The sequence below is a fragment of the Choloepus didactylus genome, chromosome 14, assembly GCF_015220235.1.
Source record: "Choloepus didactylus isolate mChoDid1 chromosome 14, mChoDid1.pri, whole genome shotgun sequence".
NCBI classification, from domain to species: Eukaryota; Metazoa; Chordata; class Mammalia; order Pilosa; family Megalonychidae; genus Choloepus; species Choloepus didactylus.
The window spans coordinates 26,986,877-27,113,998 of record NC_051320.1 but is presented as its reverse complement, the minus strand read 5'-3'; the positions used below and the strand labels follow the sequence as shown (position 1 = coordinate 27,113,998).

At 38.5% G+C, this 127,122-nt stretch overlaps 1 protein-coding gene and 1 long non-coding RNA gene across 3 annotated transcripts; one reads left to right on the top strand and one right to left on the bottom strand.

Annotated features, from left to right (window-relative positions):
* The first annotated feature begins 37,260 nt into the window (after positions 1–37,260).
* On the top strand, positions 37,261–80,678 carry TRAM1 (translocation associated membrane protein 1). 2 transcript variants are annotated; one of them, XM_037802346.1, is made up of 11 exons: positions 37,261–37,459; positions 48,113–48,176; positions 51,493–51,614; positions 51,733–51,849; positions 53,584–53,642; positions 55,322–55,406; positions 61,690–61,760; positions 61,867–61,971; positions 62,776–62,919; positions 63,917–64,077; positions 79,103–80,678. In XM_037802346.1, the coding sequence occupies exons 1-11, from the start codon at positions 37,337–37,339 to the stop codon at positions 79,174–79,176; spliced, it is 1,125 nt and encodes a 374-aa protein (XP_037658274.1). In that variant the 5' UTR covers positions 37,261–37,336; the 3' UTR covers positions 79,177–80,678. The 2 variants fall into 2 exon arrangements, with proteins under 2 accessions (XP_037658274.1, XP_037658275.1); XM_037802347.1 differs by lacking the exon at positions 37,261–37,459 and adding an exon at positions 37,987–38,065.
* On the bottom strand, positions 70,641–89,276 carry LOC119508683. The gene is made up of 3 exons (XR_005211563.1): positions 89,205–89,276; positions 83,104–83,169; positions 70,641–70,653 (listed from the first exon to the last, which is right to left on the bottom strand). It is a non-coding gene; the product is annotated as an uncharacterized LOC119508683 (long non-coding RNA).
* Positions 89,277–127,122: the final 37,846 nt, after the last annotated feature.

The window sequence follows — 127,122 nt, the reverse complement described above, 5'->3', positions numbered from 1 at the left end:
GACTTGTTGTATTCCCTAAACTGTTCAATATTACAAAATATCTTAAGTATCCTCAACATCATCACCAAAAAAGGAAAATCAATACTCCCTTTCCCTCAGTGTAGCACATATCAGCAAACTTTAGACAAGAAAAAAAGTCAGATTATATGAATATGTGAGTGATTAGTTACCTCTTAACCTGCTTCTCCCGTGTTCTTTCCTATCCCTGTAAATGAAAATACCCTTCAATTGATCAAACCAAAAAACCTAGTAGACTTTCTCAATATGTCCCTCTCCCTCATTTCATATCCAGTTCTTCACCAGGAACTTGCTGCCTGTTCTGCCACAGGATTTATCATTGCCTCTTTTTCCACCAATACTCCTAGTCCTAGCCATTATCCTCTATTACCTGGACTATTGCAATAACCTTTAACTCTAGGCTCACTGTTTAACTCTTGTGGGGTGGGGGAATAGGGTGAGAAGGACATTCTGAGCTGAGGAAATCGCAGACAAAGCCATAGAGTCATTGTCATTTTAAAGAACCGTGGCACATTTCAGATACTACAGGCTGCAAGTGGATTTATTGGAAAAGGGGTGATAATGGGAAGCTAGTAAAATTATTGTTATTGAAAGAATTTAGGCAAGGAAGAGCTTTAACAAAAACAAAGGCATTCATTTTGTGCCTACTGCTTGCTGGGTATGGGGCCAGGCATTGGGGATACAGAGGTGAACAAAAACAGCATCTCTGCTTTCAAAAGGAGCTCCTATTTTAGATGTGGAGACACAATTACAATATGCAGTAAGTACCATTAAGTTTGTCTGGAGTAAAGGAAGCATATCTAACCTGGTTGGGTTGTAGAAGGCTGCTTAGAGGAGCCTGAGTTCAGTCTAGAATGCAAAGAAGTTAGTTTGGGAGATGGGAAGAATTGTTCCAGTTGGAGGAAATTGTGAATGCACATAAACAGAGGTATGACAGATCATCCACGTGATTGGGTGCTGGTTTGGATATATTATATCCCCCCAAAAACCATGTTTTAATCCAGTCCTGTGGGACATTTGGATTAGGTTGTTTCCATGGAGATGTGACTCACCCAACTATAGGTGATACTTTTGCTTAGATTATTTCATTGGAGGTGTGGCCCCACCCATTCAGCATGGGTCTTGATTAGCTTACTGGACTCCTTTAAAAGTGGAGACCCAGACACTTGCTGATGCTTTGAGATGCTGGCCCAGCGTTTGTTTCAGAGAAACTAAGACAGGACTGTGACGCTTAGATGCATAGGAGCTGAAGAAAAGAGAGACCCAGAGACATCTGGGAGGAAGCCATTTTGAAACACAACCTGGGAGCAAAGGAACAGCAGACACCAGCCACATGCCTTACCATATGACAGAGGTGTTCCGAACACCATCAGCCATTCTTCAGTAAAGGTATCCTCTAGTTGATGCCTTAGTTTGGATACTTTTATGGCCTTAAAACTCTAAATTTGTAACCAAATAAACCCCCTTTATAAAAGCCAATCCATTTCTGGTATTTTGCATAATGGCAGCATTAGCAAACTGGAACAGTTGGGAAAGTACAAGAAATATTACATAAATAGAATATATGGTATTTGTGTGTTGAGGTCATAGGGATAACAGAATCTCATGGGAACACAGAAATACATTGCAACATAAACAGCTACTAAAAACCTCTCCCCAGAAATTCAGTGGAAAAAAAGGACAATTCTCACTCAGAACCCTGGAGCAAAGTATAGACTGGAGAAGGATCCCACAAACACTGAATTGAAGAAAGAGAAAAATATTAGGTAGGAAACTTCCATCCTGGGCCAACCGGTCCTCTCCCCTCCCTATCACTCGGTCCCATGCAGCTCAGGCCCAGAAGCAGCAACCAAGATTCTTCCCGCCTCCTACCAGGGACACAAACTATAAAATCTTTTACAGCTGTGAGACAGATCCACATCTATATCTGGACAGAGAACCAAGCCCACAGGGATGCACAGCAAGACAAGTCCCTGAGGAGGGTGGAATATAAAAGGGCAGCAAGGAGGAATTTCCAAAAAGGAGGCTTAGGGAAGGAATGGTAGAATTTTTCCCCAAAGCAGCAAGTAGCCAGGCAGAAGATGTCTGAATTAACTCTGAGGACCCAGGGAAGGACATTTCAAAGTACAGACAGTGAGAGAAGAATCTCAGAAAATGTGGACAGAAACTATTTCCAGCTGTGGGTCCTGGTCCCATACCCCACTCTTGAGGGAAATAGCAGTGTGCAGCCAGATCCTTGCCTGGGAGAAGGCTGGGAGAATGCTCCAACACAAATAAAGTGGGGAACACAGCCCCACACTGAGCCAGACTTCAGCAGGTGAAGTGAGGACACAGGAACCCCACAGTGTGAACCTTGCCCAGTCAGATGCTGCAGGGCTCCAGGAGATAAACAGCTTCTGAGAACAATGCCATCTGTTGGGCAGGCTGGAAAGCACAAGTGAAAACTACAAGGCTTTTCAGAGTCTCTCCAACCCTATTTCAGCCCCATCTCTGCATGGGCATCCAGCTCTATTGTGGCTGAGAAATATGACCCAACTGGCAAAACAGTGCCCCAATACAAACCCAGGAGACAACTAAATCCTGGATAAGAGAGAAAAACCAGCGTTCAGAATAGACACATCAGATAATCAAATGACCAGACAGCCAAAAAAATCAAAAGATATACTAAAACTCAAGAAGAAATGTCCCAAAGGAACAAATCAAAAATTCAGAGAAGACACAGAATCTGTAACAATGACTCAAAAATATGCAAACAAATCTGCTGAATCAATTCAAAGAAATGAAAGAAAATGTGTATTAAAGTATAAAGGATATTAGGGAGACACTAGAAGAGCATAAAGAAGAATTTGAAAGAATACACAGAAAAATAGCAGACATTACAGAAATAAAAGACTGTAGATGAAATTAAAAATACACTTGAGTGAGGGGCAAGAGGGATGCATAGAGAGATGCAGAATTTAGTTAGTTCCCTGGAGCAACTAATAAACAGCCAGGAACAACTAGTAAATAATCTAGAAAAACTGCTGGGGGACAACCATGACTGTCCACATATTGTACACCAACCTGGATTGGGTGGAACAGCTGAGATTGCAGCACAAAATCTGTAAGTAAAAACTGCAGAATCACGTGAGGAACCCCCTCCACCCTCACCCCCACCCCCCACCCCCCATGGCAGGCTGAGCTGCAAAACCTTGCTGTAGGAGAAAGAAACATTCCCAGAGCAAGCCAATATAGCTCAGCCCAGCTCCAACTGGGGTTTTAACTAACAAATGTAGACTGCTGAATACAAGCTACAAACATAGACAAAACCCTAACAAGCAGCAAAGAACCCTGAGGTTGCTCCTAGTGGACAGAAGGTGGGGCTGATGGAAAAAAATAATAATAATTTTTAAAAAAGAAAGAAAAATACAGAGGCTTTTAGAGATGACTGACCTTAAAGAGATAGAAAATGCCTGTTCCCCAGGAAAGGGAGCCTAGAAGACCAGATGCTCTCTCTGACTGATGGGCGAAACTTGGGGGCTGTGGACTGGCTCTGAAGGGGGCTTTCTTTCCCTTTTTCTCTCTCCCAACCTGAGCAGCTCCATGGAGAGAGCCTCAGCCATTTTCAGTTTGCAGTGCTCTGACCCAGACTGGTAGAATTAACAGAGTCAAAGAATCAATTCAAATGCAGAAGATAACTCCCTGGGGGGTGCAGCTTCCCTAAGAGGAAGGAGGTGGGGCCCAGCCCTAGTGCTGGCCTTCCCTTCATAACTCAGACCCCAGGGCCTAGGGGAAAACAGCCAAAACAGAAACAACCTAAGTTGAGAACTAAGGGGCCACACCTCCTCACACCAGTTGGGAGCAAAAGGCTGACAGGTGCCACCTGCAGGGCAAGTTAGGAAAAGCACAGTGGCTAGAGGCTTCACAAGAAAGTCTGTCAATCTTTGAAGATACATTCTCAGGGAAACCTGAAACTGAATATAACCCCATTCTGAGACCTGAACCTGTTCTGGACTGGGAAAATCTGATTGTGGTAACCAAGGAAACCAGATACCTAGACAACAAAAAAACTACAAATTATACTAGGAAAAATGAAGATATGGCTTAGTCAAAGGAATAACCTTACACCTCAATTGAGATACAGTTGAGATACTATTTCACTTTAATGAAACAATCAAAGATTTTCAAAGAAATATGCTAAATCAATTCAAAAACCAAATCAACGAGTTCAGGGAAGATACAGCAAAAAAGATGAAGGCTATAAAGAAAACACTGGGTTTTTCAAATCGAAAGTTTGAAAAAACTACTGGCAGAGTCTATGGAAATGAAAGGCACAACACACTAGATGAAAAACACAATGGAGACATACAACAGCAGATCTCAAGAGGCAGAAGAAAACACTCAGGAACTGGAGAACAAAACAGCTGAAATCCTACACACAAAAGAACAGACAGGGAAAAGAATGCAAACATATGAACATCTCAGGGAATTGAATGACAACATGAAGCACATGAATATACATGTCATGGGTGTCCCAGAAGGAGAAGAGATGGGAAAAGGGGCAGAAGCAATAGTAGAGGAAAATTTCCCATCTCTTATGAAAGACATAAAACTACTGATCCAAGAAGCACAGCATACCCCAAATGGAATAGATCTGAATAGGCCTACGCCAAGACACTTAATAATCAGATTATTAAATGTCAATGACAGAATCTTGAAAGCAGCAAGAGAAAAGTGATCCATCACATGCAAAGGAAGCTTGATAAGACTATGTGCGGATTTCTCAGTAGAAACCATGGAGGCAAGAAGGAAGTGGTGTGATATATTTAAGATACTGAAAGAGAAAAACCACCAACCGAGAATCCTATATCCAGCAAAACTGTCCATCAAATATGAGGGAGAGTTTAAAATAGTCTGACAAACAGAAAATGAGAGAGTTTGTGAACAAGATACCTGCTTTACAGGAAATACTAAAGGGGGCACTACAGACAGATAGGAAAAGACAGGAGTGAGAGGCTTGAAACACAATTTTGGGTGATGGTAGCACAGCAATGTAAGTACACTGAACAAAGAGGACTGTGAGTATGGTTTGAAAGAGGGAGATTAGGAGCATGGGGGGCACCAGAAGGAAAGAGGAAAGATAAAGCCTGGTACTATATAACTCAGTGAAACCTAGAGTGCTCAACAATTGTGATAAAATGTACAAATATGTTTTTACAAGAGGGATATTTGGATTAGGTTGTTTCCATGGAAATGTGATACTTCTGAGTAGATTATTTCTGTGGAGGTGTGGCCCTGCCCATTCAGCTTGGGTCTTGATTAGTTTACTGGAGTCCTTTAAAAAGAGCCATCACAGGCCCAGACTGCTGCTGACACTTTGGAGATGCTAGCTCAGAGTTTACTCTGGAAAAGCTAAGAGAGACAAGCCCAGAGACATTTTGGAGAAAGCCATTTTGAAACCAGAAGCTAGAACAGACACCAGCCACATGTCTTCCCAGCTAACAGAGGTTTTTGTTGATGCGTTAATTTGGAGACTTTTATGGCCTTAGAACTGTAAATTTGTAACTTAATAAATCCCCTTTATAAAAGCCAATCCATTTCTGGTATTGTTTGTATAACAGCAGCATTTGCAAACCAATACAGAGGGGTTTATGGGGAAAAAATGGACCTATTACAAACTATGTACTATAGTTAACAGTAATGTTTTAATTCTCTTTCATACATAGTAAAAAATGTACTATACCAATACTATGGGTCAATAATAGTGGGGGAGAATGGCTATGGGAGGATTTGGGTTTTTTTTTTTTTGTTTTTTTTTTTTCTGGAGTAATGAAAATACTCAATTAAAATTGATCATGAGTTTATATGTACAACTATGTGATCATACTGTGAGCCGGTGGGATTGACTAGTTAGGATGGTTTCTATGGTATATGAATATATCTCAATAAAATTGAATTTATATTAAAAAAAAGAACCAATGTATAGTCATTCGGCCATACTCTAGTATACTTAATGCAGGAATCAGAAAGCAGATCAGGTTCCAGCCCAACCCAGGTATTATGTTGCTTCTTCAACAGCAAGAACTTTATGGTGTGTTCCAGTTTGCTTTCTGACCGTCACACAAAATACCAGAAATGGATTGGCTTTTACAAAGGAGGTTTATTTGGTTACAAAGTTACAGTTTTAAGGCCATAAAAGTGTCAAAGCTATGGCATCAAGAAGTATACCTTCACTGAAGGAAGGCCAATGGCTTCCGAAAAAAATCTGCTAGCTGGGAAGGCATGTGGCTGGCGTCTGCTGATCCCAGGTTGCAATCCAGCTCCTCTCTCAGCTCCTTTCTTCAAAATGTCCCTCTTGGCTTCAGCTCTTCTTCAAAATGTCACTCTCAGTTGTTCTCCAAAATGTCACTCACAGCTGCTCTGTGTCTGGGCCTATGTGGCTCTTTTAAAAGTACTCCAGTGATCCAATAAAGACCCACCCTGAATGGGTGGGGCAACACCTCCATACAAATAATCCAATGAAGGTTCTCACCCACAGTTGAGTCACATCTCCACAGAAACACTGAACCAATAGGTTCCAACCTAATCAACACTAATACATCTGCCCCTGCAAGTTTGCATCAAAGAAGCAGGTTTCAAGAACCAAAGAACGAGGCAGGAGGTCTCACACTACCCGAATTTGAAGCATATTACAAAGCTACAGTGCTCAAAACAGCATGGTACTGGCATAAGGACAGATATACCGACCAATGGAATTGAATTGAGTGTTTAGAAGTAGACCCTTGCATCTACAGACAACTGATCTTTGATAAGGCGGTCAAGTCAAAGCAACTGGGAAAGAACAGCCTCTTCAATAAATGGTGTTTGGAGAACTGGATATCCATTTCCAAAAGAATGAAAGAGGATGCCTTTCTCACACCTTATACAAAAATTAACTCGAAATGGATCAAAGACCTAAACATTGGCACCAAGACCATAAAACCCTTAGAAGAAAATGTAGGGCAATATCTTAAAGATCTTGTGATAGGAGGTGGTTTCTTAGACCTCACACCCAAGGCGCAAGCAACCAAAGAACAAATAGACAAATGGGATCTCCTCAAAATCAAACACTTTTGTACATCAAAGGACTTTGTCAGAAAAGTAAAAAGGCAACCTACACAATGGGAGATGATATTTGGAAAGCACATCAGATAAGGGTTTAATATCCCAAAAATATAAAGGAATCCTACAACTCAATAACAGAAAGACAATCCAATTAAAAAATGGGCAAAAGACATGGACATTTTTCTGAAGAGGAAATACAAATGGCTCAAAAACATATGAAAAAATGCTCAACTTCACTGGCTATTAAGGAAATGCAAATCAAAACCACAATGAGATATCATCTCACACCTACCAGAATGGCCATTATCCAAAAAACAGAAAATGACAAGTGCTGGAGAGGATGTGGAGAAAGAGGCACACTTATTCATTGTTGTTGGGAATGTAGAATGGTGCAACCACTCTGGAAGACAGTGTGGAGGTTCCTCAGGAAGCTAAATATAGATTTGCCGTATGACCCAGCTATTCCATTGCTAGGTATATACTCGGAGGAACTGAAACTTAAGACACAAACAGACGTTTGTAAACCGATGTCTACTGCAGCATTATTCACGATTGCCAAGAGATGGAAACAGCCTAAATGTCCATCAGCGGATGAGTGGATAAACAAACTGTGGTATATACACATGACGGAATATTATGCAGCTGTAAGACAGAACAAAGGCATGGATCATATAATAACATGGATGAACCTTGAGGACATTATGTTGAGTGAAGTTAGCCAGAAACAAAAGGACAGATTCTGTATGGTCTCACTAATATGAACAGACATTAATGAACAAACTTTGGGAGTTAAAAGCTGACAACACAGGCAACCAGGAGATAGAAAGAGGGTAGAGATCAGGCATTTGATGCTGAAGGACTACAAAATGTTTAGCAGGATTGATTGTACAGATCCAGAAATAGATAGCATAATACTGTGTGATGGTAGCACAGTATTGTAAGTACACCGAACAAAGATGTCTGTGAGTAAAGCTGAAAGAGGTGGGATAGGAGAATTTATGACACCAGACGTACAGATAGATGATAAAGACTGGGACTGTATAACTTGGCAAAAACTGGAATGGCCAATGACTGTTACTAAATATACAAATATAAAAATCCCAAATGTGCTGTTTCCCAAGCGAGTAGGTCCAGGTGGCACTGACTCTGACCATTCTTCTCATAACCCTTGAAAGCAGGAATTACCATAGCCCGGAGGGATATCCCTGCTCTGGGAGCCAGACTCCCCTGCCCTGACAGTGAGTGTGTTCCCCAGGAAACTGAATTCCCACCCCAAATACCCCTTTTACATGGTGCTGGCCTTTGGAGAGAGTAACCAGAGATATGGACATACTTGGTTCAAGTTCTGAAAGCCGAGTTATTAGCGAAGTAAGAAGACTTCCCTGACCTGTCTGATCCCAAATGTGCTGATTCCCAAGCAAGTAGGTCCAGGTGGCACTAACTTTGACCATTCTTCTCATATCACTTGGAAGCAGGTCAGTATAATCTCTCCCTGATCTGACCCTCTGCCTTCAAGAGGAGGGCAACCAACTCATCTGATGTTGATTTATTTTCTTTTTTTTCACTGAGTTAACATTGGTTTATATTCTTTTATAATATGTTTTTCCTTAACCATTGGAAGTTAATCTGTAAAACAAGGTCTGTCTCCTTAATTAATCTTGTAGCATTTCATCTAAGAACAGAGACATTCTCTTATGTATTCACAGGAACATTATCACAATCATTAAATGAACCTTGGTGTAGTACTAGTATCTCACTAGGGGCTTTGTCCACAAATCACCAATTACCCAGTAATGTCTTATATACCAACGAAATTATTAATAGTAATAATAATGATAGCAATGAAAAAAGAAAAATAAATAACCATGTCTAGCCAAAAAAAAAAAAAGTACTCCAGTGATCCAATAAAGACCCACCCTGAATGGGTGGGGCAACACCTCAATAGAAATAATCCAATGAAAGTTCTCACCCACAGTTGAGTCCCATCTCCAAAGAAACACTGAACCAATAGGTTCCAATCTAATCAACACTAATACATCTGCCCCCGCAAGATTGCATCAAACAACATGGAATTTTGGGAGACATAATACATCCAAACTGGCACAAGGTGATTTCCTCTTTTTGTTTCTATCACTCCAACCAACTACTTTAACCTCTATTCAGTATACCTCATGGGTTGGGATTATCCAGCTTCTGCTTACTCATTTTCCATTCACTCAGTTTCTAGTCTCCTTGTTATCACCTCTGCCTTCTCTTGGTCTGTCTGCATCTTCTGTTTTGCAACCAACTTGGTCCTCTCTGTGTCTCAGACTCAGAACTCCTGATGGAAGATGTTGGGGTAATCATCATCATCCCTGTTAGAGTTTTCCTGCCATGTTTTCTTACATGTCACCGACCAGCCTTTATGGTGACTGCTCTGGATCAGTCATCTGGGAACAGAAGTGTCACAGGGAACTTAATCAGAGGTTTAGTCATTCAACAGAGGTGATAGGCAGGATAAGCATTCTGAGATTTGGCCTTTCAGTACCTTGGAGGAAAAAGAAAAGAAGCAGCAGGAGGGATCTCCAAGGTAATAGAAGAGGGGGCACAGATTTGAGACATATTTAAAAGATACGAGGAAAAGGACATAGAGGACCATGTAGAAAGGGAGATATGTAGGACAGCCATTTGTTTCTGGCTTGGGCTGCTGAGTAGATGTTGACTTGATAACCAGGATGAGAGAATACAGGAGATGCGACCAAGTAGAGAGGGAAAGGAAGGGAAAAAGCCATGTACTGCAGATATACATTAGAGGAACCAGGGACATCCAGGAGATACCTTGTAGGACTTAGATATATGAGACTGGAGCCAACTAGATAGGGGTTTTTTGTTTTGTTTTTGCAGATGTCAGAAACTTATTTTCAAATAGCTTAAGCAAAGGGGGAAATCTGTTGGTGCATGTAACCAATCTGAGGGTGAGAGCAGAACCAGGCTTGTGAACAAGAACCAAGGATTTGGATCCCATCAGTACCACCCCCAGCCTCTCACCTCTATTTCTTTCAGAGGGTCAGAGACCCCACAGAAGAATGGATTCTTCATTTGGCAGGGGTCATGGCTTCAGGCAGCTCTGGGCTCAGATCCTAACCACCCCGTAACCAGCAGGGAAAACTGGTCCTTCCAGCTCCAGTGTGAAAACTTCCTGGGGAAGGACTCTGAGTGAGTTACACTGCTCATCACCCATTAGACTGTCCCTGTGGCCAAGGAAACCCAGCGGTGGTCACATGCCTACCCCTGTCACCAGAGTGGCTGAGGTCATTTCCCTGAAGAAGAGTGCCACAGGAAGACTCTGGACCAATACTCTTTCCTTACTGAGTAGCTTTACCTCCTTCCTTCCCATGTGTGTAAAATATATGATGAATCAGAGTTCTCTGTGGCAGCTCACAGAATGATTGGGCCAACTCTGTACAAACTTAACCTTGTCTGAGTGTTTCTGTTAAACTTTGAGTATTTTTGTTATTGGAGAATGTTTTCATTTTTCTAGATTTTAGCTTGAAGAAAAAGCCAGTGAAGTTAGCCAGTAGTAGGGAAGCTGGAGTCCTAGAGAAAATGAGAAAAGTACAGGTTTTTCTTAATTCTACCAGTAATATAAATCAATGTTACCTCCCTTTCAAGTCACTCTACTTACCAGAGCAGCCAATCTGAATGGGGCTTGCTACCAATTCCTAGGCATTGTTGGAGCAGAAAAACTCTCATCATTATCAGTCTTTCCCATATTCCTTTCATTGGAAGCACTTGAAAGGATATTTTTCTTGTGACAGAAAAAAAAAGTTCAATATTTGAAATAGGGCTTGTGAAAGTCTAAGTTCCAGCCACATTGGTACTGGATGTTTTTAAACAAACTTGAAATTGAAGTAAAGCTGGGAGTGGGGAAGGAGCTTATATGAATGTATTTGTGTATGCAGAAAATATCTTCTAGGAAGATACCAGAAATAGCAACAACAAAAACAGCAGCAGCAGCAGCAGCAACAAAACCCAAAAATATTGGTTACCTCCCAGAAGGCAAATGAGGTGGGTTAATGACAGGGAACAGGACAGGAGAATGCGTATCTTGTGAAAACTTTTATATCTTGTAAATGCATATTGAATCATTTGAATATATTGCTTATTCAAAATATAAATAATAAAACATTTTAATCAAAATAAAAGGCCCTCACCCACCTCAAAAAAATCTACTGAGCTAGTCCCCCAAAAAATACTGGGGAGCCTAGACTTCCACTGGGAAAATGGGAAGCTGAGCTGCCACCCCAGTCTACTGCAGGGGCTCACAAAAGAGGTCTGGGCTAGCGATACAGATAAGGATGCCACTGGCTCTGAGGTGGCAGTTAATGCAGTGGGTAAGTATATGCAGACAACTTTGGGGTGGATATACAGGAAAAGAAGTTAGCAAAGAAAATTAAGAAAGATTGGCTAAGGATAGGATAATCATTGCAAGAGTGTTATGGTAGCCAAGAGAGATAACCAAAAAAGGAAGGGCAGAGATATTAAATGCAGACTTTTCTTTTCTGAACTATTTGTGCTTAGTTTATCCATTAATGGGTTCTGTAATAAATTCTCAACAGTGACTTATTACAATTCTATCCTGAAAATTTGCTCATAACTGCTAAATTTGTTCATGACTGCTAAATTTTAAATATTCTGAGTCCCTAGAAAACTTTGTTAGAAACTACTCACATTATATACAGTTTTTAAAACATATTAATCATTATACTTTTCAAATTCCTTAGTACTGATTATATGACACAGTGATCACGTTTATTGTTATTCCTTTCCAAGACCCCAATAAAAAATAGTTGTAGTAGGTATAGACTAGGGAAATAGAAATATATATAAAAATAATAGGAAAAGTATAAAACTTTAAAGACAAAGAAAGTGCGAAAAGAGCAGAGATTTTTCCCAAATTTTGAAAGAAAACAGACAGAACTAGAACAGTGATGAAACTATAGCCAAAAGTTGCTGCAGGAGGGAAGAGAGTCAATTTGCACTCCCAACCCCCCGAGGAGATTAGGATTTGGAGGCATCAGTTAGTGCAAAAGCTGAGGAATGCAACTCAGGTATAAAAATGGGATTGTGGAAAGCCTGCATGTGGAACATTTATACCCCAATGTCCCCTCCCCAGCACTACATAAACAGGCAGCCACCACCTTCACCACCCCAAACAAGAAGCCAAAGTTTATTCTTGGTGGGGGCAAAGGAGGTGGTATGTGAAAGGCTGAAAACAAATTAAGTGAAAGTTGGAACAGTAGACTTCCAATACCCTTGTATTACCTGTACCCAGAACAGTGGCCAGATTGCCACTGAATGCCAGATTGGAGATTAGAAAACTTTTCTCTAGAGAAAGTGAATAACCCTGTAGGGATAAAAACTCCACATACAGTTACACGTGGGTTCTCTGGCTGAATGGCCCCTTTACCCTAGAAGTTGGCAAGTCTTCCCGTATACCCCCACATAGCTACAGTTTCCAGTCAGCTATCTAGTATTAATATAAACAAATATCAAAATTATCAGAAATGAAAAAGACCAAAACAAGCAAGAGAAAGTGAAAAAGGCAATGTTGAAAGAAATGTTTAATTATTATTAATATCCTTAGTTAAAGGAAGGTATTATAATTAACAAAACAAGAATAGGGTATTATGAAAAATAGCTCTAGGAAAAAGCCTTGGAAAGTAAAAATATATAGCCAAAATAAATAAAGATTGGAAAACCATGTTGAGAAAATTTGCAAAATATAGAAGGCAACCCAAAAAAAACAATGTTGGAAAATAGAAAACATAAGACGACTTTAGGATAAGGTTCAACATAGAAGTAATAGGAGCCCCAGGAAAAACTCAAAATAGGAGGAAATTATCAGAGAAGAAATACAAGAAAATTTCCCAGATCTGGAGGACATGAGTCTCTAAGTTGAAAGTGTCTCCCGAGTGCACAGCAATGTAAAAAGGATAAAACAATCCACACCAAGTCATACCATTATTAAATTTCAGACCATCAGGGATAAAGAGAAGCTCTTGAAAGATTTAGACTTGCGGGAATGGTGTTGGGAAGGGGATGTTTGGAATCACTCAGAAGGGAGCATGAATCAAAATGGCACTGATTTTTTCAGTGTAACAATGGGTATCAGAACATAACACCTTCAGAATTCTGAGGGGAAGACAATTTGCATCCTAGAAATTTATAACCATCCAGACCATCAATCATGTGTGAATGTAAGGACTCGCATAGGGAATGAATTCCAGTGAAACAAGAAAGAGGATGGCACAAAATTGAAATAGTAAATCTAACACAGAAAAATATCAAAGGCAAGTTCTAGAAAAAACATGTGCCCAAAGCCTGCTCCAGATTGGAAGAAGAGGAAGGGGGACTTCAGAGAGAGATCTCCTGAGAAATAGAATTAATAGATTATCTGATGTTTGAGCAGTTGGGGAAAAAAATCTGCTTGAAGTCATACAACAGCTCTAGTTGAGCAATTGAAACAATAATTGCTTCATAGAAAAATATGCTGGTGTGAAAAATGAGGCAATTAGTGATTCAAAATAAAGTTACACAAGAAAGAAAATAATCAGAAAATACTATCTGCTTCTGCATTTTTTACATAGACAAGAATGAAACACTGACTAAAAATTATGTAATAAATATAATAGGATAATAGCCAAAAGGAAGTGAGCAGTTAAGAATGCTAAATCATCACCTATGATAGTAGAAAGTCAGCAAAGTCAAAAATTGACAAATCGAGAAATAAAAGTATAAGCATTGGTTAATAACAATATCCAAGATGAGTTGAAAGCTGTTGCCTTTGGGGAAATGGGATAGGGAGGAGAGGAAGAATGGGGAAATATTTTTCCTATTGGCACCATTTAATTTTTAGATTAGGTACATTTATTACTTTGATATAAAATCAAAACTCTTCATGTCAGAATACTGATATGCTATGGGTGGGTTCCAACTCTTTAATTCGATGGAGTAAGCACTTTTGTCCTAGAATTTACCCCTGTAAAAATTATCAGGAATTGGAAGCAATGACAGTGCATGTTTTATAATGCTCACTAGACCTAAAGATAAGAATCTTTAAGTTCATATTCTTTAGTAAATGTAATTCTCAAGTGAAAATTTTTCTCTAATAAGACATCCTGTCCCTCTGAAGGCCCTAGAGAATTTAGTTCAGACTGCCATCTGTTCTAGTGGCATATGAAGGAACCCATGTTTTTAAAATATTCCCAAGCTCTCTTAGTTTGCCAGGACTGCTGTAACAATGTACCACAGACTAGTTGGCTTAAACCAACAGGAATTTATTGTCTCACAGGTTTGGAAGGTAGAAGACTGAATCTAAGCGTTGGTAGGATCATGCTTTCTCCAAAGTCTATCGAGTTCTGATGGTAGGTCACCAGCAATCCATAACTCATTGTCTGCCTCCATCGCATGGCCATCTCTCTCCCCCTGTCTCCTCCTGTGTCCAAATTTCCTCTGCTTATAAGAGCTCCAGTCATATTGGATTAAGACCCACCCTGATCCAGTTTGGCCGTACCTTAACTAATGACACCTTCAATGATTCTATCTGCATGATCCTACAGATGGGTTCACATCCACAAGACCTGGAGTTAGGACTTGACCATGTCTTTGTGGGAGACATAATTCAAGCCATAACACAAGGGTTGAAGAAAAATTTTCACTGGAAGAAGCCCTGTAGCTTTGGACAGTAGAAAGTCTTCCCAGCCTACCTTGCACAATTAGATTATTCCCACTTCCTTCCTCTGCTTCAGTTTCCAAAAATGGTGAAAATGCCTGTCGTAAATGATGCATCTCAAGATTTGATGTCTAAACCTGAGGTTCTAAGGAATATTATAAACCATCCCTTCTCTTGGTGTGAACATGTGGTCCTGGACCACTTGCATCACTATCCCCTGGGGGGTGGAGGGTGCTTATTACAGATGCAAACTTTGGGGCCAAGGAATATAATTTTTTCAATCAACCCAGAAAATTCTACTGAATTATAATTTAATATTATGCTGTGCCTGTTTGGATATATTATGTCCCCCCCAAAGCCACATTCTTTAATGCAATCTTGTTGGGGCAGACGTTATTAGTGTTAATTAGGTTGGAATCTTTGATTGAGTGTTTCCATGGAGATGTGACTCAATCAATTGTGGGTGAGACATTTTATTAAATTATTTCCATGGAGATATGGACCCCACTCATTCAGGGTGGGTCTTGATTGAATCACTGGAGTCCTATAAAAGAGTTCACAAACAGAAGAGCTCAGAGCAGCTGAGTGGGACATTTTGGAGAGAAGCCAAGAGCTGACACTGACACTGATACTTGGAGATACTTGGAGATGTTTGGAGATGCTGGCCCAGAGTTAGCTCCAGAGAAGCTGAGAGAGGACCCCAACACTTAGATGCACAGGAGCTGAAGAAGCTAAGAGAGACCCAGAGACATTCTGGAGAAAGACATTTTGAAACGCAAAGTAACAAAAGACGCCAGCCACTTGCCTTCCCAGCTGACAGAGGTATTCCAGATGCCATCGGCCGTTCTTCAGTGAAGGTATCATCTTGTTGATGCCTTAGTTTGGACACTTTTGTGGCCTCAGAACTGTAAATTTGTAACTAAATAAATCCCCTTTATAAAAGCCAATCCATTCTGGTATTGTGCATAATGGCAGCATCAGCGAACTGGAACATATGCTATTGGTTTTTATTTTATCAAAGGTCAATATGAGACAGACATAAAATATCGACCTTTTATTAAAAACTGCTATTAAGAAAGCTTGTACTATTCTGTGTTCTTCAAGTCCATGAAAAAAGTTCAACTATGAACAAGTATTTTTTCCTTTTATTAGATCAGTGCTTTTCAAATTTGACTAATTAACAGAATCATCTAGGAACTTTTGACTTAAAAAGTAGTTTCATAAACATATTTCCCAATCCTATGCAAGACCTATTCATTGGACTCTCCAGGTGAGTGAGGATCCATGTGAAACTAACAATGAACCATGTTTCAAAAACTCTGCATGGGACAGTATCTAGTTAATTCACTTTTTGCCTTGGCTTCCTGGAAACTAGTCTTACAGCAATTTTTCTTGGAATATAGTTCTGTAATATAATTATTCTCCTTTCCTTGTTTTATTACTTGGCTCTTTTGGTATGCTTTTAATGAATTCCAACTTCAGAGGAAACAATTTACAATAATACTGTCTTTTGAACCAACACATTTCTTGCAATAGCATTTAAACCTAAAATAAATCAGTTATTAGGACTAAAGACTGAAAGACTATGTGGGCTTTTAAAAGTTGCATCATCCAAATTTTATGAAGACTTCATGAGAAATTATTGTTTGAAAAGCACTCTGAAAAACCATTGCTATTAAAATGACATGTACCTAATTAAGCTCCTGGTCCCCCTGCTCTGTGGGCCCCCCCAAATGTAAATACACTGCTTTTCTTTCTTTTTCTTCACCCTCTCAAACTCTTTATCCATGTTAGTAGTGTTAACTATTACCACCATGAGGAACAATTTCCAAATGTACACATGAGCTTGGATCACTGACCAAAGCTCCAGGCCTAAGTCTCTTACTACCTATAGGAACACTTCATTTGGTGTCTCCCAAAGTCCAGACATCGATATGAAGAAACTCAAGACATCTACAACCGAACTCTTCAGCTTCCTCCACAATTTCATACCCCCGATTACCTCCTTTTCCCAATTCACCATCTGGTAAATAGCATCGCCATTCCCCAGTGTCCCAGGCTGAAGTAGTCCTTGGTCAGTGGGTTCTTTTAAGCCCACTCCAGCCAGCAGGGCAGTATTTGCTCCATAATTTGAGTATGTCATTTGAAGACAGTTTCAGGACCAAAGAAAATGCTGCTGGGTATGAGGGATGTTCAAAAGGAGTGATCATTGCCTGGCAAAGTAAAGTGGCTTTCTTCACTGGGACAAAACCTATCATCTAGTCTTCGATAGTCTCTTTAGAGATTTATACCACTCTTTTCATCTCTGACCTAGTGCCCATTTCCTGAATTAAAATAAACTACTACTAATTGATTTCCCTTTAAGCAGCTTATTCTTGTTCCATTCTTCCTGGTTGTTGTGGAAGAGGTAATGGAGTAATGGTGGTGGAAACAGTTGTGTAATGATATTTGAGCAATCAATCCATCATCTGTAGAAAAGGAAAAATAATAGTACCTAACTCAGTAAGTTGTTGTATTAAATGAGATAGTTTGTAATGTTTAGCATTGTGGCTAGCATTCAAAATTAGGTGATTTTATTTTGTACTGCTGCTGCTGATGGAGTGCATTCAGATATTCCCTTATGACTATTTTACTTCAATTTATATGACACTGCCAATTAAGCTCTGCTAAATATCATGTTTACTCTTTAGTAAAATCTCACCATACCTTTAGAAGATAAAAGTTACATTATCATCTTGGGAGTTAAAAGTTAGGTAGTTGTAAAACCTGAAGCAGGTGACTTTACTGAACCTCTGTTTCATTTGAAACAGGGGTAATGTGGTTTTCTAGGTTGATACGAAGTTAAAATTAATAATGTATAGGAAAAGTGCTTGAGGAAATGCAAAGAATTTTAATTATTTTCATTTGTGCAGTAAGCTTTTTCTTAGAACACCTGGGCTGGTGCAAACAAAAAGCTCCAAAGTGTCCTTGGCTGTCACCCCAAGACCTTGGTTCCACTAGGCACTGAGCCATACACCATTTTTTGATGGCCACAAGAACCAGCTCAGTTCAACCAGTCGCAAATTCCCTGAGGCACAAGTCCTTCTAATTTTAGAAGCTGTTTATTTTACTGTCCATTTTGAACAGAATGCAGCTTTCAATGTTTCATTCTCTTCAGGTGAAAGTGATGGAAGTGCTCAATTACCATACAAAGCTTTCCCCACAAGCTGCCACTTGTTGTCCAGCTCATGCCAACCTTCCTGGGAACCAGTTACCATTTCCCCGTCTGTAAAAAATGTGAAGTAGGCTTCTCTCAAAAGCACAAATTCAGACTGAGGCCCTTCCTCCATCTGTGACAGTGGAGATTATTTCAGAAATCCACTCAACTACACATCTCCGTAGTCCTCGGCCATTGCCTCAAGTACAAGCCTCTCCACCCACTCGCTCTCTCTCAGTCACTTATGTTCAAGCTACTGCTAGATTTTTGTCCCTGATCCAACTGCGTCTCCTGTTCCTTTCCCTCTAGAGCCTGTCCACTGTGTTCTCGGAGACACTTACAGAGGTTCATGTTGTTATTTGCCTCACACCCTCCTCCACACCTTCTGGTAATAGACTTGCTTCCCTTAGCCACAGAGAAAAATATATGACCAAGATGTGACCCAAAAATAGCCATGTAGCCCAAGCCAGCCCAGTCTAGATCTGTCCTTGGGATTGTTCTTATGAAACTTGCAAGCAGCCATGTTCTCAGCCACGTAAATAAAGTCCATTAAAATAGGAAAAAATAAAGCCAAGTTGAAACAAAAGACAGAAAGGAAAAAAAAAAAAGTGACAGATTAAGAAAGAGAAAATTGTGATGGGGTCAAGTCTCTGATTCTAGATCCTAAGATTCACAACGCACCCTGGTTCCTGGCACTTTCCTTTAGAATCTGTGAACTTTTAGGCCAATATATCCCTTGCAAACTAAAAGAGTTATATCTAATCTAATCCTTTCCATTATAAATGAAATCCCTCACATCCTCCACCCCTGCACTGAACATTGCCTCTGACCAGTCGCCTTAACAATATCCAGTCTTTCCCTTCAAACCAACAATTTCCTTCAGCCCTCTGAAGTGAAAATGGTTTCTCCTCTCAAACTTTGTACAGGTCTGGAAGTCAGGAGTGGGGCTGACAGTCTCCTACTCTCCAAACCCTTACAGTGCCATCCTACTCTGGTAAAAACCCCGTTCCTACGACCATATTGCTGTTCTCCCCCCGCCCGCACACACACATTCATTTATTCAAACAGGAACCGGCTCACAGTCTCCCTTGCATTGCCCTTCCTGATTCCATCATCCATAGGGAAGAACTTCCAGCACTCTGGACTCTCAGTTCTGTGACGCCTTGTCTCTAACGAACGTCCTTCTGCTTCCTTCCTTTCAGCGTGAACAACAGCAGTCGACCTCCTTTTAAAGTTAATCAGCTCTCCATGCGCTGGTGGGCCCCAAGCCTTCCCTGATCTTTCCTCTCTCCCCAGTGTCTACAGTCTCTCCCTTTCATCTAAATATGCTCGTTAAAAAACAAAAACAGAAACCTACCTTGACTCCCTCGATTCCTCTTTATCTATACACCCAGCTCTCCTTCCATTCAAAGCTAAGCTTCTTGAAAGCATGACCGACACTTGACGTCCCTGTTACTTCACTTTGCATTCACCGCTTTCTGACACTGTTCTCCCTTTTATCAGCGGAGCAGTAACTCAGGCCCCTGATGTGCTTCAGTTAAACAAGGTGAGAAACTCTACCTTAGGCTCCTTAAACTTCTAAAGGTCAGAGGGTCACATGGGTAATAAAATTACCCCTAAAGGGATGCAGGTGTGGCCTGGGTGGGTGCAGCATTTCATAACTGACCAGCCAGCTCCCTCTCAGTTCCCAGATCCACCTGCAACAGTCACGTGCCATCTCCTGCCAGCCTTAGCTACTAATAACACTGCTGCATTGTAAACTTGTTTTAGTTTCCATAGCAGTAAAATGTATACAAAATTATATAATTTCCTAACTGCTAATGGAGTGCTTTTGTTTCCTCATAGAAATACAATTTCCTCCTCATAATATGAGTGCAATTTTATATTTTTAAAACTTACTGTAAATGATATAACATGTAAACAGATAAATGGCCTGCTTTAAAGGGGAAGGGGAGTATTTTGCTTTTCTATCAGGGCAGGAAACAGTCTCTTAAATGGATTAATAGTTAATGAGATAAGATAGAGAACCACTGCTCTCTAGAAGTTCAGGGTCTTTCCATCAGTGGAGTCACTAGAAACTATTTAGCAGACAGATTACTAGCCATGTGACCTTGAGCAAATTACTTAGCTTCTCTGAGCCTCAGTTTCCCCATGTTTAAACAAGGACAATTGTACCTATTGCACTGGGTTTCTTTTCTGTGAAGACCAAATGATACAACTTATGTAAAAGCAAAATACCTGGAACACAATAGGCATGCAACAAATATTTCTTTCCTATTCTTCATCTTTACATTCCCTAAGAGAGGTCAAAATCAACAGTTCCATTTAATTCCTCTTTATTTCTATCAGGTGCTTTCTTGCCCTTAATTTCACACCATCTCAGAACATGGTTTTTTGTTGGTTTTTTTTTTTTTTTTCATTTTTGTGTGGCCAACTAGAGGTAAACTCTTTGAGGGCAAAGTCAGCTCCCTGCTTCTTTTGTATTTATGTTATTTTATTTTATATTTTCTTTTTTATAGTTCTCACAGTTACAGCAACACAGATTTTCTTGGGTACACCCAACGTGAAACAATCTGCCTTTTTTCCTTTTTTAAATCATTAAGTGTCCTCAAAACCCTGACCTTTCAGGGTCCAGGCTACGTTTGACAAAGCATCTCCTCCTCCATCCTCCACCTCAGAATACGGTGGGTGCTCATAGCAGCAGCACAGTGCCGGACGCTCGGGAACAGCGATCTGTTCAATGGAGGACTCCCTGGAAAAGCCCCCTTTCCCAACACCACGACCCAGTCTCAGAGGATTGAATAGAAGCCACCCCTCTCCATGAATTTAAGAGGCCAATCCCTAAAAGGAAGCTCTTCTTAGAATTGTTTGCCCATTTTCCCCTAAAAGAACCATCAGGACTAATATCGCCAAGCTCCAGAACACTTTCTACCTCAGGCAACTCCAGTCAAAGCTGCACTGTCACCCATTATCACTTCCCCACATGGTTCTGTTCATCCCCTTATTTGACAAGGTAGAAGTCCCCTACCCGGCACACAAACTCTTCCGCTGTATCCCCTAAAAGCCCCGGTGTGTCATCTGCAGAATCCTCTATACCCTCACCTCTTTCTTAAAGTTTTCTTCAACCTCTGGCATAGAAACCCAGCTGCAACTCTAACTGAAAATCGAAACCTGCTTTCCCCAGACCCTTCTCAAAAAATCGCTTGGGTTTTCCTCCCATGGCCCACATACCACAGAGCCTAGAGGTGGGGTGGGTATCTTTCATATGTCTTTCATGACCCTTGTTCCTAGCAGACAGTTTTCCTCCCATGCTCAAAAACCCCAACTTTTTGGAAGCCCTTGCCCTCAAACCCTACTATCTTTCCTGTGGTGATCATCTACCAACCTCCCTGGGACTACTGCACTGGCTCTCTTTCCACCACTTCCCCTTTCATCATTCTTGGTGACTTTGTGTCCATGTAAAGTATTTTGGGAGCACCCTAACTCCCTGAGTGACTTGACTCCTCCCTTCCAATGCTCTCCTCCTCCATCTTCCACCTCAGCCCCCCAGACCCAACATCAAACCCTATTTGCCTCATTGCCAAGGTCAGTGTTGCCTGTGAACTCTTCATTTCAAGTCTCCCAACAATTCTTCAATCCCATAGGCATCTCCAATTCAAAGGCTCTGGCACTATTTCTCCATTCTGTGTATCTGTCAGAGACTTCTTAAGAAACAGATGATGCACACAAAAGGATTTAACTAAAGGGTATTAAAGAAGGTACTATTCACAGTGGCAGGGTTGAGGGAACCTAACTGTATGTATAATATTGTATGATGTATTGTACTGTATTGTTATACATGTTCCGGTTTGCTAATGCTGCCCTTTTGCAAATCACCAGAAATGGATTGGCTTTTATAAAGGGGGTTTATTTGGTTACAAAGTTACAGTCTTAAGGCCATAAGGTGTCCAAGGTAAGGCATCAGGAAAGGGTACCTTCACTGGAGAAAGGCCATTGGCATCAAGAAAACCTCTGTTAAATGGGAAGGCACGTGGCTGGCATCTGCTTGCTCCCGGGTTGCATTTCAAATGGCATTCTCCAAAGTGTTGCTCTTAGGGTGTTCTGTCCTCTCTTAGCTGCAGCTCCTCTTCAAAATGCCACTCTCAGTTGCTCTCCAAAATGTCACTCACAGCTGCTCTGCTCCTTCTGTCTGTGAACTCCTTTATACAACTCCAGTGATCCAATTAATGCCCACCCTGAATGGATGGGGTAACACCTCCAAGGAAATTATCCAATGAAAGGTCTTGCCCACAGTTGATTGAGTCACATCTCCATGGAAACACTCAATCAAAGATTCCAACCTAATCAACACTAATACGTCTGCCCCCACAAGATTGCAACAAAGAACATGGTGTTTTGGGGGACATAATACATCCAAACTGGCACAATACATATCAGACAATATTATAAGATCCCAATTATAAGAAATACCTAGCATAGGTAAATTAACAGAGATAGTAGAGTAGGTGTTATAAGGAAGGTGGAGGGGGTAATGGGGAGTTATTGCTTAATGGGAATGGACTTTCTGTTTTCGTTGATGAAGAATTTAACAGTGGATGATGTTGGTGGTAGCACATCATGGTAAATGTAATTAACACCTCTGAAATGTACATTTAAGAATAGTTAAAATGGCAAAGTTTTTCTTTTATATATGTTACAATAAAAATAATTAAAAAGAAAAGAAATAAAAGAAAAGGAAAGAATGAGATGATGCCATGGCATTTCAGTTGGCTGTAGCCTTCAGGTGGGGATGCCTCCAAACTCTCCTCAGCTTTCCCGCGGAGGCCATGCACTTCCTGGGCAGCACAGCAGTGGTGTAAGGACCCCCCATTTCTGCCCAGGATGGGAAGCCCCTGTGAGCAGTCTTTGTGCTAAAGTCTGGATGTATGTTCCAGCAACCAAACAAAAACCAGTGTGGGCATTTTCTCATAAAAGAATGAAAAATAATTAAATTTGAAGATTTGAAAAGGTGAACTTCAGTTTAAAAATTCACTTTAGACTTCCAAAAAGATGGCAGAATAAGTGAGGCAGAACTGGCTTCTTCTCCATCAGATAGCTAGAAAGGGGCTAGAGGACACCAGGGACTGTGGTTCCAGGGTATGACTGGCCATAGAGGGTCCCCCACAGTACCTGGAAGGAACACCCAACAAAAACCAAGGAGAGATGGCAGCTGGAGGGTCACAGGGAGCGTGCTACCTGTCAGGACTGCTACCCCGCTCCCCACCCCCCATGCAAGGCTGGCAGCACCAAAACCACTGCCAGGCAGGAAATGAGTAGAGACTCTCCACTCCCATCTACCTACCTTGACTGCCAGACAGCAGAGAGCTCCTGTGACGGAACCTGGCTGGTAGAAATTGCTGTCCTCCCACAGAAGTCCAGGAGGATGCCACAAAGCAGGGAAGGGAACAGGTGCCATACAGGTGATTGGGAGCCCCTCCCACACCCCAGAGACTTGCTGGTGCAAGGCAGGCAGAGAATCAGCAGGCAAGGCCCACATTCCACCTGCTGGGTGCCCTCCATTGGGCTCCCCACCTACCTTCTTGGGGTCCACATTGCAGCCCCAGGACTAGGATTCCCCAGAGCACACGGAGATCAGGTGTACTCATTGGTTCCCCACCCAGGTTGGACTCTGCCCACCACACAGGAGACGTTCGGCGAAGACCTATTAGACAGCTCCACCTGCTGGTAGCCTAGGGAAACTACATGCCAGCAAACTGTACCTCAGAAGCACCACTGCTGGTAGAATTGGGAAACTGCACTCCAGCAAAATAAATTATATATAAATGCTCAATTAATTCTGCACTTCCCAAAATAACCCTATCAAGACAAGCAAATACCCTGAAGCTGACAGAAAATTACAATGCACTTAAAGGATATAGAAGACATGGACAAGCCAAACAAACAAATTAAAAAGCTGCAGAGACACAAAATTTGGAGTAATTAATCAAAAAGGTACACACAAACATCAAGATATATAGAACATGAAGAAGATCCTAGAAGAGCATAAGGAAGAATTTGCAAGAGTAATTTAAAAAATGGCAGATCTTATGGAAATAAAAAATACTGCTGATGAAATTTAAAATATTCTTCAAACACATAACACCAGATTTGAAGAAGTAGAGGAACGAATTAGTGGCCACGAGGATAAGTTGATGGAAAGTGAAAGCATAAAAGAATGAATGGTGAAAAAAAATTGAAAAATTAGAAATGGATCTCAGGGAACTGATGGACAACATGAAACACACAAATATAAGAATCATTGCTGTTCCAGAAGGGGGAGGGAAGAGTAAAGGGTTGGGAAGAATATTCAAAGAAATTGTTGGGGAAAACTTCCGGCCTAAATGACATAAATATGCAAATTAAAGATGCCCAACGAACTCCAAATAGAATAAATCCAAATAAACCTACTCTGAGACATATACTGATTAGATTATCAAGTGCTGAAGAAAAGTAGAAACTTCTGAAAGCAGCAAGAGAGAAGTGATTCACCCCATATAAGGGAAACAGCATAAAACTAAGTACTGACTACTCAGCGGGCATCGGGGAGGTAAAAGGCAGTGATATAACATATTTAAGATTCTGAAAGAGAAAAATTGCCAGCCAAGAAATCTTTATCCAGAAAAGTTCTCCATCAAAATTAAGGGAGAGTTTAAAATTTTCACAGACAAAGAAACACTGAGAGAATTTGTTAACAAGAGACCTGCCCTGCAAGAAATAATAAAGGGCAATCTACCAGCTGAGAAAAAAAAAGAAAGAAGAAAGAGGTCTGGAGAAGAGCACAGAACTGAAGACTTATTAGTAAGGTAACTTGAAGGAAAAAAAGAGACAGGGAAAAAGACCTAACAACTAAAAACCAAAGGATAAGATGGCTGGTTCAAGAACTCCCTTCACAGTACTAACTATGAATGTGAGTGGATTAAACTCTCCAACTAAAAGATACAAACAGGTAGAATGGATTAAAAAGTATGACCCTGTGACAGAAAGAGACAGAAAGGATGGAAAAAAATATTCCATGCAAGCTGCAATCAAAAGAAAGCTGGGGTAGCTACAATAATATCAGAAAAAATAGAATTTAAATGCAAAGATGTCATAAGAGATAAAGAAGGACACTATATATTAATAACAGGGATAATTCATCAAGAAGAAATAGCAATTATAAATGTTTATGCACCTAATCAAGGAGCTCCAAAATACATGAGACAAACATTGGCCAAACTGAAGGGAAGAACAGACACATCTACAATAATAGTAGGAGACTTCAACACATCACTCTCTTCTATAGATAGAACACCTAGACAGAGGAACAATAAGGAAATTGAGAACCTAAACAATATGATAGATGAATTAGACTTAACAGATGTATAAAGATCTTTACATCCCAAAGTACCAGGATATACATTCTTCTCCAGTGCCCATGGAACATTTTCCAGGATAGATCATATGCTGGAACACAACACAGTCTTAATAAATTTAAAGGACTGAAATCATTCAAAGCACATTTTCTGACCACAATGGAATGTAACTAGAAATCAATAACTACTAAAGAACAAGAGCTTTCCCAAATACATGAAGGTTAAACAACACACTCCTAAACAACCAGTGGGTAAAAGAAAAAATTGAAAGAGAAATTGGTAAATATCTAGAGATAAATGAAAATGAGAACACAATATATCAAAACCTGTGGGATGCAGCAAAGGAAGTGCTGAGAGGGAAATGTATAGTTCTAAATGTATATATCAAAAAGAAGAAAGAGCTAAAGCTAAAGACCTAACTGAAAAGCAGAACAGGCTAGAGAATGATAAGCAAACTAACCCTAAAGCAAGTAGACAAAAAGTAATAACAAAGATTAAAGCAGAAATAAATGAGCCGGTGAACAAAAAAACAATAAAGAATATACAAAACAAAAGTTTGTTCTTTGAAAAGATTGACAAACCCTTAGCTAGACTGACAAAGTCCAAAAGAGAGAAGACCCAAATAAACAGAATCAGAAATGAGAAGGGAATAGTTACTACTGATGCTGAAGAAATAGAAAAAAATCATAACAGAATTCTATCAACAACTATATGCCAGCAAGCTAGATAATTTAGAGGAAACGGATAATTTCCTAGAAACACATGAACAACCTAGACTAACCCAAGAAGAAATAGAAGACCTCAAAAAAAAAAAAAAAAAAAAAAAACAATCACAAGCAAAGAAATCCAATCAGTCATCAAAAATCTACCTAAAAAATAAAAGTCCAGGGCCCAATGGCTTCACAGGGAAATTTTACCAAACTTTCCAAAAAGAATTGACATGATTCCTGCTCAAAGTCTTTAAAAAATTGAAGAAAAAGAAACACTACCTAACTCATTTTATGCAGCTAATATCACTCTGATACCCAAACCAGATAAAGACACTGCAAAAAAGTAAAACTATAGGCCAATCTCCCTAATGAATATAGATGCAAAAATCCTAAACAAACTACTTGCATATCAAATCCAAAGGCACACCGAAAGAACTATACACCACAACCAACTGGGGTTCATTCCAGGAATGCAAGGGTGGTTCAACATAAGGAATCAATCAATGTAATTCAAAACATTAACAAATCAAAAGGGAAAAATCAAATGATCATCACAATATATGTTGAAAAAGCATTCGACAAAATTCAACATCCCTTTTTGAAAAAATTAGGAATTGAAGGAACTTTCCTCAATATGATAAAGGGCACATATGAAAAACCCACAGCCAGCATAGTACTCAATGGTGAGAGGCTGAAAGCCTTCCCCTTAAGATCAGGAATGAGAAGGATGCTGTACTAGTTTGCTAACAATGCCAGAAGCAAAACACCAGAAATGGATTGGCTTTTATAAAAGGGGGTTTATTTGGTTACACAGTTACAGTGTAACTTTAAGGCCATAAAGTGTCCAAGGTAATGCATCAACAATCAGGTACCTTCACTGGAGGATGGCCAATGGCATCTGGAAAACCTCTGTTAGCTGGGAAGGCATGTGGCTGGTGTCTGCTTGCTCCCAGATTGCATTTCAAGATGGCGTTCTTCAAAATGTCTGCATCAGCTTCCAACAGCCTTCTCCAAAATGTCTGTCTCAGCTACAGGAGCAGCAAGCTCCTTCTGTCTGAGCTTTTATAGGGCTCCAGTGAACTAATCAAGGCCCACGCTCAATGGGCAGGACCACGCCTCCTTGGAAATTATCTAATCAGAGTTATCACCTACAGTTGGATGGGTTACATCTCCATAGACACAACCTAATCCAAAGGTTCCAACCTAACCAACAATAATATGTCTGCCCCTACAAGAATGCATTAAAGAATATGACTTTTTCTGGGGGACATAATATATACAAACTGGCACAGATGCCCACTGTCACTTCTATTATTCAATTGTGCTAGAAGTTCTAGCCAGAGCAGTTTGCCAAGATAAAGCTATAAAAGGTACCCAAATTGGAAAGGAAGAAGTTAAACTATCATTATTTGCAGATGATATGACCTTATATTTGAAAAATCCTGAGAATTCACCCACAAAGCTACTTGAGCTAATAAACAAATCCAGCAGAGTTGCAGGATAAGTCGGTAATGTTCCTATACACTAGTAATGACCTAACTGAAGAGGCAATAAAAAAAAAAATTCCATTCACAATAGCAACTAAAAAAATCAAGTACCCTGGAATAAATTTAACCAAGGATGTAAGAGACCTCTACACAGAAAATTACAAAATTTTACTAAAAGAAATAAAAAAGGACCTAAGTAGGTAGAAAAATATTCCATGCCCATGGATAGGAAAACTAAATATTTTTAAGATGTCAATTCTACCCAAACTGATCTACAAATTCAACACAATCCCAATCCAAATTCCAACAACCTACTTTGCAGACTTGGAAAAGCTAGTTAACAAATTTATCTGGAAAGGAAAGGGGCCTCAAATTGCCAAAAACATCCTAAAAAAAGAAGAATGGAGTGGGAAGACATACATTTCCAGACTTTGAAGTCTATTATAGAGCTACAGTTGTCAAAACAGTATGGTATTGGCATAAAGATAGACATACTGATCAATGGAATCGAATCGAGAGTTCGGAAATAGACCCCCAGATATACAGTCAACTGATTTTTTATAAGGTCCCCAAATCCACTGAACTGGGACAGAACAGTCTCTTCAACAAATGGGGCTGGGAGAACTGGATAGCCATAACAAAAAGAATGAATGAGGACCTCTATCTCACACCCCATATAAAAATTAACTCAAAGGGGATCAAAGACCTCAATATAAGAGACAGTGCCATAAAACTCCTAGAAGATGATGTAGGGAAACATCTTCAAGACCTAGTATTAGGAGGGCACTTCTTAGACCTTACACTCAAAGCACAAGCAACAAAAGAAAAAATAGATAAATGGGAACTCCTCAAAATCAAAAGCTTCTGTACCTCAAAGGCATTTGTCAAAAAGGTGAAGAGGCAGCCAATGCAATGGGAGAAAATATTTGGAAACCATGTATCTGATAAGAGACTGATATCTTGCATATATAAAGAAATCCTACAACTCAATGACAATAGTACAAACAGCCCAATTATAAAATGGGCAAAAGATATGAAAAGACATTTCTCTGAAGAGGAAATATAAATGGCTAAAAACACATGAAAAAATGTTCATCTTCACTAGCTATTACAAGGATGCAAATCAAGACCACAATGAGATATCATCTCACACCAATAAGAATGGCTGCCTTCAAACAAAGAGGAAACCATAAATGCTGGAGAGGATGTGTAGAGATTGGAACTATTACTGATTGCTGGTGGGACTATGTAATGGTGCAGTGACTCTGGAAGACAGTTTGGCAGTTTCTCAGAAAACTAGATATAGAATTACCCTTTGATCTGGCAATTCCACTTCTCGGTATATACCCAGAAGATTTGAAAGCAGTGACATGAATTTGTACACCAATGTTCATAGCAGCATTGTTCACAATTGCCAAGAGATGGAAACAATCCAAGTGTCCTTCAACATACGAGTGGATAAACAAAATGTGGTATATACATATGATGGAATACTATGCAGCAGTAAGTAGCAACAAGGTCCTGAAATATATGGCAACAAGGAGGAACCTTGAAGAAATAATTCTGAGTGAATAACTCAGACACAAAAGGAGAGATATTGTATGTTACCACTTCTATGAACTATCTGAACAATGTAAAATCAATGTTTTATAAGAAAATTGGGGACCTAGTGATAGACAGTAGCTAGTGAGAGGAAATGATAATCTAATAATTCAGATATGTTAATGACAATGAATTCAAAGGTATGGTAATGGATAGGGGTGACAATTGTTTGTTAACAGGATTATAAGTATCAAAGCTGTATTGAAGGTGAATAGGAATGAAAGGGGTTACTTAAAGGCATGTTTCCCATAGCTCAGCACCACAAATATAGATAGGAGCTTCCATGATATATTTCTAAGGTATGACACTAGCACAGAGAGTTGACAACAGAAGGATATATGGGAAAAACCATGTATTGCATACTAGGGACTATAATTAATAGGAATGAATACCATACTAGTATCACACAAATACTAGGGACAAATAATTAAGGGCTGACAAGAGCTACGAGATGTTTTGGGTTATCGGAATTGTTTAAACTGGAGAGTGATGAGAATTATACAACTAAGTGATGACAATGTGAGATATGGATGGATTATTGTGGATATAACATATGCTGTGTGAACTCAGGAACCCCCTACTTTATAAGTCAAGCCCTCGATATTGAGGCTTGCTCCGGTGAAACTAAAGGCAGTAGAGAGGAGGCCAAGCTCATCTGTAATTATGCCTAGGAGTCATCTACAGAGAACCTCTTTTGTTACTCACATGTGGACTTTCTCTCTCTAAGCCTAACTCTGCAAATAAATTCATCACCCTCCCCCTGATGTGGCACAGGATCCCCAAAATGAATGAGACTTCCTGGCAATGTGGGACATGGATTCCAGGAATGAGCCTGACCCTGGCACCGAGGGATTGAGAATGCTGTTTGACTGTGCCAGTTTGGATGTCCCCGAAAACGTCATTATCTTTGATGTAATCTTATGTGGGCAGACATTAGTGTTGATTAAGTTGGAACCTTTGGATTAGGCTGTTTCCATGGAGATGTGACCCACCCAACTGTGGGTGATAACTCTGATTAGATCATTTCCATGGGGGTGTGGCCCCACCCATTCAGCGTGGGCCTTGATTAGTTTACTGAGGCCTTATAAAAGCTCAGACAGAGGAGCGCATCAGGGCAACTGAGAGTGACAATTTGAAGAGCAGCTGCAGCTAAGAGAGGACAAAACGCCCCAAGAGCAACACTTTGTAGAACGCCACATTGAAACGCAACCTGGGAGCAAGTGGATGCCAGCCACATGCCTTCCAAGCTAACAGAGGTTTTTCTGGAAGCCAATGGCCATCCTTCAGTGAAGGTACTCTGTTGTTGGACACTTTATGGCCTTAAGAGTGTATCTCTGTAACCAAATAAACCCCCTTTATAAAAGCCAATTCATTTCTGGTGTTTTTGCATAATGGCAGCATTAGCAAATCTGAACATTGACCAAAAGGGGGAAAACAAAGGCAACAAAATAAGGTTTTAATGGCTAAGAGAATTCAAATAGACTCAGAAGGTTGTCCTGGAGGTTACTCCTATGCAAGCCTCACCCAGATATGCCAAACGACCACAATATGATAGGCCCAAGTCAACAGTAGTCCCGAAAACCTTAGAGTGCCCAGATCCATATCCGAGACTCTATAAAGGTTTCACTAAGTTTATTCTTCAGAAACTTAGATCCTTCAGAGTGCTCCTATGCCAGCTGAGTCCCAAAACCCACAGGCAATAGCCTCTTCAAGAACATCAACTAGATGTGTCCCCTTTGCTCATAAAGTTGACAACCCTTTTCAACATGAACAGATTAGGGTGGTCACTGCCTAGACATCCCTGAAGATTGGGAAAGCGATTGAACTAGAGGAAAGGGTAGCAACAGACAAGATGGAATTTAATGATGGATTATGAATACTGAATATTTATATAATTTTCTTTTTCTTAGTTGCTAGGGTATTAGAACAGTTAGAAGGAAAGAATTGAACTGATGGAATGTAACTCATAAAATCCTTTGAAATTTGTTCTAAAGCTACATGTTAAATGGTAATTTGAAAGCTATACCCTTTTGTATATATGTTGTATTCCACAATAAGGAAATGACTGAAACTATGGTACTATAACTCATAATAACTTTGGGAATTTCCTATTTATCTACTTGTAAAACCATACTTTGAAAGATATTACCTTTTTGTACATATGTTATATTTCGTAATAAGTAAATAACTGAAACTGTGGCATTGTAACCTATAATATTCTTTGAAATTTGCTAACTACTTGTTAAATTGCACTTGGAAAGTTGTCACTTTTACATATATATGTTATATTATACAATTTAAAAAATGGAAAAAATAATACTAAAAAAATAGAAAACAAAAAAATTCACTTTAATGGAACAATTCATTTCCACATGACCTAGAACACTTTCACTGCACTCTAAACCATCTCCCTTCAAAACATCTATTATATTTGTAATTATTTGTTCACTGTCTTCCACTCCAGGTGTGAGTGTCAAGAACAAAGATTAAGTCTTTCTTGTTCACAGCTATATTCCTAGAACTTGGGACTTGTTTGGTGCTTCATGGGTTCTCTTTAAATATTTTTTAAATGGGTAAAATTGAAAAGACATATTTCAATTCATTTTTATATTTGTTTCTTGTGTATACTTTTTTAAGTTTTTCCAGTCTCTGTGAAGCCCTTTTTCCTTTTCATTCACTCAATAAATACTGAGCACTAAAAATCTGACAGGCTTTCCGTCACACTTACTGCAAGAATGAAGACTGTTCTCAGCAACCAGTGTGACATTCCAGAAAATGTAGATGTCACACTGAAGGGACACACAGCTATTATAAAGGGCCCCTGAGGAATTCTGTGGAGGGACTTGAATCACATCAATACACATCAGTATAGAACTCAGTCTCCTTGGAAAGAGAAAGAAGAGATGTCGGGTAGACAAAAGGTGAGGAAATGGAAAGAAACTGGCTACCACTGGCACAATCTGTAGGCATGTACAGAACATGGTCAAGGTGGTTACACTGGGCTTCCCTTACAAGATGAGATCTGTGTGTGCTCACTTCCCCACCAGTGTTGTTATTCAGAAGAGTGGGCCTCTGTGCCAGTTTGAATGTATTATGTCCCCCAAATGCCATTACCTTTGATGTAATCTTGTGTAGGCAGACCTATCAGTGTTAATTAGATTGAAATTCTTTGAGTGTTTCCATGGAGATGCACCCCACCCAACTGTGGGTGATGACTCTGATTGAATAATTTCCATAGAGGTGTTGGCCCGCCCATTGGGTGGGTCTGAATATAAATTACTGGCACACTATATAAGATCAGACAGAAGGAGTGAGCTTGCTACAGCCAAGAGGGACACTTTGAAGAAAGCACAGGAGCTGCGGATGAGAGACAGTTTGAAAATGGACAGTTGAAAGCAGACTCTTGCTCTGGAGAAGCTGAGAGAGCAGAAATCCCAAGTGCAACTAAGAGTGACATTTTTGAGGAACTGCAGCCTAGAGAGGAACATCCTGGGAGAAAGCCATTTCAAAACCATAACTTCGGAGCAGATGCCAGCCCCGTGTCTTCCCAGCTAACAGAGGTTTTCTGGACACCATTGGCCATCCTCAATTGAAGGTACCGGATTGCTGATGTGTTACCTTGGACACTTTATGGGCTTCAGACTGTAACTTTGTAACCAAATAAATCCCCTTTTATAAAAGCCAATCCAACTCTGGTGTTTTGCATTCAGGCAGCATTAGCAAACTAGAACAGCCTCTTATTGAAATCTGAAATTTCTTGAGTGAAAAATAAGTATGCAGGGTTTGGATGAGGCCAGGAGTTACTTGTTCAGTATCTCAAGCCCAGAAACATGAGTTAATTCTTGAAGAAAATGACAATGAACTTGTAACAAATTCAGCTGCTTTGATTCATCTAGGCACAACAGTTAAATACAAAGATATCAGGAAATTTGGGGCTGGTGTCTATGTCTCTGAAAAAAACAGTTCAGCAGACTAATCAATAAGATCTAAGAGTTGTCCAGCTATGGAAACAACAATAGGCAAGACCTATTTGTGATATTTTAAATATGCAGTAAAATTTATCTGTTGATTTAAAACTTTTTATTTTAAAAAATTTTTGACATCATAGTGCCAGGTAGTAGAATATGCAAAAATGAGAAGATACTCTCTCTTCCTGAGGAGCACAAGTTGAGTGAAAAGACAGACTTCTAAACAATTAGAATACAGGATAATATTTGTTAAAAATGCAATGATGTACAAAATACAATTGAGTCATCATAGATCTAATTATAAGTGCTAAAACCATAAAACTCTTAGAAAAAAAATACGACTGAATCTTTGTAATCTTGGATTAGGCAATGATTTCTTAGATATAACATGAAAAGCAAAATGATAAAAGAGAAGATAGATAAGTTAGACTTCATTAAAATAAAATTCAAAAAAAAATAAAAATTAAAAAAACAAAATAAAATTCATGTGTTTCACAGGACACCATCAAGAAAGTAAAAAGACAAACCAGAAAATATTTGAAAATCACAGACTTGATAAGAGACTTGAATCTAAAATATATTGTTTAAAAACTCTTACAACTCAGTAATTAAAAAAAGCAAATAATCCATTTTTAAGTGGTAAATCTTTGCATAGATATTTCTCCAAAGGTGATACACGACTGACTAGTAAGCACATGAAAAGATGCTGAACATCATTAGTCATTAGGGAAATGCAAATCAAAATTACCATATATCATCTAACGCCTACTAGGATGGATAAAATTTAAAACAGAAAATAACAAGTATTGACAAACATGTGGAGAAACTGGAAACTTCATACAGTGCAGCCTCTTTGGAAACCAGTCTGGTAGCTCCTCAAATGATTAAACATAAAGTTACCATAAGACCACCAGTTCCATTCCTATGTATGTATTCAAAAGAATTGAAAGCAGGTGTTTAAATGAAACTTGTACACAAATTGGAAACAATCCAAATGTCTATCAACTGATGAATGGATAAGCAAAATGTGGTATATCCATACAATGGAATATTACTTGGCTATAAAAAGGAAGAAGTACTGATTCATACTACAAAATGGATGAACCTCAGAAACATTATGTTCAATGAAAGAAACTAATCATAAAAGACCACATATCTCATGGTTCTATTTACATGAAATGTCCAGAATAGGTAAATATAGAAAGGCAGAAATTATATTAGTGGTTGCCAGGGGCTGGGGTAGGGTGCAGGAGAGAGTGTGAAGAGAAATGAGGAGTGATGGGTAATGTTGTGCTGGTTTGGATCTATTATGTACCCCAGAAAAGCCATGTTCTTTTAATCCAATCTTGTGGGGGCAGACCTATTGTGGGTGGGACCATTGTTTCTACAGAGATGTGACCCTAACCATTCAAGGTGGGTCTTAATCATCTTTACTGGCATCCTCTATGAGAGGATAAAAGGCAGAGACATTTTGAAGAGAGCTCAGAGATACTTAGATAGAAAATGCCCAGAGACATTTTGGAGACAGTCATTGAAAACCAGAACAAGGAGAGAATCTAAGAGAAGAAATCCCGAGTTTGCCCTGGAGAAGCTAAGACAGGACCCCCAGACAGCTGGAAAGAAACGCCATGGGAGAAAGAAGCAAGGATGTACAGGAGATGAGAGACAGAAGCTAAGACAGACACCCAGAGACATTTTGGAGAAAGCAACGGAAATCAGAAGCTAACCCCAGGAGAGGCCCAGCAAACCCCGGCCATGTGCCTTTGCATGTGACAGAGGAACCTCAGATGCCATTGGCCTTTCTTCAGTGAAGGTATCCTCTTATTGATGCCTTAGTTTGGACATTTTCATGGCTTTAAGGACTATAAATTTGTAACCTAATAAATCCCATTGTAAATGCCAATCCAGTTCTGGTATATTGCATTTTGGCAACTTTAGGAAACTGGAACAAATGTGTACAAGGTTTCTTTTGGGGATGATAAAAATTAGAGTATGGTGCCAGTTGCACAACCTTGTAAATATTCTAAAAACCATTGAACCATTCACTTTAAACATGTGAACTATATGAAACGTAAGTTGTATCTCTGTAAAGCTGTTTTAAGAATACAACTGAATCATAAGATTGCCTAGGTCAGTCAGAGAAGTCAGTGAATGTTTCAAATGGAAAGTCATGCACATGTGAATGAGAAGTGAAGGAACTGTAGGAGTCTGCAGAGTAGCGTATGGGGAGGAAGGGAGAAAACATTTCAGACAGAGGCAGCAGCCAGTAAGAAGGCAGAGGAGGGCATGGGAAGAGATCATGCTCTAGTGTGTGGACAGAGTGTGGTAGGTAATGCTGGTACAAAAAGGATTGGGGCCTATAGAGGCAGCCTCCAGCCTGGATGGGTAGGCAGGGGCCAAACTATAATGGGCTGTTTAGTCGTCCTATCTTTCAATGAAAGTAAAGGGAAACCATGGAAGAATTTTTAGCCTGTCGGAAGCATCATTCTAGAGTAACATCTGGAAGGTGATTTAGGGGGAAGTGAAACTAGTGCTATTATGACCAGAAAGGAAGAAAATATGAATAGCTAACCTTATAGAGCCCTTACTATCTGCTAAGCACTTTTCTTTAATTCTCTTACCTAATTGCTAAAGAAGGTACTTTAGCAATTACTCCCATTTTATAGATGATGTACATAGGACTTGTTCCCTCACCTCCTTCAGGTTTTTAGACAAATGCAACTTCTCCACACTTTTCTTATTTCCCTTTCCGTTTTATTTTTCTCCTGGACCCTCATTTTCAATTTAACACATTTCACTTTTTAGATCTTGCTTAAAGACTCTCTCCCCAGCCTAGAATGAAAGCGCATAAGAATAGGTTAATTCTTCCTTTTTGTTCATTCTATATTCCCAGCACCTAGCCACATAATACTCAATAAATGGTTTTCAGTAAAACTTTAATCCCTAATTCATAGAAATTAAGTAATTTGTCCATGATAATACAGGTAATAAGTGGCAGAATTCTGATTCAAAAGCCCATGCTCTTAAACCACTAAGTGCTTTCGCCAGGGTTGCAATACTCTGGCAAGAGATAACTCCCCAGAGGGGATGGACTTGCCTGGGTTTTGGTGATAGCTGCATCTGGAAGGATATTGAAGGGGATCAATCTTGGATGACTCTGGTTTCTAGCTTTGACAAAAGGGATAAACAGTAGTATAATTCATCAGGAGAAAGAATACAAGAGGACTGGTTTACACAGAGAGATGAAAGAGGAAGACATATTTAACTCAGTCCTTTTTTCCCATGGCCCTCAATTACTAAGAAGTGTTGTTAACAATATGTACAAAGCAAGTAAAACCACACTAATTCTTTACACTGAGACCCGGCGGTGGAATGGGGATGGGGATGGGGTGAGTAGGCTGAACCCGAATAGGAACTAATTTTTTTTTAATGCCAGTCCAAGCCCAGGAAGCATAGGGACAGGTCCCCAAGAGTGTTTAAAATAATTCTGAGGTTAATTTTTAAAGCAGATGCTAAAACTGAAGAATGCGCCGTGTCGACGCATAATCAGGCCATAGTCGTATTTTTAGATAAACTTGACGGTTAGCAGTGGCTTTCAAAAAGTGACAATCAACATGAAAGAAGGCAGTGACACCCAAGCCCAGGGTAACCAGGAAGGCGGGGAAGGCTTGCTTGGGGCCGGGCGCAGCACCGCGCGCCGCCGCCCTCGGGCCCGCCACAACCTCAGTACCCGGACCCGGCGCGGGAAGCTCGCGCCTCAAACGACTCTCAACCCTCGGCGGACGCCAGACAGGGGACTCGCAGCGCGGTTTCCTTCACTGCCTCCCGGCGGCCTCCGGCACCCAGGTGGCGCTGTGGGCTCGCAGCGGCGGCCGCGACAGCAGCGAGCCCCGTCGCCATGGTGCGCATGCTCACCCCTGCTGCGGACTCGCTATTTTTTCTTTTTTCTTTTTTTTTTTTTTCCGGGCGGCCCCGGCGGCTGCGTACTGGCTGTGGGATGGGAAGTGGTGCCCCAGCGAGCGGCTGCGGCGGGGCTGTGAGCAGCAGCCAGGGGGAGGCGGGGGAGGCGGGAGAGGCGGGGGAGGCGGGGGCGGCGGCTAGTCTGTGAGGAGCTGGGACGAGCCGAGCCGAGGCGGAGCACCTGCGGGCACGGGTGGCAGCCCCACCATGGCGATTCGCAAGAAGAGCACCAAGAATCCCCCGGTGCTGAGCCATGAATTCATCTTGCAGAATCACGCGGACATCGTCTCCTGTGTGGCGATGATCTTCTTGCTGGGACTCATGTTCGAGGTGAGCCCGCCCCGAGCCCCAACTGCCCATTCAGGGCCCCGACCGCCAGCCCCGATCGCTCCGTCCGGGGCCGCGGGGAACTCGGGCCCGGCCGGGGGTCGCCGCGGATCCAGTCCTGCCCCAGAGGGCGGCCCTGCCCTCTCCCCGCGGCTGGGCTGGGGGTGCGGATCCCCCGCGGGCCTGGGCGCCCCCGCAGGGTGGGAGGGGGCCGCCGCGTCGCCCCCTTTAGCCGACCCACAGCCCTCCCCGCCGCCCGCGCCGCGCAGTTCCTGGTTCCCGCGAAGGACTACGTGGCAGCCGGCGAGGGGCCGACGGGCGGGCGGGGGCGGCCCCTCGGCTGCCGAGCTGACTCTGTGCGGGTGGGCGGATTGGACGGGACGGCCGAGCCCCGCCAGGGTGTGCGTGGGGCCGGCGAGGGGAGGGGAGAGTTGGAGGCCCGGCCTCCGGGGACCGGAGAGTGCCCGCCCGGAGGCCTCAGGCCCCCAGGGACGTGGGGGGGGGGGGCCTTGGGGGACCGAGGTGGGGAAGAACGAGAAGCAGACGGAGCCGCGCGCCTGCTGTCTATTTGAAGGGCGGTGGCCGCATGGCACGGAAGGATGGCCACAGGTTTGGCACACCCGATTGTTTTAATTCTTGTCTCTCAAACTGGTTTTATTGCCACTCATGAGTTATCCAACTTTTTGCCCTGACACTTGCTTTTTCTTTACGGATTTAGGATCTGATCTATAAATCAAAGATCTGAACCACAGTGCCAAGGAGTCACATAATTTCCTTTTTTGTTCTTCAAGTTTGAGAGGGTGGAAGTGTCAGGAGTGTGTAAATTCTCTTCCCATTTATCTGGTATTTGGATGACTTTCTTAACAGCTGTTGAATGTGGGAAATAAACTTTGCAAGTTGAAGGTGTAGCATCCTAGGAATTTTTTTCCCTCGCTCCCCAATACACACACCCATTCCTTATCTTCTTTTCTTTATTTTTCTCTATAGCGCCTATCCCCCATTAAAATACTTGTTACTTGCTTTTTGTTTGTCTCCCCACCTTTCTGAGCATAGAGTTTGTTTTTTTTTCCCACTAGTCTGTCCTGTGCCTAAATAGTGTCTGGGGCATAGTAGATGCTTAAAATATATTTGTGGAAAGAGTGAAGAATTCTTGAAGAAAACAAATGGAACAAGACAGCCAGTAACAGAAAGTTAGTGAATTTTTCAAATGGAGCCCATTTTTTATTAAATAATTTAATATTTTAATTTATTTTTGCTTCTTTTCAAAGGGTTTTTCTGGATGTAGAGCTAGATATTTTTTTATTCTTGGTAGTCTCCTGTATGTTTGAAACCATTGCTAAAGAGGTAGCAGGTATAGTGGAAGGAAAGGCAGGAGGCAGCTAACATGTTACATCTTTGTTCTAGGCTGGGCCTGTGCCACTTACTTACTGGGTGACCCAAGTCTGAGCTTCAGTTTTTCTGCTCTACAAAGGGAGATAACATCACCTGTGCTGTTCTCACAGCCATTGTTGCACAGACCATATAATAGGATGTATGAAAGCATCTGACAGTTCATAAAGAAGTGTATGGAGGATGGTATTATTAAAAATGCAACACTGAACATTTGTCTTCATTTTCTAAGCCCAAATTTGATACTTATATACATTTTCTGCTTTGATATTAGAAGTAATACTTCCCTACATGCACTGTATTCAATAAATTTGCATAACTTCTTGCCATTATTCATCCCCACATGGTAAGTATTCTTGACTTTAAAAATGTAATTAAAGAGGAATACTACCTGCATAGTTTTTTTGCAGTGCTTTAAATGAATGGAATATAAATCAGAAGTGACACTTTAGAAATGGCATAACTTCACTTTTATGTAAACTATTTCACATACTTTTATCACATTTCTAGGGAAGTTCACCACCTATACGTCACGTTAATGATTTTTTTAGCAGTGAGTGGAGTTTCACCATTATGTAAATCTGTTGGTTTAAATTTTGTAAATCTAAATTGACAAAACAGATACTAAAGAGAAACGGTGAAAGTCGATTGAAAGGGGCACATTAAAGTGGCATATGGAAAAGGGGAGTTTTTGCAAGTTGTATATTTTTCCTACCATTTGTTAAAGTTCTAGGATTTGAAAGCATATCTACATATGGAAAAGTTATTTAGATTAATTTTGCTATTTTAACTTCTGAAATATTTGCTGCTGAATTTCAAACTTGATATAGTTACAGTATTTGTGCTAGAATAATAGAGAAATTGGTATTTTCTCAGAATTGTTGAATCTTTTGTATATATATAGAAGTTGAGGAAATTTCAGAGGGTTTATGGTGAAACTGGCAAAACAATAACAGATACTATATTGCTAGCCAATACAAAGAAGCAATATAGGTGTAATGTAAAAGCCTGGCTTCTGTTCAAATTAGGGCTCTGCAGCTTGCTAATGGGGTGACCCAGGGCATATTATTTAACTTTTCAGAACCTAAGTTTTCTTATCTATAAAATGAGGCTCATTGGGTTACTCTGAAAATGAAATTAACTAATAATCAAAATGCCTAGTTCAGTGCTTAGCTTATGGGAAGCATAAATGGTAGTTTTTATCATTCCTTGGAAATCATTAAAGGTGGAAAATAGAAGACAGCATTTTTCTGCAAGAGAAGGGCCTGGTAGTTAGCATCTAAAAAGATTGTTATTGATACAGAAAATGTTAATAAAGAGAGTAAGGATGCTTGGGAGGCTTTCTGAAAGTGAGGGTGTAGAAGAAGAATGTGGCATTAGGATTCGTGAGAGGAATATTTTCATTTTCTGGAAGGAAGTGACATTCCAGATGTTCAAGACTCTAGGTTGTATCGTAGGGGGTTGGAGTACATTTACAATGACAATTATCTTGGAACAGTTTTGGAGTATTTTTAATAATGACTTGTCTTTGTGCCAACATTTTCTTTCTCTTTTTTAAGAATTTTATTTTATGTAAGCTGGTGAGGAACTAGAATTTGATACTCAAATTGTCTTTACCTTTCTAGTATCCAGTCTGTGTAGTAGTCACACCTTCCTCTACCGAATACAAAATAGTTAACATCTCTGGATAACTAGAAAAAATTTCTGAGCCCCAACTACTGACCACTTAATTAAAGAAATAATATGATTGAATAATTCTCATTTTTCTTGTAAATGGAGAACAGTGGTATAAATGTCCATATGTCATAAACTCAGTTTTTTCTTTGTAGTCCATTACATATTGCTGTAGCATATTTATATTCCAAATTAATTTATTTTAATATTAATTACTTCTAATATTAGTTTAAAGAGCACTTGCTGGGTTGAGAAGCTTGGGAAGCCTTGAAAGGCTAGGAGCATGATTACTGGTTTAATTTTTCTATAAATTCTTTTTGATATATAGTTTATATTTTTCCTCTTCTCATTCTACTTAATGCCACATACTAAACTAGCTGGAAGCCAGATTTTAATTTCATTTGGAAGCCTAACATAAAAAGATAATCTAATTTCTGTTGCTTTTAGCAACTATTATTAAATTTATCTTTGAAGAATTTCACTTGTCATTTGTAAAAGGCTCTTAAAAAGTGTACTTAGGTATGGTACTGTAACCTCATATTCCGAACTAGAAACAGGGGTGTGGTCTGATTGTGCATGAAAAAGAGAAAATTTATAGAGAGAGGGAGATGGTAAACAAAGATATAAAAACTAATCAAAATTTACTAATCAATAAACTTTTCAAAATAATCACATGAAAGCAGTGTTACCCTGGAAATTCATGCCATCAGCCATTCTGCTTTAATGCATCCCTATGAATTATCTGAATTTTAACAAGGTAGCCTTACTGGCCTTTTCTATTCAGGTGACTTTCATATCTATCCCATTCAGTAACTCATTTTAGCGGTCATATCCTGGACCTTATCACTCAGGCCTGCCCTATTTCCAGATTCCAGGATGGCATTGTTTAGCTTCAACCTACATTTTGTTCGCTCACTTGTTCTGCCACTCATATGACAATTCTCCACCTAGTCCAGGCTTTTAGAATGCATTGGCCTCCTTGCCTTTTCTTCAGTATATTACCCCCTCATGGATTTGCTTCTTTTCTGCAGAGCTGAACTACTCGTCCACATTTTCTCCATGCCCTCAACTTCCTTTCCCTCTTGGTCATTCTCCCTGCTGGCCTGCAGGTATCCAACCAAGTACCAGCCCCATCTATCTACCTTTTCTGTGTCTCTCCTTTCGTGGATTGCTGAGGGTCACTAGAGAAAGTCATTCGCTCATGCTGATAGACATTATTACAAGTCAGAGGTCTAGAACCTCAAATACTAATAATCCCTGTGATCTTTATGCTTTTCCCAAGCCAGCTCCTTTCCCTATAGGAACTATGTAAATACTCATCATTCATGTCAACATTGTGCTTCACAGATGACGTTGCTTTCTTTTTTCACAGAAAAAAATAAGTGTTTATCAGTTTCCTGTCTTTTGAATGTATGTGTCTCATCCATTACTTGCTTCTTTCTGGTCTAAGAGGAAAGTTGTTTAAGATTAACTTCTAGCTGTATTCTTAAAATTTAATTCCCTTGAAATCTTTCCATCTATTATCCCCTTTCTATCCTGTCTGTTTAACTTCTGCCTTTCACTGGCACCTTCCCTATTGCCCCTACACAAATTTAATCTCTCCCATTTTAAAAAGGGAAAAAAAATCTTGACCTTGCTTCTACCTCTAGACATTGCTTTATTCCTCTTATGTTCTTCAATTCATTGTGATTTGGCTTTTGCAAGTCATGACCACTGATGACTTCTTAAATTGTCTAGTCCATTACACATTTTTCAGTCTTTAGCCTTCCACATCTCTTTTGAAACTGACTTATTAACCACACTTTTTTTTTTTTTTTTTTATGTTTCCTCCTTGAGACACATTTCCCTTTTGGGCACTAAGGTCTATTCATTCTCTTTGCCTCTCTGACCACTTCTTAGTTTTCTCACTGGCTTTTTCTCCATCCTCACCATGGTTCTGATGTTATCCTAATTCTCTACAAATACTGTATGCTGTCTATGCATGATTAGTGTACTTTCACAGCTCAACTACTATCTCTAAATAGAGACTCCCAATTCTTTAGCTAAGCTAGGTTCTCCCTGCTGAGTTCTAGACTTAGATTTTGGCTACCTATTGGTCTTTCCACTTGTATACCTACCAAAAATCCCAGTTTATCCAAAATTCAGTTTCTTCTCTTTTCCCTAAACCTGCTGTTCTTCCTATATTCTACATTTTTATTAATACTGTCACTTTTCACCCAGTTGTTCAAGCTGTAAGCATCAATAAATAATTCTTGACTCCTCCCACTTGCCTTATTCCCACCACCACTGACTTACTTCAGGCTTTATTATCTTACATGTGGTCTCTTGCAGAAGTCTTGTAAGTGGCTTGCATGCTTACTCCAGTGTGTATGTTATTGGTATATAGGTAGTAATATTGATCAGTCACTATGTGCTTGGTACATATACTGATGAGAGACACAGGCATGGTCCCACCTGTTACGGAGCTTACTTTCAAATGGATGAGTTGGAAATTACTAATATGATTACACCAGACTATGTGTTTTGAAGGGAAAGAACACAGTTCTCTGGGATATGTCACAAAGGAAGAGAAGGTAAGCTTCCTTGAAAAGTTGTGATTGAACTGAGATGTGAACGGAAGGTTTTCCAACAGTGTTTTAAATAGAATGACATGATGAGGCTGGAGAAGCCAAGGGGCAGGGGCAGACCATGGAAAGTTATGTAGGCCACATTAAAGATTTTGTTCTTTATCCTAGGAAAAATAGGAATCCGGTGAAGGATTTTAAGCAGGTGGCAGGGAGAGGCAGTAACATTACTCGGATCACACTGTGGAGAATCCATCGGAGGGGCTCAAGAGGCCCCTTAGTAGGTCATAGCCCGCGAACTTTCTAAAAGACATACAGGAGGAGAACCTAAGATGGTGGCTAGGTGAGACAGGGCAAAATAACACCTCCGTGAAAAACTAGATAAAAGCCGGAAAGTGACCCAGAAGACCAGTTCCAGCTACGCACCAGCCAGACAAAGTCTGCTAAATCTACAGGGACCATACATTTGGTGAAACCGGGAGTCTGCATTCTGAAACGAGTGAGTGAGCTGGCTGAAAGTCCCGCAGCCATGCTGCGGTGTGGGGAAACTGTGGGTTGGCGTTTGGAGACAGACTAGTTCTTTAAAAAATAAAAAAAATAAAAAAACAGGATTGGCTGTGGTTACGACGGTGAGAACCACGCAATGAAGCACGGCAGGAGCAGCCAGGCAAAGTCTCGGTGTCTGGCATGGAGGATAGCCCGCTGCTAATTGTCCCAGGGCCAGCGGGGCAGAGGGGAGCCAAAAGGAGAAAGAAACCGCGCCCCTTGCAGCCATCTCCCCGACGGGCTGGAGACGCTCCTGCCCAGGCCAGAGCTATAGCCCAGAGCCGGGCCAAGGGTCCCAGTGAGACGGGGAGTGTCTCCCACAGCACCGTGCACACGCCACAATATCGGCCGTGGACAGTGGCCTTTACTGCACCCACAGTTAATTGTCCCGGAGCTGGGAAGGTGGAGCTGTGCGGAAAGGGGGAAATTAACACGCCCCATTCAACCATCTTTAAAGCAAGCTGGGAACGCCCCTGTACAGCCCGGGGCCCAGGGCTTCCCTGGAGGGCCAGTGCACCCTTGTGACGTGGCACAACCTTCCCTCGGCAGAGGTCCTGGAAGAGCACAGCTGAGATGGGGGGTGCCACTCGGAAATCCCAGGGACCCTATGCCAGCCAATACCAAGGACTTGTGGGTTAGCGGCAGAGACAATCTGTGGCAAGACTGAAATGAAAGCGTAGACTTTTGCAGCAGCCTTAAATCTCCGGGAACACCTGGGAGGTTTGATTATTAAAGCTGCCCTGCCTCCCTAACTACCCAGACACATGTCCCACACTCAGGGTGGGTAGCACCAACAACCCAAAATTAGTGCACCAATTGAACACCACAAGAATCAGATCCCCACACAGCACAAAGACAAAGCTGAGGAGAACTGACTTGAGGGGAATAGGTGACTCGCGGACGCTATCTACTGGTTAGTTAGAGAAAGTGTACGCCACCAAGCTGTAGATCTGACAAATTAGAGATTGGTATTTTTTAGACCCTGAAAGAACCCTATCAAGTAAAGCAAATGCCAAGAGGCCAAAAACAACAGAAAATCTTAAAGCATATGATAAAACCAGACGATATGGAGAACCCAAACCCAAACATCGAAATCAAAAGATCAGAAGAGCCACAGTACTTGGCACAATTAATCAAAGAACTATAGACAAATAACAAGAGCATGGCACAGGATATAAAGGACATGAAGAAGAGCATGGCACAGGATATAAAGGACATAAAGACCCTGGAAGAGCATAAAGAAGAAATTGCAAGAGTAAATAAAAAAATAGAAGATCTTATGGAAATGAAAGAAACTGTTGGCCAAATTAAAAAGACTCTGGATACTCATAATACAAGATTAGAGGAAGTTGAACAACGACTCAGCATCCTTGAGGACCACAGAACAGAAAATGAAAGAACGAAAGAAAGAATGGGGGAAAAAAATAGAAAAAATTGAAATGGATCTCAGGGATACGATAGATAAAATAAAACGTCCAAATTTAAGAGTCATTGGTGTCCCAGAAGGGGAAGAGAAGGGTAAAGGTCTAGAAAGAGTTTTCAAACAAATTGTTGGGGAAAACTTCCCAAACCTTCTACACAATATAAATACACAAAACATAAATGCCCAGCGAACTCCAAATAGAATAAATCCAAATAAACCCATTCCAAGACATATTCTGATCAGACTGTCAAATACTGAAGAGAAGGAGCAAGTTCTGAAAGCAGCAAGAGAAAAGCAATTCACCACATACAAAGGAAACAACATAAGACTAAGTAGAGACTACTCAGCGGCCACCATGGAGGCGAGAAGGCAGTGGCATGACATATTTAAAATTCTGAGAGAGAAAAATTTCCAACCAAGAATACTTTATCCAGCAAAACTGTCCTTCAAATTTGAGGGAGAGCTTAAATTTTTCACAAACAAATGCTGAAAGATTTTGCTAATAAAAGACCTGCCCTACTTCAGATACTAAAGGGAACCCTACCGACAGAGAAACAAAGAAAGCAGAGAGAGATATAAAGAAATTTAACAGACATATATAGAACATTGCATCCCAGATCACCAGGACACACATTCTTCTCCAGCGATCACGGATCTTTCTCCAAAATAGACCATAGGCTGGAACATAAAACAAGCCTCAATAAATTAAAAAAAAAAAATTGAATTTATTCAAAGCACATTCTCTGACCACACTGGGATACAAACAGAAGTCAGTAATCATCAGAGACTTAGAAAATTCACAAACACCTGGAGGGTAAAAATAAGGGGGAGATGAAAACATCCCCGGATAATCAAAAGCTGAGGGACTTCATCACCAGTAGATCAGTCCTATGAGAAATGCTAAAGGGAACTGTGCAGGCTGAAAGGAAGGGACACTAAACAATTGACTGAAACCACATGAAGAAATAAAGATTTCCAGTAAAGATCACATAGTAAGTAAAAATACCAATATTACTGTATTTTTTATTTGTAACTCCACTATTTACTTCCTACAGGATCTAAAATACATAAACTGTAATGACAAATCAGTGGTTTTGGACTCAGTGTAAAATACATAATTTTTGACAAGAACTACATAAAGGTGGGGGAATGGAGGAGTATAGGAACACAGTTTACATGTCCTATTGAAGTTAAGTTGGTTATCAAAGAAAAACAAGATTGTTATAGATTTAAGAGGTTAAATTTAAGCCCCATGGTAAACACAAAGTATCAGAGAATATGACCATAGAGATGAGAAGTTGAGTATGGGTTACGAGAAGTGGGGGAAGGGGCAATGGGGAGTTAAGAAATGAGTGTAGGGTTTCTGTTTGGGGTGAAGGGAAATTTCTAGTAATGGATGGTGGGAAGGTGGTAGCATTGCAACATTCTAAATGTGATTAATCCCACTAATGGAATGTTAGGGAGGGGTTGGAATGGGAAGATTTAGGCTGTATTTATGTTTCTACAATTGAAAAAAAAAAAAGAAAAAGAAAAAGACAGTCTAAATAGATAATGACAATTAAATGCCAAAGTTGATCTTGGATGGGACCTGAGGATGGAGGAGAGGAGGCTCAAAGGGACACAGTTGGGACATAAGAAAAAAAAAAAAAGGAAATATAGAATATAAGCTTTGTATCAATGTTGAATTTCTTGAATTTCTTCGCTGCGCTTAATGGGATTGCATAAAAGAATGTTCTTGTTCATGGGAGTTATATATGTGAATTATATTGTTTGTTCAAGGACATGTGCAGCTTGCGCTCATGTTCAGAAGACAGAGCAATAGATGATGGGTGATAGGGAGGGAGGAAGAGAAAGAAAGAAATGGTGGTGTGACAAGATGTTAAAGTGGGTGAATCGGGGTATTGGGGGAGGGGGGCCGGGGTATGCTGGAGTTCTGTGTATGGGTTTTGTATTGTTTTTGCAACTGTTCCTGTACATTTGAATTTATTTCAAAATAAAATAAAATAAAAATAAAAGACATACAAGAGACTTCCTCCTTTTCAGAACTCTCCTGCGGTTCTAGAATAAAATCTAAATTATCTAGCTTGACAAATGAAGCCCTTTCCAGCACTTGATAACCTTTGTAGGCTCTTCTACCACTCCCTGATCTGTGCCCCATGCCCAACCTCATGTTTACTGCTACTTGACCTTCACGTTTTCTATTTCTCCCACCTATTCTGCCCTCCTCATCTGCTTTTGTGAGTACGGGGAACTTCTGTTTCCCAACAAGACACAACTCCAACACCACTTCCTCCAAGAAGCTTTTCTAGAATATGTCTCTTTCACCACCCCAGGAGAAAATATTTAAAAAGGTAGTTGTTTATCCTGAGTACTCCCATAGCAAAAGCTATTAAGACTGATTTTACAGATTTTACAGAAGCTGTGTACCTGTCTTCCTCCCTGAGTGAGCTCATCGTCACCAAGATTATATCATTTGCCTTTGTTGTCCTTTCTAGACTAGCACAGTGCCTGGTGGCTATAAATACTGGGTAAGCACTCCATTTTTCTGTTCTGTACACTTTTACCAGTAATCAGGTCAGTTAAACATTTATTGACTACTTGCCAGGTGTGTGAGAGAGTAACACACTCCCTGTAGGCCCTGCCTTTGATCCATTTTTCTTATTCTAACTGTGTTTCCTTTTATCTTAATTTGCATTTTAGAAGTTTTTTTTTTTTATAGTAACTTTGTGTTCATTGTACAGGTCTAGAGTAGATGGTCATTGTTTCTCGAGTCACTATTTACTGAAACTTGTAGTGTGTGTCTCTTTTGAAATCTTAAAGTTGGAGATGCATCATACAGTCGCATCTAAATTGCAGAATGCTGTTGTGAATTATGTAAACTCCCAAGCTCACCTCATTGAGGACCAGGAATTCCCATTGTGTCTGTTGTGGTGCCACATGAGCTACGGTGCCCTTGGTTCTTAGATTTGGGGACAGAGCTTTGTAACATTTTTCCCCTGATTCATTATTTGGAGGATGGTCAAAAATAGACTTGAATCTTTTTTCTTTCTTTCTTTCTAGATAACAGCAAAAGCATGTATCATTTTTGTTACTCTTCAGTACAATGTTACCCTCCCAGCAACAGGTAGGTAGTTCCTTCACAGATCTCATCCATTATTACCCTGAACATTATTTTGATGATATTGTAGTGCAAGATCTGACATCTTTTATTGGCCTCACCCCATATATTATATGAAAACCAATTTTATGTGTTTGTTGTTTATTTGTGTTTTTTTGTGAATAAGCTTGAAATTTCATTGAAGAAATATTTTTGTTGCGTTTTCTGTCTTCTGATACGAATAGGTATTTTAAAATTGTTTAAAGTGTTACTGTTTAATCAGAGCTGCTGAAGGCACAAAGTTCAGGTTCAGTTTTTCTGACCTATGAGTAAATGTTTTGGATCTTGTAATAACAGTCCTTTCAAGCTTATTTTATTTTCCCTTTTTTGTTGTGCTCTACAACTAACAATTATTTTGATTAGAGAGAATGTCAAGCTCTAGGAATTATTTGGTAATGGCATTCAAACTACAATTTTAATTTATATTTCAAGAAGTTTCATTTCTAAATTATGCAATGTGATAGTCAAGTTGTTATTGGAAGTTGATTGAACACAGTTATAAAATTAACTGGCATGGGTGACGTCATCAACATGGCAACATAAACAGCAACTGAAAACTTCTCTCCAGAGATTCAACAGAAAAAAAGGACAATTCTGAATTGTTTGCAACTCTGGAGGAGGATAGAGACTGGAGAAGGACCCTGCAAAATGCTGAAGTGAAGAAAGAGAAGAAATATCTCAGACTCCAGGCTTCCGCCTGTGGCTATGTGCCAGTTTGAAACTGTTATATACCCAGGAAAGACTATGTTCTTTAATGCATTCTTGTTGGGGCAGACTTATTATGGGTGGGATCTTTTGATTAGGTTGTTTCCATGGAGATGTGAACCACCCAACTGTGGGTGAGACCTTTTGATTAGATTATTTCCATGGAGGTGTGGCCCCTCCCATTCAAGGTAGGTCTTGATTAGTTTACTGGAGTCCTTAAGAGAGCTCAGGGGCTGACACAGACACCAGAATTTTGGAGATGCAGATAGAAAGACATTTGGAGATGCTAAGCTAAGAGATGAAGCCTAGAGTTTGCCACGGAGAAGCTGAGAGGACCACCAGACGCTTAGAGAGAAATGCCCTGGGAGAACAAACAAGTAAGGATGCACAGGAACTGAGAGAAAGAAGCTAAGAGAGACCAAAGCTCAGAGACATTTTGGAGAAAGCCATTTTGAAACCAGAACCCAGGAGCAAAGAACCAGCAGACACCAGCCACATGCCTTTCCAGCTGACAGAGGTGTTCCAAACACCATCAGCCTTTCTTCAGTAAAGATATCTTGTTGATGCCTTAATTTTGACACTTTTATGGCCTTAGAACTATAAATTTGTAACCTAATAAATCCCCTTTATAAAAGTAAAAAAAAATTTTTTACTAGCATGGTTGAGGGGTGGAGTATTTGGTTAATAAAATATTGACATATTTGGTCAGTAAACCTGCTCTAAGGGTCTCTTCTGTAGGACTCAAGATCAGATATACAACATTGAGTTGGTTTCTTGTTCATTTATATAGTTTTGTAAATATTTGATTTAGTAATTTAGTCATCAGGTTACTCAAAACTACAAAGTTGTTTTGAAATTTAAATATGCTGGAGAAGAATACAGAACTTTTACACAAATGGTCCCCAAACACACAAAGCTTAAGAACAAGTGACATGCTATCTAATTTAACCTGTATGGTCAATTTATTTAAACAATATAATTACATGGAATCTAGAATAAGGAATGAGATCTTGTTATTCTGTACAGGTTAATGTAATACCCCGATACATTCCAGAGTATTTTGGGCAGAAAATAAAGTATTTGCAAAGTCCCCTTGAGGGACTGGGGAAAAAATGTGGAAATATTAAACTTCTCCACCTGGAGAATTCCTGATATTCTCACAAGCATTAGGGACTCCCAGTTTAATAAGTCAATCCCTCAATCTTGGGGCCTGCCCTTATGAAACTGACTCCTGCAAAGGAGAAGCTAAGCCTACTTACAATTATGCCTAAGAGTCACCCCCGGAGAACCTCTTTTGTTGCTCAGATGTGGCCTCCCTCTCTCAACCAACTCTGCAGATACACTTACTACCCTCCCTCCTATGTGGCACATGATTCCCGGGGTGTAAGTCTCCCTGACAATGTGGGACATGACTCCTGGGGGTGAGCTTAGCCCTAGCATCATAGGATTGAGAATGCCTTCTTGATCAAAAAGGGGAAAAGAAATGAAACAAAATAAAATTTCAGTGGCTAAGAAATTTCGAATAGTCGAGAGGTCATTTTGGAGGTTATTCTTAGGCATTATATAGATATTCTTTTTTAGTTTCTAGTGTATTAGAATAGCCAGAAGGTAACACCTGAATCTGTGGAAATGCAATCCAGTAGACCTGAGTCTTAATGATGATTGTATAACTATGTAACTTTTATCGTGGGACCATGTGATTGTGAAAACCTTGTGATTGACACTGCCTTTATCAAGCATATGGGCAAATGAGTAATAAAATAAAGACAAAAAATATATATAAATAATAGGAGGTGATAAGGGGTATGGGATGCTTTAGGTGTTCTTTTTTATTTTTATTTTTTCTTTATTTTTGAGTAATGAAAATGTTTTAAAATTGATCGTGTCAGTGAATGCACAACTCTATGACGATACTATATAGAGCCATTGATTGTGTTATGGATTGTGTGGTGTGGGAATATATCTCAATAAAATTGCATTTAAAAAAAGAACAAGTAACAGCAATTCACAAGCATTTGAATAACATTTGTTTTGAAAAATTCTAGCAATTGCAAGTGATTAACATGTTAAATATTGGTTGCCTCTGTCTCTGGCTTATAGATCAAAGCTAATTCAAATACAAATTAAATCAGTTTTTCTAGCAAAATCAAAATAAAGTTTCTAGTTTGGAAGTAAAGGTAGAAAGTAGAAAGTTTTTAAAATTTTCAGGAAAGACAGGTAATGGCCTAAGTTCAACTTCATCACCCTAATCTGTACCCTTGGGATAATACTGATTTTACAATTTTGCTGAGGATCTGAGTGTGGTGGTCACTCCCTGGCTTTTGGTCTTTCAGTGGCTGTAAGTAACATGTGTCAAGTCTTTGTAAGTTATTTCTGAAGCTTTAGATTTCTGGATAGTCTCCTAGATTTTTTCTGCTCCCTAAGACTCAAGTGTCCAAAAGCAAATTACTTATGATGTTTCTGTAGAATGTGTTTATTAGATTAGTCTTCTTTTGCTTGTTTCTGTAACTGTGTTGTACTTAGTGCTATTTTTTATAATCTTACATTTTTTTGTGTGTTTGTCTGTTTTGGCTTTTAGAAGAACAAGCTACTGAAGCAGCATCCCTTTATTACTGTGGTATCAAAGATTTGGCTACAGTTTTCTTCTATATGCTAGTGGCAATAATTATTCATGCCATAATTCAAGAGTATGTATTGGATGTAAGTATTTGATCTTAGAAATCTATACTTTGTAAAGTACTAGCTCTCATACTGTGATAGTCATATGTTAAATATTTATAATATATTCTTAATTACTAATGACTGTTTTTATTTTTAGAAAATTAACAGGCGAATGCACTTCTCCAAAACGAAACACAGCAAGTTTAATGAATCTGGTCAGCTTAGTGCATTCTACCTTTTTTCTTGTATTTGGGGCACATTCATTCTGTTCTCTGTAAGTATGTCCTATGCTTAAATTTCCATCTCAAAGTATTTACATGGTATAACCAGAACAGAAACACGAACTCATATTTTTAATGCTCATAAGTAAATCCTAAACCTTAGAAAGTCCCTTTTCTGAGATAAGGAAGTCTGCTAATGAACCAATATAAATTAAGAGTTTTAGGGATGAATTTCTCTTTTAGTTTACATGTGGCAAAAATTGTAAACTATGTTTCATGTTTAAGAATACCTTACTCATTTATAGTCTATCTGAATTTTTAATATTTTTTTAATATCTTGTATTCATTTGCATATATTTCTATATTAGCAAAAAGCCTAAGATGTCAGCGATACTTTTACTAGAGTTACATGAGTTGTAATGTTCCAGCCATTTTTCTCCTTGGAAACCAGTTCATGTGTTTTCCAAGCAACTTAAAATGTCGTGTGATCTTTCAAATAAGGGAATCAAAACCTTTGATTAAATCTCCTAACTAATGAGGCAGAAAAGGCAGTATTTATTTTAGTATTAGTAATAACAATCCTTTAATTTTTTTTTCCTGCAGTAAGAACTCTATTTAACCCCATAAATCCAAAATTGAGTAGTTTGTGGAACTCCTTTTTTGTTTGTTTCCCCTCAGCATTGGTTGTTTAAAATCCAGATTCTTCCTTACATTAAAAAATTGGAAGATCTATGACACTAGGCCTAGATTCCAAATGGTGGCACTATACTGGGGCTCAGTAGTGGCTTTCCCTTTAGGTTGGTCATTTACTCTCTAAAGTGACCAAAGGCCCCATCCCTACCTCTTGTATTATATCTATCTATCTAATAATCTTATTTTCTAAACATTTGAGAGTTGGTTGTATGCATCATGCTCTTTGAACATTTAATATTTCCATGTACACTTCCTAAGAACAAAGACAACCCTTTTAAATTTATATGGTATGCCACAGTTTATGTATTTTTTTGAGTTTGTTGGGGCACACTGTTTTTTTAATCACTAATTTTTAAAGAAGCGCAAATAGGTTAAAGTGAATTTTCCAGGGTACATTTAATGTTGGAAATAGAACAAAACAACTCTAAAGATTTGTAATTCTGCTCATTCTCTTTTACTCTGATGCTTTAATAATATACTTAACTTTCAGCTTAAAAGCTATCTTACAGATTTTTTTAAAAGTTATATTTCAGTGGGAAAATATTCATATTAAACATAAGTCACTTAGATTTTTTTTTTTTTTTTAACATACACATTCTCACTGAATAGGTAACCTAATCTTGTTAGCCAAGAAAAAGATTTGGTTAGTCTGTGGATATACTCCCATAAAACTTGGCTGTGCCCTGATCCTCCTCCTCTTCCTCTCAAATGCTACATCTTTCCTGAATCCCTTCTCTGATTACCTGAAACAAAATTTCTCTCTCCTATAGATGTTGTACCACTGTGATGTACCATTACTGCGTTCTGGTTGTTTTATGTTTGTTGGCATACATTTATTTTTAATTGAAAGATTTTTGAAGGCCAGGAAATACGTCTTGTTTTACTTTGTATCTCTCACATTGATCTTCACTTAGCTTAAAGTAAGTGATTCAAACTGAATTGAAAAGAACTAAAACAACTAAAAAGTTAAACTTCAGTGGGCTCTTTGGAACCTGATATGGTGATTGTAAATGTGTGAGGAATGAAAATATTGCCTTGTTTTCCAAGAATTTTGCATTATACCCCTAGGCTAACTTTTATATCTTCTTTCTTAGGAAAACTACATCTCAGACCCAACTATCTTGTGGCGGGCCTATCCCCATACCCTGATGACGTAAGTCATTTTTAGTAGGACTTTCTTAGTTAAGGACCATGGTCACATCACTTTTAAGTAGATTTAATTCTTGGTTATTCTCTAGGTCTTTTAGCAAATTCATACAATAGGTAAAAATATATCTTTGGCAGTGCTATTACCATAAGAAAAGAAAGAATTCCCTGTGTTCTTTTTATGTACATAATCTTTTCAACATCTTTATTAGCTTGAGACTACTGATTTATTTTAACAATAATCTTAATTTAGTACTCTCTTCTTTTCCCTTTCTTCTCCTGTCTCCTTCCTTTTCATTGCTGCCTCTTCTCCATTTCTTTGCTCCTTTTCTTTGCCCCCAGTCTCTTTTCACTATTTATATTTCTTATTCTCCTTTACTATAAGTTCCTTAAGGGTAAGGATAATTTCTTTTTAGTTTTTCTAGCTCCCAAGGTTTCTCTACAATCTGCAGGGAGCTCAGTGGTTGCATAAAGATTTATTCAGTTACATTACTCATTCCTCCAGCCCAGCTCTAGTACACCTATTCCGTATTATTTTTTCTTGCTATTTTAGCCTATGTTGATTTTTTTGGTTCCTTGAATTTGTCATTTTGGTTTTTTATTATTTTACGTAGAATCTATATATTTTCTTGACTGTTCTATAATTGTTTCATTTATGTAAGTCTTTTATTGTATCCATGCTCACCAAGACTATAAGTGCCTCAACAAAATAGGAATCGCTCTTGTTTTTATTTTATGTCCTCTTCTGTGCCAAGTAGACTGTAAATGCTTGTCACCTAGAAGTACTCAGTTGTGATGAGAAAATGATATGAAGGAAGCAAGGGAATAATGTGACCATGCATATCTTTATTCTAAGTCTGCCAGTAATAGCCATTCTGCTGAGTAATTGTCTGATTTTCAAAAATTATATTAATTCATTGAACTTTTGTAGAATGGGGCTATAAACATCATATTTATGTGGGACTCTGTTTTTCCTCCAGAAATTATTTCAGATTGGTTTTGTATTTTCTATTTTAGACTTCTGGAGGAGAGGGTGAAGGGAGGATGAAGATAAAGTAGTAGGGCTATAGGGGTATAATATAAAGAAGAGAAAGGTCTATTGATTCTAGACTGATTAGGATAAATCTCCTGGGAAATCCTTCTATGCCTTATTCCTGTCTTGGTGCCTGGCTCAGCTTCCATTTATTTGTGAATAAATATTTCCCTACGAAAAAAGTCAAAGGATATTTGAAACTTGGTTTGTTCCAGTTTCAGGTGATTGTCAGTCTTTTTGCCCTTCCATTCCTCTTTTCGTAAAACCTAACAGAGCTGTGATTTGATTCCCTCACGAGTCATGTTCCTTATGCTTTCGGTAGCTAATGTGCCATACTAATCAGTAGTTATTAACTAATAGAAAAGGGGCTGTGGTTCCTTCCAGGTAGCTTGCAATTTAACAGCCTTCTTCAATTACTGACTTTGCTTCTTTTGTTTAATCCAGGGGGATTGACTGATGGTGGGAATATCCTAGAGAGAAAGGGGAAAGTGGCTATTGAAAAGTTGTTTAAAGGTACTCAGAGTATTATAAGGGGACCCAGAATTATAATACAAAAGTATAATTACAATATCCTGATTTCTGGTATTTGTTTACTTAATTCTGTAAAAGTACTATGCTTTAAAAGGTATTTTTCACTTTCTTGTGTTGTGCAGATTTCAAATGAAGTTTTTCTTCATATCACAGTTGGCTTACTGGTTTCATGCTTTTCCAGAACTCTACTTCCAGAAAACCAAAAAAGTAAGCTGGGATTGTGTAGTTTCAAAAAGTTTCTTGCTGTAACTTTTTTTTCATTTTTGAAATTCTTTCTAAAATTAAAGTAAATATTTCTTAATATCACTGCCCCCGCTTCTTCCTTCTTACTGTACCTCTTCCCCCATCATTCCTACACCTCCTTCCACAAAGACTAAAATCCTTACATATTATTTCTTTCTTAAAAAAAACCTTAGTCATTATAGAGGGGGATCTTTTACATTTGATATGCTAATTGGTCATTTTTATATTATATTAGCTATAATTAAAATTAAGTTTTCAAAATGGTAATATAGGTTTCATATTATTGATATTATTAGCATTTCATCTCAGAAATAAAACGAAAGGATTAGTCAGATTACTCTAGAACTAACAATTCTGTAAATCTCAAAGAATATTCAGTATCGAAAAAGTAAACCATAGTTAAATATATGTCAGTATAGTCTTTCCTGAGATGGGTGGAACATTCCCTTTTTAGCATATGGGAAAGATGTTCATTTTTTTTATTTTTTCTTTTAGTTCATTTATTTTAGTTGAACAAATAAGTAAATTCTAGAGTACTGCAATGTGTAGTTTCTAGTCTTATTCCTAGTATTTCAGAAGTCAGACTACCATGATATCACAAAAGTCAATGTTATTTCCTTGACTTAATCCTTTCTCCTCTAAAACCTATACTAGCTCCTTGTTGCTTCAAACAAAAAAAAAAGCTTACTTGTGCTCTCAGGGTTTCTTCTATCTGTACTACTTCTTCCCTAGCCCCTTGTTCTTCTGCTCTCTCCTTATACTCCAGTGACACTGATATTCTCTAGTTTTATAATCTCAAAACATCAGTTCTTTTCCTGGAATACCTTTTTCCTCTGATAAATTAATCAAGTCCTTTATTCCCTTTCTTTGAGAAGTCAAAAAAAAATCCTCATATATGAAATGATGCATGGGATTTACTTCAAAATAATATCAGATGGGGAAAGGAGTGGGGTGTAGATGAAACAAGTTTGGCTGTGTTAATGACTGCTGAAGCTGGGTTGTAGATACATGGGAATTTAATATACTCTATATTATTTTTTTCCCATAATTAAGGTGGTGGTGTTTTTTAATCCCCTTACTTCAAGAAGCCTCCCCAAATAGAAGTATCACCCATCCAGTGATGAGTTTGTCTCTGCTTCCCATAAGCCACAAACACTTATTTCTATGTGTACTGCAAATGATTAACTCATGGGTATTGGCTTCTAATTTGCTACTCTTTTGTGTCTGTGTTTTACTTGTCCTGTGTGTCCACTGTCACTGATGCTCTCTGCTAAGATTAAGAAACAGCACCACAGTAAGGGCCATGTGCTGTGGCCCTACAAGTTCTTTTTATGTTGATTTCTTTTGCAGAGCAGATTGTTTTTCCACTTATATTGACTGTAAGGAATAGGATGAAGATCCTCTTATATTTTTAAACCTTTGTTTTAGAACTGTCTTAAGATCAGATGAGATTATTAGCCCATAATTTTTAGTAAGCCCTTCATATGTCAGTAAGCACCCAATGTGAGCTATAGATGTCCTACAGCTGAACTACCTGAACTATCCAAAAGGGTGCACTAACCACATGTGGCTATTTAAATTTAAATTAAACTTAAGTAAAAACAAAATTCATTTTTGTAATCACTCTAGCCTCTCTCAAGTGCTCATTAGCTATGTGTGGCTAACGGCTTCTGTTTGGGACAGGGCAGATACAACTCATTTCTGTTACTGCAGCAAGTTCTGTTGGACAGTGCTGCTGAGAGAATCATAGATTCTTGATGTGCTAGTGCTGTAGCCTAAATACTTAAAGCTTCCTTCAGGTATTTGCATACCCCTGGATATAATACCTCTTGGTTTCATTATTAACCCACATATCTACATCTTGTTCCCTGATCATTGTAAAGAGGGGTACTTCAAAGTATTTGTTCATTTTAGTTCCCGAAGCTCTTTTCTTATCAATTCCTGCCAGATGGCATTTCCTTAGAAATGCAATCTAATTTTTATAGAATAATTTGCATAACTTAAGAACTTAACTGAAACTATTTTTAACACCTACGTGACAGTTGAAAGTAACTGTTTCAAGTAATTAACATAATTTGAAAGTAACAGCTGCATATGTGTTAAACAGTTTCTTAAAATTTACTCTAAAAATTATTTTTGGAAGAACTCTACTGGAAGAAAGTAGTACAGTGATTGTTTTGAACTGAGCCTACAAACAAATGAAGAAAGGAATACTGTTAGTAGCAGTTCAAGAAGTGTATCAGTTACAAATAACTTAATTTCTTTTTAAGGAAAAATTTTTAAATTACATATACTTTGAATGCTTCAATATAAAGTCTTCCATTCTGCTCATGAGGTGTTCCAAAATACCATTTCTTAAGCCAATTTGAAAAAATGAGCTCTTAGGGAAAGTGTGGATAAAATGTTCAGATGTTTTATTTTTAATATTTAATTTATTTGGTTTCATTATACACAGATGTAATTGTATCTCCTATAAAGTATATTAAGTTAGAAATAATGCCTCCCCCCCCACTTCTCCATCATGAAAGTTATATTCACACTTTACGTATGCAATTTTGATATCAATCTTTGCCATTCATCATGGGGGCCACTTTTTAAATCATCTAATGGTTTTTCCAGGGTACATCATGTTTACCTCTCTCTAAGCTGTTTGAAGCATGACACCTTAGAATCCATGACACCTTATTGCAAATCACAGCTATATAAAATTAGGATGGTAGTTATTAATCTTGTAGATATATAGTCTTAATCTCCATGATATGTTACCACTTAAACTGCTTTTAAAGTGATATTTTAAAGCTTTGTTCATGATTATATCTAACACTGGTAACTCTGAGGATTAAGTCTAGGTCAGATTATTTTGCTTGTGTCTTCCTGATTCCTCTATTAATATAAGCATTTAAAAATGGCATTGAATGAGGTTTTTCAGGCTTATATGTTACCCATTTATTTATTGTTCAAAATTAAGTAATCAAGATAGATCCCTATAATATAAGAGCTTTGTAAAGATTTGAAGTAAGGTGGCTTCATGTGGGGTTTAGGGGAAAATCCTTGCCTCATATTTGGGCATAATGTGATACTTAGTTTGTGGTCAAGTTTGTTTTTTAGGACAGTAGTGAAAAAATGTATTTTCTTATAAAACATAAGTTTACTAAATTATATGGTTATCCTTTATAATAAAAGAATGTTGCAAAGGCAACTGAAAAAAAAAAGGAAGAAAATAAATCCAATGTGTATTCTCTGGCTGATCATGGTTAATTATACAGTGTCACTTGAAGTAATTTATAAGTTTAGAATTTATGATTTAAGTATACTGTATTAAATGATTTTCCATGAAAAAGTGAGACTCAGAATTTTAAGTCAATATTCTGTGATTTCATCCTTCTATCAGCTGCGTGAACACTGGTATTACGAATATATAAGAACTTGGTAAAGCTTTTCTGATAACTCATTTTCGTTATGTATTTTTTCCTTTTGAAGTATAAAAAAATGTTTGTTAATCTTAAACAAATAACCCTCATTTCTGTCTCCTGGGAGAGAAAGTTTGTTTACATAACAGTCCTTTAAAATGACAATTTTTAGGAAGTGTGAAAATGTCCTGAGAAACCAAAATAGCTTTCTCTCGGCCACTTCTGTATTCATTTAGACTCTAGATTGAGAGCAGTGATGAGTTGCTCATGGGTGGCAGGCTGACCCCCTCACCTAAATTCATAAAGTGACCCGTGGACAGATTTTTGAACTCCCTCTAGGAGGACCAAATTCCACCCAGCCTCTTCTGTTCTCTCCTCTTCCCCACTCTCCATGCAAATGCGTAAGCTCCAGAAACCATGGTGCTGTAGAAGAGCTTTTGTTGTTGGGGTTGTGACCACATGGGAATTGCAGTATGTTGGGGGAGTTTGAATAGGACAGGGATGCTAAAAAGTAGCATTTTCAAAATAAAATCCAGATGAAATTTCTCATTTTAAGATTCATGCTACCCCACCAGTTTTGTATTTTTTTAGTTACAAGGGAATTTTTCTTTTGCTAGATGTGTCTTCTCCCAGGTCACCACAATCCCCGCTGTTAACTGTAATACTATACTCATCTATGTCGTCATTTCACTTTTTACTTTTTCCCTGGCAGGCTTCAAGTATACAAACACTGATTTAGAGACATTGGTCAATTTTTATGCAGTTGAAGGGAATATTACTTAGAAAAAGATTTTTTGAGACTCCTGTCTTTTTGAAAGCTATAGATACTATTTTAAAAGTCCTTACTAAACACTTGATGGTTGTGAAGATGGAACCTGGTGATTGCATTTTATCCTCCTTTATTGACTCAGTTATTTGACTAACTAAAAGGCAGGTCTGAGATGCAAAGCTGAAGCTGGATTTAGGAAAGAAGCTCTATGGATTTTCACCTATATTCATGCCACCTAATTGGGTTGGGATTTAAGGATAAAAGGCAAGAGAAGTGGAATGGCTTTTTTCTAATGTGGTTTTTTATAATGTATTTTGAGATTTGCCAGGGAAGAAAAACAGGTAGTTTAGGTTCTACTCTGCTCAATGACCAGAATGTGTTTTTAGAACTTTGGGGTCTTCTTTAAAATTAAATCTTTCTAAGAAAACAAAAATCCTCTCAGGAAGTTACACTCCTCTATAAAATAGTTTTCCCAGCAGTTATTCCAGCAAATTGGTTTTTTATGTTGACTTAAAAATTTTTTTATGTAATTAAATTAGTTTATTGTCAATCAGCAGTTAAAAAGCTAAAAATCTTCCATTGCAAGTTAAATAAATGTATTTTGTTGTGTACAATCTAAAATTGTTTTGTACAGTACCTATGCATTTTGAGATAACACTGGTATATCATATATATGGTAGAGCCTGTATATCCATAGCAGATCAGATTGTGTTTATAATACTAAAACTCCTTTTCTGAAATTATTGTAATAGAAGAAAGAGGTTCCCTTGTGGTTGAACTTCCAAGCATTGTTACTCCTTTTCTCCCTGTTCCCCCCCCCCCTTTTTTTTTCTGTAAATTTCACTAGAAGTTTGAAAGTAATGGAGAGGCTCTTAAGAAAGCTTATTTTCAGAGATATATCTCCCTCCAGTTGGAAGAACAACTGTCAATTTGATACTGTGTCTTGGAAATTTCCCCCCAATATTTCCTCAATTATAGTGCTTTTCAGACTATCCTATGTTCTGTTTTGTGCCACTCTTGTTAAAGAAGAGTTTTCAGTCACAAAACTAGAGTTGTAAAATCTCTCCTCCTTCTCAGAAGATTTGGTGAAGTAGCTCTCTCCTGAAAAGTAGGGGGAGAAAGAGGGCAAAGAGTGACCTGTGCTCAACTTTACTAGATGCTGGAGATGAGTTTAGTGATGTTCCAGAGTAATACAGTCTGCCTATATCAGTCCTCCATTTTAATAATCTTAATTAGCAACCATAGTATACGAATAGTGCTAACCAGATTTATAAGAAAACTCCCAAAACCAGGGAGATTAGAAAGGAGGTATTAGTGTTTCATTATTCAACAAACAGGTGTTTATTGAGCTTATCAGAGTTAGTGTATTTCAAACATTTTTTAATACAACCCAAGATTAAAAAAAAAAAAAGATTTTACACCATAATCCAATGCATTTGTGTGTGTATGTAATATCTGAAATAAAAGTTTCATAAAATAATATATTATACATTCTGGCCTTTTCTATTCTATTTCGTATTTTAAAGGATGCTGGTGTGACCCCCAGATTGATTCATGATCTGCTAATAAGGCTTGACTTATAGCTTTAAAATGTGTCTAAGGTAGCCAGGACAGCTTTAATGACTAAGTGAAAATGAAGGGACTAGAGCATTTGTTTAAAAAGTGAATAGTATTTTAAGTAAACAAAAGCATCTCTACTACTATTGTCATAGTTTTAATATTAGAAGGACATCAAATTATGATTATTAATATTGTGTTACTTAATGTTTACTATAACAAGAATCATAGATCTTAGTGCTGAAAGGGTATTTACTTCATCTTATTCAAGCAAAGCCAAGTATTATTTGCATTTTACAGATGGGATAGTCGAAGCCAATAGGTCAAGTGACTTGAGAAAGCCACATAGCTAATTTAGGATGAGGGATTAAGGTGAGGTGGGGGACAGAATAGCCTCTATGTCTTCTATTTCTATTATAGTACATTGTAGTACCTTATTGCTCTTAAAGAAATATATATTTTTTAAGTTTCAGCATGTTTTAATCTATGATATATTTTTCTGTCTTAACAGGAGGATATTCCACGTCAGCTTGTCTACATTGGTCTTTACCTCTTTCACATTGCTGGAGCTTATCTTTTGAAGTAAGTTGGGATTTTTTCTTGGTTGTGTATGTGAATGGACAGATAGTATGCCAATTTGGCGTAACTGGTAATTAATCTTTCTCTTTGAAATTTCTTCTTTTAACAGTTTGAATCATCTTGGACTTGTTCTTTTGGTGCTGCATTATTTTGTTGAATTTCTTTTCCACATTTCCCGCCTGTTTTATTTTAGTGATGAAAAGTATCAGAAAGGGTAAGTTATTTAGACATTCTGTTTCTTGTGTAGTAGGTACTTAAAGTCATTGTCTATGTTGCCAAGGTCCATGCTGTTGATAATTATTACTTTTAAGTTTTAAATAACGTGAAACTTCAGCAATTTAGAGTTTGTATTTTACTCTCTAACATGGGCCTTTCTTAGATATTGTTGTGAAACTTGTAATTTTGAAGTTTTTTGGGATTTGCGTTTATAACCTATCCTGCCTGTGTTCAATGCATGTTTTTCTTTTGGAGAAAGTAACAGCAAAGTGAACTTTCAGAGGAAAATGAAGTAAAGCAATATAGCTTTAGAATAAAGATACTAAAAGACTTTGATGGGAAAATCAGAGAGTTATGACTTGTAAGGAGTATAATGCCTTAAAAAAAAAATGAAAATCACGACTCTTCATTGTGAATTGGTCATCTTTTTCTTTACAGCCCAGTTGTGATGTTTGGGTCTAGCTTCTTTACAAAATTGTTCTTTTTACCAGTGGTTCTGCAGAACATTAATAGCAATTATACCAAAAAAGGGGATCACCTAAACAAAAAAGTAAATTTCTTTACTAGACTCCTTAGAGCCTTAAATATGCTAATACGTGTTTTGTTTCTCTAGGTATATAATAAACTATGCAGCATTTCCCAAACATTTGACCACAGAATCTTTTTTGCACAATAGGAAAGGCTGTTTTACTCTTATAGTATGTATTTACTTAATAGGAATCTAATTTCTGTCTAATTTCTCCTAGAATTATTTCTTGTCTTTGCAATTTTATGAATTTGACTTCTGACATTTTCCTTACAGGTTTTCTCTGTGGGCAATTCTGTTTGTTTTGGGAAGACTTCTGACTTTAATTCTTTCGGTACTCACTGTTGGCTTTGGCCTTGCAAGAGCAGAGAATCAGAAGCTGGATTTCAGTACTGGAAACTTCAATGTGTTGGCTGTTAGGTACAGTCAATTTAACATTGTTTACGCTTTGTATTGCTATATAATATGAATTATCAGTTTTTCTATAATGTGAATCATCCGCAAATTAAGCAGATAAATATGGGGGTTAGGGAAAATATTAATTTTATTTGATTTCATACCAATTACAGTTCTCATATGTCTAAATTGAAGTACCAAAGCATTTATTTAGCTTCTGAGATAAATATTAATGGAATAATTATCTATAAACATAATGTCATCAACGCAGTGAGTTTAATATTGTCAAAGTAGTCCCTTTTCAGGCATGAATTTTTTCCTCTTTTGTAGATTGGGTATTACACATACCAAGTTGCCTTAAATAGTCACTATAGGTTGAGTCTAGAAACCTCAGTCTTAACATTTGATTCAAACGAAAGACTGCCTTAGTTAGTCATCCATGAAAAATAAAAAACAAGGAGTTAAAATATTAGTCACTAAAATAAAAAGAGCCTTCTTTCTCTCCTCCAGAAGTAGAGTTGGAAAAAGAAAATTTTGTCTGAAGATTTAATATGGCTGAACTTATAATGCATTCAATAATTTATTAAAATAAGGACGGGTAATAATAATAACTGTTGAAATTATAAAGAAGATAGAGTAAAATATCTGAAACATTTGCATAAAAGTCTAGAGGGGATCATAAGAATTAAAACAATCTAATATATTCATGGGGGAGTTAGTCTGATTATGTGTGTGTGTATGCATGCGCATACGTACATGAGTGCATATTTCATGTTTGTTGTGACTTTTCTTCTATGATCAGTAAATTTCTAAGTTTTAATCAAATATCCTTACATGTTTTGCACTCAGAAATGCCCAATAAATATCCTCTAGAGTTTACTGTGAAAGTAGTACTGTTGAACAAATAAAAATTTTTATACATAAAAAAATAAAATAAAAAAATAAGTATGGGATAAGATACTCTATTCAGCGGCATTGCTTTGGTACCCTCTAATTTTTTGTTATTTCTAAATTTTCTCAGAATTGCTGTTCTGGCATCCATTTGCATTACTCAAGCATTCATGATGTGGAAATTCATTAATTTCCAGCTTCGGAGGTGGAGGGAACATTCTAGTTTTCAGGCACCAATTGTGAAGAAGAAACCAACGGTGACTAAAGGCAGGTCTTCTAGAAAAGGAACAGGTTTGTATTCAGTAAGCAGTGAAAAACTTTTGGAAGTAGAAAACATTTAAAAAAAAAATTGTGGGGTCTTACTTGTTTTTTAAATCTTATAAAGACTATCTTATTCATTTTTTTAATCAAAATTGAAGGCAAAGTGATCTTACCCCATGTCACATTTGAATGACTCCATAGGGTCAGTTATTCCCCTTAAAAGCTATCCACTAACTTTCTCACAAGTTTTCCATGTTTGGTTACTGTGAGCCACTGTAGACCAACACATATGGGCAGTTTTAGTGAATAACTGGAGTATGATGGTTTATGTTTTCAAGCGTCTTACAGTCTAAAACAAAACAAAACATTTATAGCCCTTTCCCATCTATCCTGTTGTCCCAACTGGAACAACTTTTTTTTTTAACTTCTGATTACTTGATCCTTTGCCTTTGATCCTGTATCTAACACCATTCCTCCTGGCTTTGGATTGAAAATGCGTTGACATTCCAGTTAATTTTTTCAGCATGTATGTGTTGTTATATTTAGAAGGGAATTCCAGTTTTTAAAATCTGCAGACTCTGGTTTGCTCCTTATAATAAGTCATAATATCTGATAGTTTGTGTCTTCTCATCTTGTTCTTCTCATTTGTTTTAGTAATTCTTGACCCCTGCATTTCATATAAATTTTAGTACCAGTTTGGCCAGTTTCCACAACAAAAAGCTTGCTGGGAATTTGGATTGAAATTGCATTGACTCTGTAGATCAATTTAGGGAGACTTGAGTATTTCAACCCATGAACATGGTATATACCTCCATTTATTTCGATAATCTTTAATTTCTCTCGGTAATATATATTTCTAGTAACAGCTTCTTTGAGAGAGAATTCACAAAATGTTCACCCTTTTAAAGTGTGCGTTTCAAAGATTTTTAGTATATTTCACAAAGTTGTATGTGTGAGTACCACTAATTCCAGAACATTTCTATCACCTGAAAAAGAACCCCATACCATTAACAGTCACTCCCCATTCTCTCCTGTTCCACTTTGCTAAAGCTGCCATTATGCAAAATACCAGAAATGGATTGGCTTTTATAAAAGGGATTTATTGGGTTACAGATTTACAGTTCCAAGGCCATAAAGGTGTCCAAACTAAGGCATCAACAAGAGGATACTTACACTGAAGAAAGGCCAATGGCGTCTGGAATGCTTCTGTCAACTGGGAAGGCACAAGGCGGGCATCTGCTGATCCTTTGCTCCCAGATCACATCAAAATGGCTTTCTCCAAAATGTCTCTGGGCTTCTGTCTCTCTTAGCATCTCTCTCAGACCCTGTGCTTTCTTGCTTGTTCTCCCAAGGCATTTCTTTCTAAGCATGAGGGTCCTCTCTCTGCTTCTGTGGGGAAACTCTGGGCATGTCAATGGAATATATAATATGTGGCCTTTTGTGTCTCACTTGTTTTAGTTAGCATAGTGTTTTCAAGGTTCATCCATGTGGTAATATGTATCAGTACTTCATTCCTTTTACGACCAAATAATATTCCATATTTTGTTTCTTTCATCAGTTGATAAACATTTGGGTTTTCTACTTTTTTGCTATTCTAAATAATGCTGCTGTGAACATTTATATACAAGTTTTTGCATGAACATGTATTTTCCTTTCTCTTCTTCTAGAAGTGAAATTGCTGGGTCATTTGATAACTATATTTAATGTTCTGGGGAACTGCCCAACTGTTTTCCAAAGTGGCTGCACTATTTCATATTCATTCTTTTGCATGTGGATTTCCAGTTGTCCCAGTACCATTTGTTGAAAACACTATTCTTTCTCTATTGAATTTGTCTTGATATCTTGTCAAAAATCAGCTGATGAGAAATTTAAGAATTTATTTCTAGACTTACTTTTCTTGCATTGATTTATATGTTTATTCTTATGCCAGTACCACACACTGTCTTGATTACTGTAGTTTTGCAGTTAAGTTTTGAAATGAGGAAGTGTGAATTCTCCAGTTCTTTTCTTCTTTTTCATGTTTTGACTGTTCTGGGTCCCTTGCATTTCCATATGGATTTTAGAATCAGTTTGTCAATTTCTGGAAAAAAAGCCTGCTGGGACTTTGATAAGAATTATGTTAAATTTGTAGATCACCTTGGGGAGCATGGGATGTCTTTTCATTTACTTAGATATTTAATTTCTTTCACAAAGTTTTGTGGTTTACGATGTATAAGTCTTGCACTTCTTTTGTTCAATATATTCCTAACTATTGTATTCTTTTTGATGCTATTGTAAATAGAATTATCGTAATTTCATTTTCAGATTGTTCATTGCAAGTGTATAATACAGTTGGTTTTTGTATATTGATTTTGTATCTTGGAGTCTTACTGAACTCATTTATTAGTTCTAATAGTTGTGTGTGTGTGGCTTCTGTAAGATTTTCAGTTTGCAAAGTCATGTCATCTGCAAAGAGTTAGCTTTACTTCCTTTCCAATCTTTAGTTCTTTTTCTTGCCTAATTGCCCTGAGTTGAACCTCAAAACAATGTTGAATAGAAGTGGCGAGAGTGTGAACATCCTGTCTTGTTCCTGATCTTAGAGGGAAAGCTTTCAGTCTTTCAACATTAAGTATGATGTTAGCTATAGATTTTTCTAAATGACTTATCAGGTTGAAGAAGTTCCCTTCTATTCCTAATTTGTTTTTGTTTTTATTGTAAAAACTTGTTGGATTTTGTTAAATGCTTTTTCTGCATCTATTGATGATAGTTTTTTTTTTTTTTTCTTTTTCTTTTATTCTTTTATTATTGATGTGGTAGGTTGTTATTAATTGATTTTCAGATGTTGTCAACCTTGCATTCCTGGGATAAATCCTGCTTGGTCATGGTATATAATACTTTTTATATGTTGCTAAATTCAGTTTGCTAGTATTTTATGGAGGATCTTTATGTTTATATTCATGAGGGATATTAGTATGTATTTTTGGGGGGGTGATGTCTTTGTCTGATTTTGGTATCAGGGTTATACAGACCCTGGTAGAATGACTTGAGAAGTGTTCCCTCATTTTCTATTTTCTGGAAGAATTTATGAAGGAAATATTAAGTAATATTTTGCAGGTTTCTGGGTAGGGATCTTGTATAGTTTTCATTAGATTTATTCTTATTTATTTTTTAAGCTAATATATACGGTATTCTTTAACTTCAGTTTTAATTATTTGTTATATAGAAATGCCTTTGATTTTTCTGTGTACTAACATTTGTATTGGGAAACCTTCCTAATTCACTTATTCCAGTAATTTACACTAAAATACATAATCATGTCATCTGCGAATATTCTAACTTTTTCTTTTCTTGCCCTATTATCCTGGCTAGGATCATAGCATAATATTGAATAGAAGAAATGAGAATAAATTTCTTTTTCTCTCATATAAGGACAGAACTTTCAGTATTCTACCATTAGGAATGGAATTTGCTGTAAGATTTTTGCAGATGCTCTTCATTAGATTATAGAAGTTCCCGTCTGTGCTAACTATTTTTGTTATGAGTAGATGTGGAATTTTATTAAATGTTTTTTCTGCAGCTGTTTAGATAATCATAGTTTGTCTTTGTTCTTTTAATGTGATGAACTACATTGATTGATTCTCAAATGTAAAACCAATCTTGCATCCCTAAAAGAAACCCAAGTTGGTATATGGATTTTCAGTATTTTGTTAGAATTTTTGCATCTGTGTTCATGTAAAATATTGACCTGTAATTAGCCTTTTTTGTAATATCCTATGTCAGATTTCGGTGTCAAGGTTATGGCTGCCTTCGTAAAAAAGTATTGAGCAGCTCTATCCTTTATGCAATATTAGTGTTATTTCTTACTTAAATGTTTGGAAGAATTCACCAGTGAAATCATCTGATTTGGAATTTTCCTTATGGGAAAGTTTTAACTACAGATTCACTTTCTTTAATAGATAATACGATTATTCAGATTTTCTGTTTCTTACTGTGGATGTTTGGGGAAGTTGTGTTTTTTCAAGGAATTTGTTCATTTCATCTAAATTTGCAAATGTTTTGGCACAGGATTATTCACACTATCCTCTTGTTACCTGTTAATGCCTGTAGATCAGCAAATTTCCATTTTCATTTCTTATGTTAGTAATTTGTGCCTTTTCTCTTTTTCTTTGATCAGCCAAGTACAAGCATCTGTTGATTTTTTTCTTTGTTGATTTTCTCAATTGTTTGTTTTCTGTATCATTTATTTCAGCTATTCCTTCCATTCACTTTCTCTGGATTTAATTTGCTGTTTTATTGTATGATTTACCTTCTTGAAATGGATCTTTAAATCTCTGATTTTCATCCTTTCTTCCCATGAGCTTCATGCAGTTAAGGCCATACTTTCCCTCTTAGCTCTGTTTTAGCTTGTATTTCAAAAGTTTTGATGTCTTTTTCATTATTGTTCAGTTCAAAAATTTTATAATTCCAATTGTGATTTCTTCTCTGACCTATTGGCCATTTATAAGTACATTGTTTAATTTACAAACATTTGAGCATTTTCTGTTTTTCTTTTTTGTTACTGATATCTAGCTTAATTCCACTGATTAAAGAACGTACTCTGAATCTTCAATTCTTTGAAGTCTGTAGAGCTGTTCATTACAGCTCATCATATATTCAAATTTGTTAAATGTTTTATTTGCACTTCAAAAGGATGAATATTCTGCATTTATTGATACTATATTCTGTAGTTGTCAGGTCAAATTTGTTAATTGTATCATTCAGTTTTATATATCTTTACTGAATTTGGGGGTAGTTCCATTTATTCTTTCAGTTACTGTACAAGGTATATTAAAATCTTGCACTAAGATTGTAAAAGTGTCTGATTCTCCTTGTAAGTTCTTGCTTCATATATTTTGTTGTTTTTTCTTTAATAATTTTTTTTCTTTATTAGTGAAGTTGTGGGTTTACAGAACAATCATGCATAAAATACAGGATTCCCACATATCACACCATCCCCAACTTGCATTACGGTAGAACATTTGTTATAATTGATGATAGCAAAATTGTACTATTAATTAAAGTCCATGGTTAAACTTAGGTTTCACTGTATACTGTAATTCTATGAATTTTTTAAAAAAATTTTTATTATCATATATATGATCTAACAGTTCCCCATTTAATCATATTCAGATATATATTTCAGTGCTATTAATTATGTTCAAAGTTGTGCTACCATTATCAAAGCATTTCTGTCATTTCAAATAGGAACCCTATACATTTTAAGCTCTAACTTCCCCTTCTCTGTTCCCATGCTGTCCCTGGTAAACTATCTTCTAGATTCTGACTCTGTGAGTTTGCTTATTCTAATTGTTTCAAATCAATGAGATCATATAGTTGTCCTTTTGTGTCTGGTTTATTTCACTCAACATGATGTCTTTAAGGTTCATCCATGCTGTTGCATGTATAAGGACTTCATTCCTTTTTATGGCTGAATAATATTCCATTGTATATAGATACCACATTTTATTTAACCATTCATCAGTTGATGGACACTTGGGTTGTTTCCATCTCTTGGCAGTTGTGCATAATGCCACTATCAACATTGTGTGCAATATCTGTTTGAGGCCCAGCTTTCTGTTCTTTTGGGTATATAGCTAATAATATGGTAGGTCTATACTTAATTTTCTGAGGGACCACCAAACTCTTCCGCAGTGACTACACCATTTTACATTGCCACTAGCAATGAATGAGGGTTCCTATTTCTCCGCATCCTCTCCAACACTTGTTAATTTCTGTTTTTAAAATAGCTGTTCTAATGGATGTGAAATGGTATCTCATTGTGGTTTTTATTTGCATTTCCCTAATAACTAGTGATGCGGAGCATCTTTTCATGGGCTTTCTGGCCATGTGTACATCTTTTTTAAAGAGATGTTTGTCAAGTCTTTTGCCCAATTTTAAATTGGGTTGTTTACCTTTTTGTTGTTAAGTTGAAGGATTTCTTTATATATTCTGGATATTAATCCTTTATTAGATAGGTGGTCTCCAAATATTTCTCCCATTGTGTAGGCTGATGTTTAATAATAAAGTCCTTTGAGGAACAAAAGTTTTTAATTTTGATGAGGTCCCATTTATCTATTTTTTCTTTTGTTGTTTGCACTTTGGGTGTAAAGTCTAATAAACTATTGCCTAACACAAAGTCCTGAAGATGCTTCCCTACATTTTCTTCAATGAGTTTGATAGTTCTAGCTCTTATATTAAGGCCTTTGACCCGTACTGAGTTGAATTTTGTATATGGTGTTAGGTAGGGGTCTTCCTTCTCTTTTTTGCAAATGGAGATCGAGTTTTCTCAGCACCACTTGTTGAAGAGACTATTCTTTCACAATTAAGTGGTCTTTGCCCCCTTGTCAAAAATCAGTTGGATGTGAGTATTGATTTCTGAGCTCTCAATTATATTCAATTGATCTTAGATCAATTGAATAGAATTGAGAGCATAGAATCTTGTGCCAAGACCATGCTGTTTGATTACTGTATAAGTTTTAAGATCAGGAAATGTGAGTCTTCCAACTTCATTCTTCTTTTTCAAGATGTCTTTAGCTATTCCAGGCCTCTTACACTTCCATATAAATTTGATGATGGGCCTTTCCATTTCTGCAAAGAAAGTTGTTGGAATTTTGATTAGGATTGTATTGAATCTACAAATTGTTTTGGGTAAGACAAACTTCTTAATGAAATTTAGTCTTCTAATCTATAATGTCCTTCCATTTATTTAGGTCTTCTTTGATTTCTTTTAGCAGTGTTTTTTTTGTTTGTTTGTTTTGTTTTGTTTTGTTATAATTCAGTTTTATTGAGATATATTCATATATCATACAAACATCCATGGTGTACAATCAGCTGTTTATAGTACCATTATACAGTTGTACATTCATCACACCAGTCTATTTTTTTTAACATTTTCCTTATACCAGAAAAAGTAAAGATAAGAATAAAAAAACAAAAGTAAAAAAGAGCACCCAAATCATTCCCCCCACCCTATTTTTCATTTAGTTTTTGTCTCCATTTTCCTACACATCCATCCATACGCTGGATAAAGGGAGTGAGATCCACAAGGCTTTCATAATCACACTGTCACCCCTTGTAAGCTACATTGTTATACAATCGTCTTTAAGAGTCAAGGCTACTGGATTGCAGTTTGATAGTTTCAGGTATTTACTTCTAGCTATTCCAGTATATGAAAACCTAAAAAGAGTTATCTGTATAGTGCATGAGTGCCCATCAGAGTGACTTCTCAACTCCATTTGGAATCTCTCAGCCACTGAAGCTTTATTTTGTTTCATTTTGCACCCTCCTTTTGGTCAAGAAGATGTTCTCAGTCCCACGATGTCGGGTCCAGATTCATCTCTGGGAGTCATATCCAACATTGCCAGGGAGATTTACACCCCTGGGAGTCGGGTCCCACGTAGCGGGGAGGGCGGTGAGTTCACCTGCCAAGTTGGCTTAGCTAGAGAGAGAGGGCCACTCTGAGCAACAAAGACCCTTAGGCACAATTATAAGCAGGTTTAGCCTCTCCTTTTTAGTAACAAGCTTCATAAGGGCAAGCCCCAAGATAGAGGGCTCAGCATACCAAGCCGTCAATCCTCAATGTTTTGTGAGAACATCAGCAACAATCCGGGTGAGGAAGTCCAACACTTCGCATTTTCTACCAGCTCCTTGGGGGCCATGCGTATACATTTTTTTATTCTCTGCCCAAATTACTTTGGGATGTGTCACTATTTCACACTAACCTATACAAACCTACCAGGTCTCACTTCCTATTCAAAGTTCCATTATGGCATTTGAACAAACTGTATGAGTTAATTTGTTTAGGAAATATAGATCCTGCGCCAAATAAACATCTCTTCCCTTGGTCTCACATGGAAGTTGAAGTTTCAAAACACAGTCATATCATACTTTACCTTTTGGCCCGGCTTGCCCTAGTCCTAACCAGATCTGCTTCATTCATATCTCTAGTTGAAGTCTGGACTCGTTCAGCTTTTTTAACAGTTGCTATATGTGCTAATATTGACATTCATATCTGCAGAGTTCTAGTTCTGAGTTTTAGGTGTCACACAGATACTCAAAATTCCAGTGATCCATCAGGTTGTATACTAAGGGATCAGCATCTCAGAATCTGAAGATAGCCATTACAATTCAGGAATAGATGTGACTGCTGTAAGAGCTTACAATCTAAGGACCGTTACAGTAAGTGTTCCCCTGATAAGCTATGCTTTGAGGTTCAGTTCTGAGTTTACAAATTGTAGTTAGTCCATATTGGTGTGGCATTATAGTGTTTGCCTTTGTTTCTGGCATACTTCACTCAACATGCTGTCTACAGGATCCATTCACCTCACTGGGTGTCTCACAGCTTCACTCCTCGCAGTTGCTCAATATTCCATTGTATGCACACACCACAGTTCACCATTCTGTTCCTCGGTCCATGTACCCTTAGGCCACCTCCACCCATTGCAGATCATGAATACTGCCTCCATAAACACCAGTGTGCAAATGCCCATTTATGTCCCTGCTCTCGGATCCTCCAAGTATATGCCCCCTGATAAGGTTGCAGGACCTTATGGCACCCACATACTTCTTGTGGAACCACCACACTGTCCTCCAAAAAGGCTACACCGTTCTGCCTACTAACCAACAATAAATATGTACATCCCTCTCTTCATGTTTTCTCCAGCACTTTTATCCCTATTTATATTTTTTCCTACAATTTTATAGAGCTATAGTCACATACCATACAATTATCCACAGTGTACAATCAGTTGTTCGTGGTATCATCATATAATTGTGCATTTATCACCACAGTCAGCACTTGAACATATTGATTACTATGAAAAAAAAAAGGGGTTTTTTTAATGAATAATATAAAAGATAATAAAAAGAAAAACAAAATATACAATACAATAGTAGGGTCAGACAACAATACCACTACCTCTTTTAGCAGTGTTTTGCAGATTTCTGTGTACAAGTCCTTTACTTAAATCCTGAGTTATATTTATTCCTAGATATTTGATTCTTTTAGTTACTTTTGTGAATGCAGTTCTTTTCTTGATTTCTTCATCTGATTGTTCATTGCTTGTTTATAGAAACACTACTGATTTTTGGGTGTTGATCTTGTACCCCGCCACTTCGCTGAATTCATTTATTAGCACCAGGAGCTTTTTTGTGGGTTTTTCAGGATTTTCTATTGTAGGATCATATCATCTGCAGACAGGGAAAGTTTTACTTCTTCCTTTCCAATGTGGATGCTTTTATTTCTTTTTCTTGCCATACTGCTCTGACTAGAATTTCCAGTACAATGCTGAATATAGTGGTGACAGTGGGCATCTTTGCCTTGTTCCTGCCCTCAGAGGGAATATTTCAGTCTTTTACCACTGAGTATGATGCTAGCTGTGGGTTTTTCATATATGCCCTTAGCATGTTGAGGAAATTTCCTTCTCTTCCTAGTTTTCTAAGTGTTTTTGTTTGTTTTAATGAAGAGAGGGTGCTGAACTTTTCCACTCCATTTTTGTGTTCTGTCAGTTGAGATGATCATGTGTTTTTTGTCCTTCATTCTATTATTATGGTGTATTACATTAATTGATTTTATGTCGAACCACCCTTGCATACCCAGGACAAATCGCACTTGGATTGGTGCATAATTCTTTTAATGTGCCATTGCATTTGGTTTGCTAGTATTTTGTTGAGGATTTCTGCATCTATATTCATAGGGAAAACTGGACTGTAATTTTCTTTTCTTGTGGTATCTGTATCTGGCTGTGGTATTATGGTGATGTTAGCCTCGTAGAATGAGTTAAGAAGTGTTCTCTCCTCTTCAATTTTTTGAAAGAGTTTGAGCAGGATTGATGTTAATTATTCTTGGAATGTTTGATAAAAGTCACTAATGAAGCCATCTGGTCCTGGGCTTTTCTTTGTTGAGAAGTTTTGGATTATTGATTCAGTCTCTTGTTATTGATTCTTTATCTTTTTGAGTCAGAGTAGGTGATTTATGTGTTTCTGGGAATTTGTCGTGTCAAAGAGATTATTTAATTTGTTGGCCTACAGTTGTTCATAGTATCCTCTTATAATCCTTTTTATTTCTGTGGGGTCAATAGTAATGTATCCCCCTTCCTCTCTGATTTTAGTTATTGCATCCTCTCTTTTTTTGTCGTTTGTTGCTTTTGATCTTTTCAAGGAACCAACTTTTAGTTTTGTTGATTCTCTCTATTGTTTTTTATTCTCAATTTCATTTATATTCACTCTAATATTTGTTATTACCTTCTTTCTATTAGTTTTATGTTTAGTTTGCTCTTTGCTTTATATATTTTGAAGCTATGTTATTAGCTACATAAAAATATAGGATTGTTACATATGATTGTTGTGTTTGTCTGATTTTCAACATGAACTGTCAATCTTTATCTAAAATTTACCTGAATTAACTGTAAGTATATCAGCTTTCTCTTGTTAAATGGTTCTCATGGTGTATCTTTTCCTATATTTTTTACTCTAAAACTTTCTTTGTCCTTAAATAGAAATTGGTTGTTGTAAGCAGCATGTAATTATGTTTGTTTTCATTCATCCAATCTGATAATTGTCTTTGGTTGTAAGCAATTATATTACAATGTATATATCTGGGTATGATTTTCTTTGTATTTATCCTGCTTTGTGTTGTGTAGTTTTTTGGATCTATGGCTTGGTTTCTTTTATGATTTTTGAGAAATTTTTGGCCATTACTTCTTCAGATATTGCTTCTGCCTATTATTTTTCTCCTGTCCTTCTAGGACTCCAACTTTACATGTGTAAAATAAACCTTTATCCTGTCTTTTACATCTTTTTGCTCTTTCTGTATTTTCCATCCTTTTTTCCTCTCTGAGCTTCAATCTGAATATTTTCTGCAGTCCACTAATCTCTTCTGTTGTGCCTAATCTGCTTTTAAACTCATATTAAATTTATATTTTCAGTTATGTTTTTTTCAGTAGCAGATTAAATATTTCATTTCTCTGCTGAAGTTCTCCATCTCTTCACTTATTTTCTTGTGTCTAACCATTAGTGTTCTTTTAATCTCTCTGGTAACTCCAGATCTGGATTACCTATAGATCTGTTGCTGGCTGTTTTTTTCTCTTAGTTTCCATCATTTGGTCTTGTTTTCTGGGATGGTTGGCAATTCTTAATTGAATGCTGGACATTATGTGTAAAAATTTGTAGAGGCTCTGGATGACATTTTATGACCAGCAGATTGAATATGGGTAGATCCCTCTAATTACAGCTTGTCTATTCAGTTTTCCCTCATACCTAGGATAGGCATCAACTTCCTGGGCAGGCCTTATACAGACCTTATAAAGGCCTCTGAATTAAAAGTTTTGTCTCCCTAGCAACAGGAGACTTCCGTTTCTCTCCTTAGCTTTGTAGTTTCTTAGGAGTTACTTTTTACTTGGTTTCTCTGAGCCTGCTTGTTGCACACACAGTTTAATAGTTGACAATTCCGTTGAGGGAAAAATATGCATAGAAAGTTGAGTTTCTCTGTCTGCATTTCTCTTTTCCCTGCTTGGTATCCCTAAACTCAGCTGTAGGCTATTTCTTTATCTTACTCTTTGTCTTAGTGCCACTGAGTCCACAAATGCTCCACAAGCATTAACAGCAGTTAATGCAGATTTCAGCTCAGTTTATTCCTTTCTTTCCAAGATCAAGTCCTGGCTGCTTTGGTTGTTTTCCAGAGCTCCAATCATTTTTGTATTCAGCTTTTCTGAATATTTTTGGAGGGAATGTTAATCTGACATAAGTTTTTTCATCATAGTTAGAAGGAGAGGAAGGCCATGATATACTTTTTTTTTTTTTAATTTTATTTTGAAATAAATTCAAAGTTACAGGAACAGTTGCAAAAACAATACAAACCCCATACACAGCATACCCTGACCGCTCTCCCCCGATACCCTGATCCATCAACTTTAACATGCTGTCACACTGCCATTTCTTTCTTTCCCTCCCTCCCTATCTATCATCCATCATCTGTTGCTCTGTTTTCTGAACGTATGAGAGCAAGCTGCACACATCCTTGAGCAAACACTATAATTCACATATACAATTCCCATGAACAAGAACATTCTTTTATGCAATCCTGTTAAGCGCAGCTAAGAAGTTCAAGAAATTCAACATTGATGCAAAGCTTACATTTTATATTTCCTTTTTTTTTTCCTTATGTCCCAACTGTGCCCCTTTGAGCCTCCTGTCCTCCATCCTCAGATCCCATCCAGGATCATCCTTGGCATTCAATTGTCATCTATTTAGACTGTCTTTTTTTTTTTTTTTCCCAATGGTGGAAGCATATATACAGCCTAAATCTTCCCATTCCACCCCCTCCCTAGCATTCCATTAGTGGGATTAATCACATTTAGAATGTTGTAATGCTATCACCTTCCCCACCATCGATTACTAGAAATTTCCCTTCACCTCAAACAGCAACCCTACACTCATGTCTTAACTCCCCATTGCCTCTTCCCCCACTTCTCATAACCCATACTCTACTTTTCATCTCTATGGTCATATTCTCTGATAATTTCTTTGTGTTTACTGTGGGGCTTAAATTTAACCTCTTAAATCCATAACAATCTTGGTTTTCTTTGATACCAACTTAACTGCAATAGGACCCGTAAACTATGTTCCTATACTCCTTCATTCCCCCACCTTTATATAGTTCTTGTCAAATATTACATATTTTACATTGAGTCCAAAACCACTGATTTGTCATTAGAGTTAATGTATTTTATATCCTGTAGGAAGTAAACAGTGGAGTTACAAATCAAAAATTATTGACTTCTATTTGTATTCCATTGTGGTCAGAGAATGTGCTTTGAATATATTCAGTTGTTTTTTGTTTTTTTTTTTTTAATTTATTGAGGCTTGTTTTATGTCCCAGCATATGGTCTATTCTGGAGAAAAATCTATGATCACTAGAGAAAAATGTGTGTCCTGGTGATCTGGGATGTAAGGTTCTATATATGTCTGTTAAAATTCTCTATCTCTCTCTCTCCTTTCTTTGTTTCTCTGTCAGTAGGGCTTCCTTTAGTATCTGAAGTAGGGCAGGTCTTTTATTGGCAAAGTCTCTCAGCATTTGTTTGTCTGTGAAGAATTTAAGCTCTCCCTCAATTTTGAAGGAGAGTTTTGCTGGATAAAGTATTCTTGGTTGGAAATTTTTCTCTCTCAGAATTTTAAATATGTCATGCCACTGCCTTCTCGCCTCCATGGTGGCCGCTGAGTAGTCACTACTTAGTGTTACGTTGTTTCCTTTGTATGTGGTGAATTGCTTTTCTCTTGCTGCTTTCAGAACTTGCTCCTTCTCTTCAGTATTCGACAGTCTGATCAGAATATGTCTTGGAATGGGTTTATTTGGATTTATTCTATTTGGAGTTCACTGGGCATTTATGCTTTGTGTATTTATTTTGTGTAGAAGGTTTGGGAAGTTTTCCCCAACAATTTCTTTGAAAACTCTTTCTAGACCTTTACCCTTCTCTTCCCCTTCTGGGACACCAGTGAGTCTTAAATTTGGATGTTTGATTTTATCTATCATATCCCTGAGATCCATTTCTATTTTTTCGATTTTTTTCTCTATTCTTTCTTTTGTTCTTTCATTTTCTGTTCTGTGGTCTTCTAGGACGCTGAGTTGTTGTTCAGCTTCCTCTAATCTTATATTATGAGTATCCAGAGTCTTTTTAATTTGGCCAACAGTTTCTTTTATTTCCATAAGATCTTCTATTTTTTTATTTACTCTTGCAATTTCTTCTTTATGCTCTTCCAGGGTCTTCTTCATGTCCTTTATATCCTGTGCTCTCATTCTTTGACTGTAGTCCTTTGATTAATTGCGCTAAGTACTGTGTCTCCTCCGATCATTTGATTTGGGTGTTTGGGATTGGGTTCTCCATATCATGTGGTTTTATCAAATGCTTTAAGATTTTCTGTTGTTTTTGGCCTCTTGGCATTTGCTTTGCTTGATAGCTGTGATCTTCCAGGACCTCTGCTGAGGGAAGGCTGTGCTATGTCACAAGTGCATGCCTTCCCTCAAGGGAAGCCCCGGACTGTCAGGCCGTGCAGGGGCGCTCCCAGCCTGATGCAAAAATGGCTGAATGGGGTGTCTCAGCCCCCTCCTTTTCGCACAGCTCCGCCTTCCCAGCTCTGGGACAACTAGCTGTGGTTACACCCAAGGCCACTGTCCACACCAATATTGTGGCGTGTGCGGGGTGCTTTGGGAGACACTCCCCATCAGACTGGGTTTCCTGACGCAGCTCTGGGATGTGGGTACAGCCCTGGGCAGGAGTGTCACCAGCACACCAGGAAGCCGGCTGCAAGGGGTGTGGTTTCTTCCTCCTTTTGGCTCTCCCCTCTGTCCCTCTGGCCCTGGGACAATCAGCAGCAGGTGTGGGGAGGGCTATCCTCCACACCAGACACCGAGGCATTGGCTGCAGCCCGCTCCTGCAGTGCTTCACTGTGTGGTTCTCACTGCCATATCTGCAGCCGCTCCCGGGTTTGTTTGTTTGTTTGTTTTTTTAAAAAGAATTAGTCCGTCTTCAAACACCAACCCGCAGTTTCCCCACACCACAGCACAGCTGCGGGACTTTCAGCTGGCTTACTCGTTTCAGAATGCAGACTCCCAATTTCACCAAGTGCACGGCCCCTGTGGATTTAGCAGACCTTGTCTGGCTGGTGCATCGCTGGAAGTGGTATTCTGGGTCACTTTCTGGTTTTTATCTAGTATTTTTCATGGAGGTGTTTTTTTGCCCTATCTCACCTAGCTGCCATCTTAGGTTCTTAGTATGTCCCCCATGATATACTCTTAAAATTAAGTTGTCTTACTAACACCAACTTTTTTACATGTTGTAATATCCTCAGGAACTTCCTTTATCTGTTGTCAGATGTGGAGTCTATTTCTACCAAAAGAACTGCTCTTAAAATTACTGTTTTAAAATTTTTGTAATTGTTTTGAAAAGTTTTTTACCTTCTCTCCCACTTTTCCTGTTTTCAGTAGTCCTGTATTTGTATCTGTTTATAAAAGAAAGTAATACTGACTCTTTGCTTTTTTCAGAAAATGGTGTGAATGGAACAGTAACTTCAAATGGAGCAGACTCTCCCCGTAATAGAAAAGAGAAATCTTCATAATGAGTTACAAGTTTATTGATTGATGTCCCCAAAGAAATCTGCTTTTTACTATGATATCTTTAAACACTAGAGATTGTTCTGTTCTTGAAAATACAGTTTGTGCTCTTTGATCCTTGCTATTGTACTGTTTCATGCATTTTTTTAAAGGGCATTTGAGGGGAGAATGATTACTATGAATGAAAAAAATATTTTAGCTTAGACTAAGCTACCTGCCTTCAAAATAGTTTAGGGACCACCACCATATTTTGTTTTGTTTTGTTTTGTTTTTATCTTTGAACATTTTTCTAATGATTTGGAGAGATAACTATTTACAAAAATTCTACATATCAGTGCTACACTTTCTTGCTCTCACCAATTTTTTATATTAGCAAGGTGGCCTGTTCCAACAGGGTCATATTTTTTAAGTTCTCTTTCAGGGCAAAATGGATATACTATGAACTTCAAAGTCCGACTTTATATGTTTTCAGTGTTCTCTAATTTTTAGGAGTTTTTGTAGCATTTACACCTGGAAACAAGATTTGTAAAATCACCAAAATAATTATGTGCTTTATTTTATAGGTAGTGGTTGTTAGTGTAACATCCCAGATTTAAAAAAAAAAAAAAAAAAAAAGTACTAACGGTCACAACGTGGAGATTTATTACCATATATATTATAAATCAAAATATATTAACATAGAAGTACTTAAGTAAAATCTTCCTTGTGCATTTTAAACACTTGTAAACTGGAAATCAGAAAATTAAATATTTACTATAAAGAGGAAAATCTGACATTTAGCCCTTTTTGGTATGTTTATTATATTGATTCTTAATGGGGCTGGTCATAAGTTTGATGTGCACAGCATCTTAGAAAAATGTTGTTTAACCTGCAAACCCTTTTGACAAATAATGCCTATTTGATTTATATCTATAAAAAGATTGTCAGGTAATTATATATGGAAAACATTTAATGCACTAACCTTACATTGAAAATTCAGGTGGACAAATAGTCTTTTTGAAAGACAGTGCTTTATGTTAAAACTATAGCTTTGGTCCCATCTTTAATTGAGAAACATTTATCTGTATAAAAACATATTTTTGGATAAATATATATATATTTGTATCTCTACAGAAAGGCTCTAAAAAGCATTTAAGTAAAATATTTGGTTCCCTTTTCTATAATTATCCTTTAAAATCCTCATAGCTATATTTGGTTTTTCTTTGTCTTTACAGTACATATATTGCTGCTTTTGGTGTTCACGTATTGTTTCCCATTTCTCACTTCTGTAACCAGCTAATGTTTGTGCCATTTTTAGTGTAAAAGTTGCAGACCTGTTACGTCTGCAGTTTAAGTTGCCATGCTGCTAGAAAGTTTTGCTTTCTGTTTCCAGCTGTTTACCTACAAGTGGTAGCTCTCTGTAGCATTATGCAGTTTCAGTGGAACCAAATTTTTGCCATTAAAAACTGGTATCACATTGAACTATACATTGAGAAATCAATCAAAATAAAAATTTTTACTTTCACAAGCTGTATTCTGGATGTTTCCTTAGTTTTTTTGCTATTTAGTGTATGTACCATATTTTACAAATACACTTTTGATAGACATTTAGAATAGCCTCTCTTCAAAAATATATTCTGCAGAAAAGATGATTAATTCCATGGAATATTTAGAAGAGTTAGTGGAGAAAAGAAAGGTTAATGACCAAATACATTTGGAGATCACTTGGTTAAACAAACCTGAAGGTGTTTCTTTTCTACAGAATATGCAAATCTGCTTCCTGGTACACCAAGAATGTTGGGCGATGGGGCCTAATATAGGATGTTTCCCAACTAATTTGACTCTGGAATCTCTTTTTCATTGAATTACTAACAGCACTTGTGTTTTACAGAGTACACTCTGGGTTTAGAGGGGGAAAGGCCTTGGTATATAATTTGAACTTTACAAAACACACACAAGGTAAATTGTAAGCCATAAAACTCTGCCCCCAAATGCCCTGAGGAAAGCTCTTTCTTTATTTGCCTCTAGATCATGCAGATGCTGTGTCAAATTGGGACTCAGGTCAAACTTTGAAACCCAAAGGGAGACACATATGACTGTGAACCAGTACGGCTGCTATCCTGCCTTAGACTCTGTATGTGATCTTGCACTGGCTGTTTTGCTATTTTAAGATTTAGTTTTTCCTTCTTATGTAAAAAGCCTTCTTGCCTGCACTTTAGAATATGATTGTTAACTGGTCCAGGTGGACTATACTGGAATAAAGGAATTAACGACCTTCTAAAATAAAGCAATTTTGCCAAGTCCTTAAGTTCAGAACTAATCCTAGGGCAAAACTTGTTTAAGTTAGAAAATGGAAAGGAGAAAATTTTTGTTGCACAGATATTAGAAGTAGTCCAATGACACCCATATCTCCATGGTGTTGCCAAATGTTCTCACTGAAAACTTGTTCTGCTGCCTATCTACATATGGACAACAAGAAAAATTGCTTTTAAGAAATAAGAATAATGATATTGATAACTTACTTGCATTTTTTTAAGAGTAGCTCTAGAAATAACCCTGGAGAAAATTCTAGAGGAGAATGCTTAAACAGATGTTTTTCCCAAAAGACTGTCCTAGGTGTGGTGGATGATCAGTAAAGAAGAATCATCTACTATAAACTTCAATATATGACAATTTTGAGACTTTCAAAGTAAATAGCAAGTATTGGGAGGAGGAATTAAAAGAATAGAAACCCAGGGTCTTGAGAGTGTGAATGGGGTTCGACAAGTATCTAGATGCTTTAAGGAGAGCCCTCGGTACACAGCCCAATCCACTAGGATGAACTGAGGCAAAAAGGTAAGTTCATAATAATGAACAGTGCTTTTTAATCTGGTGACTGAGCACTCTCTTTAAACTGTCAGCCATTTCCAGAAGGCAACACACCTCAATGGTTCAACTCCATCTACCGCAGACAGCAGATCCCAGTATTTTCCAAGACAATCCAATTCTTTGTTCACCTAAGCATAATTTGTTTTACCAAAAAAGCCATATCTAGGTATATGTGTCACATATTGACCAGCTATATTTGATACCAGTTGGGAAAAGGCTAAGCCAATTTAGTGAAAAAATCATTAACATTATTGTTCAAGACTGAAATCAGACATTTTGGGTGTCTCTGAACACAAATTAATTTTTTTTAAAAGAGGCTTAGGTCCATCACATAGTCTAATTCATGACTATTAGTAACTTAGCTTTGACCTTAAGTTAGCAAAAGCAAAAAATCTCTTCTACTTTGAAGATCGAAACTTAAGCCAATTGAAGTTTGAGTATGATAAATAACCTGGTTGATTTCAGGTATCAAGAGACCGACTACAGTTCAAATCTTGACTCCGCCACTAATCAGCTGTGTGATTTGGAGCATGATACTTAATGTCTGTGCCTCAGTTTCTTGACATAAGAAATAGCATCTGTCCCACAAGGCATTTCTGAGAATTAGTTGAGATAGTGCACATAAATTATCTGGTGCTTATTAAATGTCAGTCATTAGTTTATAAGGTGGTGACAAACACAGCTAATAGTATGACTAAGTAATTCCTTGTAAGACTACAGTTTACAACATTGTTTAGCATTCATGGTGTCAAAAGCAAGTAAGATATTCATGGTTCTACACTTGAGTGGGTCAGCTAATAAAGTTGCCAGAGATGTTCAGACCAGCTTTACAGCCGGTGAGGTTATACAGAATCACTGAAGGTGTGGTAGGTGTGCTTACACGGTACAAAGGTACTTAAATCAAACATCCAAGTCTCTTCTCAATCATGTAAATTTATGTCACTTGATAATTATAAAAGCACATAGCATATATAATTGTCTATAGAATGATTTTTTTAAATCAAGCACCTGCGGTTTCTGAAACCGTATTTCTGGATGGTGCATACAACTTCTAGAGAATTTTTGGCTGCTTTAAGTTGCCTTACCTTCTAGTAGAAAGAATGCAAATTTTGCTGGGGATCTGATCCTCCATCAGGTAAACGAGCATTTACCTGGGAACCAGGAAAAGGGTAGATTATAAGATAATGTTTAGCGAAAAGTTTGAACTGCTTTCATACAGTCTAGAAATTATGTTTCTGCAAGTAGACTGGAAGTCCTGGATGTGACTGTGTGTATGGGATATGCTAAGTGTAGATCATGCATGAAAGAGACTAAAGACGGATCCTTACTTGTATGCTCATTCAGTTTTAGACTAATCCTTTTATCCCGCATCAAATATGAGAAACTAATGAAGTTCCTTATCAAAACAATGAGTTAGAGTTGTTTGTTTTGTTTTGTTTTGTTTTAATGCTGTTTAACCAAATTAATTTAGGTCACTAGTAACCTCCTAACCACTTAGAGTGGTCCTTTTCTATTTCTTGCTGATTTAATCCCAACAAACAATAGGATGTGGTTTTTTAGTAACTTCGGTCAGAAGGGAAAAATATACTGTTTAAAAAATAAGAACTCAAGTGTGATTTTTTAAAAATGGATTCAATTCTGTAGGATTGAGACCTAGAAGATCACCAGGAATATAAATCAGAACGATCAGTGATTTACCTAATTCCTAATACATGTAGGAAGCTTTGAAAATTTCAAAAGAATATGTGTAAGGCTGGATTCAACTTCATCTTCAAAGAGAACTCTCATAACTGCATAATCATCAATCATTCTCAGTGACTAGAAAGCTCCAAGTCAAGCCTGGAAGTTATTTCTCTGTTGATACTAGGTTATGGTGGGTCAACCCAGTCCCAATTCAGAAACACTGATACAGAGCAATGAGCTGGGGAGAGAACCATTTAGCAAAAGGAAATTTCTAAAGTAAGAGAACTACTTTGCAGTATTTATAGGACACATCTCCAAATACTGGCCATTATACAGGAAACTCAGACTCATTTCATTTATTCTCTCATATTGATTGCATCTTAATTTTGCATGGCCTGTATGTTTTGATCTTTTAAAAAAAACACAATAAAGAATTTAAAATGCAAAGCCGTCTTGTGGAATGTAGCTTCATGTTTAAGTAATCTCTGTTCTCCTTGTTTTACTCTATTTTGATGAGCACGAGCATTCTAATTATAGTCCAGTACCTCTTGTGAAGCAGGCAGTGCCAGTCATTCCCTGTTACTTAATGATGTGGAGTAAGTACCCATTGGGGGCTGCTGCAATCACTACCCTCATTTTCCACTCACGCTTCAGCCACGTCAGCACTTTAGTCTACAGAGGTAAGAGCAGCTGTACTTGTTGTACTCATTAACCCAAGCATCCTTGATATTTGTTCCCTTTTTTTTTTTTTTTGCCCAATGTCACAAATTCTCTACTAAAGAAAACACTCTCTGCCTATGGTGTTTTTTTGTTTGTTTTTTGCTTTGACTACTTCAGCAAGTTACTTATGCAGGATCTGCACCTCCATCTAAAATGGTATTCTTACATTTTACGCACTGAGGTTCAAAATTCCAAATAGAAGACCTGAATATCATTATGATATTGATTTGATAGAATGGTCGATGTGAGGAACCAGTTGAAATTAGGTTCAGAACTTTATTCACTGGTCTGAAGGTTTGACTTTAAAAGTATAAGAAACTAGTTTCTTCTTGATATTTCCAACGGGCTAATAAAGCAAAGTTATCTATAATGTAGGATGTTTTATTACTCAGTGATTCTCATTTCAGAGTTTAGCTTTAATGGGTTCTATCCTAAAATGCTTTGACTCTTTAGCTCTGTAAATGTCTGTTCTTAAGAGAACAGGTAACATCAATTACACTATATCTTTCTGTGCATGCAGCAGGGTTCCAATGTCTAGCACCTTGAGCCTGAAATGGGAGAAACGAGGAAAAGATATTTGCCTGTTTGCATCCTGGATAGTGTGCCACCAACCTATCCTACTTTAGAGTCTCCAGAATATCACCACACTTACCATTCTTTATCTTCCACAATTTTTTCTTCCATAAATCATACCACACTGTATTTTATTGTACCCACCCTCCCACCCATACTTTAGCATCTCTGAAATCAGAATGGGTCTTTAAATCAATGGTATATCATAATTTAATTGGCTGCTGTTTTTCTTAATGGTACACAGAATAATGATTCTTTATAAAACTGATGCATTCTCAGATTATGAAATTCAGTATAAATCACTAACTTTTATAAGGGCTTACTAAGTCCCAGTTATTCCAAGCACTTTTTCCGTTTCATTTATAACCTCCACAAGAACCCTACAAATAGGGAGGGACCATTCTTATACCATTTTACAGACATGGCAACTGAATCTCAGAGGGATGAAGTGACCTGCCTTATATAGTAGGTGGCAGAGGCAGGCTATGAACACAAGGAGCCCCTCTTCCTTACCGTGTTTTACCACACACCTCTCCTCTACCCAAGCCTGTGCTTAGAAGAGAATGAGTCATTTGATCTTTAGTGTTCTTTCTCCCAAGGTTTTTGCAATTTAGAGATAAGGTTATCTCTAATTGTAGAATACTTACCATATACAGTAAAATAGCTTAAAAAGTAATTTATTCAATGAACACTAACAGTTTCTCCTTCTGGGCATTATAGGAATACAAAAATTACTAGAACACAATCCCTGCCTCCAAGGGTTCACAGTGTAGTTGAGGAGGCAGACATCTCAGACAATAATTACAACAGAGTGGGAAGTTTTAGAGCTGGGATAAGTACCAGATACCTCAGTGTACTGAATCAGGCTGAACTTGAGTTGAACTCCACCTGAGAGCTCAGAGAAGGCTTCCCTGAGGAAATGATGGTTCAAGCTGAGTTTTGAATAATGAAAAATTGCTTCAGGTCTTCATGCACAGTGCTAGGTGATGAATGAATGAATCAATCAGACAATCAATGAAGAAGGGATGAACTATGGAATGACAGAGACAGAGTCCATGACTCAGGGAACACCAACTTGTAAGGAGTAGTCAGTGGAAGACGAATCTTTGGGGGAATTTGAGAAGGACTGGAAAGAGGTAAAGAGATCAAGAGGTCATGGAAGCCGAGCCAGAAGAGAGCTTCAAGGAGGGAAACATCAGCAGTGTCAGAAGTCACAAAAAAGGCTGATTCGTAAACTTGAAAGTAGTCAACCTGGGAAATTTTATGAATGTTACTACAATAATTTTTTAAAACCCATAGAACTGTACAACACAGAGTGAAACCTATTGTAAACTATGGACTTTAGTTAATAATAAAGTTATAATATTGGTTCATCAATTGTAATAAATGTACCATCCTAATGTAAAATGTTAGTATTAGGAAAAAACTGGGAGGTGGGTGGGGAAGAAGTACATGGAAACTCTACTTTCTACATGATTTTACTGTCAACCTACAACTGCACTTCAAAAAAAAAAAAAAAGTTGCAAAAAGCAGAAAATAGATTGAAAAGATTTCAAGTTTGTCTCCTAGGAAGTCACTGGTGCCCTTAAGAAGAGGGACAGGAGTTCCCTCTGTGGCTACTTGCAGACCTCAAAGCCGAGAAGGATCCGGAGGGTTCCTTGTACTGCCGGGTTCCCCACACGAGAACCAACACAGTTTTGCCAGCACTGAGGACCACCCCACTCAGCCTATGGAAGGTCCCAGTTGGAAAAGTGCGGAGTGTGGGGAGAGTAGTTGGCAGAGTAGTCATTTCCCGGGGCCTCCCTTCCCTGGCAGCTGTCAAGAGGCCCTCGGGACGCTGCGGGCGCCAGGTCCGGGCATCGTCTGGGACGTCGCCGAGGAGGACGCGCCGGGCCGGGCTGAGTGAGCCAGGGCCCGCGGGGAGGGAAGGCGCCCAGCACCGGACAGCCCCAGCCCGGGCGCCCTGAGAAAGCGCCCCCACGCAAAGGGCTCCCTTTGCCTTCACCCCCTGCATGGCGGGTCCCCGGGACAGACACCGCATCCCAGACACCAGGCAGCCCGCACTCCAGGACAGGAGAAGCCTAAATTGGGTAAAAATTCACAGCTTTGGTTATTTCACTGTCTGGGAAATTAGTGACTAGTATAAGTCAGTTGTCCAGACAGAAAGTGACTTTTTATGACCTAAGACTGAATTTACAAGTTATAGGACCCACCTGAGATGACATCCACATGGATAAGGACAAGAGGGAGCATGCTGAGTGGGATTGAGGGGACAATGAAAGAAATAAAAGTAAATTGTATTATGATTCCACCCTATCAAACCAAATACATTCACCAAAAAGTTTAGGAGCAAAAACTGAAGGGGAAATAGAAAATACAATATGGTTACAAGCAGTATAGACTGAGTGATGGTGTGTAACTACTGCAGCCTACTTTGTTCCAAACATAGTTCTATGGCCTTGGAGACACAAGTAATCAACACAGATGTCATTTCTGCCCTCCTGAGCCTAAAACATAGAGTGGAAGACAGGTAACCAAAAATAGAAATATAATGACAAATTATAAGTACTAGAGAGGGGAAAGCAGGATACTTTTGAGAGAGAATATGGGGGTGGGGTGTGCAGGAAAAACTTCTCTGAGAAAGTTACAGGTAAACTGAGTATTCCAGTTTGTCAATGCTGCCATTATGCAGACTACCAGTAATAGACTGGCTTTTGAAAAGGGGTTTTATTTGGTTACAAATTTACAGTTCTACAGCCATAAAAGTGTCCAAACCAAGGCATAAACATGAGTATACTTTCACTGGAGAAAGGCCATTGGCGTCTGGAAAACCTGTTAGCTGGGAAGGCACGTGGCTGGCATCTCCTTCTCCCAGGTTGCATTTCAAAATGGCGTTCTCCAAAATGTCTCTCTTAGCTGTAGCTGCTCTGACGTCCTTCTGTTTGCAAGCTTTTATAGGGCTCCAGTAAACTAATCAAGTCTCATGCTGAATGGGCAGGGCTACACCTCCATGGAAATAATCTAATCAAAGGTATTACCCACAGTTGGGTGGGTCACATCTCATGGAAACAGCCTAATCCAAAGATTCTAACCTAATCAACACTAATACGCCAGCCCCCCACAAGACTGCATTAAAGAACATGTGTTTGGGGGACATAATACATCCAAACCGGCACACTGAGAATCCCAGGGTGAGAACAACTTAGGCAAAGAGTGACAGCACAGTGCTCAGGCAGAGAGAAGCATTTGCAAAGGCTCTGGAGGTACAAATAACACCCCCAGGAGGAGGCTGCCATGGTGTACGGAAGGCAGGCAGGGGCAGGGGCTAGAAGGTCAGGGTTCACAGCCAGCATGTGACCCCAGGTCTTCCAACTCCAGATCCCGCACCCCTTCTTCATGCCAGGGTATCTCCTTGATCTTACTCAAGCAAGCAATTTCCATCAGGAAGTGTGACTGCAGGCATATAATATGCTGGGTCTACTGAAGGATTGTATTGATCTTTTTCTGTCTTATTTTCTCAGCAAGATTTCGTTCTCTGAAAACACTGGTGAAATTGACATTTCTTGGGACTTTCCCAGCAATGTCTTTAAAGTCTGATGAGTAAAGTGCCTGCTTCTTTTTCAGCTACTGTAATTATTATTATTGCATTATTTTGTTCCTCCTCCCCACATTTATTGAGCACTATTGAATAAAACTTTGCAGGTTAGTAGAAGAAATAACACAACATTCTAAATAGTTCTATGAGAGTGGGCAGAAGCTTGCACCTCAGCTGGAAGACGGAGGGATGGCAACTGGCTTTTAGGAACAAGCATTGTTGGTTTCAAGTTTTCGAGCTCTGATTTAAGTCAGAACAAAAAGTTACATAAAATCAATTGAAGGGAACCTGCTTCTGACTCTTAGAAGCCATCATCTTCTAAGACAGGGTTATTCAGATTGCGGTCCATAGACCAGTTCTATCCTGCAAACTGTAAACAATAAGCAATTAGGTGAGTACAAAACCAGTAAGCCTTTAGAATTTTATGGCAATTTGAGAGAGTAATTTTATGTTTCTTGAATCTAATAAAAACCCAATGTTTCCTCAAAGGTCCTCCACTCAAGCAGGGCACTTAAACCTGGAAGTTCCCAAAAGGACCCAGAAACACTCATGATAAGTCAGAGGGAGCTTGGTGCCATCCTCCTGACCTTCTCATTCAAAATACAGAATTCTTACCCCAGATTCCAGGCAGATTTCCCAATTTCCTCCAGCAGGAAGCATACATAGTTAAGGAAGCTTTGGAAAGTAGAGTACACTCCCCTAGAAAGGCAGATGGTAAACCAGATAAGCCTTTATCCAGAGCAGAAGCTTGAGTTCACATGAAATCCACAAAACAGCGAGCTGGCCAAGAAGAGGCACAGGTTGAATGTTATTTATCCTGTCTTCAGAGCCAAGTGTCATGTCTGTTTTTCTAACTTGATGGGAAGTAAAAGAATCCTGAGCTTATATAATCACATATCACGTTGCATAAATCCCCGAGTGACCAAGATGGTATTTTCAGTGGGAAACCAGCCCTTCAAAGTCACCCCATTTGCTCTGCCTGCCTGGTTTCTCCTGCAGTGACTAACAGAAGTGAGGTATGCTATTTGACTGGTTTTTCCAAGGAGGTGCCACAGCTTTTCTAAGTGAGATTGCTTTATCCCAACATTGGCTGCTTCAGAGGTCTGAGCACACACGCATTTGGCCATCTTCTTAGCACTCATGGGTGATTGAAATTAAGGTGTCATTCGTGCATTGCCATGTTTCCACTATTTTTATTCTTAGTTATTCTCTTAGTTGGTCTCTTCCATTAGACTAATACAGTTGGAGTTTTGCAGGCAGAAAAAAATATCTTTCTATATCCTTGGTAATTTCCCACGTCTATTACATTCTGTACCCAGTGGGTTCTCAGTACATGTTGACTGACCCGTTGATAGAATGACATAAATCAAACAGCAGGTTCCTTTTTTTCACTTTTGAAATACATTTATTTTCCTTGCTGCTTGCTCTTTTATTCAAGGCTACATGAATCTGATTTACAATTTTGAAAATGAAAGGGCATAAGAAAAAATAATACAAAATTTAGTTAATCTGGATCCTGCGACCTCAGGTATCTTGCCCACCCATACAATTTGACGTATACATGTAATTACCTAATTAGCCTAGCACAATTCAAGCTACTCTTCCATCTTGAAGAAACCTCAACTGGTTAGATTTCTTTGGGGGAATTAAGAAACTGAGAGCAAAAGCGCTTATTCTTCTACATTCCCTTCTCTCTTCTTGAATTTCCAGTAAGATATCCAGAAAGGTTCGGGTAGAAACTGGGTGTTTTCTTTCCTGTAGTAGTACTATTCTGCCAAAGCATCCAGTAAGCAGTGGGCCCTAGCTATGAGGGAGCTGTAGGGAGTGGCAGTGGTATGGTAATGGCCAAGGGAGCCAGAGCCAAGGGGGTAAAGCCCTGGCCACACGCCCACCACTGCAGTTGCAAGCTCCATTTTGTAGCTACAATTGGCAGCACCTAAGGCATGGAAGCTCCTTTTCATTCTTCCCTAATTCTCCTTTTCTCCCCTTCTCTCCTGCATCCATCATCCCACCCCCATCTTTGCTTAGCCAAACCCACTTACCTTCTCACGAGCAGGACGGAAACTTCTTTGGTTGGGGGCAGCTGAATGGCCCACATAGTTAGGTTTTGAATTGGAGGTTCCACTTGTGTTACCCCATTGCCCTTGTGACCATTCTTTTGAGGAAGACCCAAAACTCTTTAAATACAGTAAGTCTCAACGTCTCCAAGTAAGGTTGCATCTATACTAACTAAATCCTTTGAGAAACACAAATTCTGTTTTGGAATCTTGTTACAACCTATTCCAGAAAGGACAACTCACGTATTTGGTGGCAGTGCCATTTGGTACCATATTGTTAATCCTGGTTCATAATAAGTGAGCACAAACAGAGATGGTAAAGGGGGGAAAGGGAACCATGAAAAAGATGATCAAATAAGCAGAGGCCCAAATCTCCAGAGTCTCACCCTTTCTCAAATGACCTGTGAAAACTGAGAATTGGGCAACAGTGAGGGGGGGGTAGGGGTGGAGAAATGGACTTTGCCTGTTCTTTCCTATTCCTTTGTTTGGTTTGCTGAGAAATGTGTTTTGTAGCAAAATTTTGGTATATGTCCTATCAGCAGAAACTTGTAAAACAATTCCCCCATTAGTGTGCAGGACTGGATTCAACAATTCATTTTGAAGTCAGAACTTGTGTGAATCATTACCTACGTGGATTCCACATAAACCATATTTGAGTATTTTCTAGGATAGCAGAAAAAGGATTATGGTTTAAAAAAAAAAAAGAAACAAGACAAACAAACAAACAAAAAACCTCAGAAACAGAAAAGGAAGGAAGGAATGCCAGAAAGAAAGAGAGCTAGCAAAAATTTAAGAGGCAACTCCAAAAAGGAACAAATCAATTAATCCTTGCTAATGTGGTGCCTGGTTGCTTGTGCAAACGCTGTGTTTCTCATTAATATAGGCGTTTGTAAGGGTGCAGAGGACGTCAAGGAAGAGATTTTTGATGCTTCCCTAAGTCAGTACCACCTGTTTTGTAAACTTTTTCCATTCACCTCCTAGAAAAACCCCACACTTGTAGCCATCTGGCCATTTGCTGCAAGATATGGAGAGCCAAGGCAACCCAACAACAGAGGCCCACAATAGGTCTAGATTGCACCTGAGTGTTAAACCTGGCCCCCTGTGTCAGGAGCAGATATGTGTCTCTTTTGTAGGAAAAGGCCACAGCTCTCTAACACCTTCCTGGCCAAGGACTTGTGCTCCAACCTCATTCAGATTGGGTGATTTGGAAGCTGATCCAAAATGGAATAGGTTGTAACAAGGCTCTAATATACATTTTTGTATGTGTATTACATTTTAAAAAATGTATATTTAAGTGTGTTAAAACACATTTATAAATGGTGACAGCAATGTGAATGCAATCTTTTGGGATGCCATGAAGGCTTACTATATTTGAAGAGCTTTTACTCTTCCTCAAAGAAGAAGGTGTAGGAGTGAGCACAGTGGTAATGGGGTGTTTTAGTCTGCTAGGCTGCCGAAATGCAACACATTAGAGATGGGCTGGCTTTTAACAGTGGGAGTATATTAGTTTACAAGCTTACAGTTCTGAGGCCTTGAAAATGTCCAAATCAAGGCATAATCAAGACCATACTTCTTTCTTCCTGAATACAGGCTGCTGGCAATCCTGGACCCTTCTGTCACATGGCAAGGCACATGGCAGCATCTGCTGGTCTCTCTCTTCTCCTCCAGTTTTCGTTGCTTTCAGCTTCTGGCTTCTGTGGCTTCCTCTCTGTTTCTGTGCTTTCTCTCTCAGCTTCTATGTCTTTCTCTGTCTCTCTCTCCATATTCATCCCACTTACAAGGACTCCAGTAAGAGGATTAAGACCCACCCAGGGCATGCCTCAACTGAAATAACCTAATCAAAAATTCCCACCCACAATAGGTTTACACCCACAGGAATGGATTAGCTATAAGAACATGACTTTCTGGGATCCATTCAGTTTCAAACTACCACATGAGGTAACAAGTAAAAATGGAATCTCAATTCAAAGCCTGATGTGGTTGGTCTACTTCCCCGACCCTAACCAAAGGTACATGCAACCAAACTCCTGCATGCACGCACAAAAAAACACACCCTGGACACAATCTCCTCAGGCAAACATAGACCCAACCTGACCTTGAAAAGCCAGAACCACATGGCAGAAATGAGGAATCCAGAACTCCCTCCAATGCCCTCTATGTTCAGAGGTTGGTTAATATCTACTTTCCAAAATTTTATAGTGGTAACATATATATAACAAAAAATTTTGCCATTTTAGGCATTTATAAGTATACAATTTAGTGGCATTATTAACTTACAATGTTGTGCTACCATCACCACCATCCATTACCAAAAATTTTTCATCACCAAAAACAGAAACTCATTATCCATTACATAAGAACTCCCTATTCTACATTCCCCATCCCCTGGTAACCTTGAATCTATTTTCTGTCCCTATGAATTCGCTTATTCTAGATATTTCATATAATAGTTGTCCTTTTGTGTCTGGTTTATTTCATTTAGCTAATGTTTTCAGGGTTCAGCCATGTTGTAGCATGGATCAGAACTCATGCCTTTTTATAGCTTAATAAGATTTCATTGTATGGTTATACTACATTTTGTTTATCCATGTTTTCACTTTTTGGCTATTGTGAATTACTATCTACTTTTGACTCATAGAGCCCAGTACTTGAGCTTTCATTCAGGGCATGAAAAAGTATGTTATTATTCATTCTTTTTTTTTTTTTTTTTTGGAGTGGGGGGGCCTTGCCATGTTCCAGGCTTGTTCTAGGATCTAAAACCACAGCAGTGAACAAAACAAAGTCCCTGCTTTCATGGAGCTTAGCTCTCTGTATTTCTCCTTGTCACCCTAAAATCATTTCTTTGGAAAAGGCAGAATATGATTAAACTGTCACAACCTAAACAAACAAAACATCTGATGAGACATGTGCGTGCTCCTGTTCCCTCTCTTGGCTCGGGTCACGTGTGCCTCTGACCTCTGTCGTTCACATGGAGCTCAGGCTTGGGAGACAAAGACTTCAGTGTATAGGAGTTTCACTCTAAGAGTATTTGTAAACTGAAGTGACCCTTGGGCTAAAAATATTTTTCACAAAGAAGACCTTTGTGCAAATGGGCTGAGAACAGTCTGGTCTCACCACTTATCCAGAGGCACCAATGGCAATGAAGGTAGACGAGTGCTGCACTTGTGGGGTTGGTATGGTGAGACGTGGAGAAAATGGTCTCCATGTCTTAGATGCTCTTCCTAAATTGGGAAGACCCTTATCCCTGAGCTAGACAAGTGAGGAGTCATAGTCCTCTGAGAGAAAGAGGAAAGGAAAGTCCTGGTAAAATTCAATGGAATGTGGAAATATACACGTGATGGAATATTATGCAGCAGTAAGAAGGAATGAGATCCTGAAACACGTGACAACATGGATGAACCTCAAGGACATAATGCTGAGTGAAATAAATCAGACACAAAAGTAGAGATATTGCAAGTTATCACTAATATGACCTCCCTGAATAATGTAAAATCAGTGTCTTAAAATGTAGAATAAGGGAGACCTAGAGATAGAAGCTAGAGAAGGGGGAATGATTACCTAACATTTACAGACTGGTTAATAAGGTTGAACTTAAGGGTAAGGGAATGGACAGAGGTGAAGATGGTTCATTATTGGGATTATAAGTATCAGTGCCATATTGAAGGCAAACATGATTAAAAGGGGTTGTTTAAAGGCAGATTAGCACCACAAATATAAATAAGTGCTTGCATGATCTATTTCTAAGGTATAACACTGGTACAAAGAGTTGACAACAGAGTGGTATATGTGAAAAACCACCTATTGCATACTATGAACTATATTTAATAGGAATACCTCACTAGGACCACACCGATACTAGGGATAAATAATTAGGGGGTGATAAGAGCTTTGGGATATTTTGGGTTACAATAATTGTTCAAAATGGAGAGTGATGATGATTTTACAACTAAGTGAAGATGGAGTGAGACACTGATTGTTTATCTTGGACAGAATATATGCTATGTGAAATTAGGAACCCCTACTTAATAAGTCAGACCCTCAGTCTTGAGGCTTGCTCTTATAAAATTTATGGCTGTAAAGGAGACGCTAAGCCTATCTATAATTATGCCTGAGTCACTTCCAGAGAACCTCTTTTGTTGCTCAGATGTGGCCTTTCTCTCCCTAAGCACAACTCTGCAAATAAATTCGTTACCCTCCCTCCTACATGGGAAATGACTCCCAGGGGAGTGAGTCTCCCTGGCGATATGGGATATGACTCCCAGAAATGAGCCTGGCCTGGGCATCAAGGGATTGAGAGTGCCTTCTTGACCAAAAGAGGGAAAAGAAAGGTAGTAAAATAGGTTTCAGTGGCTGAGAGATTTAAAGTAGAGTCACGATGCTATTCTGGAGTTTACTCTTACGCAAGCTGCAGTTAGATACTCCAAATGGCCACAGTATGCCAAGCCCAAATCAACAGTAGTCCCAAAAATCCTAAAGAATATCCAGATCCCTATCATAGACTCTATAAAAGTTTTACTCACTAAGTTTATTTGTCAGAAACTTAAATCCTCCAGAGTGTTCCTATGCCAGATAAGTCCCAAAACCAGAGGCAACAGCATCTTCAAGAACATCAACCAGATGCATCCCACTTCCCCATAATGTTGACACCCCTTTTCAATATGAACAAGTTAGGTTGGTGACTGCCCAGATATCCTTGAAGATTGAGACAATGATCAAACGAGAGGAAGGAGTAGCAACAGACAAGATAAGATCTAACAAAGGATTACAAATATTGAATCTTTATATAATTTTTTTTTTTTTTTAGTCTCTAGGGTATTAGAATAGCTAGAAGGAAACAACTGAAATGGTGGAACTGTAACCCATAACATTCTTTGAAATTTGCTCTATAACTACTTGTTAAATTGTACTTTGAAAGTTATCACTTTTCTGTACATATGTCACATTTCACAATAAGGAAAAAACTGAAATTGTGGACTGTAGGCCATAACATTTTTTTAAATTTGTTTCATATGTGAAATGTTATATTTCACAATAAAAAATATTTTTAAAAAAAGATGTGAAACCAATAAGGCAAAACATTAACATACATTCAATCTTTACAGTGAGCACATGGATGTCTATTATATTATTTTGTGTATTTCTCTGGTTGAATTGTTTTATACTAAAAAAATTAAAATTTTAGATACATAAAAAAAAAGTTAGCAACCACAAAAAAATTCAATGGAGGTGGGGGATAGGGGAAAGAGGAGAGTGTTTGAAAAGAAAGGAAAAAAAAAGATTCAGTGGAGAGGGAATTTATTGCCTGAAACCGTCTATGCCACCATTATTTCATATTTATTACATGAAGAAATGGGCCTTAGAGTACATTCTCCTAGTTCATTTATTAATTCAACAAAAATGTATTGAGTACCTACTATGTGTATACCTGTGAATGTGACCTTATTTGGAAATAAGGTCTTTGCAAATGTAATTAAGTTATGGATCTTGAAATGAAATCATCCTGGATTTAGGGTGGGCCATAAGTCCATTGACTGGTGTCCTTATAAGAGAAAGGAGAGGAAGATTTGAGACCCATGTGGAGGGGAAGCCCACGTGTAGACAGAAGCAGAGACTGGAGTGATGCATCTGTAAGCCAAGGAATGCTGGGGATTGCCAGGAGACAGCATGGAGCAGATACCCCCACAGAGCCTCCAAGCGGAAACAACCCTGCCAACACCTTGATTTTGGACTGCTGGCCTCCAGAATCATGACAGAATAAATTTCTGTTTCTTTAAATTAAGCCACCTAGTTTGTGGTAATTTGTTATGGAAAATTCTGTGTCAGTGTCCGGGGGCTGTGGTAACAAATTACCACAAACTTCTAGGCACTAACAATAAAGATCAGTGAACAAAATAGACAAAAACAAAACAAATAAACAAAAAAATACTGTCATCATGGAGTTTACATCCTAGAAGGGAAAGAGAAATAAAAATAAATAAGTAAAAATCTATAGTCTACAGTTCATGATACCGGGAAGAGAAAAGGTTCAAAAGGACATTATTGGGTCATATGAAAAAATTGAAATATAGACTGTAAGCTTTACATCACTATTAAATTTCTCTGAACTTGATAACTGCACTTAATGTGGTTACCTAAGTGAATATCCTGATTCTTAGGAAATGTACATGGCAGTATTGTGTTCAAGAAACATGATGTATATGATCCACACTCAAGCATTCAGAAAATGGCTAGAGAGACAAAAGAAAGTAAGAGGGAGGGAAAAGGAGGGAAGGGATGAGGAGGGAGAAAGAAATGCCAAATGTGGCAAAATATTAATATTGGTTATCTAGTATGTGGGAGGGGGTAGAGGTACATTGGCATGCTCTATATGGAGTCTGTGTTATTTTTTCTAACTGCCTTGTAAGTTTGAAAATGGTTCAAAATAAAAAGTTTTTTAAAAAACCTATAGTCTATTAGCAGGTGATAAGTGCATTGGTGAAATATAAAACACAGTGAGGTCGGGGAGGGCTGTCTGGGAGTGGGCAGCTTTATAAAGTGTAGACAGTCAAGTGAACTAGGCTAGAAATCATGAAGACAATCAAAAAGTAACCAACTTCTTGGAATGTAAGCATTATGCTTCTAAGAAACCCAAGGATCCAATAAGAAAGGACATCAGAAACCAGAAAATGTTTTTTAATAGTTCCATGTGCTAAATGTTTCTGGCCCCATCTTCACCCCCGCCACACCTGCCACCTCGGCATCTACAGTCCTGCCAATGCTTTTCTGGACAAACCTGTTTTCTACTCAGACGTGGCTTCATCCCGGCATCATCGGCTGCAGCGACCCAGCTCTGCTTTATTCCTGAACACCATTTTATCCACCTCTGGTGATGCCTCACTTTGTCGAATTTTTGGTTTCTGAAGGCCCTCCTCTTTAATCTCTACATTTGTAGAGACTGGAGTGAGTTACACACACACACACACAAACTTGAATATATATATTCAAATATATATATTGTTCCTATGCTTTTATTTTAATGGGCACTCTAACAGGCTGCCCCTACAGAAGTTGTAACTCAAGCTAATTAACTATTACATAAAATATGTTCTAAACTCCTCATTTGACTTATATACTTTCATGACAACTTGAAATGCCAGGTTTAAATTTAGAATCCTTGATTTCCTTGTCATTCCAAACCTGAATGAGGTGAGAGAGGGAAAGCCAGCTCCAGGTTCCTGGCCGCAGTACATTTCCCTTCTTCTCCTACCCTTGGCTCTGCCCTGCACCCAGCACCCTACTTCTCTCACCTCTGATTCTCTGGAACCCATCATTTCCCTTCTCCTTCTACCCCTAGCCTTGCCCTATATGTAGCACATCCCTCTTCAACCTCCACCCCTGGATCTATCCTGCACCCAGCACATTTCCTTTCTCTTCCAAACCCACATGACCAAACCCTGTCTAAACCCCTGAAAACAACCTCCTTTTGGCCAGACTGTGGGCCCAGAAATGCACAAACCTACAGCACAGTCCACCTCTGGGAGAACAGACCCAAGATAGATGCCCATCCAGTCCCAGGAAGTAAGTTTGCCGTAAGTTAAGCAGGAAATTCCAGGGCCCCAGATACCTGGAATGTGGTCTAGGGGGCCAGGAGCACAGACTCGGGGTGGGCATCCTTTTGGTCCAGTGGACTCTTTACTCCATTGGAAGGGACATGGCCAGAAGAGGGTCAGCGTACAGCCCAGAGAAAGGTCCCTCTTGTGTCTACAAAGAGCAGAGACATGGTTATCTGCAATCCACCATCTTCAACTAAAACCTGATAACATGATTATTGGTATTATATAGAGATTGTCATCATCATCAATAAATGCAGCATCTGTAATGGCACTTGAGTATTCTTTGATTATTTTCCTATCACTGAAGTGGTTCTCTTTAAACCACAGAAACTAAATACCTACCATGCACCATGCTATATTTTTGTAGTAGTGTTTTGCCTTTGAACAAATATTGTTAACAAGACAGCTTTGAAGTGGTTTATTTTGACTTTATTTTATTGATTCTGAAACCTAATTAATTATGGAGTGTGGTTTGTTGCCTATTGCCTCTTAAAATTTAATATCCTTGGAGGCGGGGCAAGATGGCAGACTGGTGAGCTGTATGTTTTAGTTACTCCTCCAGGAAAGTTGGTAAAAAGCCAGGAACTGCGTGGACTGGACACCACAGAGCAATCTGTCTTTGGGCATACTTCATACAACACACATGAAAACGTGGAACTGCTGAGATCAGCGAAATCTGTAAGTTTTTGCGGCCAGGGGACCCACGCCCCTCCCTGCCAGGCTCAGTCCCGGGGGAGGAGGGGCTGTCAGCTCCGGGAAGGAGAAGGGAGAATTGCAGTGGCTGCTCTTATCGGAAACTCATTCTACTGATTCAAACTCCAACCATAGATAGACTGAGACCAGACACCAGAGACTCTGAGAGCAGCCAGCCCAGCAGAGAGGAGACAGGCATAGAAAAAAAACAACACGAAAAACTCCAAAATAAAAGCAGAGGATTTTTGGAGTTCTGGTGAACACAGAAAGGGGAAGGGCGGAGATCAGGCCTTGAGGCGCATATGCAAATCCCGAAGCAAAGCTGATCTCTCTGCCCTGTGCACCTTTCCTTAATGGCCCTGGTTGCTTTGTCTATTAGCATTTCAATAACCCATTAGATCTCTGAGGAGGGCCGTTTTTTTTTTTTTTTTTTAATCCTTTTTGCTTTTTCTAAAACAATTACTCTAAGAAGCTCAATACAGAAAGCTTCAAAGAATTGAAATTTGGGCACGTCAAGTCAAGAGCAGAACTAAGAGAGCTCTGAGACAAAAGGCAATAATCCAGTGGCTGAGAAAATTCACTAAACAACACAACTTCCCAAGAAAAGGGGGGTGTCCGCTCACAGCCACCATCCTGGTGGACAGGAAACACTCCTGCCCATCGCCAGCCCCATAGCCCAGAGCTGCCCCAGACAACCCAGTGTGACGGAAGTGCTTCAAGTAACAGGCACACACCACAAAACTGGGCGTGGACATTAGCCTTCCCTGCAACCTCAGCTGAATGTCCCAGAGCTGGGAAGGGGGAGCAGTGTGAATTAACAGAGCCCCATTCAGCCATCATTTGAGCAGACTGGGAGCCTCCCAACACAGCCCAGCAGCCCAGAACTGCCCTGGGGGGACGGCACTCACCTGTGACATAGCACAGTCATCCCTCAACAGAGGACCCGGGGTGCACAGCCTGGAAGAGGGGCCCACTTGCAAGTCTCAGGAGCCATACGCCAATACCAAAGACTTGTGGGTCAGTGGCAGAGACAAACTGTGGCAGGACTGAACTGAAGGATTAGACTATTGCAGCAGCTTTAAAACTCTAGGATCATCAGGGAGATTTCATTGTTAGGGCCACCCCCCCTCCCCGACTGCCCAGAAACACGCCCCACATACAGGGCAGGCAACACCAACTACACACGCAAGCTTGGGACACCAATTGGGCCCCACAAGACTCACTCCCCCACTCACCAAAAAGGCTAAGCAGGGGAGATCTGGCTTGTGGAGAACAGGTGGCTCGTGGACGCCACCTGCTGGTTAGTTAGAGAAAGTGTACTCCACGAAGCTGCAGATCTGATAAATTAGAGATAAGGACTTCAACTGGTCTACAAACCCTAAAAGAACCCTATCAAGTTCAGCAAATGCCACGAGGCCAAAAACAACAGAAAATTATAAAGCATATGAAAAAACCAGACGATATGGATAACCCAAGCCCAAGCACCCAAATCAAAAGACCAGAAGAGACACAGCACCTAGAGCAGCTACTCAAAGAACTAAAGATGAACAATGAGACCATAGTACGGGATATGAAGGAAATCAAGAAGACTCTAGAAGAGCATAAAGAAGACATTGCAAGACTAAATAAAAAAATGGATGATCTTATGGAAATTAAAGAAACTGTTGACCAAATTAAAAAGATTCTGGACACTCATAGTACAAGACTAGAGGAAGTTGAACAACGAATCAGTGACCTGGAAGATGACAGAATGGAAAATGAAAGCATAAAAGAAAGAATGGGGAAAAAAATTGAAAAACTCGAAATGGACCTCAGGGATACGATAGATAATATGAAACGTCCGAATATAAGACTCATTGGTGTCCCAGAAGGGGAAGAAAAGGGTAAAGGTCTAGGAAGAGTATTCAAAGAAATTGTTGGGGAAAACTTCCCAAATCTTCTAAACAACATAAATACACAAATCATAAATGCTCAGCGAACTCCAAATAGAATAAATCCAAAAAAACCCACTCCGAGACATATACTGATCACACTGTCAAACATAGAAGAGAAGGAGCAAGTTCTGAAAGCAGCAAGAGAAAAGCAATTCACCACATACAAAGGAAACAGCATAAGACTAAGTAGTGACTACTCAGCAGCCACCATGGAGGCGAGAAGGCAGTGGCACGATATATTTAAAATTCTGAGTGAGAGGAATTTCCAGCCAAGAATACTTTATCCAGCAAAGCTCTCCTTCAAATTTGAGGGAGAGCTTAAATTTTTCACAGACAAAGAAATGCTGAGAGAATTTGCTAACAAGAGACCTGCCCTACTGGAGATACTAAAGGGAGCCCTACAGACAGAGAAACAAAGACAGGACAGAGAGACTTGGAGAAAGGTTCAGTACTAAAGAGATTCGGTATGGGTACAATAAAGGATATTAATAGAGAGAGGGAAAAATATGGCAAACATAATCCAAAGGATAAGATGGCCGATTCAAGAAATGCCTTCACAGTTTTAACGTTGAATGTAAATGGATTAAACTCCCCAATTAAAAGATATAGATTCGCAGAATGGATCAAAAAAAATGAACCATCAATATGTTGCATACAAGAGACTCATCTTAGACACAGGGACACAAAGAAACTGAAAGTGAAAGGATGGAAAAAAATATTTCATGCAAGCTACAGCCAAAAGAAAGCAGGTGTAGCAATATTAATCTCAGATAAAATAGACTTCAAATGCAGGGATGTTTTGAGAGACAAAGAAGGCCACTACATACTAATAAAAGGGGCAATTCAGCAAGAAGAAATAACAATCGTAAATGTCTATGCACCCAATCAAGGTGCCACAAAATACATGAGAGAAACATTGGCAAAACTAAAGGAAGCAATTGATGTTTCCACAATAATTGTGGGAGACTTCAACACATCACTCTCTCCTATAGATAGATCAACCAGACAGAAGACCAATAAGGAAATTGAAAACCTAAACAATCTGATAAATGAATTAGATTTAACAGACATCTACAGGACATTACATCCCAAATCAACAGGATACACATACTTTTCTAGTGCTCACGGAACTTTCTCCAGAATAGATCATATGCTGGGACATAAAACAAGCCTCAATAAATTTAAAAAGATTGAAATTATTCAAAGCACATTCTCTGACCACAATGGAATACAATTAGAAGTCAATAACCATCAGAGACTTAGAAAATTCACAAATACCTGGAGGTTAAACAACACACTCCTAAACAATCAGTGGGTTAAAGAAGAAATAGCAAGAGAAATTGCTAAATATATAGAGACGAATGAAAATGAGAACACAACATACCAAAACCTATGGGATGCAGCAAAAGCAGTGCTAAGGGGGAAATTTATAGCACTAAACGCATATATTAAAAAGGAAGAAAGAGCCAAAATCAAAGAACTAATGGATCAACTGAAGAAGCTAGAAAATGAACAGCAAACCAATCCTAAACCAAGTAGAAGAAAAGAAATAACAAGGATTAAAGCAGAAATAAATGACATAGAGAACAAAAAAACAATAGAAAGGATAAATATCACCAAAAGTTGGTTCTTTGAGAAGATCAACAAGATTGACAAGCCCCTAGCTAGACTGACAAAATCAAAAAGAGAGAAGACCCATATAAACAAAATAATGAATGAAAAAGGTGACATAACTGCAGATCCTGAAGAAATTAAAAAAATTATAAGAGGATATTATGAACAACTGTATGGCAACAAACTGGATAATGTAGAAGAAATGGACAATTTCCTGGAAACATATGAACAACCTAGACTGACCAGAGAAGAAATAGAAGACCTCAACCAACCCATCACAAGCAAAGAGATCCAATCAGTCATCAAAAATCTTCCCACAAATAAATGCCCAGGGCCAGATGGCTTCACAGGGGAATTCTACCAAACTTTCCAGAAAGAACTGACACCAATCTTACTCAAACTCTTTCAAAACATTGAAAAAAATGGAACACTACCTAACTCATTTTATGAAGCTAACATCAATCTAATACCAAAACCAGGCAAAGATGCTACAAAAAAGGAAAACTACCGGCCAATCTCCCTAATGAATATAGATGCAAAAATCCTCAACAAAATACTTGCAAATCGAATCCAAAGACACATTAAAAAAATCATACACCATGACCAAGTGGGGTTCATTCCAGGCATGCAAGGATGGTTCAACATAAGAAAAACAATCAATGTATTACAACACATTAAAAACTCGAAAGGGAAAAATCAATTGATCATCTCAATAGATGCTGAAAAAGCATTTGACAAAATCCAACATCCCTTTTTGATAAAAACACTTCAAAAGGTAGGAATTGAAGGAAACTTCCTCAACGTGATAAAGAGCATATATGAAAAACCCACAGCCAGCATAGTACTCAATGGTGAGAGACTGAAAGCCTTCCCTCTAAGATCAGGAACAAGACAAGGATGCCCGCTGTCACCACTGTTATTCAACATTGTGCTGGAAGTGCTAGCCAGGGCAATCCGGCAAGACAAAGAAATAAAAGGCATCCAAATTGGAAAAGAAGAAGTAAAACTGTCATTGTTTGCAGATGATATGATCTTATATCTAGAAAACCCTGAGAAATCAACGATACACCTACTAGAGCTAATAAACAAATTTAGCAAAGTAGCGGGATACAAGATTAATGCACATAAGTCAGTAATGTTTCTATATGCTAGAAATGAACAAACTGAAGAGACACTCAAGAAAAAGATACCATTTTCAATAGCAACTAAAAAAATCAAGTACCTAGGAATAAACTTAACCAAAGATGTAAAAGACCTATACAAAGAAAACTACATAACTCTACTAAAAGAAATAGAAGGGGACCTTAAAAGATGGAAAAAGATTCCATGTTCATGGATAGGAAGGCTAAATGTCATTAAGATGTCAATTCTACCCAAACTCATCTACAGATTCAATGCAATCCCAATCAAAATTCCAACAACCTACTTTGCAGACTTGGAAAAGCTAGTTATCAAATTTATTTGGAAAGGGAAGATGCCTCGAATTGCTAAAGACACTCTAAAAAAGAAAAACGAAGTGGGAGGACTTACACTCCCTGACTTTGAAGCTTATTATAAAGCCACAGTTGCCAAAACAGCATGGTACTGGCACAAAGATAGACATATAGATCAATGGAATCGAATTGAGAATTCAGAGATAGACCCTCAGATCTATGGCCGACTGATCTTTGATAAGGCCCCCAAAGTCACCGAACTGAGCCATAATGGTCTTTTCAACAAATGGGGCTGGGAGAGTTGGATATCCATATCCAAAAGAATGAAAGAGGACCCCTACCTCACCCCCTACACAAAAATTAACTCAAAATGGACCAAAGATCTCAATATAAAAGAAAGTACCATAAAACTCCTAGAAGATAATGTAGGAAAACATCTTCAAGACCTTGTATTAGGAGGCCACTTCCTAGACTTTACACCCAAAGCACAAGCAACAAAAGAGAAAATAGATAAATGGGAACTCCTCAAGCTTAGAAGTTTCTGCACCTCAAAGGAATTTCTCAAAAAGGTAAAGAGGCAGCCAACTCAATGGGAAAAAATTTTTGGAAACCATGTATCTGACAAAAGACTGATATCTTGCATATACAAAGAAATCCTACAACTCAATGACAATAGTACAGACAGCCCAATTATAAAATGGGCAAAAGATATGAAAAGACAGTTCTCTGAAGAGGAAATACAAATGGCCAAGAAACACATGAAAAAATGTTCAGCTTCACTAGCTATTAGAGAGATGCAAATTAAGACCACAATGAGATACCATCTAACACCGGTTAGAATGGCTGCCATTAAACAAACAGGAAACTACAAATGCTGGAGGGGATGTGGAGAAATTGGAACTCTTATTCATTGTTGGTGGGACTGTATAATGGTTCAGCCACTCTGGAAGTCAGTCTGGCAGTTCCTTAGAAAACTAGATATAGAGCTACCATTCGATCCAGCGATTGCACTTCTCGGTATATACCCGGGATCGGAAAGCAGTGACACGAACAGATATCTGCACGCCAATGTTCATAGCAGCATTATTCACAATTGCCAAGAGATGGAAACAACCCAAATGTCCTTCAACAGACGAGTGGATAAATAAAATGTGGTATATACACACGATGGAATACTACGCGGCAGTTAAGAAGGAACGATCTGGTGAAACATATGACAACATGGATGAACCTTGAAGACATAATGCTGAGCGAAATAAGCCAGGCACAAAAAGAGAAATATTATATGCTACCACTAATGTGAACTTTGAAAAATGTAAAACAAATGGTTTATAATGTAGAATGTAGGGGAACTAGCAGTAGAGAGCAATTAAGGAAGGGGGAACAATAATCCAAGAAGAACAGATAAGCTATTTAACGTTCTGGGGATGCCCAGAAATGACTATGGTCTGTTAATTTCTGATGGATGTAGTAGGAACAAGTTCACTGAAATGTTGCTATATTATGTAACTTTCTTGGGGTAAAGTAGGAACATGTTGGAAGTTAAGCAGTTATCTTAGGTTAGTTGTCTTTTTCTTACTCCCTTGTTATGGTCTCTTTGAAATGTTCTTTTATTGTATGTTTGTTTTCTTTTTAACTTTTTTTTTCATACAGTTGATTTAAAAAAGAAGGGAAAGTTAAAAAAAAAAAAAAAAGAAAAAAGACAAACAAGGAAAAAAAAATAAAAAGATGTAGTGCCCCCTTGAGGAGCCTGTGGAGAATGCAGGGGTATTCGCCTACCCTACCTCCATGGTTGCTAACATGACCACAGACATAGGGGACTGGTGGTTTGATGGGTTGAGCCCTCTACCATAGGTTTTACCCTTGGGAAGACGGTTGCTGCAAAGGAGAGGCTAGGCCTCCCTGTATTTGTGCCTAAGAGTCTCCTCCTGAATGCCTCTTTGTTGCTCAGATGTGGCCCTCTCTCTCTGGCTAAGCCAACTTGAAAGGTGAAATCACTGCCCTCCCCACTACGTGGGATCAGACACCCAGGGAAGTGAATCTCCCTGGCAACTTGGAATATGACTCCCGGGGAGGAATGTAGACCCGGCATCGTGGGATGGAGAACATCTTCTTGACCAAAAGGGGGATGTGAAAGGAAATGAAATAAGCTTCAGTGGCAGAGAGATTCCAAAACGAGCCGAGAGATCACTCTGGTGGGCACTCTTACGCACACTTTAGACAACCTTTTTTAGGTTCTAAAGAATTAGGGTAGCTGGTGGTGGATACCTGAAACTATTAAACTACAACCCAGAACCCATGAATCTCGAAGACAGTTGTATAAAAATGTAGCTTATGAGGGGTGACAGTGGGATTGGGAATGCCATAAGGACCAAACTCCACTTTGTCTAGTTTATGGATGGATGTGTAGAAAAGTAGGGGAAGCAAACAAACAGACAAAGGTACCCAGTGTTCTTTTTTACTTCAATTGCTCTTTTTCACTCTAACTATTATTCTTGTTATTTTTGTGTGTGTGCTAATGAAGGTGTCAGGGATTGATTTAGGTGATGAATGTACAACTATGTAATGGTACTGTAAACAATCGAAAGTACAATTTGTTTTGTATGACTGCGTGGTATGTGAATATATCTCAATAAAATGATGATTAAAAAAAATAATAAAATAAAATGTAATATCCTTTAAAACAAGAAATTTTTTCCCACTAAAAACTAGTTTTTAAAAACCCAAACTGTTGCCAACACCAAGAAGTAATCCTCAGTCTGTTTTAAGTGTATGCAAAGCAAGTAGGTATTTGAGGTTACTGAGACTATATCAAAGCAAGTAACAACCAGAGGCTCACCACATTTAAAAAATAAATTATATGAAACAAGAAAGAAAAGTCCCCCACTCAGTCCCTGCAGTCAACTTCTGTGGGAAACCAGTCTTCAAGGTTTGGTATATATACTTCCCAAAGTTTTCTCTGCTTATACAAATACATCCACACTATATGCTAATTCATTTGGGGGGGCTGGGGGGGGGGGCTTTTTACCAAAAATGGGATATCATCTGCAATTTGCTTTTTTCACTTAACAATATAATATGGGCATCTTTTCAGGTCAATATATAAAGAGCTACCATATTTTTCTTATTTTATGCTTAGTAATCCATTATATGGATATTCTACAGCCACTAATCCCCATATGACTAGACATTTATGTCATGTCCATTTTTTGTATTTTTACAAATAATACTGTATTATTAATAAATTGTTTTATAATATATAATCAAATAGTATATACTAATTTGTATTCATACATCTTTATGTATTTGTAGAATAGAATTCAAGAGATGGGATTGCTACTTCATATACAACACAAATTATCCTTACAAAATGCTAAAATATTTACATAACAATTGATAGCATGTACTTTTCTCCCTCACCTGCAACAGTTAGATATTATAAATCATTTTAATTTTTGCCAATCCTTTCAATTTGCATTTCTACATTTCTTAAATTATTAGTTTAATTAATTAGACACATACAGGCCCTTGTATTTCTTCTTAGTGAAGTGCCTGTTTATATCCCTTGCTCAAGTCTTATTGGTGTTTTTTTCCTATGGATTTGTAGGTGCTCATTTTGTATTAGGGATATTAATCTTTTGTGTAGAATGTTTGGTATACATATTGTCTCCTCATCTGTTGCTGATTTTTGTACTTTTTTTTTTGGTGTTTTTTTGCTAAAGAGAAGGTTTTAGTTTTTTGAGTTCGATCTGTCCATCATTTATATACGGTTTCTGGGTCACGAGTCTTACTCAGGAAGTTTATTTTCCTTCTTTTCCAAGTGTACTTATTTGCTTTTTATACAAATCACATAATTCAAACAATACAGGTGGATAAATAGTAAAAGTTATTTTCACTCCCTGGAGATAACCATTATTCACAAGGAAGACATCTTTGCCTTGTCATATAGATTGATATTTTATCTTGTTTCCAAAAGGGTTTGTGTAATAAAGAATTTGCTTCTAGACTTTCACCCCAGTTCCTGGAAAGTAAACTCTAAATCTCTGGCATTCCCTGAATGTTGGGGGTGTTTTTTATAATTCAAAGCGGAACCCTAGGACCGAAACTGATGCTTTACACTAAGGAGATGAATCAGGATGAGGTCTGGCCATGCCAGAAAGACCAAACATGTGATTAGAGGCTTGGGGCTTTGAGCCTAGTGACATCAGCCTGTCCTCTGGAGAAGGCTGAAGACTGAGCTCAACCATGTGGCAAATGATTCAATCAATTGGGGCTATGTAACAAAGCTTCAATAAAAACTCCGGGCACTGCAGCTTGGGTGAGCTCCCCTGGTTGGCAGGACCCTTTGAGTACTGGTTCACTTTGATTCTGGGTGGGTTATTTGTCACTGAGGACAATGGACACTTCCTGTTGGACCTTCCCATATTTTAACCTATGCATCTCTATCTTTGACTGGTTCTAATTTGTATCCTTTTGCTAGATAAAACTGTAATTGTAAGTATAGTGCTTTCTGAGTTCTGTGATTCATTGTAGTAAATTATTGAACCTGAAGGTGTTTGAGGCCACCCTCAAATTTATAACCATCTAATCTGAAGTAAATGTAGTTCTGGGAAACACTGAACTTGGAGCTGGTATCTGAAGTGAGGGGAGTTTTGTAGAGACTGTTCCCTCAAACTTTATAGTTGGATAATAACTCTTTATGGGAATCAAGACTGTTTTCAAAGATGTAAACAACATAAGAAGATAAAATACATTCTAATTTTCCTAGGTGCCAATGTTATAAAAGGAGAAACATTCATATTCATAGAGTAAAAACCACTTACTTGTTCATGAAAGGCATGATTTTGAATTCTGAGGTCTGAGAACAATGTCTTCCTGGGTTTTAAGAGAGGAAACAGTAATGTAATGAACAACATCCTCATGGGAATAACAATGAGGAGTTTCATTCAGCATTTTCTTACAGCATCATTCAAGGTCAATGGCATCATGCCATTTGATCAATTTAATATAGGCCAATATCAAGCAGCATCTCTCTGATAGGCCAAATTTTGGATGGTGGAATTTATGACTCAACATTAATTTCAAAAAGACAGGAATAAGAGAAGGAAGCAAAATAAAAGCACTTCAATCTTTGTCTTTCATAAAAAGTGAGTCAAAGTAATTATTTTCATTGCAATTCAATAATTAGATAGACTTATGCGAAAGGTTGCAAGTTGCTTTGTAGCAACCATTAGCAAAATTAAAAACAAGTTTTCTATTCTCCAAATCATTATGAAAGGCAAGCGAAAACAAAGCTCTGTATATACTAAAAAGAGAACTGGACAAAAAAACAACAAGGATACAAAAAAACAAAACAACAAAATAACATGACAATGGTCCTAACAGTTATGACTATTAAAAACTCCTATTAAATAGCAAAGTTACTTTGTCTGTGGGAGTGTAAATTGGTACAATCACTTTGTAAAACTGTTTAACAGTGTCTTCTAAAATTAAAAACATGCCTATTCGGCAACCCAGAATTCCACCCTGAGGTGTATTTCTAGCAAAAATGCATGCATAAGCTCATCAAAAGACATGTAGAAGACATTCATTCACTATGTTTCAGTACCCTCACCATCTTCCATTACTAAAACGTCCTCATCTCTCCAAACAGAAACTCTATACCCATTTTGCATTAACTCCATGTTCCCCCTGCCCCCTCACCCCTGGCAACCTATACTCTAATTTCTGTCTCTATGATCTTGCATATCCTCCAGTACGGTTTTTGTAGTTACCATGGGGTTAAATTTAACATCCCAAATCTGTAACAATCTTGTTTGCTTTGACAGCAACTTAAATTCAATGACATACATAAACTATGTGCAGTACCCCTCCAACCCCCCCCCCCCCCACTTTTGGGTAGAGGAAACATAGGGTATTTCTCTGTATAGGAATTGGGTTATTTTTGTAACTGTCCTGTAAGTTTGAAAAGATTTCAAAATAAAAAGTTTTTTTTTAAACAACAACAACAAATGAGATCACACTATACACCTATTAGGATGGCTAAAATCCAAAAATCAACAGTACCAAATGCTGACAAGGATTCAGAGCAATAGGAATCTCATTCATTGCTGGTGGGAATTCAAAATGGGACTAATACTTTGGAAGACAGTTTGGCAGTTTGTTACAAAGCAAAACATGGTATTAACATATGATCCAGCAACTGCACTCCTAGGTACTGATGCAGTTGGGTTGAAAATGTATGTCCACTCAAAAACCTGCGCTCGAACATTTATATCAGCTTTATTCATAACCATCAAAAACTTCAAGCAAGCAAGATGTCCTTCAACAGGTGACTAGATAAACAAACTGTGGTGCATCATACAAAGGAATATAATTCAGTGGTAAAAAAAAATGAGCTCCACCAGTTCATCAGCAAATGAGCAAGTTTTTGATATGGCTTTGGCAGGTCTTCCTAGACATAGATCACATATGAAAGAGATTTTGGGGAATTATGCATCAAATGAAGTTGGCTTTTCCCTCCTTTTGCCTTGTTTTTATTGTTCCCTAATACATTAATACATTAAGGACACTTACTCATACTATAAAAGACATGGAAACACCTTCATTCAATGTGTATTGCTAAGTGAAAGAAGTCAGTCTGAAAAAGCTACATAATATATGATTCCAACTATATGACATTTTCGAAAAGACAAAACTATAGAGACAGTAAAAAAGATCAGTGATTGTCAGGGATTCGGAGAGGTTGGGAAGGGTGAAAGCAAAGGGGCATTTTAGAGTGGAGCAACTGCTCTATATGAAACTGTAGTCATGGGATACGAGTCATTATGTATTTGTCAAAACCCACAGAACTGTACAGCATGAAAACTATTATATAACTAAATGTAAACTAAAGACTTTAGTTAATGGTAATGTATCAATATTTGTATCAATATAAATCTATAAAATAATAGATTTAATCTATTATTTTATTAATCTATACAAATAGATTTTTTATATCAATATAACTGTTTTTTTAGATCAATATAAATCTGTTTTTTAGATCAATATAAATCTGTTCTAAAAAAATAAAATCTATTATTTTAAAAAATTGACCCCCAAATTAAAAAAAATTTTGAACAGTTCTCTAACATTTAAAGAAATTGAATTCACAATTACAAATCCTCCCACCAATAAAATTCCAGAGCAACATGTCCTCACCAATAGATATTACCAAACATTTAAGGTAGAAATAACATCAATATTACACAAACATTTCCATCATATAGAAAAAGTGAAAATTACTCAATTCACTTTATGAGGTCAGTATAACCTTTATACCAAAATCTTCCTTACAAAGATATTACAGAAGAGAAATCTGCTGGACAAAAGATTTAAAAATGCAAAAAATACATATATTAACAAAACAATTCTAGAGATCATCCTAGGTGATGTGAGTGGGCATCATCCAATCAGTAGGAGGCCTTAGGAGCAAAGAACCAAAGATTCCAGGAAAAAGAAGAAATTTTGCCTCAAGACTACAACATCAACTCGGAATTTCCAGCCTGACGTCCTCCTCTAAATATTTCAGACTTCAGACTGCAACACTAGTCTTACTGGAATTTCCAGCTTACTAATCTGACCTATGGATTTGTACCCCAGTTGTGTGAACCAATTCCTTAGAATAAATCTCTTAATATATTTATACATTTACCTGTTTCTGTTTTGCTGGAGAACTGATAAAGTTAATTTAATAAAGGATATTTACCAAAAAATGACAACCAACATTATATGTTCTCCCTTTGAGATTGGGAAAGTGACAAGGATGTTCACTACAGCCACTTCTATTCAACATTGTACTACAGGTCCAATGCAGCAAAGCAAGAAAAATAAATAAAAACTATGAGGATTGAAAAGGAAGAAACAGAACTCTAATTATTTGCAGATGACACGTATATGTACATAGAAAAGATTGATTACAAATGTTTGGAAAGACATAGTGGTGATGGTAGCACATTATGGTGAATGTAATTAACAGTGCTGAATTATATGTAGGAATGTGGGTGAAAGGGGAAGTTGAAAGTCATGTATGTCACTAGAAGGAAAGCTAGAGGATAAAACATGGGACTGTATACCACAGTGAACTCTGTTCTGGATGATGACTGGTTAATAGTACTAACATAAGAATGCTCTTTCATGAAGTAGAACAAATGTGCATCATTATTACAAGGTGTTAATAATGGGGTGGTATATGGGAGAAAACACCTAATACAAACTACGGTCTATAGTTAACAGTAATATTTTAATATTCTTTCATCAATTGTAACAAAGGTACAACACCTTACTCATTGTACTACAGAAGACATGGAAACACCTTCAATGCGTATTGCTAAGTGAAAGAAGTCCGTCTGAAAAAGCTGCATACTATATGATTCCAACTATATGACATTTTCAAAAAGGCAAAACTATAGAGACAGTAAAAAGATCAGTGATTGTCAGGGACTCGGGGAGGTTGGGAGGGGTGAAAGCAAAGGGGCATTTTAGAGTGGAGCAACTACTCTACATGAAACTGTAGTAGTGGGATACAAGTCAATAATAGGAGGTAGGGATAAGAGGTATGGGATTTTTCTTTTTGAAATAATGAAAAGGTTCTAAAATTGATTGTGGTTATGAATGCACAATCTGTCATTATACTGAGAGCCACTGATTGTACACTTTGGATGGACTGTATGGTTGTGAATATATCTCAGTAAAACTGCTTTAAAAAAAAAGATGTCAGTCTTCCCCAAACTGATAGTGGCTTTCAGTGGAACCTACAAGATGCTTCTAAAATTTGTAGGAAAATGCAAAGTTCAAGGAATATCCAAGGTCAAGAAGAAGAACAAGGTAAAAAGATTTGCTCTACCACATATTACATTTCATTATAAAGTAGAGTAATTAAGGCAGTATAACAGAGGTGCAGTGATAGACAAATAGAAGAACGAGAGAAAGTAGAGCACAGAAACAGACCCTCACATCTATGGACTCTTGACTGGTGATAAAGGTGGCACACGAGTGATGGGGAAAGGATGGTCTTTGCAATAAATACTGCTGGACTATTTCCAAATAGGGGGTAAATAAAAGTGAACCCTACCTCACACCAACAAGAAAAATAAAGCCCAGGAGAATTATAAATCTAAAAGGGAAAGACAACAAAATAAGAAGACCATATAGATTAGCTTCAGAACCTCAGGGCAGGACAAGAGTTCTTAAACGGGACTCAAAAACGTTAACCATAGAGGAAAATATCGATAAAATGGATTTCAATAAGATTAAAACCTGGTATTCATCAAAAAGGTGAGAGGGGAAAAGGGCCAGTAACAGACGGGGTGAAATTATCTGCAACCTGTTTAACTCACAAATAGTTATATAAAGAACTCACAGAAATCAATAAGAAAATACAAACAACCCAATAGCAAAACCAGCAAGACATTTCACAAAAATGATATCCCAATGGCCAATAAACATATACAAAAGTGCTTTGCCACTTTAATCATCAGAGAACACCAAGCCAAAATCCAAATGTTATGCTTCTACACTCCCATCAGAATAACTAAAATTAAAAAGACAGACAATTCAAATGTTGGAGAGTATGCTAGCAACTGGAACTTTCACACGCTGCAGGTGGGAATGCAAATTGGTACAACCATTGTGGAGCTGTTTGGCATTATCTACTAAAGTTGAAGATGGGCACAACTTATGACTCAGCAACTCCTCTCAAATAGAAATGCATGCGAGAACCAGAAGAAACATTCAAGAATGCTCATGGCAACATAAGCAAAAAGCTGGAAACAACCCAAATGTCCATCAACAGTACAATGGAGAAATAAATTGTGGGACATTCATATTATAGGGCACCATACAGCAATGAAAATAAACTACTGCTACACTCAACAAAATGGAGAAATCTTACAAACACAATGTTGAACAAAGACACCAGATTCAAAATAATATATAACTTATGATTAAATGTATAGTATTAAATGAGAGGGGCAAGGGAATTGTGGGCACATGCAAGGGAGTGGTTATAATATTCACCCATGGAATTTAATTTGGACAAGGCTCTCCTTCTCTAGGAGAGGACAGAAGGGGAGTGAGGAGCCCTGGTGGGCTCAAAGAATTGCTGGAGTAGGTTTTGCTCAGGTCATGCTAGAGAGTGCAGTGCCTGGACGTGAGATGATGGAGAGGTTGCAGTTTCTGGTAGTGACCTAGTCTAGGGAATGACCACGGAAGTAAGTGGCTGAGGTAGAGGAGATGACAAGATCTTTTAAGGGGAGTTCAAGACCCAGAGCAGCCTGGTATCAAAGCAATCATTTATGTGTGTATTAGAATCACTAGGCATGAAGTCAGGATGATGTGATAGAGAGTTACAGTGAGCTAGAAGCTAAATGTATTGACAAATGAAGGGGAGTCACCCTGGGGTTGGTAGATGACTGTACCAATAAGGTGTTGTAGAATAGAGGAAGATCTAGTCTGATGAGATTCAAAGTTGGGTTGTTTTAGGGAGGATGGAGAAGAAAGGACTGGAAACAACAATGAAAATGAAAAATACCTTGAGGCTCTGAGGTACAAAGGCCTTGGGAAGTCTGATTAAGAAGTGGGGAAGAAGGCAACAAGAGAAGCTGTGACATCACATAGGGGAAATCCATGTTTTGTTTAAAGCAAGAAGGTGACGAGAACATTCAGAGAAGAGGCAGCGGGTATTGGAAGTTTTGCTAATGCCCCTGGGCTCCATGTAAGGGTTTCAAGAGTAGGGAGGGGTGGCAGATGTAGACAGAATCCCAGATGGGGTTAGAGAACAAGAGCTGAGGAGTGACCTGGGCATGGGGGTGGGGTGAGGTGGGTGGTGCTCAATGGAGTGACTGAACAGAACTAAAGGCACAAGGAGATGATTCCTGGTAGACTCAAAGGAGATAATGGTGGCAAGTCTGCCAGTGGTTTTTTATCAGCAGTTAATTTATCTCCTGACTGTTTCCTTTGTTGGCTTTCTTAATGTTAGTTTTCCCCATGTGCTTTGCAATTGTGATTGCAGCCTTTGTTTGTTTGTTTGTTAGTTTTGTGGTGGTGGTAGTGGTCATGGGAGTTGCTTTGTTAATTCTTTCTGAGCTCACTCTTAGCCAGAAGTTTTGTTGTTACCTGTATCAGGGTTCCTAGAAGCCTCTAGTCCAAGGCCAGGTGTTTTCCTGGTTGCTCAGTCACCATTCAATAGAGTTTAGGGGAGTCTGGGATCCCTTGCTTTTGTCCTTGCTGCCCTCTGCTGCTTCCCACCAATGCAGATGGGCTCCTTTATATTAGCTGCAGCCCCAAGCCTGGTCCCAACCTTTTTAGACTCCTTTCGCCATTGAGGAAGCCCCTTCTCTGCCCAGTGACCTTGGCTCCTGTCTCCCAAACTTGAGGACTACAAGCTGCAAGGCAGACTGGGAAATAAATCTCAGCTGGATCAGAGATTTAAATGTAAAAAGAGAATCTAATTAAAAAAAAAAAAATCTTAGAGTTTGGAAGTTCTTTAGAAGATGTTTTAACAGCTAAGAAGCAAAGAAAGACTACAGAAAATCTTAAATTTTTGAATGGCAAAATACATTAAAAAATAAAAAGAAAAATGATCATACAATTCATTAAGAGTACTTACAAATCTATTTTAAATGGCCAATACCCACAGAAAAATCAACAATAGATACATACAACTCACAGAAAGAAGTACAAGTAGACTTTTTAAATACATAATCTAAAAACATCACTATCAAAGAAATGCAAATTAAAACTATACTGAAATTTCATCTTCACTTCTCTACGCGACAAGATAAGTTATCAGCAACTCTGTCTTTGTATGGTGCTGAGCTATCACAAAAGCAGATGGTTCAAAGAAATGCTTAACTTATTTTGGTATGTTCATGTCCCTGTGCATTTAAACATGTTGTTCCTTCTGCACAGAATGTTTTTGACACTGTCATTTAGCCTTCCTTCTAACTCCAACTCAACCTTCAAAATTCAGCTCATCTCACCTCCTCCAGAAAGCCTTCTTTGTCTACCACCATCAAGATCTTAGTCTGATTAAGATATTTGCACCTGCGTTTCTGTGTAATCATAAAAAAAAACAAAAAAACTAGATTATATTCTTGTCTCCCTGATTTCAGTGGTTTACTTACTTGTTCTTTTTTCCCAACTATTGTGGAGCACCAAGTCTAATATGATTTTGTGTCCCCAAGGCCTAGGTCATTAGAAGCACTCAAAGATTCTTTGTTTGATGCATGGATGAATCACTTTTTACATTCACTGAGAGATTAGTAAGTAGTTGGTTTACTGAAGCTGTTAAAGGATGTTAGGCACATTCCACTGGGGGGCAGTGTTGTGCAGTGAAAACATCTCAGCCTTGGAAGACTGACTACTAGGGCTCATTCATCAGTCCCTCTACCTCTTACCCATGTGACCTTGAGCCACATACAATCTCCTTAAGACACAGGCAAAATGGGAAGAATGAGAATGAGAGTCCTTTTCTTTACAGAACTATTGTGAGGATTAAAGATAAATTAGGTAGATGTAGGTAAAGTATCTAGCCTATAGCAGGTATTTTTATCATAAGGTAGCTCTTGATGTTTACTTGCATATATAATAATCACAATTGCAGGTAAAGGTCTATTTCAAAATAGAATATTTCATAATCATGCTGCAAATGATCCTCACTCTAAAAACCATAAACCCACTTCTCATCTCCCTTGGAGAGCGCAGGGTTGTATGCCTGGGGTTCAGAGGGACTGTGGACCTGGTGGGACTCAGTACCCCATAGGCACTTACTTAAGGAAGTCAAGGACTTGAGGGACTATTATTGCCAGGCCTTGCTTCAGCTGCATGTGCATTAAATAGATTTTTTGTGCACTGGCCTGGGAAAGAAGCCACCATCTAGAATTCTGTTTCTATGGGGAAAGGCTTTCTGTGTTCCAAACAACCAACTTACTAATGAACTGCTGGAACACAACCTATTTGTCGATGGAGACAGGCTGACTGGGTTTACATGGACAAGCAGCTGCCCAAGTGACTGGAAAGTATAGATCTAATCACACTGAATGCTCTACGGTGACTAATCTAGCTGTGGTCTCCACAATTTTTAAGCAGAATTTTGAAAATCTGGAGAGAGCTTTGCAAAGAAGCACAAAGGTGATTAAAGAAAGGGCTGAAGGAAAATCTCATTCTGGTCTCTAGTTTTAAGAGGATTGTAGAAACTACCCATATAATAATCACTTCTACATGAAAAAAGTACTTGGCTATGTACTGTTCAAGTGCATCTACTATGAATTTGTAAAGCAGGGCACCAGCATTTGTTGAGTACCTATACCAGGGTGTTGGAGGCACTACAGGCCCTTTACTTACATTATTTAAATTTATCCTCATAGCCACTCTGCAAGATAGATATCATTATCTCCATTTTACAGATGAAGAAACTGAGATTCTGTAAGATTAACTAATTTGTCCAAAATATTATACCCAATAATATGGGACACAGATTCAAATCCAGGCCCAGTTAATTTTGTAGGCCCTCTAACCAATTTTCCACACTGCTGCCAAAGTGATCTTTCTGAAATACAAATGTGGCAATGTCCTTCCCCTGCATAAAACAGATCCCTGAACTCTGTATTTTATGTATGATTTTTCTGTAAACCTACAATTTCTCTAATAAAAAAAAAAGTTAAGGATTGGAAAGGAAGACATTATTTGCAGACATGATTGTGCATGCAGAAAAATCTAAAAAAAATCTATTAGAATAAATAAGTGGCTCCAACAAGGTTACTGTCCACAAAGCCAATACACAAAAATTAGTTTCCTTTCTATATGCCAGCAAAAATCAATTCAAAAAATGAAAAATTTTAAATGATGTTCACAAATATAAAAACGTCACAATTATATGTTTTAAATATGTACAGTTTATCATGTCAGTAATATCTTAATAAAGATTCCTTTAAAATGAAAAAAAATAACAGTTCCCTGACCCCACTAAGCTTCTGTGATGAAATCCAAACTTGCTAACTTGCCTGTGCCACCCCATAAGCAGTCTGGCTCCTGCTTACCACCCTTGTCTCCTGCTGTCCCCACCCCATCTCCTCCTGAGTGCTATGTAAAAATGTCTTTCTGTTTCTTTATTGCTGTATGCCTTTCCAGCCTCTAAGCCCTCACATATGTAGGGTCCCTCTGCCTTCTTTCCCACCTCTTCCATTGACTGTGTTTCTTCTACTCATCCTTTGGATCTCAGCTCATGTGTGAACTCCTTTGGGAAGCCTTCCCTGAACCTCCAAGTTGGCATTAATCGGCCCTTCTCTAAGCTTTCACAGTACATTACATTTCCCCTATGACACCATTTATCACACTGACCCGTAACTGCATGTTCATTTATCCTTAGCCACTCTCTCTCATACACATACCTCACTCTGTAGTTATTTGTTGAATAAATGTTAAATGAAGGTTTTGTTGGTTTCATTGACAAAACATCCACCTTTTAAAAAAGGATTTTAGGTTATCCTCACTCTTACTCACTTGTTTTCTATGTTTTCTTGAATGGATGGAATGCGGTTGCAAGCAGGATGCTGGGAGCTGTGCAAAATGTTAATGTACCCATGGGAGTGTGTCCCACAGGGAATCATCCATCATCCAGGTCATGGCAGAAAAGAGGCTGAGACCCTTCTGTCCCCTCACCTTCAGGGAGGACTCAGTGAATCCATTACATTCAAAGAAACATTGATCTTTACAAAGTCCTCCAGAAAGAAACATCAAACCCAATCTGGTGTCACCACCCTAGAGACAGGAAATTCTTCCTTGTGTTTAACCTTAATAAACCCGTTCCTTTTTGTATTCTCAGCAACAGAGAAAAAATCTTCATCCTCTTCCATTCAGTGGCTCTTCCATGTTTATTTCCAGTGCTGACCCTTCTTAAATTGCCCCTGAAGCTTCTTTTCTCTGGGCAAAATAATCCCAGGTCCTTCAGTCCTTCTTCACTGGCCATTGAATGACTATTTTGCTTTTGCTCTGAACTCTCTCCACATTCTCTAAATACCCATTGAACTGTGGAAACTAGGCTGGCCCAGCTCTCCGTTAACAGCTCTGGTGAGTGAAGAGAGCAGTATAGCAATTACCTCATGATACAGACATGCTTTTCATTTGCCACAGTTCTCTGCTTGCATTTTTTTCAATCAACAGAACTGCAGGGTTGTGACAATTCCTCCCAGTCAACTGGCTATCCACTAAAGCTATACTTCCAATTTTCCAGCCAACTGCCTTTGAGTTGTTGGCATCTCGCCTTTGAACATGTTCACTTTTCAACTCTAAGTGCGTAACACTGACTTTTTCCAACTGAACTCCATCTGGTCTCCATCCTTTTATCCCAGTTGACCAGAATTGCCTTCTATGACTACTCTAGGCTGCAGAGATCTTTCTCTTTGGAAATGCCTCAGGATTTCTGTTACTAGCTGTCTGCTTCCTGTGCATATTTCTTATTCACCAGTGCATCAGTCCATTTAAGCAAAATTATGCTGCTGTAAACAAATCACCCCAAAATCACAGTGCCTTAAAATAGTTGTTCTGTTTTGTTTTTTCCTTACTCACACTATATTTCTACACTGGCCAGCAGAGGGGCTCCAATGATCATAGACACCTGGACACCCCACCGACCACGTAGGCAGCTCTACAACTTTGTGACACTGTCATCTCTCTCCACACAAGGTTTCAGAGTTCCCAAGAGCAGAGAGCATGCAGAATGAGAATCTTTCACATGTTTATTTATTCTAGATATGATACAAATTGTTTATGCTACCATTTCACTGGCTAAAGCAAGTCATGTTGCCATGCCTAATTTCAAGAGGATGTGCACTGTGAAGGCATAAAGAACTGTAGGGAGATCTTGGTGATCACTTGTAAACTCTTCCTCCACCAATGCATTCCAATTTTCCTAAGCACAGTGATTTTGTCCTTTATTTCTGCATCCCCAAAGTAGATAATCAATAAATTCTTGTAAGAAGACTTGTAGATTCTGGGCCTTTATCCCCACTTCTCAGCATCTCCCATAAAACTAGGGGCATTTTTCTATTCCATGGTCCAGAATGTAGAGGAAGATTTCAGGTCAAAAGCCAATTCTGCAAAAAGCTGCTAGATAGGCATAATGGATAAAGCCCTAGACATTGATAATATTTTTTCTGTCTACTATTGAGAATGCTAGACAAGATAAAATTATTAGGCGGCCAGTGTCATGAACTTGTGAGATACATCTCTTTTCTCTTAATCTGCCAGACCCACCACTCAGCCAGATATGCTATTGGAACTGATCACATGTTACAGCCAGAAGAGGGACTTGCAGACCCTCCCTAGTGGTTTTTAAATCTAAGTAAGACAATGGGATCTGGTGGAGACACAAGCATCAGAGAAGAAAGACAGTAGACTGGGAGTCTGATCCTCTGCTTCAAGCTGTGTGACCTTGAGGAAACCTTTCCACTCCTCAGGGCCTCATAATGAACTCTGCAGTGGAAGAGGGTGGGACTTGATCTGTGGTTCTCAGGTCTAGCTTCTTATCAGGATCTCCTGAGGAGTTTTTTTAAGCATAGATTCCTATGCCTCACCCAGACCTTCTAAATCATCATTTCTAGGGTGGGACCTGTGATCTATTCATAGCTGCCATGTAATCTCTGCTGATGTCCTTAAATGGGGGGGTGCCTTTAACTTTGTCCATGACCTTCTTTTCTCAGGCTTCTTTCTCTCCATCATTTAGGCCTATGAGTTCAGTTACCATTCACATTTCCATAACACTCTGTCTTTAGCCCAAGCCCAAGAAGTGCAAAACTGAATTCATCACTCAGCCCCAAACTGCTCTATTAGTATTGAGATTTCCTATCAGTGAATGTTGCAATTATTCATCCAATCAAGGAAGCCAGAGAAACCTGGGATTCATTTAGATTCTTTCCTCTCTCCACCCAGTTAATCTTACTGCCAGAGTGAGCTTTCTAACATAAATATCTGCTAAAAAATCTTTGATGATTTCCTGGTTGTCTAGTTTAAAATCTAAATTTCCTTGCATGGCATTCCAAGTCCTTTGTGATGTGGTCCCACATATCAAGGCCATCTGCCAGGGCTACCCTGCAGAGACACTCCACGACTAGTGGCCCCTCGACCTCTCTGTTTCTCATGTCTTGTTTCCCTCTAAAGGAAACATTATTCCTATGCCCACTTTCCAAATATTATCTTCTCACTACCTACTCTAGAAAGCCTTCACTATCTTCCCCAGACACACTGACAAACTACTTCTATTATGCTTCCATTGTATTCTGCCCATGCTTCCATTATAGAATTTATTTGTTTGGGTTCTAATTGCACCTTTGCATATCTACCTTCCGCACTCCTATAATGGAAGCTACTTGAGGGTCTGGGGCAATGCCTGGAGGAAGCACAAATATGTGAAAAATACATGTATATAATAATGAATCTGGCTGACCTCCAAACCCTTGGAATTTGGAATGACTAGAGTGTCTTTGCTATTCATGGTGAGCCCCTTCGGCCACACTGGATAGTTTATATTAACAAGATGATTCCTGGAAGGCCCTTAGAAACACAAGCCATGTGATCAGAGGGTAGGGACTTTGAGCCCAGGAGGTGCTGAGGGCTGGAGATTTGAGTTCAACCATCCAGCCTAGGGGCTAACGATCCAATCAATCATGTCTACTCGATGAAACCTCAATAAAAACTCTGGTCACCAAAGCTCAGATGAGCTTCCCCGATTAGTAATACTCTAGATATTTTTGCACATCGATGGACCAGGAGGGTGATGCTTCCTGCTGCTACAGAGGAATAGATAAGGGAAGCTTCATGTTTGGGACCCTCTAAGAGCTTGTCCTATGCATCTCTTTTTCTGCTTGCTCTGATTTGTATCTTTTTAGCTATAATAAAACTGTAATTGTAAATGTAGTGTTCCCAAGTTCTGTGAGTCGTTCTAGTGAATTATGGAATCTGAGAGGGTTGTGGGAACCCTACATTGGTAACAGTTGGTCAGAAGTAGGATGGCCCCGGGAACTCCCGAACTTGTAGCTGGTATCTGAAGTGAGGGCAGTCTTGTGGAGCACTGTGCCCTTAACCTAGCTTTGGATTAGGTGAAACTCTGGGTAGTTATTGTCAGAAATTATTGCAACATGAATAAATGAATGAATGACTCTGTTAGCTATAAACATCCTGTAATTTTATGAATGCTTCAGTACAAAATATGAAGTATGTGGAGATCCAGGGCCTGGGCTCCCTCTCCATATTGAGTAAGTTATTGCATGTAACAGCTACAGGACTGGGACAAAAGTTAAAGGTTATCAGACTCCTCGGGGAAGAAAGCATGTACAGATGGTATCATAAACCACTTATCTTAGAAAGCACTGAAACTCCCCTCCCCTGATCACTACTGATAACAAATCTCCAGACCCCTGTGTCATGAGACCCTGTTAAAACTCTGTTCTCATACCCTATGGAATGTCTTTGTCCTAAACCCTTTTAAGCTGTTCCTTTGCACTCCCACCCTTGTGGGGCACTACTTCCATTCCCCAAATGGCTGCCACTGGGAAGAATTTTCTCCTGTTCATAAGTCCTAATAAACCCATGTCAGATTCTACGCCTAGTGTGTTCTTTGGTCTTGGGCACCAACCAGAGCCCTTCAAGAGCTGGGTTGGAACAAAATATAATATTCAATTCCATGATCGAGCTAGCACCTTAGCAATGATTTGCAGCTAGGTGGGAATGAACTGACATCTGAGCAGGAGTGGAAGAAGCAGGGAATAGGCAGTCAGGGTGGGGAAAGCAAGATGGATAGAAGTCATGGCCTTATAGTGCAAACTAACTTCCTGACCACAACTCTGCCCAGTGGAATCCTTTTAGGTGATGGAATTAGAAGTGAAGTGGCTAGAAAATTAAGACCTATTAGACTGCGAGTCACTGGACAGCGTGATTTCACAGAAACCTAGCTTCAGTTCTTAAAGTAAGTGATTTTCACTTTCAGTGCTTTTCTCTGACCCTCTTCTCAAGTATTTACATGTGCTAAGCCCAAGAAAGTTGATCCTATCCTTAGAAAAACTAAAAGATGCAGAACTTCCAAAGTGAAGAAACCTTCCCATCGGCACCTCCCTGAGGAGACCTTCACCACCAGACTCAATGCTTCCTGCAATGACTGTGACTCATACATTAGTGACCTCTGCGGCCAAAGCCATCATAACCATGAAAAATCAGTCTCTCTTTTAATACATTTCTTGTTTAAATAAACCTTAGACTAATGTTTGGTGCCAGATTCTTAGGACTGACAGTACAATGAATTTTTTTTCCTGAATGTTTATGCTGCTCCAGTCTGTAGAATTTAACTTCACAAAGAAGGTTTAGTGTAAGGTAGCAATGTGGATGAATAGTTTTTTTGTGTACTTACTAAAAACTAGGGCTCCAAAGAACAAATCAAAAAACCATTAAGAATAATGCTGATTTGCCCAATGATGGACAGAAATCACATAGGGAAAAGGGAGGAAATTATAAAAAACCTTATTCTAGACAGGCAACAGAGTCAAATGTCAAAGAACTATTCAGTGGAAACCAGATCAGCTGATAGTTCAGCTACATAAATAATCCACCAAAACCAGTCCATGCATCTCTTCTTCTGTGTCTTCATCTCTCATTTTCTATAACACACACCATGTACTCCCACATTTCACAAACAGAATTCACCCAATCAGAACTGCTTCAGGGGAAAGATCCCCTGTCTTAGTTTTCCAGGTATGCTATGACAAATACCACACAATGGGTTGGTTGAAACAACAGGAATATATCATCTCTCATAGTTTGGAAGCAAAAAGTCCCACATCAATATATCTGCAGGCCATGTTTTCTCCTGGAGTCTATAGCATTCTGGTATTGGCTTGCCCAGAATCTGTGGGGTTCCTTGGTTTATAGATGCATCTCTGCCTCCATCACATGGCCACACCTCTCTCCTTCTCTGACTGCTTCTAGCTCCTACTAACTGACTGTGTCCCAACTTCCTCTACTTATAAGGACTTCAGCCATATTGGATTAAGGCCCACTGTCATACAGTTTGGCCTCACCTTAACTAATGAAACCTTCAAAGATTCTGTTTACATATGGTTCAAACTCACAGGACCAGGGATTAGGACTTGAACATGTGTTTGTGGAGGATAAGATTTAATCTACTATACCCTCCCTTGGATTTACATCCAGTGTCCATTAACTATAATACCCTGAAAGGAAACAAAGATGAAGCTTTCCAATAGTTACTGGTATGAAATTCTTAGGTAACAAAGAACAACAAGCCATTTTAATTTTCCCTGCCATGTGAGAGCTTGTTTGGAGCTGTTACATACCACAGAAAATGCCATATTCTTTTAATCTATCCCTGTTGGGGTAGACCTATTGTGGGTGGGACCTTTTGATTAGGTTGTTTCAACTGAGATGTGACCCAGCCCATCCAAGGTGGGTCTTAATCCTTTACTGGAGTCCTTTATAAGAGGATACAAGGCAGAGTCATTTGGAGAGAGTTTAAGAGAGAGAAACACCCAGAGATCCTAAGAGAGAACTCACAGATGCTCAGAGAGAAAGCCACTGGAATCAGAAGCTGAAAGCAACAAAACCCAGGAGCAAAGGACCAGCAGAAGCTGGCCATGTGCCTTGCTATCTGATAGAGGAACCCCAGATGCCAGCAGCCTTTCGTCAGAGAAGGTATCCTCTTGTTGATGCCTTAATTTGGACATTTTCAAGGCCTTAGAATTGTAACTTGTAATTTAATAAACCCCCATTGTTTAAAGCCAACCCATTTCTGGTATATTGCATTGCAGCAGCTTTAGCAAACTGAAACACTTTGTCATAGTCATTCAAACATAAATGCTTAAGTCTCATTTTAAAAGGCAGTAGGTAGAGGATGGCAAGATGGCAGCATAGAGAGGAGAGGAATTTAGTTAGTCCCCTGGAACAACTAATGAACAACCAGGAACAACTAGTAAATAAATGGAATAACTGCTGAGGGACAACTGTGACTGTCCACACATCGTACACCAACCTGGATTAGGAGGAATGCCTGAGATCGCAGCATAAAATCTGTAAGTAAAAACTGTGGAACTGTGCTGGGAGCCCCCTCCCCCCATGGCAGGCTGAGCTGCAAAACCTCACTGTAGTAGAGAGCAGCACTCTCCCAGCAAGCTAATATAGCTCAACTGAGCTCCAACTTGGGTTTTAAGTAACAAATGTGGACTGCTGAATACAAGCTACAAACCCCCAACAAGCAGAGAGAGGCTTTTAGTGACTACTGACCTTAAAGAACCAGAAGACTCATCAGTCCCGGGAAGGGGAGCCCAGAACCAGGTGTTACCTTTGGCCAATGAGTGAAACTGGGGGACCATGTACTGGCTCAAAAAGGGATTTTGTCCCTTTTTCTGTCCCTCAACCTGAGGGGCTCAGAGGAGAGAGCCACAGCCATTTTCAGTGGAGAGAGCCTCAGCCATTTTCAATTCACAGCGCTCTGACCCAGACAGGGGTGGAGATAACAGAGTCAGAGAGTCAATTCAAATGCAAATGATAACTCCCTACGGGGTGTATCTTCCCTAAGAGTAAGGAGGTGGGGCCCAGCTTTCCCTTCAGAACCAGACCCCAGAGCCTGGGGGAAAACAGCCAAAACAGAAACTGAAGGGGCCACATCTCCTTACACCAGTCAGGAGTGACAAGCTGACAGGCGCCACATGCTGGGCAGTTAGGGAAAGCACAGCGACTTGAGACCTCACAGGATAGTCTGTCATTCTTCTAAGATACACCCTGAATATAACCCCATTCTGAAACCTGAACCTGTTCTGGCCTGGGAAAATCTGACTGGGGTAACCAAGGAAATCAGATGCCTAGACAAAAGAAAACTACAATCTATATCAGGAAAAATGAAGATATGGCCCAGTCAAAGGAACAAACTTACACCTCAATCAAGATACAGTTGAGATATTGTTTCACTTTAATGAAACAATCTATTAAAGATTTTCAAAGAAATATGCTAAATCAAATAAAAAGCAAACCAATGAGTTCAGGGAAGATATAACAAAAGAAATGAAGTCTATAAAGAAAACACTGGGTGGACATAAGGTAGAAAGCCAAAGTTTGAAAAAACAACTGGCAGAATCTATGGAAAGGAAAGGCACAACACAAGAGATGAAAAACACAATGGAGACATACAACAGCAGATCTCAAGAGGCAGAAGAAAACACTCAGGAACTGGAGAACAAGACACCTGAAATCCTACACACAAAATAATGGATAGGGAAAAGAATGGGAAAATATGAGCAATGGCTCAGGGAATTGAATGACAACACGAAATGCATGAATGCATGTGTCATGGGTGTCCCAGAAGGAAAAGAGAAGGGAAAAGGGGCAGAAGCAACAGTAGAGGAAATAATCAATGAAAATTTCCTGTCTCTTATGAAAGACATAAAATTACAGATCCAAGAAGTGCAGCATACCCCAAACAGAATAGACATACACCAAGACACTTAATAATCAGATTACCAAACGTCAGAGACAAAGAGAATCTTGAAAGCAGCAAGAGAAAAGCGATCCATCACTACAAAGGAAGCTTGATAAGACTATGTGCAGATTTCTCAGTAGAAACCATGGAGGCAAGAAGAAAGTGGTATGGTATATTTAAGATACTGAAAGAGAAAAACCACCAACCAAGAATCCTATATCCAGCAAAACTGTCCCTCAAATATGAGGGAGAGTTTAAAATATTCTCTGACAAACAGACAATGACAGTGTTTGTGAACAAGATACATGCTCAACAGGAACTACTAAAGGGAGCACTACAGACAGAAGGAAAAGATAGGAGTGAGAGGTTTGGAACACAATTTTGGATGATGGTAGCAGAGCAATGTAAGTACACTGAACAAAAAAAGACTGTGAGTATGGCTGAAAGAGGAAGGTTAGGAGCATGTGGGACACCAGAATGAAAGAGGAAAGATACAGACTGGGACTGTATAACTCAGTGAAACCTAGAGTGCTCAACAATTGTGATAAAATGTACAAATAAGTTTTTACAAGAGGGAGAACAAATGAATGCCAACCTTGCAAAGTGTTAAAAACAGGGTTGTATTGGGGGAAAAAATACAATCAATGCAAACTACAGATTATTGTTAACAGAAACATTGTATTATGTTTCCTTT

Excerpts from the sequence above, each read along its gene's own strand:
- TRAM1 (XM_037802346.1), top strand. The coding sequence starts at position 37,337 with ATGGCGATTCGCAAGAAGAGCACCAAGAATCCCCCGGTGCTGAGCCAT. Across the intron at positions 51,850-53,583 it reads GCACATTCATTCTGTTCTCT|GAAAACTACATCTCAGACCC; the intron begins GTAAGTATGTCC and ends CTTCTTTCTTAG. Across the intron at positions 53,643-55,321 it reads TATCCCCATACCCTGATGAC|ATTTCAAATGAAGTTTTTCT; the intron begins GTAAGTCATTTT and ends TGTGTTGTGCAG.